The following is a 144,179-nucleotide window of genomic DNA, read 5'->3' on the forward strand; positions in this document are numbered from 1 at the left end:
GCCCATGCTGGGGATTGTTGCACAGTCAATAACATTGGTACCTGATTTGAGCTTTTAGAAAAATATATTTTGTAGTACCTAATATATACAATTTGGATAACTGAATTTGATAATATTCCAACATTTGCATTGTAGAGGTATTTATCTTACAAAAAACATGCTTCAGAAATTAAATTATGTAACAGCATTCAACAAAATGAGAAATATGATCTGCTTATTTGAAGGGCAGGAGTGAATTAGTCAATTCTTCAGAACTCAAGTTAAATATAAATCAAGTTTTTAAAAAAACTATATAAATGGCTAACACTTAAATAAGTGAGGAGATATCTGAGCCATTAGCAATTATCTTTGAAAAGTCATGGAAGATGGGAGACATTCCAGGAGACTGGAAAAGGGCAAATATAGTGCCCATCTATAAAAAGGGAAATAAGGACAACCTGGGGAATTACAGACCAGTTAGATTAACTTTCTGTACCCGGAAAGATAATGTGGATGATACCAAGCTGGGAGGGGTTGCAAGTGCTTTGGAGGATAGAATTAAAATTCAAAATGATATGGACAAACTGGAGAAATGGTCTGAAGTAATTAGGATGAAATTCAATAAGGACAAATGCAATGTACTCCACTTAGGAAGGAACAATCTGTTGCACACATACAAAATGGGAAATGACTACCTAGGAAGGAGTACTGCAGAAATGGATCTGGGAGTCAACAGTGTAACGCTGTTGCAAAAAAAGCAAACATCATTTTTGGATGTATTAGCAGGAGTATTGTAAGCAAGACACGAGAAGTAATTCTTCTGCTCTACTCCACGCTGAATAGGCCTCAACTGGAGTATTGTGTCCAGTTCTGGGCACCATATTTCAGGAAAGATATGGACAAATTGGAGAAAGTCCAGAGAAGAGCAACAAAAATGATTAAAGGTCTAGAAAACATGACCTATGAGAGAAGATTGAAAAAAATGTTTAGTCTGGAGAAGAGAAGACTGAGAGGGGACATGATAGCAGTTTTCAAGTACATAAAAGGTTGTTACAAGGAGGAGGGAGAAAAAATCTTCTTCTTAACCTCTGAGGATAGGACAAGAAGCAATGGGCTTAAACTGTAAGAAGGGAGGTTTAGGTTGGACATTTGGAAAAACTTCTTGTTAGAGTGGTTAAGCACTGGAATAAATTGCCTAGGGAGATTGTGGAATCTCCATCATTGGGCATTTTTAAGAGCAGGTTGGACAAACACCTGTCAGGGATGGTCTAGATAATACTTAGTCATGCCTTGAGTGCAGGGGACTGGACCAGGTGACCTCTCAAGGTCCCCTTCCAGTTCTATGATTCTATGTCATGCTAACAAATCAACAGACTTGTAAATGTGCCCAACTGCAGTACATTCTTGCATTGCAAACAACAGAATTAACACTTCCTCCAGTGCCAGGTCCTCCTCTTCTCCGGCCATCCAGCACCCTGGTTCAGCCCTTTGATAGCCAGCATTCAGCTGCAGTTCTTGCCCTGAGCTGCAGCTCCTCTGCAGTTGCTAACCATATGCTGATCAGCCAGTGAATGCTGAGACTTGCCCTTCCCAAATCATCTGATGTTAATAATAAATAAGATATAGCTATTTCATAGAGCTGGAAGGTCATCAAGTCTAGGCCCCTGCCTTCACTAACAAGACAAAGTATTAATTTTGCCCCAGATCCCTAAGTGGCCCCCTTAAGGATTGAACTCATAATTCTGGGTTTAGTAGACCAATGCTCAAGCCACTGAGCTATCCCTCCCCCTGCTTGCCAGTCTTCCTGATTGCCTGTATTGTTGCTCCTCCTCTGCTCACCTTTCTAACTAATGTTGTTCCCATTATTTACCTGGGGGGAGGGATAGCTCAGTGTGAGTTCAATCCTTGAGGTGGCCACTTAGGAATCTGGGGCAAAAATCAGTACTTGGTCCTGCTAGTGAACACGGGGGGCTGGATTCAATGACCTTTCAAGGTCCCTTCCAGTTCTAGGAGATAGGTATATCTCCAATTGTTGTTATTAATTATTTTATTTACCTACCACCATCTGCCCTTTCAGCTACCTCAGACCTTCGTACCCATCCCTCCACTTCTCGCCTCCCCAAACAACTTGCGTCTCTGGCTTCTACACATTCCCAACACCTCTCCACTTTGATGATCTTTCTTTTTCCCCTGCTACTCGGGAAATCTGCCTCTAGCTATCACTAATTTCTCCCATACTACTCCTAAAAACGAAGGTGTGAATGGATTAAGAACAGTCAAAAGCAGCAGCAAATAAATACATTTTCAATCAATCCTTAAATCCAAATGTGAACTAAACACTTGTAGTGGATAAAGGCAAGGGGAGATATTCCAATTTTCACTTTAAACTGATATGGCCTGATAAAAGACCATAAAAACATGCTGTGCCTTTCCATTTGTTACCAATAAAAACTGGAAATTTGTTCTCAGATTCTAAAGCTTTTCTTCTGACTGTACCCTCCAATATACTCCCTCTAAACAGAACAGCCCACGACTCATCTCTAATAAAAGAGCAACGGCTTATAATGCCCTGGAGGTTGAAAGCAGCACAGGATATGTGCTGAGGAACACTGTGGAAGAGATAACAAGGTAAACAGCACTTGATCTGTAAACGCAGCAGAGTAACTACTCTAGTTATTTCCAGAAAGGCAGAAGATCATGTTTTGTCCAAAATGCACATTAAATTGAGAGATCTAATGTAGAAAAATAATTATACTCATTTTCTTTTTCTCCTGTCACTCACAGGTGATATTGTCTAATTCAGACAAAAACAGGGACAAAGGAAATGTAGCACACATTTGCGGGAGCCGTGGTTCAGCTGGGAGTCAGTCTGAGGCCAGTGGGCAGTCCAATGACGAGCTATTTTCCCTGTATGCATTAGCTGCCCAAACATTCCGCAAATCAAGCCAAATATATGAGAAAAGCTTATTATGGATTTATCAAATGATGCCAAAGATATTATTTAATCTCATTCATAGTCCAGACCTACTCAACAAATGCAGGGTGATCTCTGGGATAAAACATAGGCTTGCAGGAGATGAAGCATTATGACCAACATGGAAGGCATGCTGCAGAAAGTGTTACATGAATGTACTTTCATCTGCAGTAACTCAGCCAGCTGCATTGAAAAGCTTTCGCATGACATGGCCCATGCTCCATGCTGGCTGGTAGCACTGAAATCATCACCAGCCTTTCAAAATGTGTTTGACTTTCTCATGCTTTCCAACATGCTGTTTAAGCATACACATGAACTCAGAACAAATTTTGTGGTGTGTGCACTCCGCAGGGGGCAAAACAAAAGCATACCAATTGTAACAAAAAAACAGATGGTTTTCTGTGCTGAACGCAGTAGACATATTGCTTGGTTGTGGACACATTTACTGGGTTTCTTATTAATTGAGGATGCCACAGAAAATAAATGTGAAAAGCTATCTTCCAAAGAGAGAGGCTAATAAAAGTGTATGGAATTTTTAACAGAAAACATGACTTCTGTGGTTGATATAAAATGGTTTAAACCAGAAGACACTTTTGTACATTAAGAGCTAAATTCTCTGCTGCTGTATTTCCACTGACTTCCCAAGAACATTCCCTGCTGGTGCAAGTCCACTGAAATCAATGTGTGCAACAGTGTGTGGGCTAGCTGCAAAACCCTACTTGAAAATAAGCTTGGGGGCAATCTTGGTGGGTCAGATTTTGATACCCTGACTCATGCTGAATGGAACTTTACTCCATATATAGCCCTACTGGAAACTAAAGTGCTGCTAAACTGGACTAAAGGGATCAGGATCTGGCTTGCTGAGTACTGTTTTTCTTTGCAATTCATTCCATTAATAGAAGAGTAAGTTCAAGATGAGTAAAGGTGTCAAAATCTAGCTCAGTGAATTTTGTCCAGCAACAAGCTCTCCAAGGCAAGAATTTTCAAAAAAGCGTAGCTCTTCTTTAGGCACTGGAATAAGTGGCCAGTACCAGTGGCACACTGGATGCTGATCATTTTAAAAAATCTGTCCATAAGCGTCCCAGTGGAAGCCGCTGGATGCTGGAGATGAGCTCTTTTGGAAATCTGTCTGTAACAGCATGCCTGCAATTTGAGAAGCAGAGGACTTGGAGGGCAGCTTTTGCTTGTTTTCCCCCTCAGCATTGCACGACGAATGGGAGCCAATGATACATTGAAATACATAGTCACCTACTATAGCTTTTGATGATTATGAAGCCTTGTGGTGGTACTGTTCTAAAAAAATTCACTTATTTGGGAAGGAGGAATTTTATCACTATTTCGAAAACATCAAGCTTTTTTTGAGCATTTTAGCCATTTAGAGAGCTTTTCTGCTGCAGAGTTTTAAAAATATCTGGTGGAATCTATTCAATATAAAGTTGAAAGGAAGATATTTGTTGTTGGACAAGAAAATTCAGATAGTGACCAGAATGAGTAGGCAGTGTGCTGTGAACATACCACTGATACTTTAGATTGTTTAGTATTTTAAAGATTCTTGACCCTTTGAAATTTTAAACATAATTTTGAAACTTGACACTGATTGGCTATGCTATGCTGATGTCACTTATTGGGATAATCAAACCTACTTATCTCATTGGTGGATATTTTGGGGTTTCTTTTCTTAATCAACATTTTTATAAGATTATGAATCTTGAACGCACTTCAGAATGAAAACCAGGATACGTATTCCTATTTTTCCTGATCCAGTCCAGCCATTTCAGGATTTTAATTGGTTCGAATCATTCATGCAACTGGCTGCACTGTTTCTCTGAACAACTTTTATACTTCTATCTGCGTACTCATTTATGGGTTTCCAGTTTTGGCTCTACTATTTACTATCTTTCTGAATCATATTATTTGTAGGCACAATATAACACTTCCATTTTACAGGAACTACAGGCAGATTTTCATAGCACTTACGACAGTTCTGACAACTGTGTGGTAAATGCATGTATAAAAGAATGGTTAAACACCATTTTCTTTTTGATAAATCCAGTTTCACAGGAAACTTTGGCTTTTCAGTCTGATTTGGAATTACTTTTTGGGGGGCTTAAATGGGTAGAGAATGTTAGAATTTCCTGTGGAACTAAAATTTCAGTTTCTGACTTTTTCTACTTAAGAAAATCTGCTACAGTATACTGCAAAGAGGTACTGTGATAAAGTGCTTGGTTACATGATTTCTCTGCTGTTGAATGATGTCAGGATTAGGAAAATTTGCTTGTATTTGATGCATTTAGAGACTAGAACAAGTACATTTCTCCAATCCTGTCATTATTCAACAGGAAGAAGGTCATGTTACAGCAACATTTTCAGTAGCATTTTGCAGTACATTGTAATGAGTCATTATCAAAGGGCATCCTTGGTCTTCCATCTGAAATTTACATTGTTGTAGATGTGCTAATGTACTGCAAGTGACTAATAGACATTGTGAAAAGTATCTTTGAGGCAAGTTCAGTAGTTATGTATTTTTTAAATACAACAGATCCAAAGTCGTATTGCTGCTGCTAGATCTGCCTTCTAGCACACCTGTTTCTTTGGTACTGAACCCTGCCTTACATCTACTTTTTAAATGAAATAGGTACAAATCTACAGGTTGTTGTAGGTCTCAAGGCTTCTGAACTTAAGCAGACCTCGTGCATCATTGGCAAGGGGATTGGAAGAGACTTTTTTTTACATTTTTGTTCCTCTTTCACAAAGTCCCATTCTCTACCGTAAGCAACCTTGTCAGTGCAAACTGGAATAAATATTCACTAGATTTGCAGAATAAATCTACATATAATTTTATACCATTTATTGGCCTTGCTTTAGGGAAAAGCACAACAGCTGGAAGAAGGTTTGAGTTTTTAACAATTCTTACACTTTTAGAAATCTCCCTCATAAGAGGAAATTGAATGGAATCCCTGCTTGCAGATCTGGCACTGGCAAAAAGGAAAACAGTTATAAAATAGAGACAAATTTAAATATGCTATTATTACCGTACTAGTGGTATGTAACTTTCTCTGTATTTCCACTGTATTTCTTCCTTTCTGCTTGTGTCCTGGCAGAAACAATACCTTTTAATGACCAGATGAGAGAGAAATTCACATAAACCTTTTGGAGCTCAGTTGGATAAATCTCTTACACCAATTTGGGGTTTAAAACTACCGGTAGTTAGAGATCATAGATTTCCCCTCATGCCCCAGAAATGTAAATCCCTGGTATTTATCAAGGGAGATTTAATTAGAGAGAGAGAGGTTATTCTAACTAAAGAGAAACCTGTGCTAAGTGTGTGAGAGAGAACAACTCTTCCTATACAAATGAAAAGCCTGATCATGTGCAATCCCTGGAGCCATGCAAAGCTGCATTGGAACCCACAGGAGTTTGTCCAAACAGAATTTATCATACGATCAGGGCCTCAAGTGGCACAAAGTGCATGGTCTCTGTGCAGGGCATATTTTTAATCCTACTTATTCACTAGAATTTTTCTCTCTCTGTTCGCCCTCTCCCAAACCCATGACAATATTTTCTGCTTGCTCACTGTCTGCTGCTCTCTGCTCCATATTCATTGGTCTGTCCATGGGATTTTATTATTATGTTAATTTTAAAATTTGTATTTGTTTATTTTTTACATTCCGGCTTCTCCTCAGTGGGAGTCAGATTTTTCAAACCTGTAGTTTTGAAAGGGATTAGAAGTTATACAAAACAAATTCACTCACTTCTAAATTCAAAGTTTGCAGATGATACTAAACTGCTCAAGATAGTTAAGATCAAAGCAGACTGTGAAGAACTTCAAAAAGATCTCACAAAACTAAGTGATTGGGCAACAAAATGGCAAATGAAATTTAATGTGGATAAATGTAAAGTAATGCACATAGGAAAAAATAACCCCAACTATACATACAATATGATGGGGGCTAATTTTGCTACAACAAATCAGAAAAAAGATCTTGGAGTCATCCTGGATAGTTCTCTGAAGACGTCCACAGAGTGTGCAGAGGCAGTCAAAAAAAGCAAACAGGATGTTAGGAATCATTAAAAAGGGGATAGAGAATAAGATGGAGAATATATTATTGCCCTTATATAAATTGATGGTACGTCCACATCTTGAATACTGCATACAGACATGGTCTCCTCATCTCAAAAAAGATATACTGGCACTAGAAAAGGTTCAGAGAAGGGCAACTAAAATCATTAGGGGTTTGGAACGGGTCCCATATGAGGAGAGACTAAAGAGGCTAGGACTTTTCAGCTTGGAAAAGATGAGACTAAGGAGGGATATGATAGAGGTATATAAAATCATGAGTGATGTGGAGAAAGTAGATAAGGAAAAGTAATTTACTTATTCCCATAATACAAGAACAAGGGGCCACCAAATGAAATTAATGGGCAGCTGGTTTAAAACAAATAAAAGGAAGTTCTTCTTCACACAGCACACAGTCAACTTGTGGAACTCCTTGCCTGAGGAGGTTGTGGAGGCTAGGACTATAACAGCGTTTAAGAGAGAACTGGATAAATTCATGGAGGTTAAGTCCATTAATGGCTGTTAGCCAGGATGGGTAAGGAATGGTGTCCCTAGCCTCTGTTTGTCAGGGGGTGGAGATGTATGGCAGGAGAGAGATCACTTGATCGTTACCTGTTAGGTTCACTCCCTCTGGGGCACTTGGCATTGGCCACTGGTGGTAGACAGGATACTGGGCTAGATGGACCTTTGGTCTGACCCAGTACGGCCGTTCTTATTTTAAATGTCACAAATGTAAGATAGCCCATCTTAACTGATTTGTCTGGTTAGAGTTGGTATGGCAACCCTCATCTTTTCATGTTCTCCGTTTATATATATCTTCCTACTGTATTTTCCACTCCATGCATCTGATGAAGTGGGTTTTAGCCTATGAAAGCTTATGCCCAGATAAATGTGTTAGTCTCCAAGGTGTGCCACAAGTACTCCTTGTTCTTTTTACAAACATCAGACACGTCCTCAGTTCAGGCTGCTTGTATCTAACAGAGGCAGACTGCAACACATGCTGGTAAGCAATGCACTGTAAAAATCTCCATTTTAAACGACTCCTTGGGTGTTTACTATCAAAAACCTAAAAAAAGATTTGTAAAATAAGCCCTTCTCTCTCTCTGCCCTCTCCCCTCCCCCCACCAATAACAACTCAGTGGCCCCAAAAATACTCTTTTCCCAGCCTATTCGCCTTTCCTCAGTTCTTTGTGGCAGAGCTCAATGGATTGTAGGCTGGTTAATTCTTCCGAATTCTACACTAGCTTACTCAGCTCAAACTAATTCATTTCCAGTTGGTTTAATTACATGACTGTGGAGCCAGTTACACTTAGATTCTGGCAAACTAATTAACCTGGCTATATTCACGTATGGCTGGGGTATCTCTGCAGTTTGAAGCCATTTAGAAAATGTGGACATAGTTCTCTTCCTGAAAAGTGGGTTAAGGGCTACAAAGTCAATTATGTGATATCCATGTCTTAGACTGTCTTATGAAAGCACAAATAGAATTAATACCATTTTTAATCATTTAAAATGCAGTGCAGCTTTTTAAGGATACTTTAATATATATGATAAGGGAATATATGTGCAGTCTACTAAAGGTAAAATCCCATAAAAACTTAACCTGATAAAAGTAAATCTCCTATTGTGTATTAACATATTTCTCATTCACCAGAACACAACTGGTTTCATGATAGAGCAAATCCCTGTTATTACCAAAATTAGGTGTTCTGGTGTAAACAACCACTCAAATTCTTTTTTGTAAAATCTGTTTAATAGTTGCATTGCATTTAATAAACACACTGGAAGCAATTTTCATTTAAAATTAGTATACACTTCACACATTTACTAATCAAGCTGTTTTTCCTAGAAAACTTAAATAACAGACATTCACATGACTATTTCTATAACTAAGCAAGTGGAATTAAATGACATTGCAAATCAAATTAATTAGCTGCTGCCTTTTCTCTTCTATGTGGATACACTTAAGAAAACTTTCATAGCAAAGTTATTGTAGTTATGTGGCTTTTTATACAATACTCTAATATAATTTATATAAAACATGGACAGAAACAAATTTAAAATGTTTTTGATTTTATTGAGGTAAAACAAAACTTTTTTTGTTTTAGTCAGAAACTTCTGCCTCTTTTCACAGTCACAATGTCAGAACTGGGAACTTGAATTGTGACTAATGAGAACAGTCTAACATCTGATCACAAACAGAGCCAGAACATTATGTTGAATCTCCACCCTTTCTGAATATTTATCCAGTATGTGCCTGTGGCATGTTGTCGGTCAGTCATTGTTCTCCATTTGCCTCCCCTGCTAAAGACTTCCTCTTCCAACATTCATCTGGCTTGTCCTGCTTAGAGGTGCAGTGGGTATCTCAGGGCTATACATCCAAAGTGGCTGAATGGAATTCCTGTTTGCTCTTGCAGCCATAGATAAACCTGTTAGCCTTGTTGATTGTTTACAAGAGTAAGCTAATCGACTAATTCATTTTTATGCCTCTTTCCTATTAGTATTGGGTAAGCAGACATAGTTTCCCTATTATAAGGCTACTGATGAGTACCTGATGAATCTTCCTCTCCATGGACAATTTTTTTATTAACTTATTAAATATTAATATATTTGGGCTGTGTAAACGATAGGACTCACCCCTGCAGCGCCTCCTGCTGGTGACTTCCAGGAATTAGCTCATTCCAGCTCCAGAGCACCCTCTGCAGGCTGGTGATCCACCTATCCTCTGGCCAAGTGTCCCTCCCTGGACCCCGGTGCCCCTTTAATTGGGGTGCTGCCCCCTGGCAGTACCCCACCAATCTGGGTCTCCCCTCCCTGGGGAACCCCCAACCCACTATCCCCACCTCACCTCAGTCTTGGCTACTGCCAGTCATCACTTAGCCCCCATTACCTGGGGCAGACTGCAGTGTATCAGCCACTCATCACAGGCAAAGGGGTTTGGACCAGCTGCCTCGGCCTACCCGTGGCTACCCCTCTGTAGCCCCAGTACCTGTCTGGCCTTACACTAGGCTGCAGCCTGGGGGTTTTACCAGGCGGAGCCCTACAGCTCACTTGCCCTATTACCCAGCCCTGCTTCCCTCAGGTACTATCTCAGCTTCCAGCAGCCAGGCCCTTCTCTCTCTGAACACAGAGAGAGACTGAGACTGCTTCAGCCCAGCAGTCCCTTTACAGGGCCAGCTGAGTCTGTTTGGGGCGTGACCACAGCTGCGGCTGTTTCCCCACTCAGCCTGGGCTATTCTCCCAGCCTGCCAGCCCTCTCCCAGGGCTGGTTCCAAACCTGTCAGGGCTGGAGCGGGTCATCACCCCACTACAGGCTGTCAAGCGATTAAAAAAATTAGTCGTGATCAATCGCGCTATTAATAAAATACCATTTATTTAAGTATTCTTGGATGTTTTCTACATTTTCAAATATATTGATTTCAGTTACAACACAGAATACATAGGTTACAATGCTCACTTTATATTTATTTTATTACAAATATTTGAACTGTAAAAAACAAAAGAAATTGTATTTTTCAATTCACTTAATACAAGTACTGTAGTGCAATCTCTTTATCATGAAATTTGAATGTACGAATGTAGAATTATATACCAAAAAAACCTGTATTCAAAAACAAAATCCAAAATTTTAGAGCCTACAAGTCCAATCAGTCCTGTTTCTTGTTCAGCCAATTGCTCAGACAAACAAATTTGTTTACGTTTGCAGGAGATAATGCTACCCGCTTCTTGTTTACAGTGTCACCTGAAAGTGAGAACAGGAGTTTGCATGATGCTGTTGTAGACGGTGTCACAAAATATTTACATGCCAGATATGCTAAAGATTCATATGTCTCTTGATGCTTCAACCAACATTCCAGAGGACATGTGTCCATGCTGATGAGAGGTTGTGCTTGATAACGATCCAAAGCACTGAGGACTGATGCATGTTCATTTTCATCATCTGAGTTCAGATGCTACCAGCAGAAGGTTGATTTTCTTTTTTGGTGGTTTGGGTTCTGTAGTTTCTGTATCAATGTGTTGCTCTTTTAAGACTTCTGAAAGCATGCTCCATACCTCGTCCCTCTCAGATTTTGGAAGGCACTTCAGATTCTTAAACCTTGGGTTGAATGCTGTAGCTATCTTTAGAAATGTCACATTGGTACATTCTTTGCATTTTGTCAAATTTGTAGTGAAAGTGTTCTTAAAATGAACAACGTGTGCTGGGTCATCATCCAAGACTGTTATAACATGATATATATAGCAGAATGCAGGTAAAACAGAGCAGGAGACATACAATTCTCACCCAAGGAGTTCAGTCACAAATTTAATTAACACATTATTTTTTAACGATCGTCATCAGCCTGGAACCTGTCCTCTGGAACAATGGCCAAAGCATGAAGAGGCATATGAATCTTTACAGCATCTGGCATATAAATGTCCTGCTACGCCAGCTACAACTGTGCCATGTGAACGCCTGTTCTCACTTTCTGGTGACATTATAATTAAGAAGTGGGCAGCATTCTCTCCCGCAAATGTAAACAAACGTGTTTCTCTTAGCAATTGGCTGAACAAGAAGTAGGACTGAGTGGACTTGTAGGCTCTAAAATTTTACATTGTTTTGTTTCTGAGTGCAGTTATGTAACAAAAAAACTACATTTGTAAATTGCATTTTTATGATAAAGAGATTGCACTACAGTACTTTTATGAGGTGAACTGAAAAATACATTTATTTTGTTTATTATTTTACAGTTCAAATATTTGTAATAAAAATATAAAGTGAGCACTATACACTTTGTATTCTGTGTTGTAATTGAAATTGATATATTTGAAAATATAGAAAAACAGCCAAAATATTTAATAAACAACAGAATACCATTTGAAATGTAACAGTGTGATTAATCACAATAAATTTCTTAATTGTGATTAATTTTTGAGTTAACCACGTGAGTTGACTGTGATTAATCTAATTTATTTAGATGTGTGTGTGTGTGTGTGTGTGTGTTTGTGTGTGTGTGTATATATATATATATATACACATAGAGAGAGAGAGAGAGAGAGAGCGCCAAACTATAAATAAAACTTCTCGTAATACATAAATTTCTCATAATATATTAACCATTTGCTACCTAATCTTAGCTATACTTTAAACACACACACACACACACACACACTCTCTCTCTCTCTATATGGTTAAAATATAAATCAATTATTTGTATTAGACAATTTACACACAAAATGTGTTTATAAAAATCCAACTAGTTAAAGAAAAAATAAGATAAGATAAAGAATAGATGCAATATTCAGAGGATGGGGGAGGTTCAGGGTGGGTGGGGGGCAAGTACTTAGCAGGATAATTCAGGTACTCCAGGAAAGCAATCTTTTATTTGTTCTTGGATATTTCTGCTGTGATATACAATTCTTTCAATGGTGGCCAAGTTTATGATGTCTAGGCTCCAGTCTTCAATTGTTGGTCACTTTCTGGATTTCCATTTTTTTATTACTAGTTTTTTAGCAATTATTAGTACTCTGTTTTGCCAAAGTTTTCCAGGTTCATTCAAGTATCAGAGGGGTAGCCGTGTTAGTCTGGATCTGTAAAAGCAGCAAAGAATCCTGTGGCACCTTATAGACTAACAGACGTTTTGCAGCATGAGCTTTCGTGGGTGAATACCCACTTCTTCGGATGCAGGTTCATTCAGCTTCCAGTTAACATCCATTAGGTTTAAAATTACATGTCTAGCTTGTAACACAATTTTTTCCTATAAAATAAAATTAACTCTGTAATTAAGTTTTCCCCAAAACATATGGGTATAGGAACTTTCCCAGAGCATATGGATTAAGTTTATCACCTGCACCAGCATTTGTCTGACTTAGTTGCACCTGTTTTGATCAATCAGAATGGGATCCAATGCATCTTTCATATAATTGCTGGATTCATCTTAAATGGAGGTTGAAGGAACAGTTCAGAGCACTGGCTAAAATTTGTTTCCATTGGTTAGCAGAGAATAATTGGCTCCTCTCATTTCTTTTTTAGGGAGTCTGTGTTTAATTGAAATGTGCTGGCAAGCATGGATGTAGTGTTGCACCAGGCCTGGGCAATCTTTGGTGAAATGAAAGCAGTACAGGTCAGCCAGGAGTAGTGTGGGCATTGGGGCATACAGATGGAAGAGAAGATGCTTAATGGGATGTTTAAGATGGATATATTGCCTAGGGTGACCAGACAACAAATGTGAAAAACCGGGACGGGGGGTGGGGGGTAATGGGAGCCTATATAAGAAAAAGGCCCCAAAATCGGGACTGTCCCTATAAAATCGGGCATCTGGTCACCCTAATATTGCCCCTCTCCTTGGACTTTTTTTATTACAGGCTGAGTCAAGGTCACCTCAGACTTAGGAGGAAGTGGTCTGGGAGGAATGAAGAGACAGGCATACAAGTAGAGGGTCTTTCTTTCTCCCCTGTGCCATATGCTTAGATATTTAGAGCTAGGAGTTTTCTCTATTAGAGCAATAAATTATGGTGGATATTGCCTGATATATAACTCACTTTGCTTTGGTGCCTGGTATTTTCTGTAATTGACAGCATGCAGATATTTTGTTTTGCAATTATACATCATATTCTCCACTGCTGAGATGAAAACTTATACAAGATCTGTTTGGACCTGATGACGACAATTCTGATCTCTCTGGTACTAGCACATTTTTTTAGCATGATCACAGTGTTGCTGTATTGACTAACATATATGGTTTAAATGCCTAAAGATGACCAGGTGAGGCTGCCAGGGTGGGAAAGTCTATTGTTTTGGGACATATTGAATGACTGCAGCAGAGTTTCAGGCCAGGCAGATATTTGTGAATAAGCATCTCTCTGCAACTGGCCTCCCCATACGATACATTTCCTCACTTTGCTGCATGTAATGCCAGTGGGAAAAGTACTGTAGGGAGCAATTGTCTCAGACCTTCGGAATGAGATGCTAAATTCCAATCTCCAAAGTTGGGTTAATTATGAGCCTCTCTTGCTTTGGATTTTGACTTCTTGTTGTATTCCAAGGAAAAGTTAGACTCTGCTTGTTTGGACACAGGCCAAATTCTTGCCCAGTTTACATTACATGCAACTTTAGTGACATTGCACATATTATCAAAGGGGGTAGAACACGGCCCTGTACCCAAACAATCAGATATATTTTGTAAGAGGTGGCACTAGTATACAGACTTTTGATCCATGTGATTTCTTCTAACTGCAGTGCAGTAGCAATGGGAAATTCAGAATGTGTATAGAAGCAGCACTTTGCTTTTTCTGGTGAGCTACTCATTTTTGGCTTATGTCCTTCTACTACTCCTACCTTTTATTGCAAAGTCTAGGCTTTATAAAACTAATTAGTAATGCAGAGGTAATGCTGGGTGAGAACAATCCCTTCCAAGACTGTACCTGTTGCTGAATATGAGAAGCACAGTCCTGAAGTCTTAACATTCTTTCTATCCTGTAGGGGACTCCATGCCTGGCAGGGTGAATTTCATTGATTAACATTGTGTCTGTTAAAAACATGCTCCCTTCCTGCAGGACAAGTAAAATGTTAAGACTTGGGACTGGAGGTGAAATGGGGGTAAGAGGAGGCATTTTGCTTTTGGGAAAAGGCAACAAAGAAAATATTTGATAATGTTTAAAGTAATTTAATTGCACTATAATGCTTATAGTGTAAGGTTATACACTGGTTATGCCTATGCATCTTTAATTCAGCCCTATGATGCATATGCAATACATATACTATTTTCCTCCAGGACTCCTGCCTCATTCAGTGCACAGTATGGACAGTGTTTAATGAATAAACCATGCTTATAGAAGGAATAAAACATTTGTCTGTAGGACTCCTGCCTCGGGCTCCCTAAAATTCAGAATGTGCATAGCAAATGAGGCAGGAATCTGCAGGCAGAGAAAGGACAAACATTTTGCACTTTCTTCCTGCAAATAAGCTCTTATTTACTTTAACAAGTGGATAATAACTAGATCTGCATTATCACCTAGTTGTTTAAAATTTAATTGAAATATCTCTAATGGGAGGGGTTGCAAGTGCTTTGGAAGATAGGTTTATAATTCAAAATGATCTGGACAAACTGCAGAAATGGTCTGAAGTAAATAGGATGAAATTTAATAAAGACAAATGCAAAGTACTTCACTTAGGAAGAAACAATCAGTTGCACACATACAAAATGGGAAATGACTGCCTAGGAAGGAGCACTGCAGAAAGGTATAACACTGTTGCAAAAAAAGAAAACATCATCTTGGGATGTATTAGCAGGAGTGTTGTAAGCAAGACACAAGAAGTAATTCTTCTGCTCTACTCCCATTGATTAGGCCTCAGCTGGAGTATTGTGTCCAGTTCTGGGTGCCACATTTTAGGAAAGATGTAGACAAATTGGAGAAAGTCCAGAGAAAAGCAACAAAAATGATTAAAGGTCTAGAAAATATGACCTATGAGGGAAGATTGAAAAAACTGGGTTTGCTTAATCTGGAGAAGAGAAGACTGAGAAGGGACATGATAACAGTTTTCAAGTACATAAAAGGTTGTTACAAGGAGGAGGGAGAAAAATTATTCTTCTTAACCACTGAGGATTGGACAAGAAGCAATGGGCTTAAATTGCAAGAAGGGAGGTTTAGGTTGGACATTAGGAAAAACTTCCTAACTGTCAGAGTGGTTACCTAGGGAGGTTGTGGAATCTCCATCATTGGAGATTTTTAAAAGCAAGCTAGACAAACACCTGTCAGGGATGGTCTAGATAATACTTAGTCCTGCCATGAGTGCAGGAGACTGGACTAGATGACCTTTCAAGGTCCCTTCCAGTCCTATGATTCTATAATTTAAGACTTGTTCCTAAGAGTATATGGTAAAAACTTTTCAAACCCTATGGATTGATTTTCCTTTTGGTTTTGCGAAACCAGTGAAAAGACAAATGTTTCAGTTACAAACTATATGTGAAATCTCTCACATAGCATGATTTACAAGACACCACACTTTAATAATGTGGCTATGAAACAGTCTTACAGTAGCAGAATTCTTAAAAAATATGAGTCTTTACAAGAGCTAGAGAATGTGTGAGCTCTTGTTAAGAGAAACTCCACAATTCATTCTGTATGATGGATAATTTACAACAGGCATATATGGAGAGGAGATGTCGATGTTCTTTGTTTTTGTCGCAGCCACTTCACGGTGGAGTGCAGATTCAGTTGTCTTAACAAAATAAAGTGCATTTACCTTGCAAATATATCATTAGCAAAATTCTCATCAGCGAGGCAAGTGAGTTCACAATCTACATACAGTTTGACAACAACGGTGCTAAGTATTAAAATTTCACCTGACTTGTAGGATATTTTACACTCTGCTGGGTGAATTGCATGGAATGTCACTGAGTTCCTGTTAAGAACACATCCTCCTTTTGCAGACCAGGTGGACTTTTAAAGCTCCCAGGATTGTAGCTTTAGGCAACAGATGAGCAATAATGCTGACATTTCCTTTTCCCAGAGCAAAAAAACCAAACCAATCCACCCAAACGTAGGCCCCAGTTTGGGTACCCTTATTACTCCCGTTGAAGCAGCAATTTACTACACAAATAGTCTCTAGATTTCAGTTGGACTGCTCACAGATGGGCAGATTGTGAACTTCTCATTCACACTGGTTACTCACAGCAGTGGTCCCACTGCACTCAGTAGGACTCCTCATGCAATTAACTGCTCACCCGTGTGAGTAAGGAGTTGACAATCTGGCCCAGAATAAGGTACTATACAATGTGCATAAGGGTAGCAGAATTGGGGCCCTTGGAGAAGAAATGACAACTGCACTTCACCATTAAAACTCCACTTCTAGCTGAGATCAAAGCATAAGAAGTCTCACCTTAAAAAGTGGTGTGTTTTAGAAAGTTATCAGGATCTTTAGGTATTTTTTACTCTGAGTGCCATCTCAGCTATACCTAGATTGCCACTATGTGATGCTATAAAACATGTGCGAATGCATTAACTAAATTTAAGCATAGAATTAGAGACTAACTGCTGGAAATGTCCTGATGATGGTAGATGGCCAGGACCCCAGACCTACTCAGTTGTCCTGGTGATTTCATTTATGGATAATAGTTTCTCTGCTAATAGTTGCTCTCTGTTGAAAATATTGACGTACTTGTAAGTGCTGTAGACTAGATGTGCTTCATTGGCCTATGAGCCTTAGGAAAAGTATCTTCTGAAGTAACTAAATCAAAATTCTCTAACCTGTATTGTCAATCTGGTACCCTTTTATAAATGCATAAATCTAATGATAACAAGTGCCAACGCTTATACTGTTACAATTTTCCATGTGGTATATATTAGAAAAGGGACTGAGTTGGAAAATTCAGATCTGAAATTAGATTCAAATCCGGACTTCCTCGAAGTTTGAGGGTGTTTGGATTCAGGGTCAGTTTTGAAAATTGGGCTCTATTTTGGTAGTATCATTTTGTGTTCACAACTAGTTCCAGGCATAAATGGTCTTGCTTTGCTATCTACCAAGTGAGCCCACAAACCAGGTAGCTAAACATTTTAGTGCTACCATTTGCACAGACAATTAATGGGGCATGCAGAATTGTGCCCACAAATGAGAGCTGAACTAAGGCCCATTTCAAATCAAGCTCTTCTGCACTCTACTGTGTTCCACTATATACCTAGGCCCAAATCAATACATTTGGATCCATATACAAACATTTCAAAAGTTCTGGGGGCAGGTCTTTTAATTCAAACCCATTCCTAATATTTACACTCTATCTCTCTACTAGACTTATACTCTTTCCCTCCTGATGTTCTAAAATTTATAATGCAGGTGTAATACCAACAGACCCCGGTCATCAGTGGGCAGGATCAAACCTGGGACCTCTGGAGCTACATGCATGAGCTAAAAGCCATATAGCTGTTAGCTAAGGCTGTAGAGCAGACTCATTAATCTCTTTCTAAGTGGTCTCAGTGCCCCTAGCTAGGACAGAACACCACCCCCAGGAGGTGTGTGGGTTACAAACTTCCCCAGCTGAGGAAGCACGTCCTGAGCTTCAGAGACTTCCCAGTTGAAATCCTGGATGAGCTCCCACTTGTAACACCAACAAACCCCAGTCATCGGTGGGTAGGATTGAGCTTGGGACCTGGGGAGCTAAATGCATGAGTGTCTACTGCATGAGCTAAAAGCCCTATGACTGTCAGGTAAGGCTGTAGAGCAGACTCATTTTCTCTCTCTCTAAGTGGTCTTGGTGCCACTAGATGGGACAGAACTCCACACCCTGGAGGCGTGTGCGTTAAACAGACAAGTACAATATTGTGTTCAGTTAGGTGCATAATTACTGGGATTTCTGGAATACACAAGAGACTGTTTTGATTATTTAGAACAAAATGTGGGGAGGGGGGTATAAAAATAATATATGGAGATATACCTATTGCATAGGGCTGGAAGTGACTCTGAAAGGTCATTGAGTCCAGCCCCCTGCCTTCACTAGCAGGACCAAGTACTGATTTTGCCCCAGATCTCTAAGTGACCCCCTTAAGGAGTAAACTCACAACCCTGGGTTTAACAGGCCAATGCACAAACCACTGAGCTATCCCTCCCCTCTAATAATAGCCTAAATTTATTCCTTTACAATTATTTGCTAAATAAAATATTAAGAGGACAATTGGGGAGATTAGTAAAATGCTGATATTATAATTTTAGAAATCTAATAGTCATTTACCAGTGTCTGTTCCTTGAACCAAGGAGACTAAGATCATCAGCTTAGAATCAGGCAGTGGCTGGGCATAGCTGCTCCAGAAAGGCAAATGATCCCAAGTGTCACAGAGTATCCTGTCCTGAATCAAGGAATCTGCCACCAGGGCCGGCTCCAGCTTTTTTGCCGCTCCAAGTGGTGAAGTGGGGAAAAAAATAAAGAAAAAGCCATGATTGGTGGCAGCTCTACCGCGCCGCTTCATTCTTCGGCGGCAATTTGGCAGCGGGTCCTTCGCTCTGAGAGGGACCAAGGGACCTGCCGCCGATTTGCCGCCGAAGACCTGGATGTACCGCCCCTTTCCAGTGGCTGCCCCAAGCACCTGCTTCCTTTGCTGGTGCCTGGAGACGCCCTGTCTGCCACACCCCCAAATTGCATAGAGGGCACACTTATAAAGTTTGCGGACGATACCAAGCTGGGAGGGGTTGCAAATGCTTCAGAGGGTAGGATAAAAATTCTAAGTGATCTGGACAAACTGGAGAAATGCTCTGAAGACAATAGGATGAAATTCAATAAGGACAAATGCAAAGTACTCTACTTAGGAAGGAACAATCGGTTGCACACATACAAAATGGGAAATGACTGCCTAGGAAGGAGTACTGTGGAAAGGGATCTGTGGGTCATAGTGAATCACAAGCTAAATATGAGTCAACAGTGTAACGCCGTTGCAAAAAATCCCCCATCATTCTGGGATGTATTAGCAGGAGTATTAAATAATGACCCCAATTCTTACCATGAACATTTGAGCTATTGGACTTGACTGGCATGAAAGTTAATTTCAAGCATGTGTATGTGAGTGTACAAGGGAAAGAAGTTGTATATTTGCATATATGAGTGTTTGTTAGCATCAGAAGTGCTCATGGAACTGCAGAGCAGAAATGATACCGTGGAATCAAATTGTTCAATCATAACCAACCAATACAGTTTCAGTTACACACTTGGCTTTACTGAGAAATAAACACGCACCACCACTGTAGCATTGTATGCTGTGTCTTGGGTTACCTAACTGGTGGTTGTAACAATATCAAACAAATGACTTTGCACCACCCTCACCAACCTAACTTCTAAGTATGTATTCCCAATGGACAATACCTATTATATTATGACTATGTGAGAGATGTAAGTGTGAAAGGGAGTCAATTTTTATGAATTTTCCAGGGTTCCAGTTAGATTTTAAAGCTAAAATCTAACAAACGAGGTTTGCCAATTGGATAAGTGTTAATAGAATAACCCCTTTTTATTGAGTCCAGGGAATGTTAGCTTACTAGTTTTAAAGCTGAGTTCTTTTCAGATCAACTTTTAACTTCAGCAGTATGTCTCAAATCAGGACACTTGCTTATTCTTAACCAACCAACAAGTTTAACATACAATCAACAGTTCATCACTCAAGTGTAGATACAACCAGTGGTCTAGGTGTGTCTGTCTCTCTCTCTCTCTCTCTCTCACACACACACACACACACACACACACACACACACACACACACACACACACACACACACACACACACACACACACACACACATGTTTTGCCAGCAATTATCATAGACTACAGTGGAGGCTCAGCAGTTATATAAAGGAACAAGGCAAATTACCAAGATTTCTTATTACATTTACTTATGACCATTAGTTCTCAGTTCTTTAGTACCTAACACATTTATCACACTTTTTAAAGACGCTTTAAAGAGTTTGATTAGTACAGTTTGAATGGATTGGTCCAAAAGGGACAGGTTTGGAATAGTAAAAGCAATTGCCTAAAGTTATTGTTTTCAGTCTCTCTTGGACTTTGCTTGGACTTATAAAGGAGTTATCATCTCAAACATGATTACTCCCATCTCTTGAGCCACTGAGGTCTCACTAGAGTGTAGACTTAGCAAGATAACCTTCAGTTATTTATACTAAAGAAATAGAAGGGAAAATATGATCTCTGAAATGAAATCTCATCACTTCTTATCCTCTTAACCCTGGGATGGGAGATAAGCCTTTCCATGTGGCTGATCCAGGAGTTGGTCACACTTAGGATTCTTCAGCTTGTTGGATTCAGTCAACTCTGCTGAGCACATGTTGACTTCAGTTTTATATAACCTCGTTTCAGGGCTTGTTGGAGTGAGTCACCTGCTGCTTCCTATTGGACATGTGCCAAGTGGATGCTTAGGGATGGTTTACACTGAAAAGTTACATCAGCATATCTATGTCACTCAGGGGTGTGAAAAATCCACACCCCTGAGACATATAATTAATCAGACCTAACCCAGTGCACAGACAGTGGTAGGTCAATGGAAGAATTCGTCTGTCGACCTAGCTACCACCTCTTGGGGAAGTAGATTACCTACGCTAATGGGAGAATCCCTTCCTTCAGAACAGCAAGTATCTACACTGAAGCACTACAGTGGTGCACTGTGCCACTACAGCATTTTAAGTGTAGGCATAGCCTCAGATTTCAGCTTAGTTTCTCTGCTGCTTTCATTGGTATCCAGTTGACAGCACTGGTTTATAACAAATTTCGTTAATCTTTCCTTATTCATTTCAAGGATTGTATTTCATTATTAACCCCTACTACTAACTGGGTCTGACCCCTTTTAATCAGTTTCTCTTAATATGCGAAAGTTATACACTGGTTTATAACTTTCAACATTCCTTCTTCCTTGTGCCAGACAATTCCTATTATTTCTAGAATACAACAATTATTTACAATGAAAACCAACAAAAATCCCTTATAATCTTCTAAATTTGGAGTTCATACTCCATACATTCTTTTACTGTATATAAGCATTTCACATTATTTAGGATTTACAGTAGAACAAGAGAGATTTCCCAAATATAGAAGGATATAGATCTGACTCACAAATGTATAGTTTCTAATTTGGGGTGGTGAAAGACAGATTATCCATAGTATATTTGATTTACAAGAAAAACCATGTATAGTTTATAATTTGGGGTGAAATCGTGTGGCATGGATTTCTTGGGATAACAAGTAGTTTACCCTATTTTACACAGAGTTCTTTTTATCTCAGAGGGAGAAAGAGGTTTTATCCCTAAGCAAAATATGAGAGATTCTTGCCTATAGGGTTAATGACACTCTCATTAATCCATTTTAGTTTCTGTACTTGAGCAGAGGAACTCCTGATTTGGGCTGATCTGTAGGTCCTGAGACAAAGTATCTCACATGATGTGACCCATTTTCTTATTGTCTTTACTTCTTAGGTGGATCCTATTTTGAGATAAATAAAGGTGAGTAGATTTTCTAATTTTTGAGAGCCAGAATGAATCAGTAGTTATTAATCATTCAAGGCATATCTGTGCTACACATCCCTTAGAGAGAAAATATGGAATATGGTGATTTATGTAACATTAAATATCCTTGACTTTTCTAACTGGGAAAAAAACCCAGACAAATCCCAGACTGGTGATGAAATCATTTCAGAGCTTTGTAAACAGCAGCAATTCTGAAAGATTCTCAGAAAACTAAAATGTTTTGACTGAAATGCAAAAACAAAAATTATCTGGTATTTTACTATAATCCCCTGATACTGATGATTGTTTTTGAGACTTTTTACAATTTACTGTAATTGGCCATACGGATGCTCTTAGTTTCCAAATAATTGAAGTATCTTAATTCATGATAATGTAAGTGTTTTTTCACAGTTGAATAATTGAATGAAAATGGATGGAAGCTTATCATTGTTAATAATGCATTGTAGCAAATGTAGAAACAACAAACGCCATTATTGTTGAAAATGTAGAAAAGATTGTGATTATTCTGAATTCGAATGAATTAATCCAGTAGTAAATAAGGGAATGTTGGAAGAAAATAATGGGTAGTTATTACTACATAGAAAAATGCATTTAATTAAGACATATGGTTGAAAGAGTATGTCAATGGACTTCAGCTAACAATGCCACAGTTATCTATAAAAGTGCTATCACTTCCAAACAACCTTATACGTTAAAGTACCTGATCCAAGGCCTAATGAAATCAGTGAACTTTGGATCAGGCTTAGTAGTTTTAGAAACAACCATTTAAGACATCCAAGCAGCACCCACTGCCATATAACCAGTCACCCACTATCACTTCACCCACTTTACACCATTAATTAAATGTTAACCTTACCTCAAAATTCTGCAAAAAAACCTATCAAAATAACAAATTACTATCTTATAAAATTCCATTTTTTATTTAGAGATCCATTTTCAGTACACTGAATATACTAATTACGAAACAAAAAACAAAGGAAAAGAACCCTACATATTAGTTGCTACACAGTATAGTTAAAACACAAATTTCTAATATACTTTCACATAACCTACCCAGCCATATAACCTTCACATTTCATAAGCCTCTGTTGATATTCTAGGCCACCAACACAGCACATTAATTCCAGCGTCACATAGAGTATCAGTAGCAGAGCTGGGAGAGAACCGAAGTGTCCTGATTCCTAGCTCTTTGCTCTAGACATCCATCAACATTGCTTTCAGAGTATTAACCTCCAGCTTTATCTATAGTCAACCTTTAATTAGGCATAGTGACTAGCAACCACCTTTCTTTTAATGAAAACATATTGCTGTGTAGGAAGAGCCCCACAAAACAGACGACTGATGCTTTCTGGTACTGAAAGGCAATCTAAAACTACATTTTTTTCTCTTCCCCTCCTTGTGTAGTGTCTTCTGATCTAAGTTGTTATTAGCCAGTAAGGAATAGTTAGTGAAGGCAGTGAATTCAGGTATTTTTCATTACAATGATGTTAAAAACACCATCTTCCTTTTATCACTTGGAATACTGTGTGTATCAGGCTTGATTTTTTAAAACAGACCAGCTGTTTATTCCAAGTATTCCTTTCATGAGGTAATACTTTTGCTGTATGTATAATGTTAGCTTGACTTGGTGCCCAGAAGACACTGAAACATTCTAACTGTTATATTAATTTAATCAGGCTGAACTGAAATATTGTGTCATTTTAGATTGTGAACCTTTACATTGGTTTAATATGTAAATTCCTTCATTAGCTACTTCTTTAGCATGTTTACCTCAGACATGTCAGGCATTCACTATACATGATTTTTATGCTGGTGTTCTTTTTCTGAAGGGATGGGAGGGTAATTAGGAATAAGAGATTAAGAGTTGTTCCACAGGAAAGTCAATATGTAATAATGTAACATGCAAATGCATGTTTGTCCCTATTCTTTGGGGAGGGACTGAGTGCAAATGTGATCACAGGACTTGTCTCTTTGAACAAAGTTCACTAAAGCATAGTGAAATGGCCACTAGACTGAGGGAATGCACTACATGATGTCTGTGAGGCTTTATTTTATTCTGTACACACTTTAAGTGAGGAGAGAATTGCTTTTCCTCTTAATATTTTGGGAAAAATTATGAGCAGAGTGCTATGATGATTGGATTAAAAGAGGAAGATTAATGTTGGTTTCTACTTTTCATCACCCCTGAGAAACAGTGTGCACTTATATGGCAGCCTAGCCAGAAATATTGGAAATCCTCCAATAATAACCCCCTTTTACTGGGCATGGAAGCATACATGGAACAGTAAATTGGGTGACTCACATACAGAAGAAAATGATTATTTTTTGCCCCCTGACATGAATTTCTTATTTATTCCAAGCAAGGAACATGGCGGGCAGTAACCACCATTCATTTCATGTCTCTGTGTGCTCTCTGCGTAATCTGCCAAAGCCCCTCTGAAAGAGAGTATGATATAATATGAAAGTAGAAAACAGAATCATCTGCTCAAAAAGGGGCATAACTGTTTAAAAATTATGAACCAAAAAGCATTTGGCTAAAGAAACAACTGAGAGGCAGAATGATCCTCTGCATAAGGCCCTGAGATAGGACAGAGTGGATGTGGGTTCAATACCCAAGCTGTACTACAGAATCTCCATGTATTACCTTGCAAGTCTTACAGTGTCTCTAGCTTAATTCTAAATCAGTAAGGCCTGGTCTACACTTGGGGTGTTGATGTAAGATACGCAACTTCAGCTATGGGAATACCGTAGTTGAAGTCGACGTATCTTATTCCAACTTACCTCCCATCCTCACAGCGTGGGATCGACGGCTGTAGCTTCCCCGTCGACTCCACTACCGCTGCTTGGTCTGGTGGAGTTCCGGAGTCGACGGGAGCGCATTCGGGGATTGATATATCGCGCCTTGATGAGACGCGATATATCGATCCCCGATAAATCGATCACTACCTGCCGATCCGGCGAGTAGTCTGGATGGACCCTAAAATGAGGACAATACAACTTCCTTTTGCCCATTCGTTGTCTGCCTTGCCTAGTTATACTGTGAACTCTTTGGGGACAGTGACTGTTTGTACATATTGTGCCAATCTTGGCTGGAAACCTCAGGATGTTATTGCAATAAAAATAAGGTTAAAAGTCATTGTTGATCCATTAGGATAAAAGAATCAATGATGCAGTAAATTATAGTTTATCTTTGCAGCAAGTTTTGATTTGGAAATACAGTCATGTCACAAAGGTTAAATGATATTGACAGCTAGTTTAAACTACGACATCGAATTGATTTCAAACCACTCCATGTAAGAAAATGAGTAGAAAGTTTTTAAAAATAAAGCTGTATACAAGTATTGGCTACAAATGTGATCACAGGTAAGAAAAACTGCCCTTACTGATTGATAGAGTGAAGTGAGCAACTGTTGGATTTGAAGAGTTGGGGCTTTGGGATTAGAGGCAGCAGTAATGGTCCTTTCTCATCTGTTTCTGGTTTGGAGAAGTTGCAGTATTTGGTTCGCTGGTATATACTTTTAGTGTACGTGACAGGCCTCTGAATCCAAAATAAATAGACATACATCTTGCAAGATATTTGAAAAGAGGAGTCATTATAAGCGATATCTGGTCCTTGATATGTGAAATGACTTCCACTGATATCAGTCAGAGCACTGTATATGGGTGATAGATAAGGTAACCTACATTTAGGAGGCAAGTAATCTGTATTTCTGCTGAACGTCTACAGAGCATATTTTTGCCTCACTGCAACATGTGGTGGCAAAAGCTTTGTGTGCACATAAATTTTTATCCTTGTAAATCCTCCCCCACCCAACATGCTATAGCCATTGTTCTTCAAGTGTGTACTCTTTGAGGCAGGAGCAAAGGCTACCTCTCTTTCTAAAATAGAGTAACTCCTCACTTAACGTTGTGGTTATGTTCCTCAAAAATGTGACTTTAAGAGAAACAATGTTAAGCGAATCCAATTTCCCCATAGAATTAATGTAAATAGTGGGGGGTTAGGTGTGTAGAAATTTTTTTTCTACACACACACACACACACACACACACACACACACAGAGTATAAGTTTTATACAAACAATTTAATACTGTACACAGCAATGTTGATTGTGAAGCTTGGTTGAGGTGATGAAGTCAGAGGATGGAGGAGGGTGGGATATTTCCCAGGGAATGCCTTACTGCTAAATGATGAACTAGCACTCGGATGAGCCCTCAGGGGTTAACCCATTGTTGTTAATGTAGCCTCACACTCTACAAGGCAGCACAAATGGAGGGAGGGGAGACAACATGGCAGACAGAGACAGAGAGAGATGCACATTGCCACTTTAAATATGCTGACCGCACTCTAAGTACATTGCCTTTTTAAGTAGATCAGTAAGTTCAGACAGCAGCTGCTGCCAGCAAGCTCCCTCTGTCCTGAGCCCTGTTGTGTGTGTGTCCCCCGCCCCTGCTCTATGGAAGATGGGGTAAGCAGGGTGCAGGAGCAGGGGGACACCCTGATATTAGTCCCCTTCTCTCCCCCCTTCCCTCCTGCACAAACAAGCAGGAGGCTCCCAGGAGCAGGTCCAGGGCAGAGGCAGCACATGACAGCAGGGGGAGGGACAGCTGAACTACCCAGCAATTGATAGCCTGATGGGTGGCTGCCACACTAGGACCTTAGGAGGGCTGCCAGTCCACCCACCAGCTAGCTCCAATAGGCTGCTCTTCCTGCAAGCAGTGGACAAAGCAGGTGGTTGTCAAACCACATTATAAGGGAGCATTGTGCAACTTTAAATGAGCATGTTCTCTAATAGATCAGCAATGTAACAACGTTAACCAGGATGACTAAGTGAGGAATCATAGAATGTCAGGGTTGGAAGGGACCTCAGGAGGTCATCTAGTCCAACCCCCTGCTCAAAGCAGGACTAATCCCAGGCAGATTTTTTGCCCCAGATCCCTAAGTGGCCCCCTCAAGGATTGAACTCACAACCCTGGATTTAGCAGGTCAATGCTCAAACCACTGAGCTATCCCTCCCCCCTCAATTAGTTGAGTTACTATACCTAGCACAGTAGACCTGGATCTGGACTCTACTGTAAGGAAAACAAATTAAATAAGAATAAAGGTAATTATCAGTCTAGCAGGAAATTACTGTGCTAAAGAATATTTTCTGAAATCCTTTTTCTTTTCAGTGCACCTTAATACACTTGGTGTAATGAACAATCAGTTGGCAGCCAGGGTTACTTTAATGGACACCACCAAACGACAGTAAGTCTTCACCATTTGTTACATCCTCTAATTCTCTAATTACAAATAAGGAAAGAACATTATTCCCTACTGCATCATACAAAGAAATGTGGTTTAAAAGTGTATGTTAGTTACTCAATGCAACATACGTCTGTTGTCCTCTCATAGTTTAGATACAAACTTGGGAGAAGCAAATACTCTTACCTGAGAATGGCAGTAAAGAGAAAAGGATGTACAATCAGCTATTTAGAACACTGTATATATATTTTTGCAGCATTCACCCTATTTAAAAAGACAACTCTGCTTGCAACCTAGGGGGAGATGCTATTTTTCAGATTTGTGATTATTTTAGAAACAGCAACTCATTCCTGCAAAGGTTGAGACATCATTTCAGGAAGCACTGCCCTATCCCACAGAAAAAAAAATCCATGGGCCAGAAAGTACCTAGGCCTGGGCAGGTGTGTGGGAGAGAGCGCGTGCAAAGAGATTTCTTCCCACTTGCACTGCCCTGACTGAGGCTGGGACCATCTTGGACTCAGTGCTCCAGAAGCACAGGAGACTCTTTCCCCATGTGCAGCACTGGGGATGCAGAACATCCCAAAGACATCAGGAAGGAGGTTTGACCAGGTATTGCCCCACCGTTCTCAGCAAGGTAAAGCTGGCACTGTGTGGCAAACTGAGCAGCCTGTGTGCCAAGGAGTTCAAGACCCTCCTCAGAGTTATCTGCAGAACTTTAAAAATGAAGTATAGTACAATACAATAGGGATTTTTCTTACTCCAGTTATGGAAGAGGTTATGGCACAAGTACAACATTAGAGTTAAGGGCTTCCTGTAATTCAGTCCAGAGTCTGACATCAATTTTTTCTGTGGTTTGGGTATGTCACTTAACATTTTTGATTCAGTTTCCCAATCTGAAAAGATGGGGATAGTAATACATAGCCCGTAAGGATGTCGTAAGGAGCTGCTAGTCCAAGCTTGTAAATGGCTTTGAAGATAGAACGCACTGTAGAACTATGAGAGGTCTTGAATACTAACTTCCTATTGACTTATTGTACATTCTCATGTGAGAATATATGACCCCAGTGTGAGCTGAGAGTGCTCATCACCAATAAAAATGAGGACCATAAGTTTTCAAATGAACCCTTGAGAAATGCCTATGTGGTTGACCAGGAGGAGGTTGCCTTTTGGGTCAGTGGGAAGAGCTGTGTGCTGCCATAGCTCATGCAGCTCTTAGTCAAGTGTGTGAACCATTCACAGTAAGGCTATGCAGTGGATGGCAGACTCTTTGAACTGGTGTTATGCCTGCTGTCGGCTAAGATTTTCAAAGACATTAAGACATTTGGGTGCCCAATTCCCATTAAAATGGGAATACATCCTTTATGCTGCTCGTCCATATTCTCTGACCACTTTCTGATACACAGGATGAAGATGACACAAGTTTCCATAAGCATCTCCTGCAAAGGGAGACATGTAATAGAAACGTAAGTCTGGGGCATCTATTTCTTAATTTGTCTTTTCCTCCTTTCCCTCTGACTAGCCTGTCTCTTACCTTCATTTAATAATCTATCATTTTCCTGTTTGGCTCGTAAAAGCATTTTATACAGAAGCACAAGTAGTAAGAAACCTTCTGGTGTCTTCCAATATTTCCTGTTTTTTCAGTCAGAGAGGTGAGGCTGAAACCCCTCTTGTGGTCTCATGCTGGGCAGAAATGAGAGAGATTCAACATGACAGGTAAAATGTGTGAGAACTGCAAGCAGCATGTATTGAACAGAAAAGTGTGTGCACCACTGAAACATGGTATGTGTAGTGGCTTGTCCTATAAATCATGTCTTATTCGGTATAGAAAAGAAACTACTCCACCTGTGCTGCTAAGTACCTTCTCATTGCTCAGGGCATTCCCTCAGGTATATTCCCATATCAAAGTCCTAGTGCATTTTAGTTTATGAACATTTTATGTGTACAGAAAGAATTGAACCAACCCTTAGAAGCCAGCAGGGTCTCAGATTTATTGCTTTAAATTCAGGTGGGATGATTGTGATCATCTAGTCTGACCTCCTGCAATAGCATTTCACTCAGTAATTCCTGTATCAAGCCCAATAACTTGTGGCTGAGCTAGAGTAGATCTTTTAGAAAGGCATCTGTTCCTGATGTACAGAGTTCAAGTCTCCTGGAGAGCAAATGCAATTTCAAGAAACTTCAGAAGGCCAATAATATTGTAGACAGAATACTCTCTAACTCCTATGAACTTATTAACACAGCAAGTTTCACAAGCCACTCTTGGCCACCCATTCTGCTCCTCCAGCCTTGGATTTGGTCTGACCCGGTACGGCCTTTCTTATGTTCTTATGTTCTTATGATTTCTCTCTACCCTCCGTGCATCTCTCCACAGAGTCCTCTTTCTTAAATGCTTTGTTTGTATGCAAAGCTATGTCCCCTCTAGATGCTAAGTAATTACAGTTTTTTATGTCTTGCCTTAAAATCTTAATTACATCCTTAGATTATGATTGTCCCCTGTGTCATTGTGATACCTTGTGTGAACATGACCTTTCAAAATAGTAATTTTAATACATCTACAGGACTTAGGAGCCCCAGTCATGGGCTAGGACCCCCATTGTGCTAGGTGATATACAAACAAAACAAAAAGATAGGTGTGGGTGGGGCACGGACTAAGAAGATTACTAAACTAAGGAGACTACTTCCCAGCAGTTTCCTATTGTGGCCAAATAGGTCAGGTCATTAGGGGTGGGATGCACACTTCCCCGCCCCTAAAGTTACCATAGGAGCATAGAGCAACTTTATTTCTGAAGGAGGTATGAAGGGATACTAACAGCCTCTAAGCGTGGGGTCTGAATCTAGATTTTTGTCACTGTTGACAATGACCATTAACATCAGACAAATACTGGGTGTCCCACCCTGTGTGAAACAAATGTATGGTGGCTGTCTCGTCATTAACAGGCTTTTAAAAGTCCCACATAACAAAAGGACTTATGTTGTCTTAACAGAGAGCTCAAGTATTGAATGAACATAGAAACTGAAACCTCATAGATTCATAGATTCTAGGACTGGAAGGGACCTCGAGAGGTCATCGAGTCCAGTCCACTGCTCTGGCAGGACCAAATACTGTCTAGACCATCCCATATAGACATTTATCTAACCTACTCTTAAATATCTCCAGAGGTATCTAATCTTTCCCCTTTGGAAGGTTAAGGGGCATTGGTGGGTAAATGTGCACTGTTTACCATCAGCTGTGCTCTATGATACCTGTTCTAAGACCACCATTTCCAGAGCAGGCAAAAGGAGACCATTCACCAGCAATGAAAGCACTTAAAAATAATGAATGAATTACAGTGACTCCATTAACACATGAAATAGTTACTCTGCTGAGTAAAATAACACTCACTCACTTTAAAAGAGATTATTTTGAGCAGGGGGTTGGACTAGATGACTTCCTGAGCTCCCTTCCAACCCTCAGTTTCTATGATTCACTATCTGGTAAGTGGAGTATCTTATAGCCCACAAAAGCTTATGCTCAAATAAATTTGTTAGCCTCTAAGGTGCCACAAGTCCTCCTTTTTGCGGATACAGACTAACACGGCTGCTACTCTGAAACTTATAACTTTAAGAGTTTTTAGATTATTAGTTTGTAATAGTGGGAAGTAAGAGGTTATGGGGCTGTGGTGGCCCACAGGCATGTATTTGCATTCCAATGGGGGAAAACACACCTGCCCTCACTGAACAAGTCAGTATGCACTGCACTCCAGCATTAATGCATACAGTACAATTTTTTCCTTGAAAACAGTTCAGTTAAAAGAATGTGGTGCAATCAAAGTTGACAGTGAAAATATTCAGTACCAGAGGGAAACAGTATTACATAGCTTTTACCTTTCTTCTTTTTGTAACATGTTGCTTGTTTGCTCAAGATCAGTGGCTTTGCAAACTGGTTTCAAAGTTCTTGAAGCTGATGCCCAACTCCTTTTACGTTAGTTTACTGAATTTTATATCATTTGATTTTACTCTAGCAAAAACAGAATCTGATCTTTGGTTCCTCCTTGTCTTTTAACAACACAATACTAAAGCTTTTCTTAGGGGTATCAAATTGTGTTCAGACTTCTGCTGCTTTGCTCATCATATAGTTGAACTGTAAAGCTAAAAAAAGCATTTCTTTCTTGTGAGGGAGCATTTTGTGTGTGTTCTTTCTGAGGTCAAATCCTGCTTGCCTTACTCACACAAGATTTCAGTTGCATGAGTAAAGTTAGCAGTATTTGACCTTTGATATTCCTAAACTAAAATGTTGCCTTTAAATATCCTGTGAAAGATATACAATATGCAAGTCAAGGATGTATCTATTTTAGGTTCAACAGCTAGCTAATATATTCTTCTTAGCGCTGCACAGTACAGAGAGTAACAAATTAACTAGTTGTAGAGAAATGCATACAGAAGTGTTTCTACCTAGCTTATCTTGATACATGGTCCCTGCTGCGAACATCCTGTAATGGCCCATTTTGCTGGCTTAAGCAGAATCCATGTTAGTTTTTCCATTCATATTATGACTGTACTTTGCACTTCTTAAGAAAATCAGACCTAGAAAATATCTCCAGGTACTAACAAAATTATCTTTAAAAATAGGCCTTAAAACTCTTTAATAAAAGGACACGACTTCCTTAATCATTCCACCTGTTAAGGGAATTCAAGTAGAAATTATATTTAAATTAAATTAAACTTGCTTAAAACATAGGTGATTATTAGATGATAATTCCATGTTCCATTTTCTGAGGACATCAAGCTAGCATTTGTCTGCAAAACTGGCTGCAGCAAGCTTCAGAAAGACAGATTTAGAGTAGCAGTTTTAGACAAACCAACTATCACAGGAGTGGGTGGGTGAGGTTCTGTGGCCTGCAATGTGCAGAAGGTATGACTAGATGATCATGATGGTCCTTTCTGACCTTAAAGTCTATGAGTCTTTGAGATTCTGAGATGTTATTCATGTATCACAAAAGTGGCCTTTGTAGTTCTCATTATTATGTTTAAGATTATTAATCTCTTTTTACTTTTTGCATTGAACGTTTGTAAAGATTTTCAACAGTTTAGAAAAGTAAATATACAATAGAGTGGTTGCTGGGATAGCCATCACTATAGCTAAGGTTGCAAACAAACCTGTCTCCGAGCATGGCTCAGCAGTAGTTGCACTGCATTTTCACGCAGGGTTTTGGTAACTGAACACTGGGTGACTCAACAGAAAAGCCCTCTCAGAGTCTGCCACCTTGTTACAAAGCAGAGGTGTGAGATGCAGAGAGAAGCAGCAGAGTTGTGCAGAGAATTAGAAGTAGAGGATGAAAAACTTGAATTTGATACAAGAGGTGAGAAGAAGCCAGTGGATGGGTTTGATAAGGGACCTGTCTGACATGGGCCAAATGGCAGATGAAGATGATGAGTTCAGCAACACTCTCTGAATGGAGTGAAGTTGTGGTTGAAGATGGGAATTGTGTAGGCAAGAGAATTAGACAAAGTTGGACATAAGAGACCAATGTATTTGCAATACAGACAGAGTAAGGGTTGTGGTTTTAAATGAAACTGAAAAAATTTCAGCAGAATAAAAATATGATTTCTCTGTATCTTTATATAGGTATGGAGAAATGTGCAAAATTCAGGATAATTACAGCTCTTAGGTTCTGTTTCATGTGACTTGATCTAACTCTATTGACAGTCTGTCTGTATGGTGATTTTCCCCGCAGACTTCACACATCTTTAAGCAATAGTGTTTTCAGCCTCTTCCCCCATTTATTGTATTTTGCTTAAACTGTTTTCAGGCAGTACATGATAATGAAATACATAAATATATCCTGGCAATTATGTTTACAAACAGATGCAAGAGTCTGGCAGACATCACTAATTAACACCAGGAGTACTGTGAATTCAACTTGAAATCAAGCATGCCCCCCCCCCCCCGCATCCTGAAGCATTGTGTACAATCAAGTAGTCTGCATATCTAATGAAAATAACAGAACAAACTCTCTCTCTCTCTCTCTCTCTCTCTCTCTCTCTCTCTCTCTCATTACATACAGTGTGAAACTGTAAGAATAAGTTAGTCATTAATGGAATTGTGCTTTTTGACATTAAAAAAGCCATATAGGAGAACTACGCGCAGAAAACTCTAAAGAATGCCATTGCCTTTCGCCTACTAGATTCTAAGTTTGTTTGGCATTAGATCTCAAGGACCAAAATTCAGTGAACTAAATTTCTATCTATATCCTCTCCAAAGGTTACAATTTCATATAATACATTTGTGTTTGAGGGTGTGGTTCTGCTGTATTGTGTTTTTCATTAGGGTTATGTCTCTGTAAGCTAATTTACTCATCACTTGGATCATTCCCTGGTGTCAGGGGGCAATGCAGCAAGGGGTGGGGGGTCCTCATTTCTGGCGCCTCCTGCCATGTCTTCCATTGCTTAGCCCTCCGGCCAAGTCACAAAATACAGTGTCCTTCCAGGGTAACAAAAGGTCTATCTGCATGACTAAGATAACCATCCAAATAATAATTCTTTCATCCCTCTCAGGTTCCACTGAAGTATTTTGACAGGCCCTACCTCAGGGCCTAATCTGCTCCTGCAGTTGGGTTTGCATATCCCTTCCTCAGAGGCTAGTAGGGGAACCCAGGCCCACAATCTACTCTGGGGTCTGGCCTGTTGCCCAGGATTAAGCAGCTAGGTCTGCTTTTTTTCAGATATGCTGTTATTTCCCTGGGCACCTTCCTACCTCTAAACCCCCTTGTACTGCTTCCTCAGAGCCTGTGCTTAACCGAGCCTCCTTTGAGTTTCAGGCTATGTCTACACTATCACTTATGTCTAGGGCCCTACCAAATTCACGGTCTATTTTGGTTAATTTCATGATCATAGGATTTTAAAAATTGTAAATTTCATGATTTCAGCTATTTAAATCTGAAATTCCACGGGGTTGTAATTGTAGGGTCCTGAACCCAAAAGGGGTTGTGGGGGAGTCACAAGATTATTGTAGGAGGGTTGCAGTATTGCCACCCTTACTTCTGTGCCACTGCTTATGGCAGTGCTGCCTTCAGAGCTGCGCAGCAGGAGAGCAGTGGCTGCTGGCTGCGACTCCCCTGACTTTCCTTTTTGGATCAGGACCCCCAGTTTGGGAAACACTGGTCACCGCTCATGAAATCTGTATAGTACAGGGTAAAAGTACACAGAAGACCAGATTTCAAGGGGGAGACCAGATTTCATGGTCCATGACATGTTTTTCAAGGCCAGAAATTTGGTAGGGCCCTACTTATGTCGGTTCAATTTATGGAGCTAGGGGTGTGAATAAGCCACACCCCTGCAGGACATAAGTTACATTGACCTAAGCACTAGTGTGGACAGGACAGGTCTATGTCAGCAGGAGAGCTGGATTAATTAAGTTGATGAGAGAGCTCTCTCCCCTTGGCTTAGAGTGCTACACTAGAGGGGTTACAGTGGCACAGCTGCATCGGTGCACTGCTGTAAGCTCTCTAGTCAGGGCCGGCTCCAGCTTTTTTCCCACCCTAAGCAGTGAAAAAAAAAGCAAAAAAAAAAAAAAAGCTGTGATCGGCAGCACTTTGGCGGCTCCTCTGCCACTGCCGCTTCATTCTTTGGCAGCAATTTGATGGCCGGTCCTTCCCTCTGAGAGGGACTGAGGGACCTGCCACCAAAGACCCGGATGTGCCACCCCCTTCCATGGGGCCGCCCCAAGCACCAGCTTGCTGCGCTGATGCCTGGAGCTGGCCCTGTCTCTAGTGTAGCCATAGCCTGAGGCTCCTGGTTTCTCCCTTCTCTGCTCAATAAGTCTTGCACCCCCCTCAGACTACATCGAAGAGCTTTTATTGACCCTACCTTAGAGCTTTACCCACAGGAGTCTAACTGGCTCCTGCAGAGTTCTTCCTGTGTTGCTCCTTGTCTTAATAGGCTTTTCCTTACTGCCTACCTTCCCCAGGGACTCTGGCAACTTCTGCTAGGATATGCCTGCTCCTTATAGACCCTAGCTCAGGGTTTCCCCAACAGGAGGCTATACTGCCCCCTGTAGGTCCTCCTGCCTGACTTCCTATCTGTTCATACCTCCTCTCTGAGTTCTCCACTCTGGTTGTATAGTCTTTGTTCTAACTCTTTCACAGCTGGCGCTGCAAAGCTGGCGCCAGTGTGGTCAAAGCCCCAGCGCTGGGAGCGCGGCTCCCAGCGCTGTCCGTTATTCCCCACAGGGAGGTGGAGTACGGACAGTGCTGGGAGAGCTCTCTCCCAGCGCTGGCGCTTTGACTATACTTAGCGCTTCAAAGCGCTACCGCGGCAGCGCTTTGAAGCGCTAAGTGTAGCCACAGCCTCAGTTGCCATATCACTAGCAGCTGTGGGCTAGCTGCTATGTCACAGACAAGGCTGAGCTTGGCTTGCCTTAAAGGGCCAGCCAGCCTGTAACAGTCTCTACCAAGTTCTGGTGCGGCTTTGCCGCGGTTTGTCCCTCAGCGGGGCTGTGGGGTATCCCACCGCCTCGCTCTAGTTCGCCGGCCGTTGGCTCTGCGGTCTTGGGGAATAACGCACACTCGGTTAGGGGCTCGGGCCCAAGGAGCGGGGCTGAGTCAATAGACAAATGGCGGCCCAGGCCCTAGGTTGGGGGGGAGGCAGCAAACAAACAGTCAGGGACTCAGGCCCTTGAGCAGGGGCTGAGTCAATAGTTCAATAGCAGGAGGTCCTAGCCTCTCCAGGCCAGGGAGAAGGGGGAGTCTGCCACCCAAGGAGTGGGTGGCAGGCAGGGACGCAGGCCCTCCCACTCCACTGCGTCCCAGCCCGGGGCCCTAGCAGCGGCAAAGACTTGCTGCTGTCAGTGGGGATCCTGGCCGCAACACACTGACATAGGTTCAGGCAGTGCTGCAACCAGACTGGGGTTGGCTGTCCCCGGGCTACTTCCACACTCCCCCTTGTAGGTTACCTGGGTCGTGCTAGCATCCTCGGCGGTCTCGAGCACCATCGGTTCCTCAGGGTATGCAGCGAAGGGCAGGCTCGGCTCCTCCTCGGGGTAGCTGGCGCGGGGCAGGCTCGGCTCCTCCTCGAGGTAGCTAGGAAGGGGCAGGCTCGGCCAGTCCTCCTCGGGGTAGCGAGCAAGGGGTAGGCTCGGCTGGCCGGGTACAAGCTCAGGCCGGCTGCGGGCTGCTGCTGTCTCCCAAGAGGGAGCTCGGTCATGGACGTCTGGTCTCTGCGGTGGCTGGTTCTTCACTGAGCTCTGCAGGTGAGCTTTAATACTTCCGGGTCTGCACCATGACTTCTGAGGGGCAGGTGTAGGACCCAGTGGCTCCGCCAACGTTGGTGTTAGGGGACGTCCGTCCCTCAGCGGGGCTTTGGGGTATCCCACCGCCTTGTTACACAAGTATAAAATCTTAGTACCTGATTCTGTAGGATAGAATTCCCATTGGCTTCAAATAACATGGCTCTTGCTACCCTTTCATTCCATCAGGAAATATAAAGGGGTTTCTCATTGTGTGCTCTCACTTTCAGTTATTTTTTAAGGCCCATTGGTGGTTCACTATTCTGTGTCAGCAACTCTAGTCAGGCCTGACATACTCACTGCACCTAACACACTGTTGTCATGATATACACCCAAAATGTGGCATGCAATATATCTTTGGAAAACTATTAATTCACTGATCAATAATATTCTTGCTTGATGTATGTATGGGGTATTACAGAGTTATGAATATGTGCTAGAGTTATGTTTTTAAAATGTGTTTGGTAAGCAATTCATAAAAGCCCAGTCTGCCCTAGACAAAGGAATGTATATTTGTTTGCTTGATTAGCCTAGTCATCAGGCAGAGACAATGTATATTTACATAAAAGTTAAACAAAGCCATCAGCCTAGCAAGTGGAAAGATAACCTCTTGCAGGGTCCGAACCTCAAATGATAAGCAATTGAATCAACTGATTGTATGCAATATTACTGTGTTATAAAAGTGTATCAAGTAAGATATTTTATGAAAGCCTGTGACACGCTGGTGATTAATATAATTGTAAAATGTATGTATTAATGCTATCTGAGGAATTATGGATACTGGGTCCACTGATATTAAAGTCTGTGTCCAAACACAGGGAGAAACAGGTTTTCCCCAAGACAGGAGGGAAAGCAGCTATCTAGCTGTCTCCAATGAAATTAAGCAGGGTGTGACCATAAACAATGGAAGCCCCATTTACATAGGAATCAGCATGGGAGTAGGCAGTCCACAGTCAGGGAAGAACAGCATGAGGTCATCCTGAGTCTGGGGACACAATAGTGAGTTTGGGACGATATAAGGAGGGAGAAGAAGCCAGCTTGGCATCCATCACTGGGCAGCCACCAGGGGCCAGAGCACTTTCAAGATGAAAAAGATGAGCCCTTCAATGAAGGGGTGTGAAGTCTCTGGGAACTGAATATAAGCGCGTAACCTGCTTAGGCAAATCTTTCACCTACGAAGACCAAGGAAAACAGTAGCTTCCACTTGTGTGGAAGGTTCTGACTAAGAGAAAGTCAGCCATGTCTGGAAAGAAAAAGATTGGTAAGAAATCTACCTTGAACCAAGACTGTAACTTGTTAAGTCGTAGCCACTAGGAAGTGTATTTCTACCTTTGTTTGTTTGTAACCCATTCTACTGTCAATCCTTTCTACTTGGTATCACTTAACCTATGACCTTTGGTTAATAAACTTGTTTTATTTGTACTATAATTTAACTCAGTGCCATATTTGAATTGAAAAGATTATTAACTCTAGTTAAAGTGATGACCTGTGGGTTTTTTGTCTCTTTAAAGGAGCAACAAACCATATTAATGCCCTGAGTGTTCCTGGAGAGGGCTGGACACTTCTGGGCAGACCGTTTTGGGAAAATCTGGGTCTGAGGGTGTGCTAGAGTCACTCTGTATATAGTAACCAAGGCCAGTGGAGACCAGGGTGGGGCTGTTGTGTTGTAGGCAGGCTGCTGGGGTCCAGGCTGTGAGTCACAGCTGCAGAGCATTTAAGGCACCTAGGGTTACAGGGCATTTCATGTCACAACTTCTCTGGAACGGTCTGGATTGCACTCCCAAATGTGACATTCACATAGCTCTGAAACAGGGAAAGAGGAGGCATGTCCTCTTTTAAGAAAGGACTTCAGGACCCTGTTCTTTCATGTTCAAGTATTAGAAGAGAGGAAAGCCAGTGCAACATTCAAGCTTTATAACTTCCTCCACATATACAATCCTCTGTCATCAAACACCTCCTAAAAGTTGAGTTGTCAAAGGGTATTACGCAGCCTGTGGCAGCAAGTCTCCCAGCCTGGATTGACAGACTTGGGCTTGTTGGATTTGTGTTAGTGCTCTAAAAATAGTTGTGTAGACAGCACATGAAGTTGTGGCTTAAGCAGAAGCTCCATCCCTAGGCTTCAGAACCCAAGTTGCAACTTCAAAGTGCTGTCTACACAGCTATTTTTAGGTCACTAGTGTGAGCCCTGCCTCAGGTAGATGGACCCAGAGCTCCTAGATGTTGACCTATATATATATAAGCATACTATAACACCCCCTATTGTGAAGTTAACTATCATTTTGTCATTTATCTGAGATAGCAAAATTAAACACAAATACCATAACCTGCTTACATATTTAGCATTCTATTATACTACCTTATATCATCATATATAATTTAACATAGCACCAACATTTTTTTAAAATGAACTCTTAACTTACTTGCGAACCAAGGAATTTTCTTTTGGGTTTTGGAGGATTGTTCTTTCACACCTTAGTATAGTACAATGCATTGTGTATATCTTGCAGGAGGTTTGATATTGGAGTTATTGTGGGTCTGTTTTGTGACAACAGGAGACTGTGTTGCATTTAGTTCCTCTGGTGGTGTGGTGTTTTAAGGATCTGTTCCAATATTTGTCAGTGTTTCTTCTATGTCCTGCTGATCAAGTCTCAGCAGACTGCATATTTCACCATCCTCCATGCCTATGTTTTTGTCTGTGTTCCTAGTAGGTGAATGTATTTGCAGTTTTAATGAAATATATGCCCACCACTGCTATGTTCTGTAAACAAGGGATGATCTTTTCAACACACGTGGTTATCGTCCAAGGGCATGATTTGTCCTGAGGAAATAATATGATCCTGGATTGTAGTTCTGGGAGGCCTATGGCTTGTTGGTCATAGCAGGTTTTGGGCCTTTGTGTGTCTCTTCCTTTTAGTCTCTTAATCTTTCCGCCACTTCTGACTGTAGTAAGGCTGGGGCTATAGGCACCAAGGTAAATGTGCATCTGGACATCAAGCATTGCACCAAGTTGTTAGTAAGGTCTTCTGTGGGAATGTTTCTCTATTCAAGAATGGCTTGTCATATATTTTGTTGGCTTATTGCAGCTTTTCTTTAATCAGAGTCTTACCAATTTTGACTGCTGATTAGGCTTTGCAATTTGACTGGCTGTGATCTGGTGGTGATGTGATGTGACTGAATTTCCATTCCCAGGTAAATTGCACAAACGCTTCAAGTAAACTGGGGTCCATTGTCTGAAACTATGCTGTGTCAGATCCATGCCTGCTGAAATGGTTCATTGCTTTGCTTTGTCTATAATGGTCGCTGTGGTAGAGTCTGACAGTTCATCTAATTCCCAGAAGTCAAATAGTAGTTGACAACAATGAGCTAGTTTGTGTGGTTTGCAGCGAAAAGGTCCATTCTTATTTTTCTCCAGGGTCTCTTGGGGATATTATGTTTTCATTGTCTCTTTTTTGCTGCTTAGCCTGCTCACCTGCTCTTGGGTATCCTTGTTTGTCCTAAATACAGAGCCTCAGGCTTTCTGGATAGAGACTTCTATTCTAGAATTGCTCGCATGTATTCTTGAGAGAATTTCTGTTCTCAGTGATCTGAGTATTATGATTTGACTGCCAGTGATGCTATCTTTTATGCTTGGTTTATCTCAATGGTGCCAGTATTCTTCAGAGGCAGGGGAAATTCTCCCCTGGTGTCTGGCCATCCTGATAGACTGACAGACGTGAGCACTTGTCAATCTTCGTCTTGTATGGTTTATTCTTGGATTCTTTCCAGCCCCTGGCTGAAAACTGGCACATAACTGGCTTGGTTGATGCTTTCTGTGTCTTTCTGTGTTTTCCATATTTCTGTCAGTTTGAAGATCTAATTTTGTTTCAGCTGCTGTATTTCCATACTGCAAGACTGCTCTGGAAAAGAAATCAGCTATATATCTCAGCTACATCTCAGTTCCTTTCTTTTAGTACATATCTAGATTGTAGCTTTGCAGTTTAAATAGCATACAGTGAAGGCATTCTGGGGCTGCTGGCAGTGGCTTTTAAAAATACTGTGTAGTGGTTTATGGCCACTTTCTACTCCAATGTTTTCCCATTCTTGAACACGCTAGTTGACTTTTTAGTACATGAACATTATTGAAAGACATTCCTTTTCAATTTGGGCTTATCTTTGGTTGGTTGGTGACAGTGAACTTGATATGGAAGCTACCAGCTTTCCGCTTTATAGGATTGATGCCCCAAGCCCCATTTCATTTGTATGCTTGCCTCTTCTTTCACACTGTAGTATTTCAGGATAGGTTAGTTGGTCACCAGCTCCTTGATACATGTGATGGCTGCATCATATTGAGGCAATCATATGCATACTGCATCTTGTCCAATAGTCACCTCAGAGATGCTTACACATCTGAGGGGCCTGGAAGAAATTTTGTGAGATAGTATACAAATCCTAATAGTATCTGAATTAATTGAATGTATTTAGATGTGGGCATGTGTGATGGGGTTTATAAACCCCACACATGAACTGAAGGGGTTAAGGAGTAGTTCTGGGACAAGTGTCTCCCCCCTGCTACCGCCTTGTACCTGAGGAGCATGCTCTAGCTAGAAGAAGGACATTAAAAGGGAGCCAGACAGCTCAGATGGGGGCAGACATGGTCAGAGGACAGACCTATCCTGAGAGCTCCTGAACAAGGATGTTGCAGAAGCTTTTGCTACAAAGAAGGGCTAGCAGCTTAGCCCTGAAATGCTGAAGGTTATTATTAATTATTTGTATTATTATTTCATTATTATTTTTGTCATCTTATGTTAGACTTTGGAGACTTTGGGAGAGATGAATGGTTTGTGGCCCAGGGAGGCTGCCTTGAGGCCCTCCAGGGTGCCAGATACTTTTGCCTCTCACAGGGTCCTGGGCCAGAGACTGATGGAGTGGGAGGGCCCAGGCTCCCCTACCAACCACCTAATTACTGAAGGGGCATAAAACTCCTCTCCCACCCCTCCTCTCAGGAGTAAGAAGAGGATAGAGGCACCCAAAGCTTTAGGGTGAGGGTGAGCCACCAAAAAGGGTCTGGAGGTGGGCTGAAGGCCCTTCCCATTATGAGGACATGGGATTCTTTGTACTCCTTTGGACTTTACTATTCTGGAAGGGGCAAACCAAATTAGTGACCCAGCCAAAGGACTGTGTTGCCACCACAGGCACTGACTTCCTTTCTACCTGGGGGGTGCTCAACCACCCCACAGGCCCGCCCCTACTCCACCCCTTCCTCCAAGCCTCCACCCCTGCCCTGCCTTGCCTCTTCTTGCCCCTGCTCCACTCCCAGCCCAGCCCCACTACACCCCTTCCCCCAAGGCCCCACCCTGCCCCACCTCTTCCTACCCCCTCCCGCGAATGCACCCTGTCCCCACTTCTCACCCTCCCTCCCAGCGCCTCCTGAAGGTGGATGGGAGGCACTGGGGGGAGGAGGGAAGCTTGGCTGCTGGTGGGTGCTAAGCACCCACTAATTTTTTTCTGTGGGTGTCCAGCCCTGGAGCACCCACTGAGTTGGCGCCTATGGTTGCCACTCACCAAAAAAAGGCAGTCACAGTACCAGCGATGTTTCTGATGAGAGGCACTAGAGATGGGAGAAAGTGGAGGTCCAGTGTCCTAACCACTAGGTGATGCCATTTGTAAGCCCAGCACCCCATTACAGCTTCTGATTGCTTTTACCTTTTCATGGTCAGGTCACACCCTGGGGAGGTCAGCCAGTGTCCCATGTAGGGTACTGCGGTCAGTCACGATTTCAGCTCATTTTTATTATATTTTAAACTTACTTAACTCTTTCTAGAAGACAGATGAGGTTGTGTTTATGATCTGCCAACAACTTCTGCCATGCTATTTTTGTGTCTATACCTCCAGAATGACATCCTGTGAGTCATGTTAGTACATCTTGCTGATGACATTGGTATTCTTCCACTACAGGTTTGACCTCAAATGGTATTCGCAACCTTCTTTATCTACCCGCAGAAGTCCAGAATGTGGTGAAAAAGTTGCTTTTCTTATCCAGTAGCATATGCCAATATCTGTCTTTGGCATTAAGTAGCGAGAATGCTTTTGCTAAGTCAGGCAATATTTCTTCAGTTGTAGGCATTTGGTAGCGAACTCTTTTTTTAGAATTTTGTTTAAATTGCTATGGTCTATGCAAATAGACAATTTGTCTGGGTTCTCAATGGCTAACGTGCTGCTTATCCAACTTGTGAACTCTGTGATTTTGGCAATGAAGCCTTCTTTTTCCATTTGTTTTGTTTCTCCCATTGTTTTTTATTCCCTCTTAATAGGTACTCTTCGAGGCGGGGCTGTACTGGCTGAATCATTTTATCTATTTCTAGGTGTAACGTGCCTGGAAAACATGCCATTCAAATACATCATGTTAATCTTTTAGAAGCTTTGCTGCAGGGATGGCATAGTGCGTTGTTTGCTCTGGGTAAGTTTTTTGTTTTGCTTGTGTGCCAGTTGAATGAATTGTTTGTCTCAGGTTTAGTGTCACTAGGTTTAGTAATTCACTTGTTTTAGCTGAAAGCAGTGGCTTCTGTGTTGTCTGTACTACCTGAAATTTCAACCTGCACACTTTCCCTTGGTATTCTGCTTGTAATTTATATTATCCTAGTTTCATTATGATCATGCCATTGTATATTTTTGTTTGGCTTTGATTGGTTGTAATTTTGCTTTTTCTCTTTTTTAATGGGGAGGAAGCCTTTTGTAGCCTAGCACATTCACTGATGCCTCACTGTCTAGTTAGCATTCAATTTCCTATTTATGTGCTGCTGCTTGTCTTTGCATCTGGAGCTAATCAGAACTTTATAAACCATTTATTTTTGATGTTTTGCACTTCATTAATGTCGTCATACACATGCAAATTCTCCTCCTCTGAGTCACTGCTTACTTCCTGAATCTGGTGCATTTTTTCTTAGCTTTTCTTATCTGTAAGCTTTAGCATGATGATTTCTCTTGCCATAATTATTGTATATGACCCCACGTGCAGGCCTTTTTCCATTATCATGTTTTTCGCCACAGTGTCCACACATCATCCTCTGTATTTTGTTTGTTTCCTCTGCTTTGTATTTGTGCATTTTCTTTTGCACAAATCTTGATATATTTTACCTCATTTTCATGCTTTGGTGAATTATCTCTTTGCTTCATTTGTTCTCTTCATTTGGATGTGAAATTGTTCACTAACGTTGCACATATCTACAGCTCTTGATAGAGTTAGTGTAGACTCTCCTGAGTGTTTTCAGTCGAGGTCCTGCATCTTTCATTCCTAATACTAATCTATCACAAATTTGTTCCTCTTTTATGATTTGATAATCACATGAGTCAGACATATTGAAAATAGTTTGCCAATAGACTGATATACTGGTTCTCTAGATTTTTGATCATAAACTCATAGACTTTAAAGTCAGAAGGGACCGTCATGATCATCTAGTCTGACCTCCTGCACATTGCATGCCACAGAACCTCACCCACTCCTGAAATAGACCCCTAACCTCTGGCTGAGTTACTGAGGTCCTCAAATCCTGGTTTAAAAACTACAAGTTACAGAGAATTAACCATTTACATTAGTTTAAATCTGCAAGTGACTCATGCCCCATGCTGCAGAGGAAGGCAAAAAACCACCAGGGTCTCTGCCAATCTGGCCCGGGGGAAAATTCCTTCCCAACCCCAAATATGGTGATCAGTTACACCCTGAGCACGTGGGCGAGACCCACCAGGCAGACACATGGGAAAGAATTCTGTGTAGTGTCTCATCTCCAGCCATTGGAGATTTTTGCTACTGGTAGTCACCAATGTGCCACATGCCATTATAAGCAATCTCATCATACCATCTCCTCCATAAACTTATCAAGCTCAGTCTTGAAGCCAGTTAAGTTTTTTGCCCCCCCCACTGCTCCCCTTGGAAGGCTGTTCCAGAACTTCACTCCTCTGATGGTTAGAAACCTTTGCCTAATTTCGAGCCTAAATTTGTGATGGTCACTTTATATCCATTTGTTCTTGTGTCCACACTGGTGCTTAACTTAATTCCTCTCTCTTCCTTGTATTTATCCATCAGATGTATTTATAGAGAGCAATCATATCTCCCCTCAGCCTTCTTTAGCTTAGGCTAAACAAGCCAAGCTCTTTGAGTAGGTAGATTTTCCATTCCTCAGATCACGGTTGTTGAAAATACTTTTGAAGCCCTTATAGGATTTTTCCGGATGGTGCTGGAGTACATGGCAATCTTTTCAGCTAATAGCATGCTTGCTCTTAGCTTGTTTTCTGTTTTTTAAATCCAGGCCCTTTGCAATTTTGTAGCTTTCTCATAGTGATCAAAAAATGTCCAGTTGCTCAACACATCCCCTGTCATATCTATATGCACAGAAACAGGCATCTGGTATGCTGCCAAGATGGTGTGTATTTGTATTTTGCAATATTTCAGTTTCTGATTTCATGTATTTGTAGGAACTTAGTCACCCATGACACCATGTTCAAACACAAGAAAAGAGTGAGCCAAGACAATGCAACACTTAGGCATTATTTCTTCCCCCACATGTCCTCTCTCCTCAAGTTCTTCCTGAAAGTAGTGTGACAAAGTTCCTCCTCTACCTTGGTGGGTCCTGCACTTATTGGTGGATTTGCTTGCCTCACAGATTCACCCTGTGGGTTGGGAAACAGCCCAGAGACCTTCCCCTCTGGTAGAAGCCACAGTTCAGGTCAATTCCTCCTGTGTTTGATCAGGAGTTGGGAGGTTTGGGGGGAACCCGGGCCCACCCTCTACTCCGGGTTCCAGCCCAGGGTCCTGTGGACTGCAGCTGTCTAGAGTGCCTCCTGGTACAGTTGTGCGACAGCTACAGCTCCCTGGGCTACTTCCCTATGGCTTCCTCCCAACACCTTCTTTATCCTCACCAGTGGACTTCTTCCTGATGTCTGATAACGCTTGTAATTCTCAGTCCTCCAGCAGTATGCCTACTCACTCTCAGCTTCTTGCATGCCTCTTGCTCCCAGTTCCTCACACATACTTCCTCTCCTCTGGCTCCCTCTGGCCTGACTGGAGTGAGCCCTTTTATAGCATCACAGGGGCCTTAATTAGAGTCAGGTGCTTAACTGCCTCACCTGACTCTTAGCAGGTTAATTGGAGTCAGGTGTTCTCATTAGCCTGGAGCAGCCCCTGCTCTTGTCTCTCAGGGAACAGAAAACTGCTTATCCAGTGGCCAGTATATCTCCCTTCTACTACTCTGCTGTTCCCAACTGGCGTGGGTCTATCACAGTAGATTTTCTAAGTTCCTAGACATTGCCCTACACATAAGTATATTATAATGCCCCCCTATGGGGAAACTATCACAGCACCCATGGCACAATTCTAAATAATATAAATTAACCATCATCCTAAACGTAGCTGTATTAACAAGGACCATCTCTATTTCCATGAGTTTTCCCCATGGAGAACAACACTGAACAAATATGGGTCAAAAATGTATTAACTTAAGATAACATTGTGCACCAGTGGGCCATGGATAATAAAAACAATAGTCTCTGTTGCCAAGCTGTTTAAATGATGAAATGGGTATGTGGCTTTAAATTCTTAAGATGCTAACTTTTTAAAATATATTATATACGGTAATTTGGTATTCATTTTAGCATCTTAGATTTTAGTTAAATCCCTAAATCTGATGTAATTGTTGATACAGTGCAATAATAGTGCACATCACTTATAAAATTCAAAGGCCCTTGCCTAAAGAATAGAACAATTATAATAGAACAAGGTTCTTTTACATTCTTTCTTGTTTGCCTATCACCATCTTTGCTTTTGATAGAAAAATATTTTTTCATTGATTTTCCTCAGAAAATAAATATGTAAATGTTAAGAGGGGAAGAGATGTCACAAAACAGACTCAAATTGTGTAACTCAAATCTCTTTTGGGGCTCTGTTCAGATAGGGGAAAAAAACTTGTAGTGCATTTGTGTAACTAGTTACTAAGATGAAAAATCCTCAGGAGGTCCTTCTGTTAAATGAATGAGGCTTGAATTTTCTTCTTGTATTTACAGAAGCATATTAATAAGGTAGAGCCACCAGACTATCCTTAGCTGAGATTTCATTTCAGTCCAGTTATTCAGCAGACTGTTAAATACAAGGGGCCAAATCTTATTTGCCTTACTCATGCAAATAATCTGACTGACTAGAGTGGAGCTACCTATGTGTGTAAAATAGGAGGATTTGGCCTACTGTCTTAAAAAAAAAACCCAAGTAACTCAGACATCTGCGAAGGGTCATGCGGGAACTGTTAGCACAATATAGTTGAAAGCATTTCTTTGCAGACCCCTAACAGATGGTTGTGTGAGAGTGAATCGTTTAAATGACATATTACATACACTGTGTATGCAAGACAGGCCACATTTAAGGAATTCTGCTCAGACGCTGATGAAACTTGCAAAGATTTTCTCAGTTAGAACTACTGTTCCTCTCTGGCCTCTCATAAGAAGGCTGTCGCTTGATTTGTACATTTTAAATATTTTTCCTTGTTAAAAGTTTGAGGTACAAATTTCCTTTAAAGAGCCAAACAAACAAAAACGATCCTTTAGCTTTAGCAGTGGTTATTATTTACTATCTGTATTGACATAGCCCCCAAAGGCACTAACCAGCCTTGGGGCTCCATTGTGCTAGACACTGTACAAACTTATCAAAAGAAGTATCCTTGCTCTGAAGAACTTACTGTCCCCATTGTCAAGAGAGAGGGTATGTTGTAGTAACTGGGTCTACAAACTTACCCTCATTGTGAGCTTAACTGTAGAAAGAGAGTGAAGGGTTATAAAAGGACCCAATAACCCATGATAACAAATGTTGCTCAGAAAAGGTAAAAACAGACTGAATCAGTCCAAACAAAAAGTCCTACTGTTATATTTCAAGGACTGTGTTAAGATCATGCCTGATAAACAAGAAAAGTTTGGGACCAAAAATCAATGAAGCAAAATTGGTGTGTTGGAAACTAGGCCTAAGCAGTAGACAAAATAAAGAGGGGATGGACTATTCTGCCCACTACTCCCTTTGTGGGTCCTTAAGGAAAGAGATTTTGGGGAGAAAAATTGGCCACTGGAGCAAACTTCACCATCATGGCTGCAATGCCTGCCATTTTCTGGTACCTCAGGCCTTCTTCATCCTTATCCTGAGAGATGAGACCAGTCCAGAGGGACCCAGATGACATTGCCACCTTTAGTGGCTACAGCTGAATCCCCAAAGCTATCTGGGATAACACCAGATTGGGCTTTAACAACAACAGCTCCAGCCTATCTCAACTAACTTCTCTTTTCTCCAAAGGGACAGTTATTAGACATCTAAGAGACTGTCAGTAGGGGAGGGGGGTTCCTTCAAAAAAACCCAAACCTCTCTTTCCAGCTAAAGGGAACAAAGGATGTTGTTAAATGAAAGCCTTCTTTAATACTTTACATTTCAAATGTATTATGTGTCTTTCCTTCTCTTCTTTATCTTTGGTAAGAAGTTAAAAGGATTTTTAATGATGTGTTTGCCATGGTACTAAGCAGGCTGAGGTTTCTGTATATCAGACCCCAAACCTTGTTTAACACTGTTCAATGTTGGACAGTGACAGGGTCAAGTTAACACCTTTGAGCCCCTATATTTCCATCTTCAGATGGTGGGAGTGGGGAGGGATGCAACATAGTAGCAGAGTGATCACAGTATTGGGTCGCAAACTCCATCTTTATATATAAACCCACCTTAAGAAATAAAATTTGTTCTATATGATTATTTTTAATGCACTATGAGGGAAGGGGAGTGAGGGGGGGAAAGCAGGAGATGGATGATTACAGCAGGGAAGTGGGAAAGAGAAAGGAAGGAATATAAGGCTACTGAGGGAGGGAATAGGAGAGGAAAGAAATTGGGAGGGTGGGGAGTGACTCCTAGGTGTAGATTGGAGCAAACAAGCCAACCAATAGACAGAAAATAATGTCCAAAGTCTAACGTGAAGGAGACATGGAGTAGGGGCTGCTTAGCACTTAGTGGCTTTTGGAGGGAGGTGCCCCAACCAGGCCACAGTCCAGGAGGCAATGGCAGGTGGACCCAAGCTGTATCTTCACCCCATTTTGCTCATCCTGAGCTGCCCTGGCTCTTGCTTTGGGAAGAATCTTTGCTTCAGGTCTGACTCTGCCCTGCTCTTAGTCACCCCCTCTCCTGCCCACAGGGGGCCACTTCAGACCTGAAGTCCTGGGTGGAATGGTCTCTCCATGTGATCTGGTGATGGGCAGGGAGTTCCCAGTTGGTGATAGAGTCTAAGGAATAAAATAGAGGGTCAGTCAGACAGATTGTTTTGATCAATCAATCATAGCAAAGCTTGTAAATACTCAGGCTTGTATTGCTTCTCTGTTCACTATTTGTTTAAAATGGCAAAACTGGAGCATGTAGTGCCTGAAGCCTTTATTCACTAGTGAAAGGGGGAAACATTTGTAGAGACAGGATCCTTAATTAGACTGTAAACTCTTTGGGGCAGGGACCATCTTTCTTTGTTCTATGTTTGTACTTCAGCTAGTACAATGGCATCTGTGACTAGGGCTTCTAAGTGCCATGGTAGTACTACTAGTACTACTACTAATAGGAGCTCCAATATGTTTCCAAAAGCAACTTCTTGTCTCAATGGGCCATAATCAGTTATTAGCGTCTAAACTGTGACTGAAGTACCCCATAATTTAGTTGAAGCAAGATTTCTATATTTTGTAGTTTTGCTTGTCGAGAGTTTACTTGTAGAGTGGGAGGGGGGAATTTCCTGGCAAAACTATTCAGAAATCAGTTTCAATTTGAACACCTGCACTGTCTCTGAACACAGGAATTATTCATAGCACATAAAGGGAGACAACATCTTGAAAATATGTTAAGGAAAACAAAATTCTGGGAGGATCATACTTGAATTTTACGTCTGTATAAGTCAATTCAGGAATGAGTCTGTAAAATGGGAATATAAGTAAATGAAATGATTTGAGGCCATTTTGGCCTTTTTGCATTCGCACTTGGGGACATAATTTGGCAAAGATGTTTGTGTGTTGATTTGTTAGGTTTAAAGATAAGCAGCAGCACAGTCTAACCTACCTCTGTTTCTTTCTCTCCCTCACACTTTCTATGTCTCTGAGAGACACACACTTCTTACTGGAATTCAGCTTATTGGCCTGAAAAACATGGACTGAGAATAAGCTACTCACAGAGTGTTTTCCTTATGGTCCTGATTCAGAAAGTTGTATATCTTTAAGCATAAGAGTTGTGCCATTGGGACTATTCATGTGCCTAGATTTAGGCACTTGCTTACATAGCCTACTAATGTCCTGCTTCAGCAAAACATCCCTAATCAGGATTGCAAGTAACCGTGAGATAGCCGTTTGGGGTGTGCTTATCTCCTCACAGGGACTTAAAGTTAAGCAAAGATAGAAAGAAAATAATGCCACCTACTCTCAGCTCTAATTTTGAGGAGTCAAACTTTTTACATGATCAGCATTAGTAGTACCCGAAAACATCATTATGTCTCACTAACAAATTCAAATACTCCAAGACTTGTGCTCAGATGTTTAAAGAAGCCCCTTGGGGCTCCTAAGCACTATGGTAATACAGATAATAAATAATATTTTTTAAATATTATAGGATAGGCTATGAGTCCAAACTGTGCTACTTGCCTTCTCTCACGTCAAATCACAAATGAAAACCTTCACCACAAAATAACACTTATAAATATATTTTATTCATGGGGAAATCACATGTTCAATTCTGGTGCGCCTCAGGCAGCCAGCTGGAGTGTAAATGGAGCACCCTGGGGCTTTCCCTCGCACCTGTTATAGATAACAACATGCTTTAATGGTGAGTTGTTTCCAAATCCTAACAGTTCACAATATGCATGATCACGCTGTGTACTCTATCCATGTATTTCCCATTCATTTTTACTATGTTAGACAGAGAGTAAGGCATTGATGGAAATTACTTATGAGCCCATACTTATACTTTACAAATATATTGAGTTTTGCTCTAGTACACACTGAAAACTGTGCACAATAGTCCCAGCCATATTCACTCTCCTGCAGAGATGGGGAAAAAAACCAAATGCTCCCCCCACCCCCATATTCACATAACTGGCTGCAAGAAACTTTCTAGGACAGAGCATATGGCCTACATGTCTCTCTACATGTGGTGTGATCTGCACTGGCCCTTGGCACTTCACGCATGCACAGATGTTTAGTAATGGTCATCATTACTTTGGTTTAAGAAGCTTGTGTGTTTTGGGGTTGTTTTTTTGGCAGGCTTTATCTTTAATCTTTTATATTGTTGATTGGGCAACAAAATGGCAGATGAAATTCAATGTTGATAAATTCAAAGTAATGCATGTTGGAAAACATAATCCCAACTATATGTATACAATGATGGGGTCTAAATTAGCTGTTACTACTCAAGAACGAGATCTTGGAGTCATTGTGGATAGTTCTCTAAAACATCCACTCAATGTGCAGCGGCACAGAATCCATGATATGCCCACATTTTGAATACTGCGGGCAGCTGTGGTCGCCCCATTTCAAAAGAGAGATATTGGATTTGGAAAGGTTCAGAAAAGGGCAACAAAAATTATTAGAGGTATGGAGGGTCTGCCATATGAGGAGAGATTAATAAGACTGGCACTTTTCAGCTTGGAAAAAAGACTAAGGGAGGGGGGAGATGATAAAGGTCTATAAAATCATGACTGGTGTGGAGAAAGTAAAAAAGGAAGTGTTATTTACTCCTTCTCATACCGCAAGAACTAGGGGTCACCAAATAAAATTAATAGGAAGCAGGTTTAAAACAAACAAAAGGAAGTATTTTTTCACACAATGCACAGTCAACCTATGGAACACCTTGCCAGAGGATGTTGTGAAGGTCAGGACTATAACAGGGTTAAAAAATAACTAGATAAGTTCATGGAGGATAGGTCCATCAATGGCTATTAGGCAGGATGGGCAGGGATGGTGGCCCTAGCCTCTGTTAGCCAGAAGCTGGGAATGGGTGACAGGGAATGGATCACTTGATGATTACCTTTTGTGTTCATTCCCTTTGGGGCACCTGGCATTGGCCACTGTCAGAAGACAGGATGGGGGGTTAGGTGGACATTTGGTCTGACCCAGTATGGCCATTCTTATGTTCTTAATGGTTAGTAAGAAATAAGACATTAACAAATAGGGATATGATCAGGGCACTCTAATAGCTAAAACCCGAAAGCTGAATAGGTCAGATTAAGTCAAATAGGCTGGATCAGTGGTTAATACCTGCTCTTGACTAGGGCATTGCAGTGGGAGAAGGTGCACCAAGCAAAGGGTCAACTTGTTTTTGAAACTCTTTGGGGGTGGGAATAGCAGTTTCGGGGCCCATTGTGAAAGTCTGGGATCAATATCCTCATATAGCTGATACAATGATTCAAACCACTCCCTAACAACCAGGGTCCTTTGGCTGGATAGATGAGATTGATTCGCCTAATATAACGTTTATTTCCTGTATTGAACATACAGTATGGAGCAATTTGGAAAGTAAGTAATAGCAATCATAGCAATAGCATAGCAGTCATAGATCACTTCAAATATCTCACGACACCCAGGGATAGATCCATGATTCAGAAACTTAACAGATGTTGTGACTCAGGGTGTTGGTGATGCACTTGGCAGCTTGTTTGAATGTACAAACACTGACGGGTACATTTGCAGTTCAGCATGTGCATAAGTTAGGCATACAATTCCTATTAATTAACAGAAGTTGCATATCTAATTCCCCATGCATTACACAGAAAACATCCCTATGTACATATATCTCAGTACCCAGTAGCACTGCTATAGACAAATGTTCACCAGAATTACCAATATAACCCTGTTTACAATGTTATTTGCTTAGTGAATCAAGAGCAGAAAGTTATTTAAAAAAAATCAGGATTGTAATGCATTTTTCTGAAGTGTTTAAAAATTAAGTAAAAAAAGAACAAGAGTACTTGTGGCACCTTAGGGACAAACAAATTTAAAGTTTCAGAAATAATAATTTTGCCTGTTGATGTTGTTTAGTGCTTATGTAAATAGATTCAATAGCTATTAGCCAGGATTGGCAGGGATGGTGTCCCTAGCCTCTGTTTGCCAGAAGCCTCTGTTTTTCAGGGGCACCTGGCACTGGCCAGTGTTGGAAGATAGGTTACTGGGCTAGATAGACCTTTGGTCTGACCCAGTTTGGCCGCTCTTATGTTCTTATTCACATTCTTGAATTGCCTACAAACTAATCCCTGGTGAGACTTTTTTTCTCAGATACAATACCTAAAATTTGATGTGAAACTGCCTGCTATTAATAACTGTTTTACACGATCATTTCTTTTTACCAACAACTAATAATGGAGATTACACTATGCAAGCTGATAATATAGTTAGTGGATGGAATTTTCCACAAGTGACTAGTGACTTTGGGTGCCTCAGTTTTTAAGTTCCTGGCTTGATATACCTTACAGGAGATTGGTTTTCAGAAAGTACTGAACACAGAAAAACAAGTCCCTTTAGGATGTCGCAAGTTGGGCACTCAAAATCACGGGCCAATTTAGAAAATTTAGACCACAAGAGTTTAACAATATGTGTACTGTGAGGCTAGACTGAAAAGGATACCCAGAAAATAGGGGAACATGGAGATATATACATTTTTACAGTGATTCTTTGAGTAAAGTGACCAATACTAAACGGCCTTTTGATATCTTCAGTGTCAAACTTGTACTGAGGTTTGTTGTTGTGTTTTAACTACTGTAGTTGGACTATGGCCTAAGAGATCTAGTAGCAGCCATTCTGCAGCATGCTGCCATTGGCTAACGAGACTTGGAGTTAATAACAGACTGTGCTGGCTTGTTTTGTTGGCACCCGGTGTGGATCATGGTTGCGTTGGCCCAGATTGTTAAAGGTATTTAGGCAGTGCAATACCCAACTACTTTAGGTTCCTACATCAGTTAGACTGAGTGCAACAATGCCTAAATACCTTTTAAAATCTGGAGCTTTGTGTTTTACCTGCACAAATGCCTGTGTGATGTTTTTAAATCAAATCTGGGAATCCTGAAATTGACAGATGAGCCTTATTTTTTTTTGCCATGGTTTATTTTTAGACTTGCAGCGGTAATATCCTCAGCATCCAAGAGGAAATGATCTCATACAAAGGAAGGGACCTTAGCAGTAAAGTTCCCAGGAATAAAAGTCACCACAGCATTTATTCAGGTGATGAAGGCAGGCTATCTTACTAGGAAGAGAAACTTGTCACTGTGATAATAGCACTAATTCTGGCAAGTGGGGCAGAAGAAGTAGTAGTAGTGGCAGATTCCGTGCAGGAGCAGCTGGGTAAGTACTGATGTCAAAAGCAATTCTAAGAGCAGTGAGTAAACATTGTTAATTCCTTTCAAAATGTGACTTAATAGAGAAGGCTCAAAAGGCTTAAGCTTTACCAATCAACTTGATCTGACTTACTTGGGTGGCCATGTTGCATGCAGCTGTTACTCTCCACTACTACTTTCATCAACAATATTACATCACTATTGGTTCTGTTTGCCTATTAGTTATTTTAATAGTCACTTAAAATCCCAAAGAGCCTTGGCTAAGATGTGACCCCTTCAGCTCTGAAACTGGCTGTGGGTGTGGTTTTTTGTTTTATTTTGGTTTTAGTAAGAATACTAATGGGCTACAGAGGATACAAGTCCAACTGCATTATTTTCTGAAGTGTTTTTTAACTTTCATATAAACTATAAAAGTAGATAGTAATGGGCCACAGAGGGTAGATGTCAAACCACATTAGAACTGCTGTACCACACCCACATGCAATGTGCATGTTAAGTGTGCTGAAGAAATACAGTGCTTCCTATTTACCTCCCAAAGGACCCTGCTTTCGGCATAGTGAGTTTTTCTCCAAGGTAAGATTTACTCTGCCACTAAATTGAAAGAAGAAGAGTTGTCTGCTGTTCTTAGACCATAACCCTCCCAATGCCCCTTTCTATGAAAAGCCATGGAACGTGATCAACTTGCAGGATGACTGTCTTCTTATTTTGGGGCGGGGGGTCAAGGGAATTATGAAACTCAGACTCAGAGGTTGTGTGTCAGGTAGCAAATGAGATGCTTACAATAAATTATATCTCACTCAGACTCCCTTATATCTATTATCACCCACTCCACTGGAGTGTGAAGTGGTCAAAGTTTGTGTAACTTCACAAGTACTCCTGTTCTTTTTAAAAGATGAGGAGTCAGACATATGGGTAAGAGGTGTATGTTAATGCTGGGTTGGGGGTATTGTGGAAGCGTTGAGTCTGCTGGTGTTTCTGCTTTATTTGGACAGAACTGAGCAGTGCCAATTTTGGCTTTTGAGTTCTTACAGAACTCTCATAAACAGGCCTCCTCTTTACTTTGCTGTACCTCCAGGATCCTTTGATGTAACCACAAAGATAATGCAAAAGTAACATGACATTCTATTAACTATACATTATCTATTAACTACTTCTGACCACTGTAGCAACTTATTCCAGAATTTGGTATCCTACCCTCACCCCTGGTAAGAAATATATTTTCTATTATTTTATCTATTTATTTTAAAATGAAGCAGAGTATCCCAATGACAAACTCTGGAAATACTTAGCTGCAGGGAGCAAGCAGATATTCTGAAAGGAACATTAGCAAAGCACTCAGATGGTAGAAGACACACTGTGGTGTTAAGATTGTGTATAGTGTATCTTATACACAAAAAACCATTATGTGCTGAAAAGCAAAATGTGATACAACATAATGTAGATGGAGGTTGAGAGCTAAATCAACAAAGACATGTTTATTAATGTAGGCTAACATAATGCATCAATAAATAATTCAGGTTCAATAAAAATAACAACGTACCTCATATGGGCTTCCCACCATATCTTCATAGCAAAGCAATATAATCGGAATAGGTTTATTACAAAATATATTAAAAAGATAATTTTCAACCCACCTTTTAAAAGCACTGTGACCTGATTGTGTTCTCATTTACATGGGTTTAACTGCCATTAAGCTCAAAGTGTAACTGAGACCAGAATTTGTTCATAGAAGAAAAATTCAGACCTTGGTACCTGACTCCATTGAAGTAGTTGCATAGATATACATCCAGGCAGGTTTTTGATTTGTAGACTATAGAATAGTAGACCATGTTTCTTTCTAGAAACGAATCCTAGACGTAAAGGATAAGAAGGCTTAGTAGCTAAGATAGAAAACTGTAAATATTCAGCCAATATATTGTACATCGTAGTCTGGATAATTTAGACAGTGCCAGCTTTCAAGGCACTTACATTTTAGAAAGGATGCCATTGATAAACATGGAGCCAATAAAGAATAGTAGCAATCTGAGCTGTAAAACTAGTGCTTGTGAAATGTTTAGCTGAATCATTTGCAGTCTGGTGAAGAGAATACAAAGCTGAAAGAGCAGCAGCAGCAAGAGGAGGAAAGCCATATTAAAGATATAGTAATAAAGGCTGCTTCTAAGATTGGCATGAATTAGTTTATACCTCAACCACTGAAAAGAAGTATCTAAGATCATTAAACATAACTTTTTATTCAGCTTTACTGGAATATAATTCAATATGGAAACTTTCCATACCCCCCTTTGGTGTGTTGTAGGAAAGCAGAGAACTGATTTTATTTTTGAGTGTTAAATATTCCAGTAACAGGGAGGAAGGATTGTCTTATCTTTGAGGTACTGTTCAGATTTTCACCATGTATCTATGAAACATAAATAAAGTACACATTTGAGAGGCTTAATTAATAAAGAATTAAAGAAGGGTAACATAATGCCAATCAATGTGGCTTTATGGAAGATGGCTCCTGTTGAATTAACTTGATATATTCTGAGATTACAAGTTTGGTTGATAAAGGTAACTGTGTGTGATGTAATAGCCTCCGGTAAGAGTATAGATCCCTGCCAGAATTCCTGGCCCCTTCCTCTTCTCTCCTGCTGCACTGAACAGAAGCTTAGCTCAGCAGAGAACCATGGCAATAAATCACAAGGCTTTCTTCAAAAGAGTTCTTTGCCAGCCTATGTTACGTCATGCTTATTTGACAAACGTACAAGAATATTGCTACTGTAGCTGTAGTTGTATATTTAAGATAGATTTTTAAAAGTTTTATGCATTTCTCATGCGACTTACATTTGAATGGAGGAGATTAATTTAATACTGGAGGAGGGTTCTGTGTGTTTGTGAGTGTTTAATCCAAGAATGTTGCTGGAGTATAGACCCATATGTTTGTACATCACATATGTCATATTTAGTAGACATGTGAATATGAAAATACAGCTACTGCTATATCTCTAAATACAGCTCTAAGGAACTGAAATAGCAGAATAAGATATGCATTTCTCATCCTTTTCAGAGTGAAGTTCATTCATGAATTAAGTGACAATAAGTCTCTTAAAGTCAATATAGTTACTTTAGATCTCAATTTGATGTACAACTTACAGAAAACTGCCAAAACTTCACTTATACATTGTTTCATTTTCTCCTGTTGGGTAGGGTTTCTTCTGTAGTTGACCACATAAGAGGATCTGTTGAACTATTTTTTATAGTATATTGAAAACAAAACAAAATTTGACATCAAACCCTATATCAATAAAAAACAAAACTAGAAGAACTGCTACTAGTAAGACTTTAAAAGTTTGTGTTTAGCAATATATATTACAGGAAATTTTATTTCCCTTAAACATTTGGGACACACACTACTTTGGAGAAGTGATTGAAAAGGCTTGCTGGAGGGTGTACCATACAGCTAAAATCTTCCAGTTGTCTTTTCACATAGAAAATACTACTGAAAATACAGATCAGGCAGTAGCCTGAAAAAAGTGGCATAAAATAATAGTTACAAAACTTAATTTCCTTTCTGTCAATCCTCACCCAAATATAGTTAAACTCAGAAGAGAGGAAATGAGTCAGTCATTCCTAATTGAGTACAGAAAGGATGCTGTAATTTTGGTTGTTGTTATCTCAGCCAGTATATGAAAAATATTTAACTGAAAAGCATACATTGACTCTGACTAAGCTATTTAACCAGTAAAAATCCTTTTGAGGAGACTTTACAGAAACAATCTATAGGTACAAATATCTTCTTTTAATAAACAACAGTTTACCAAGAGAATGCAATATATATGGATTCATTTTCTATCACTTTCATAAACACATTTAACTGAGTAGGTTAATCAGCTAAGCTGAAGGGATGGGACAGCTTCATGACTATTTAAAATTACTAAGAAGTAAATGCAGTACATCACCAGAAGTTAGCTATGTTTGTTAAGCCCCATTTATTTCCCAAAGGATTATTAATAATAGATAGAGCTGGTCAGAAAATTTTAATAGAATAGTTTTGACAAAACTGAAATTTTCCATGAAATCATAGCCCTTTTGATAACACTTTCCAGATTTTTGTAATCTTCCATTTTGGAAAACATCATTTCAAAACAATATTTTGTTTTCTCATTTGTACATATTATTTTTACATTATTTCATATCAATAGCACTAGTGCAAAACATAACACATCTGCATTATGTCATATTGACCTAGTCCGAATATCTCATTTTTATTTTGCATAAAAAAACCTAACGGCAGCTGTAACTTATTTTCTAGATCCAAGTGGCTTCTGTTTGTGTTGTAATGAAACAATTTGACACTTTAAATAGATAAAGTGTCAGTGTCACACTTTCATTACAACACAAGCAGGAGACAGTTGGATCTAGAAAGTAAAATAACATGTTTCAATATGAACTATGTAACAGCTCCCCTTCATGTTTTTATAAAAAATATTAAAATATTTCAATTAAACTATATCATGACATGACTTGACATATATGAAATGACTTGTCATATGACATGACATCATATTACATTACTCATGAACTCATTATTACTCATAGCTCATGAAATACTATAAAAATAAAATTGAGGAAAAAAACAACCTTTTTCTGAAATGTTATATGCTAAAATATACAACTTCTAAGTGCTTGAGCTGAGGAATGAGGCAACCCTATGCCATCCTTTCCCACACCCCATAGCAACACAACTCATGGTTTAGCCTATAGTGTTTTGTTTAGTGACCACATGAATGAATAACCCTCCTGTTTGATGGCTGTCTTCATAGAGATCACATCTTTTGACACTATGGCTGAATTGCTTTTCATTAGCTTATCGGTTTATGAAATATTTTGGATTTGATGCTGTGCCATATGAGAGATTTGTATAAAAGTCCAAGTTTGAAGGCAGATAAATATCCATGTGCATATGTAGTGCTGACACAGCCCATCACACCAATGATTACTTATACTGTAATCTAATAGAGCATAAAGACCATTTATGACTAAAATAGTAAGGAGAGTAGGAACAACGTGGGAAATAAAGGTTTTATTACTCCGCTGGTGCTTTCCCCCTCTTTGTTAGTAGAAACAGTACCACTTAATTTTTTCCCCTAACACTTAAAAATGTCCTCAATTATATCACTGCTCAAGCGCCAACTGCTGCACTTGACATCTCATAAATCTTATTCTAAATTGTTTCTGGCAGAATTGTACAAGGGATCGATGGATTCATTTATACTGATTCCCCATTCTCTTACTGAAAACGTGTCTGCACATGCAAAGGACGAGATTATCAAATTTGCTTCACAGCCTCTTAGCCAGCTCAGTAACCGCAGTGTACCTGGGATGCAGGGGATAACGAAGGAAGAATTAAATCAGGAGCTCTGCTTGAACCCGCCACTCCCAGCACTGCTTAATCTCTAACATGAATGGAGTGACATGTTGGTTTGTCTCTTAACCCCCACCTCTCCCACCCATTAACAATAACTTACTGTTAACTCTTGGAAGGGACTTTCACAAATGTCTCTAATTCTGAAATGGTAAACAAACCACGTGTTCTATTGCAGAATATCTGATTAGTGGCTCCTGCTACTGTCCCTGCTGCATTGCTTCCCTTTATACAAGATAACCATAAGGGAGAGTGTTTGGGATTATCACCCACCAAATCCAGAGCAGGCCTGAGCATGAACATAACTCCTATTAACATTATGTACAGTAAGTTTCTCACTAGTGAGTTTGGGCCCAATTTATGTTGTTAACAATGGAAGGTCCATAACCTTGACTAGAGAGGAGCTGCTTGTATGCACAGGATCAGATTACAGGATTGGAATTTCAGATTATAAAGCTTTCAGGTGGTGGGGCCATCTCTTCCTTTGTGTCTGTATAGCGCCACAACAAGATCATGATCCAGGCCTCTGGACACTACTACCGCAGCATGAAGAATAATAACAAATAACTAGGGCTGTTGAGTGATTAAAAAAATTAATTGTGCGATTAATTGCACTGTTAAAATAAATGGTATTCTATTGTTGTTTAACTATTTGTAGATGTTTACTACATTTTCAAATATATTAATTTCAATTACAACACAGAATACGAAGTGTACAGTGCTTACTTTGTATTTATTTTGATTACAAATATTTGTACTGTAAAAAACAGAAAAATTGTATTTTTCAATTCACCTCTTACAAGTACTGCAGAGTGCAATCTCTTTATCCTGAAAAATGAACTTACAAACGTAGAATAATGTACAAAAAAACTGCATTCAAACAGTGGCAAATTTAGAGTTAGTGGAGCCCTGTGCTCAGCTACATTTTTGGGACTTCTCCTTGGGACCCAGCCAAGAAAAAGAACGTTCTCTCTTATCTCCCCCCGCCCCCGTTTTTCATTCTTCATCCTCCTCCTATAAATAATAGGAAGTAAATGAAAATAAAGTGAGGTACCTTGATCGTTTTTGTAGTCTAACTTATTTTTCCACAGACCACTTGAAAATCACTGAGGGTCTCGGCAGCCCACTTAATGATCTTTCCAAATATTGTTAGTACTGTTAGCTAACTATTGTAAAATGCTTTGGATAAGAGCGCTTTATAAAAAACATGTAAAAAATGTTAGGGTGTGGGGTCTGGCCAGGACTTGGGGGGGGACTTAGGGCTGGGGGTGCAGAGTCTGGGAGGAAGTTAGGGTGCAGGAGTGGGCTGGGGGTTGGGGTGCAGGGTCTGGCCAGGAATTAGGATGCAGGAGGGGTCTCAGGTTTGGAGCACTTACCTGGGGCAGCTCCCATTTGGTGCCAAGGGTGCAAGTGGGAATGTGGGATGTGTGTGCAGGAGCTCTCATTTGATGCTCAGGGTGGGGGTGGGGATGTGGGAGGGGTGCAGGAGTCAGGGCATGGGTTGTGGTGGACTTGGTATGTGTGGGGGTGCAGGAGTCGGGAGGGCAGGGCTGGGTGTGTGTGAGGGGGGTAAAGGAGTCAGGCCTGGGGTCGTGGGGGTGCTCCCAGCCCTCTGCCACCTGCCAGCCCCCTGGCTGGCAGGGGGGGGGTATGTGTCTGTGTAGGGGGAATACAGGGGCCCTGCCTTTGCTCCACCCTGCCCCGATTCCACCCCCTTCCCCAAGGCCCCGCCCCCGCCTCTTCTCTGCCTCCTCCCCTGAGCGCGCTGCTGCCCTGCTCCTCCTCCTCCTTCCTGGAGAGACCTGAGCATGGCAAAGAGCAGTTTGGTGGTGGGGGAAGCACTGAGAGGGAGAGGGAGGGGTGGGAACTCAGCATGCTCGGGGGAAGAAGTGGGGAAGAGGCGGGGGAGTGGGGAGCTTGGTTGCCAGTGAGTGCGGAGTCTGTAGCAAGAACAAGGAGCTGGCAGGACCAAGCTTTTGCCCAAAACTGCCTGGCCCTGGGGCCCCCTGTCATTGGCGGGCCTCGTGCCAGTCCACCCCGTGTTAAACTGTAAATCCATTTCTGCTTCAAAAATAAAACAATGTAAAATTCAGTCCTACTTCTTGGTCAGACAAACAAGGTTGGTTACACTTTGCAGGAGATAATGCTGCCTGCTTCTTGCTTACAATGTCACCTGAAAGTGAGAACAAGCATTCACATGGCACTGTTGTAGTTGGCGTTGCAAGATATTTATGTGCCAGATGCACTAAAGATTCATACGTCCCTTCATGCTTCAAACACCATTCCAGAGGACATGCTTCCATGCTGATGATGGGTTCTGCTTGATAACGATCCAAAGCAGTGCAGATTGACGCATGTTCATTTTCATCATCTGAGTCAGATGCCACCAGCAGAAGGTTGATTTTCTTTTTTGGTGGTTTGGGTTCTGTAGTTTCCTCATCAGAGTGTTGATCTTTTAAGACTTCTGAAAGCATGCTCCACACCTCGCCCCTCTCAGATTTTGGAAGGCACTTCAGATTCTTAAACCTTGGGTAGAGTGCTGTAGCTATTTTTAGAAATCTCACATTGGTACCTTTTTTGCATGTTGTCAAATCTGCTGTGAAAGTGTTCTTAAAACCAACGTGCTATAACATGAAATATATGCAAAATGCAGGTAAAACAGAGCAGAAGACATACAATTCTCCCCCCAAGGAGTACAGTTACAAATTTAATTGATGCATTATTTTTTTAATGAGCTTCATCAATATGGAAGCATGTCCTCTGAAATGGTGGCTGAAGCATGAAGGGGTATATGAATGTTTAGCATATCTGGCATGTAAATACCTTGCAATGCTGGCTGAAAAAGTGCCATGCGAACGCCTGTTCTCACTTTCAGGTGACATTGTAAATAAGAAGCAGGCAGCATTATCTCCTGTAAATGTAAACAAACTTGTTTGTCTTAGCAATTGGCAGAATAAGAAGTAGGACTGAGTGGACTTGTAGGCTCTAAAGTTTTACACTGTTTTGTTTTTGAGTGCAGATATGTAACCAAAAAAAATCTGCATTTGTAAGTTACACTTTCATGATAAAGAGATTGCACTTCACTACTTTTATGAGGTGAATTGAAAAATACTATTTCTTTTGTTTGTCATTTTTACAGTGCATATATTTGTAATAAAAATAATAATATAAAGTGAGCACTGTGCACTTTGTATTCTATGTTGTAATTGAAATCAATCTTGAAAATGTAGAAAAACATCCAAAAATATTTAATACATTTCAATAGGTATTCTATTGTTATAAGTGCGATTAATTTTTTTAATCACAATTTTTTTTTTTAGTTAATCACGTGAGTTAACTGTGATTAATTGTCAGCCCTAAAAATAACATGCAAAATGGGAGGTAAAATGTTTAAACCAATGGAGCAGCCAGGTAGATTAACTTCAGACAGGCGCCCTAAACCCAAGAGCTTCAGCAGGACGTAATTCATTCCTAGATGTGTTTAACTATGTGCGTGATTGCTCTGTCACAATACTCTCCCAAGAAAAGGATTGCTTTTATAGGTTTATATTTTATATCTGCAGGGATAATTTTATTTTGTGAGTCAGAGGAAGAACAGATCAAAGTCTGAAGAATGTCAGCACTGTTCTTTATATGCATCACACCGAAAAGTATCGTTTCTAGAATATTTTAAACATTGTCTAACTTTATAAGGACCAGATACTGACCCCACACTCCTTTCTGCTAGCAGAAAAGGCTATAAAATTAGCAGAACCACTACTCTTCTCCTGCCTGGGGAGGAGAGGCCACGCTGGCCTGTACCAGTTGACTTGGGCTTGCAGGGCTTGAGCTGTGGGGCCATTTAATTGCAGCCTGAGCTTGGGGATCCTCCCACCTCGCAGGGTCCTAGAGCCCAGGTGCCAGCCTGGGCCAGGGAGTCTACATTGCAATTAAACAGCCCCACAGCCTGAGCCCAAGCTAGTTGGCATGGACCAGCTGCGGGTGTCTAATTGCAGTGTAGGCATTCCTTAAGTGTAAATCTAACCCTCGGTATGTATCGAATCAGCCTTTTGCTAGCAAAGACTGATCATGTCTCTCTCAAACTCTGGCTGGAAACCGCAATAGAACAATCAAAAAGGCATTGACATTGCATGACTCTGCCCTGGTAAAACAACAGATATGCTGAAGGCAGTGACCAACCTAAAGGAAGCTGGTTCTCCCAGGTGGTTCTGCATTGGGTGGAGCTGCAGCAAGGGAGAATCCCCAGCAGAAAAGAGGAACAAGAAAGAGGTGTTAGGAGCTACTATTAAAAAGGAATATGTTCTCTGAGTGGAGGAACCTTTTGGCTGCTGGACCTGAACAAGCTAAGGGGAGCTTATTGAAGGGGAGGGAGAAGAAATTAGAACTAGGTAAGATTGGGCAGGAGGCCAGAGCTGACGGGAGAGAGGAGGTTCCTGGGACTCTGAAAACACACTGACCAAATCTGATGGGGATTTTGGAGTGGTGAGGAAACTGAGGCAGTGATATGCCTGCAGGTTTTGTTGTTTTTCTCTAGACTTGTACAGTTTTAAGGTAAAATGAGCATGTGTTTAGAAATGACCTTGCAAAGTCTGTGTTATTTGCTTACATTGCCACACAGTCCCTGAGGCCCATAGCAGAGGGACTTTGGTGCGACTCTCATCGCAGGCAGCAGCTACTGATAAAGCTTGGGAAAACCAGCACCAGTTTCAGGGCCTAGGCAATTGGACAGGGCCTAGGCAAGGGGGGAGGGATAGCTCAGTGGTTTGAGCATTGGCCTGCTAAACCCAGGGTTATGAGTTCAATCCTTGAGGGGGCCATTTAGGGAGCTGGGGTAAAAATCTGGGGATTGGTCCTGCTTTGAGCAGGGGGTTGGACTAGATGACCTCCTGAGGTCCCTTCCAACCCTGATAGTCTATGACTTAGGGGTCCTCACTGCCAGACATGGGACCTGCACCTGGAGTGTGTGTCTAGGGTCCCAAACCCAGAGAGATAATACCTAAATGCCACCTAACCCTTCCTCATGCACAAGAAGAGATGCAGATCCTCTGAGGTGGTCTACTATTATAGTGCTCTGTGAGAAACCCCACACAAGGCCTGAAGGGGTTAAGACTGCACTGAAGAGGCCAATTAACCTTCATAATTGCACCTGAACGGAGGCCCAGGGATTTATAAATTCTAACTGCTGATGAAGCCCAGCTGGAGGAGAAGCTGGGTAAGGAATATAAAGAAAGGAAATCTGTAATAGCCAGGGGCTAAAGAGAGTGTGTGAGAGAGTGCATGCACACACTCATTCATTCTTTCTTTCTTTCTCTGGGAGTTGAGAGGGTGGAAGGGACCACCATCCAGAGAGCCAAGCCCTGGAAGAAGGATCAACCCTATAGGAGTTGTGAAGGCAGGGCAACAGCACAAGGCGGGGGACCAACTAGGCCTTGGTTGTTGGTTATTGTGTCCCTGGCCTGGATCCCAGTGTAGAGGGAGGGACTGGATTCCCCTACCAGGCACTGGGAAGTGGTGAAGAACTGTTGGGGGTGCCATCCAGACAGCTGGTCTGGTGAGAGTTTGATACCCCAGAACAGGGGACCATATTTTGACCTAGCTGGAGGACTGAGTCATGCTGAGGGACTGCTACAGTGATGGAGTGACCATTGGCAGTTGGTGCCATATGGTAAAAAAAGCTGCTATGCCATGTCTAGTGAGGAGAAGGCACTCTAGTGGCAAGTGAAGTCCATTACATGCTCATGAGAGTTTTATATGAGTAAAACTGATGAGGCAGGGTAGTCCAGTAGTTAGGCTGCTAGTCTGGGCCTCAGAAGACCTAGGTTCAATTTCCTGTTGTACCACAGACTTCCTGGGTGACCTTGCATAAGTCACTTAAAGTACATCTACACTGCAGCTGGGAGCATGCTTCCCATCTTGGGCAGACAGATGTGCTAGGGCAGTCCTATCATCCCCATTTTACAGATGGGTAACTGAGGCACACAGAGACTAAGGGTATGGCTACACTGAAGTTGGAAGTGTGCAGACATATTCTAGCTCTACTTGAGCTAGCATGCTAAACATAGCAGTGTAGCTGGGGCATATTGAGTTGGTCACCTAGTACATATGCAGGGGGTCCTGGCAGGTTGTACTCAGGTGGCTAGTCTGAGCTGCCACCCAAGCTATGCTGCTATTTTTAGCGCACTAGTTCAAGCAGAGTTAATGTGTGTGTAAGTGAGCTGGGAAACAGGTTTCCAGCTTCAGTCTGTGTGCCTTAGTTCCCCATCTGTAAAATGGACTTCCTTACCTCAAATGGTATAATGGAACAAATACATTAAAAACTGAGGTGTTTGGGTACTATGGTATGGCGTGGTAACATCATTGGACTTATTTCCAATTTACACTGGTATAAGTGAAGAGAGACTCAAGTCTAGGGAGTATTGTTTTAGATCAATGAATGGAAGTAATTCAGGATTTCAAGTAGTTTTACAGGGTTTGCAAATTAAAATGGATGCACTCAGACATTTCATGGCCACTCAAGATCTTTACCCATATCTTATAGCTGTAAAGCTCTTTTAATTGAACAAAATGCCAACATTATATAGTAATTACAATGCTCCCGTCTGTGACTCAACATTATCTGTGGAGGAAAATAAATATAGAATTTATACTGAGGGCCAAATGCTGCCTACGGAATCACTTATGTGGCTCTAGTTGAGGTCAGTGGGGAACCAAGTATACAGCTCCAAGGGCAGAATTTAGCCATGAATTATTAGAGGTATAACTCTTTGGTCTCCGTTACATGTGTATGGAAGAATTATGGGGTTTGCCTTCAAAATCATTCCAGTTTTATCTTGGCAATGTGTTTAATGCTGTGTTTTTCATAAAGAAGGAATGATAGAGAATACATGTGCTACGTGGGACTGTAGAACATAAACCAGTCTCCTTTTCAGAATATCTGTAGAACTTTAGTGATTTCTCCTCTTCTCCCATCCCTGCTCTTTCCCCCTGAAATGACTCTCCTTCCTGCTCCAAACCTGATTTCATACCATTCATAATAATAAACTAACACTATCACACTACACATAGTAATGTTCTGAAATTAGTCTGAGGAACTGAGTGTAGGTTGCATAAGGCACCATTTGTTGCAAACCTAACTTTGCAAGTAGCATAAATTAGAGCCAAGGAAATGTTATATAACACAGTATGAATGGTAACCTATATCTTTCATTTTCATTCACACCCACAATTTGAGATCCTTTCTCACAAGGACTGTTACCAGGAGGTAATCTTTTGGGAGGGAAGTCATCAAAAACATGCCACCCCCTGATGTTAAGTATAGCTGAAACTATCAAAATAGACACTCTGCAAAGCACTGCTCTTTCCATAGGCTTCTGCTGACTACCAGCAAATGACTAATGTAAGGCTCTGGTTTTTTTGCATGTCATGTTAATATGCAACTAGGGTAAAATTTTCAAAAGCAGCTAAATGACTTGGGAGCTTAACTTCTATTTTCTTCACTTTTTATTGATTTTTTTTTGTAAAGAAACAACACACAAAAAGGTAAATGACCAACAGCATGTCTTTCCAAACACCTAACTCCCATTTCCAAAAGTGACATAAGCATCATTTATTTTTAAGGAAACAAAGGCTCTTAGACCCAGAATCTCAAAGGTAGTTAGAGGCCTAAGTCCACCATTTAGGTGCTACTGACATTTTCAAAACTGCTGCTCAGCTGGCACCTAAATCCCCATGGCTCCTAAGTTTCCACTGGGCAGCATTTGGAAGCTGTTTAAACCTTGATGCCATCCCGTAGCTAAGGAGCAGCTCCAAGCCCTAGCTCAAGCCAAAACCCCAGAGGCCCCAAAGCAGAGTTCTCAAACTAGGTGGGACCTGATCCTGTAGCTTGCTCAGCACACACCTAACACCTGGTACCTGTCTGACGCTGCAGCAGGAAAGCCAGATATGCCTGAATGCCTTTAAAACTCTGGCCTTAAGTCCAGACTTCTTAGAAAATGGGACTTCTTAGACACATCTGAAAATGTTTCCCTTAACGATTGATGTAGATATAAAGTTCTTTACAACTTGTATGCTGTACAAATGTAGTAGCTTATTCAAAACTGTTTCTTTAATGCATATTTCAAAATTCCACCGAACATGGTCTCTTACATGACACTGATTTCTGTGTTCTTGGGTGATGAGAATTCATGAATTATAGGAAATGTTACAGGAAATTCAGACAGGCTTGAGTTTGGAAAGCTAGGTCTCAAGATATCATATTTGTGCTGCTACGGTGGTGCAAAGCAGACTTAAATCTGGCCTGAGTGGTTATAAGAACATAAGAACGTCCATGCTGGGTCAGACCAATGGTCCATCTAGCTCAGTATCCTGTCTCCAACAGTGGACAGTGCTAGAGTTTCTGGGGAGTGTACAGAGCATGGCAACATGGAGGAAAAGACGGGTGGATTTCTGCTGGCTTTTGGCAGTTGGATGTTTAGGGTTTCCCTAAGCATGGGGTTACTTCCCTGAACATCTTGGCTAATAGCCACTGATGGCTACTGATGGTCAACTGGGGTTTCCCCTGTTATGGACTATGCCAGCTATATACCTTCCCCCTCAGAGTCCTTGGGAGCTACTGCAGACAGCCATAATTTCGAGCATAATTTAGATTCCCCTGGTGATTGGGTAAGTGGAACTGTGCCTGGTCTCTCCCCTCACATCCTTGCAGAGAGACTGCTTAAGGGAGTGGACACAAGCTGTCCCCTTGATTTTGTTATTGAGAGCTTCATGTAAGAAAACTTTAGTCACAACAAAAGATTCACAGAGGGGGTTCTGTCCCCAGGAAGCTATTATGGTGTCTCAATGTTGCTTTAAGAGGAAATTAAAAAAGAAGTTGGAAAATATCAATAACTTGAAAGTGCTGATTTCTCTGAATTACAGACAGCAGTAACTCAACAGCAGCAACAACAGTTTGACCAGTTATTTAAATTTTAATTTCAGCCGAGTGCTATATGGAAGTGTGCAGGAAAATAAGATGGGAAGGGGAATGGAGGAGAAGAGGCTGTGCGAAGTGTCTGTACGGGGGGCTTCACCTATGCAATTAGCACCAACTCCACTGCTCTCTTTACACAATAAAAAGTACTTGGTTGTACCCTTCAGCAGTTTGTTTTTTAATATTCTGCTCACTTTTTTTTAATCTTAGTTAGTGACTCTCCCTCCTGCCAGAAAAACAAATAAATGCTGTAGCTACACCATTGCATTTGAAATTCTGAGATCAAAAGAAGACGGCTTCAGGCTGAAACTGTATCACTCATAAAGTGTATGAACTAGATTTCATGACCTGTCTCTGTCCACTGGGTAGCCTTTAATATTGGGATGGTCTTGGTTCATGTCTATGCCTTATGCTGCTTCTGAGGGACTGTGTTTGGAATTACCTTTGTAATATCAATCCAGATAGCTGATACTGTGGCTAATAATTGAACAATTAAGATGGCAGCCCGACAAACAGCATGAATGAGTGTGGCATAAAACATCAGTCTGATATCTAATCTATCACAACTGAGACAATTAGTTCACCACAGTCTTGATGTGGGGACAGTGGACCTCTATCTATGTCCCATTACACTGTGCCAAACCTGATAGCTTAGAAAAAGATATTCCTTTAGTATCTGATTTGGAATTAATGCATGAATGTGAAATGAAAGAGACCTCATGTTCTAATGTCTATGTTTGAGGTTTGGAAAACTAATGCTTCTGTTTCTGAGGGCAATGGGGCTACCGGCAGCAAGAAAATGAAAAGTACTGGAAATCATAGGTTATGAGATGTGATAATTAAAGGTATCAATTCAGTTAGGATTCCCAGAGCCACGAAAGGGTTTTAGGCCCCAATCCTGAAAATACTAATTCAGGTGAGTAGTCCCAGTGATTTTACTGGGATTATGTATGAGGGAAAAGCTACTCAGCTGAATAAATGTTTGCAGGTTCAGACCTCCAGAGAACATGTGTTGATGCACAGTGGGAGTTTACTGGCATTACAGTTTAGAAAAGAATTGGATAAAAACCTCTGGGTTTTGTTTTGCTTATGGTGTAAGTAAAAACGATGGGGAAATTTATATACAGTAGATATAGCTATTAAAAACAAAGGAATATACTGCACACTGTGAATGTGTAGTATGCATATTTCCACTGAGTATGTCCACACAGAGTATATGTATACACATATATTAATCACAGAATAGTAAAATTTATAATAATATGCTTGGGCTTTTTTAATTCCTCATAGGCAGACTCCTGCTCCAGCTGATGTCAATAGGAAGAGGATTGGATTCACTATAATTTAAATATATATGATAATGGGGTAATCACTGTTCTGATCACCAGTATCTGACCAGTGTGGTATATCTCTTTCCTCCCAATTTTTTAGAATTTTGCATGTCTCCTTCCTCATACTGTGTCCATATGATACATTCACATTTCCCCATTCACTTATCATATTTAGAACTCTCATGCACAATTCTCAGATTATAAAGAGTCACAATGTCATTTTAGAAGGCCACAAATGCTTTTATCAGGCTACAGCACTGTTTCTATGGCATTCAGTATGCTCTGCCTTTAATTCAGCATCAAATGTCTTTAACATGGCTGCTGTGTTTGATTGTTGATGGAACATGTAGTAAAGGTTGCTTAATCATTTCCATTCTAAAGGGCCTTTTTCAGTTACTTACAACTTTCTTGTGCTTTCACTCTTGGGCTGAAATTTTCTAGATCTGGTCTTTGGTCAATTGTTTGGAAAGGTTGAACCAAATGGTTCACTCATTTTAAAGCAACAAAGGAATTAAATAAAATTACTTGTTTGCTATTTAAAAAATGGCAATAACAACAGCTCTCGCACCACAGTGGTTTGGCACGGACATTTAAAATCTGGCAGGAATTGCTGAGTACCCAGCCTCTAAAATTCAGCTCATTTTCGGTGTCCCAACTTGGGCCCACAAAAATTGAAGCACCCAAAATGACTAGTCTATTTTGAAAATTTCAGCCATGGTCCCTAGGTTGTACCTTTTGGTGGTCTACTTTGCACATATTTTTGTTCTTTTACTAAATGAAAGATCTTATTTTTTACCCATGATCTCTCAAAGTTTTATTAACACTGTGCATATATGTGTGTGTCATTTGAGTGGCATAATCTATCTCTGAAGGTGTTGATTGAAACTAGGCAGGCAGCCATTATATATTCTTTCAACAGTTTTTTATATAGACACAATTTTATCCAGTTGGGAATATTGATAGTTCAATTTGGAAACATTCTTTAATACATGTAGGTTCCCTCTTTATGGAAAATTCTAGAAAATTGAAAAGAATTTGTAGAACAATAGAATTTTTTACAAAAGTGTTCTCTATTACACTCTATAGGTTCTAAAGAACTGTAAGTTTATTTCTGTGGAATCCTATTGACTTCATCCCTATTTTCGATAAGGGTCAGTTAAACATATTATGAAAAATGTTTTGGAAAAGGACTTACAGGTGTCCAAATTTGTAAGGACAATTCAAACGTGAAAAAGTGAGTTTCAGTTCTCTCCTGAGGTCCCTTCCAACCCTGATATTCTATGATTTTTTTTTCTATGATTCACCAGCAGGCGATAGAGTACGAATGGATGAACCTGAAGAGATTCAGATTTTAGCCTGCCTTTGGCAAAGCTGAACCTGGATTGTGTTCCAAGGTAGTGATTTGCACCAAGGATTTTTTAAAGAGTGGTTTTCTTTTTATCTAATGGCTAATGCAAGGGTTCCCAAAAGCATATTGAACAGCATATTGAACAGTTCCCAGTTCCTGTAGATCTGTAGGAGTCATTTGAGGAAGCATTATGCCCCCTTGCTACACTGAATGTATAAGGAAGATTTTTATTGCTAAGATAGTACCCAAACCCAGAGGAAAACTTTCATCACTGTAATTCTCAAACCTGCCCCAAAGTACAGAAACTGTTTAATAGTTATGGATAATATTATTATATTTGTATAGAAATGCAAATATATTAGGTTAACGTTAAGGATAAATATGTATATAATTCAAATGATTATATCTTTTCACATATGTTAGTGACAAATATAAAACTGACAAAGTAAAATCAGAAAATGATAGTCTTTTATATATTTTCTTAATTACCACAGGCTGTATAAACCTAATCAGGATATTAGCTAGAACATCAGTGAATTTTCTCCTTAGCAGTATTGCCCCTAACATATGTGATTTTGGCAGATGTAAACATCGAAATAATATTCAACTGCATTAATAAGCCTGAACCAATCAGACAACAGCTGTGACTCTGCTTGCTCACTCTTGAGGCAGAGAAAGCCTTTGTCAGAAATGTACTGGGTTAACATTTTTGCTACTGCTACACAAATTTGACTTTGAAAACATTTGTCATCACCGCATTGAAATTCTTTCTGTAGCTGTAGGAGCCTCATCTCTTACTAATGGAGTTTTATTACACCTTTCGTAAATACACTGGGGTTTAAGACAAGAATGTCTGCCTGCCCCTCTTCTTCCCCTCACTGTTCAATATGCTTTTGGGAACCCTTGCATTAGCCATTAGATAAAAGGAAAACCACTCTTTAAAAAATCCTTGGTGCAAATCACTACCTTGGAACACAACCCAGGTTCAGCTTTGCCAAAGGCAGGCTAAAATCTGAATCTCTTCAGGTTCATCCATTCGTACTCTATCACCTGCTGGTGAATCATAGAAAAAAAAAATCATAGAATATCAGGGTTGGAAGGGACCTCAAGAGATCATCTAGTCCAACCCCCTGCTCAGAGCAGGACTAATCCCCAGACAGATTTTTACCCCAGATGCCTAAATGGCCCCCTCAAGGATTGAACCCTGGATTTATCAGGCCAATGCTCAAACCACTGAGCTATCCCTTTCCTGATAAGGCTGTGATTATATTTTACCTTTTAAAGAGGCAGCATGGACCAGTGGCTAGAGCAGGGATGGGCAAACTTTTTGGTCCGAGGGCCACATCGGGGTGCAAAACTGTATGGAGGGCTGGGTAGGGAAGGCTGTGCCTCCCCAAACAGCCTGGCCCCCACCCCCATCCGACCCCTCCCACTTCCTGCCCCGATTGCCCCCCTCATGACTCCCAACCCATCCAACCTCCCCTTGCTCCTTGTCCCCTGACCGTCCCCTCCCAGGACCCCCAACCCCTAACTGCCTCCTGGGACCCCACCCCCATCCAACTTCCGCCCATTCCCTGACTGCCCTGCCCCCTGATAGGCCTTTGGGACTCCAACACTTATCCAACCCTCCCCCCCCTCGTTCCCCACCTCATCTAACCGATCCCTGTTCCCTGTCCCTGACTGCCCCCCTGGGACCCTCTGCCCCTTACCATGCCTCTCAGAGCATCATGTCTGGCAACTGCGCCCAGAGCCAGACACGCTGCCCTGCAGGAGCGTGCAGCCCCACCGCCCAGAGTGCTGCCTGCGTGGCGGCGGGGCTGCGAGGCAGGGGGGACAGAAGGGGAGGGGCCAGGGCCTAGCCTCCTTGGCCGGTAGCTCAGGGGTCAGGCAGGACGGTCCCTCAGGCTGTAGTTTGCCCACCTCTAGGTTACAGCATGTAACACTGACTGACCTGGGCTCTATTCCTGCCTCTATCCAATGACCTGCTCTGTAGTCTTGGGCAAGTCACTTCACCTCTTAGTGCCTCTGCCTTATCAATTTATGTTGTAAGCTCTTTGGGGCAGAGACTCCCTTATGTGTCTGCGCAGTGCCTAGCACAGATAGGCCCTGATCTTGAATATGGCCACTAGATGCTCCTCTAATAATATCTGGCTGATTTGTTTGCATTAATGTGGCTTAAGTCCATGGAAATGCTTTGTGCCAGGTACATTTCAGAAGTGGTCTACAACTTACAGAAAAAAAAAAGAGTTGAATGTGACTTGACTGAAAAGAACAGGGAGCATTTTAAACCACTTAGCAGCTAAGCTACTCATGTTTACCTGCTGATGTCATTTTGTGAGGGCTGTCATGAAGGGCATGAGCCAAGCCTGCAACCACTTTCAAGGCACCTTTCACCATGGTAGCCTGGGCTCATTGGTTCTCTAGAAATTAGCAGTGTAATGACTTTCACCAGATTTAATGTAGATAAATAGTCACAAATCATCCAAATCATTTTATCATGCAATTTTATTAGAAGAATCAGTTTACCAACTAGACAGTTTTAATTTTCTCTCTCCACCAATGTGCTAATCTTCACTCTTACATTTTTCACCTTTCTTCTGACTTGGGCATGTGCACTTGTTTTGTTTTTGTTTTTTCATTGTTGGCTCAGATGTCAGGGTCACCCGTATATAACTAGACCATTATCCAATATAACAGATACATCATTGTAACAATTGAATCATCTACAGATGCCTATAATTACTTCCTTTTCATTAGAGAGATGACATATGGACTTGATCAATGTTGTTATATAGCGATGGTGCCAGCTAGCGTCACTCTAGGTAAAGCTCCTTCAGTATTTTCATTATAAATCCTTTTATAACTAGTTTATATTCCAGAGAGACAAGGTGGGTGAAGTAATACCTTTTATTGTACCAACTTCTGTTGGTGAGAAAGACAAGCTTTTGAGCCACACAGAGCTCTTCTTCAGGCAAGAAGAGCTATGTGTAAGCTTGAAAGCTTGTCTCTCTCTCACCAGTGGAAGTTGTTGGTCCAATAAAAGATATTACCTCCTCCACCTTGTCTGTCTATTATCCTGGGAGCAACATGGCTACACCCCACTGTATGCAAACATAGTTTATAATCTGACAGTAAAACACCCCTCTCCGTTTACAGAGACCCTACCTGGCAGCAGCTTGTATACTGAACAGTAACTTGTTTTACTCAATCACACGTGACTGAAATCAGCCTGGTCATTTTGAAGGTATGAAAGTAAGGTGAGAGCCTTTTGCCTGTGTTATGCCGGAAGTCAGACTAGATTATCACTGTCACAGGTTCAGGTAAACTACATAAGTATTCCACCTCTGTGGTCCACTCCTATTGTGTTCAGTCAGGTCTCAGGTCTCCAGCTGTCACCTGTCTCTGGGTAGGGAACCTTGTCCCACTCCCTTCTGACTGAACTTTTAAGGCTGCACTGCTTCCCGCCTTATGTTGTGATATTCCCAGCAAGCCACCCTGCCTAACGACTAGCTCCTGTGCATTGCTTTCTCTCTGAGGGCTATGACCAGGTGACTAACCATTAATCCAAACTGCTTTTTCTAAGCAATCACATATATTCTTAAGGCAAAAGCATTACAGATAAAAATATATAAAAGTTAGATTAAAACCCAAACATACCAGGGAATCCCCCTCACTCTTTTGGGGCCCTAGTAGGCCAAAGTCCTTCCAACCCTTCAGCAGGATTGGGGCTCCCTTGGGCAAAAGTTCATGTCCATTTGCTGGCTCAGAAAGAAGGCCCTGTATCAATTTGAGATAAACCTTTTATACAAAAGCCCTTTCTTTGTTTCCTATTCTCTGGAAAAACCCAGCTTGAACCAGTATATGCAAGCTACCCCAGGGGTTGTTTACAGTCTGATTGATTTGCCTTAATCACCCCCTACTGCTTTTAGTTCCTGGAGGACCTATGGTAACACCCCACTCCACCCCCACATGAGGAGAACATAATACATAAAATTACGAATGGTTTAATACAACCTCCGTGAAGATACTGAATGGGATTGCAATATCTGTCAAAATCATAATGATCCCTTCTAGCCTTAAGATCTTTAAGCCTATGAAAAGTATGGCCTTTTATAACTTGAACCATTTATTTAAAAACTTTTTGCCTGGTACTAGAAAAAATAGTGGACTCCTAGTAAGTTAACCTGAGGGATGATTGCCTAAGTTTGGATTGTTTCATTAGAGTCCCAGCACCCTTGTACTAATCCTTAGCACAGAGTATGGGGTGGGGTTGGGGGAGAAAGAAGAAATTATGTGGAAAGTTTGAAATGTTTGAATTTCTGTTTCTAGCTCCATTTTCTATCGTAGTCTAATTACCATAGGGCAGTGGTCCCCAACTTTTTTTTGTCTGGCGGGCGCCAGACAACAAGCCATGGAGGACCATGGCGGCGGGGAAGCATCCACCGAAATTCCGCCGACAAGCGGCAACGTCAATAGGCGTCGCCACCAAAATGATGCCGACAAGCAGCATCATTGCCGAAATACTGCCGAAAATTGGCAGCATTTCGACGGCGATGCCTCTGGATGACGCAGCTTGTCAGCGGCATTGCGGCGGATGCTAATCCATTGGCCAGTACGCAGGTGCACTTAGATGCCCCAGCCAGTGCCATGGTGCCTGCAGGCACCACGTTGGGGACCCCTGCCATAGGGCAATGCTGCCCTCTTCCCCTCATTATGGAGCACCTGACAGCCATAAAACCAGAGCACTTCCTATGTGTGAAAGGCTTACAGGAATCGAACAATGTAGACAACTAGGGGGTGGGGGTAGAGGAGGGCTTCAGCTTCCCCCCAGATTTAAGGATTGTATCAATCAATAAAAGAAACACTTAGTTTGGAACAGAGGCTGATTTATCTCACTTTATTAAAAGTGGAGAGGTTTAGTTATGGTTCAAAGCTACTCACTGAAACAATATTCAACAGCTATTTTTTTTTTACCTCTAGTCCCACCGCTAAATAACAGAAGGTGTCTATGCCCCTAAAGGATGCCAGGAGCATATGCAGGGGTACGGACTCCCTGCATGCTGTCAGCAAAGCTCACAGGAGTTCTGTAGCCTACCGTGCAAGTTGATTCTGCGAGTAGGGGAAAATCTAAGATAGTAGCTCTGCTGCTTCAGTCATATTCTTCCCTGTCTGCATCCAAAGGGTCTGTTGCCTCTTTAAATCCTGAGGGGCAGAGAAGAATTCCATTCCCCCATTGGGTCACTAAGCATCTCCTCAGTGCACACCCCAATTTCTTGGGCCTTCTTGGGACATTTGGCCCCAGAAGAAAATGAGCACAATTCTAATCTGAGTCCCATAGGCTTCATTGCCACACATCTCCTTCACAGATGTGTTGTAAGTTCAAACACTTTGAACTTCTCACATGAAAGATGCTTTGAGAGTCCATTTCATCATCACCATTCTATGTTGACAAAGTAAGTTTTCCCCTTGGCACATTGAGGTAACGGGGCTAAATTTCTGGGGATCAAGTTTAAATCTCTCTGATGGAGATTCACAGCTAAACCATTTAATAAAAGGATGACCCTGATTTTTTGGCTGGTATTCTCTCTGCCAATGCAACAGGTCCAAGGATGTCTGAGAGCTGCTGCTGAATGCAAACAGACACTGTACTATACACCGGCATTTAATTCTTGTTAATACTGCTGAACTTATCGTAATTAAACCTTTTGAGGTTTCCAATCACTTTAAAGAATGAGAGAATTCACAAGATATAAATAAATGAAACCCTAATAAATATTTCAGTTAAACTACAGGTTAAAATGCACAAGGCACCAGAATGATAAAGATCATTCCTATAAAAGGCAGGCCTTAAATAAAGCAAGTCATAAAAATGTATTTCTCCTTTCTGATAATCAAAGAAATTATTGCACGTTTAGTAGTAAAAGATGTTTTTCATTTGTCTTTTTAGATTACATTTTGATAAACAACATACTGTTGATGCCTCTGTGGTTTTGATTGATCAGTCCCTGTTCTCCTTGGTGTGCCATGAACGGGGTGTACTGACATTTGATTAGTCTGTGTCTTAAAGGCACAGCCATATTTCGGAGGAGAGAGAAGAAAGGGATTTTGTTTGGGGAGGATTGTTTAATAGGGTTATGCAGTGGGGTGAAGATGGGGGGAGAAGACATTTTTTAGCTCTGCCTTAATATATTTCTAATTATATTTTTAATATAGCGAGTCGAGCCTAAGGTAATTGTTGTGATAAATATGGACATAAACACATAAAAAATGACTGCATCTGCTTCTGAAGACACTGTTGCCTTTTTTATTTGTCTATACAGTGACTAGTGCAAAGGGATCCTGATCGTTGATCGAAGCCTTTATGTACTACCATAATACAAATACATGATAATATGTTTTGAATGTCCCAGCCATTGAAGTGTTTTGGTTACTTGAGCTACCACTGAGCAACCATTGCAGTTCTGCAATACCATCATTTTACTCCTTTCAGAAATATTCTAGCATTCTACCTGTAGGCAACAGGGTAGTCCCATCTCTATTAGCTTTTTTCAGCTGGGTGTATACAGAATGATGTGGATCTCAGGCCGACAATGAAGGGTTTATCTCATTTTCAGAACTAGTCAAAATGACACAATAATCTCCAGTCTGGAAGACATAATTGCTGTTAGATTTCATCTTTGATTAGTGCCAATGTCATTTTTAAATTATGTTGAGAGCAATTACTGATGGTCTCCTGAGATTCTGGAGTTTTGCTAATTAGAAGAGTAAATAGTTGCCTTTTCAGTTCAGCAACTTCAGTGAAGTCTCAAAATATTTATGACACCACATTATATGCATGCTATCTATATAAAAATACATTATACTACTCTAATGACCACTCTATCAGTGGCCCATTCAGAGACAACACTTCTTTTTTGGCCTTGACAACTGATTCAAGTCAATGGATCTATTAATGGGGTGAGGTACTACTAAGCAGAAGTAAGGGTGGCAAAATCTGGTCCTAAATATCCTCTTCTCCTGTTTTTAACTTCATAAGTCACCATGATAGCCTTTGACAGATAAAGTTGTGAAGTTGGATGGCTAAGGGGCTATCAGTGAAGTCTCATTTTGAGTCTGACCAAAGTATGATAAAGGTTTATTTTGTACTCTTGCTGTGCAGGAAATTAAAAAAAAAATCTCTGCCTCCACCAGGCATCTGCAAAGTCCCTAATATAATAATATATGGAGATATACCTATCTCATAGAACTGGAAGGGACCCTGAAAGGTCATTGAGTCCAGCCCCCTGCCTTCACTAGTAGGACCAAGTACTGATTTTGCCCCAGATCCCTAAGAGGCCCCCTCAAGGATTGAACTCACAATCTTGGGTTTAGCAGGCCAATGCTCAAACTAGCAGCAGCAAAGCATGGAGGATAATCCTGGTTGTTGCCATGAGGCAGTGCTGGTGGAACTTGTAGGCCTCAGATTTCCCTGATCCCAGTCAGCCTGGTTTTAGGCCTGAATATGATACAGAAATTGGGCTAGTTGTGTTAGTCATTCTCCCTCCATCAATGAACAAAGATCAAGGGTCCATGCTAATTTTGGAAGTAGAGTCAGCTGCCTTTTATCAGGAATGGGAAGAGCAAAAGAGAATGAGCAGATGTGAAAGTGGATCAGCTCTCACCTAGCTGTTAGAATCTGTAGCAGCACCCTCATCTAGCTCGTGGAGGCAGGAGATCCTGGGCTCTCCCACTCCACTGGGTTCTGACCCTGGGGCCCTCTTGGGCACTGTAAGGAAGGCATCTTCTACTTGCACTTGAGCTAACACATGCCTCTGGCTCTCTTCCTACTCCTCTGACCCTCTTTGGGGTGCGTCATGGCTTGTGGTTGTCCCTTGCAATCCAGCCCATGGCTCCTTGCCAGCTTGGGAGTCCAAACTTTATGCAGCAGTACTCCCCCAAGGGATACCCTCCTGACATAGGCCCACCATGGTAATGAGTGTAGCTGTGTCTCCTCTGCCCACCACTGTCCTGAAGACTCCTTTTAAGGCCCTGCTCCAACTGGAGCATGCCCATCAGATCTGCTGGAGTGGGACTTCCTGGACCCAGAGTTGCGCCTGCATCCCTATCTCTCCAGTGTGAGGTTTACCTACCCCATCAGAGAGAGACGGAGTCAGAGACTTGGAGGCCCTATCTCACCTGCACTTCCCTCAGACTGCAGCACGGGAGGCAGCTGGGAATACAAGGAGTCCTGGAGCAACCCACCTATTGCACTTAGCCAGCAGCACAGAAAATAGTCATGGGGAAGAAGAGCCCTGGGGTTCCTCCTTCCAGGCCAGTGACACTGAAGTAGAATCCCCTTGTGTAGCAGGCATCCCGCTATGTGTTTGCGCCTCTAAGAAGAATGGGGCTGGCTTGGAGTGGCTAGGAGGGGGTTTTGGTAGCCAGATGCTGTTTGTAACTTTATATTTTACACACCATAGCTTCCTAATCAAAGAACTGTGAATTAGCTCTTTAAATAGCTGAGAAAGTCGTTGCTTTGACAATTATCCATTGGACTGAATGGTCTGTCAGTGTTAGTCATAGTCTAGTACCTTGGCATTCTGCCAGTACAGTGTGTGTATGCAAGTGAGTGAGAGTGTATATCTATTTTTATAGGCACTTTTACCCATAAAAAATTAATCTTGTCAGTGGCTGTTATGTTACTGAAAACATGAATATGAGGCCATATCGTTATTAACCAATAATTCCCAGTGAAAAATTTGGACTTTGTTTTTACTGAAATAAAAGAAAAAAAATTTCAGCAGCAAATATCAGTGAGCATAAAGGAATCAGGATCTAATTTTTTTGTCTCCCTAGGGTGGAAGAACCATGGCATTTAGATTGTAAACTACCTGTAAGGGAAGTCTAGGCCTCATTGAAGTCAATAAGAGTTTTGCTAGTGACTTCAATGGAGCCAGAATTTCATCCCGTATATTAAGTTGTCTATTTTACAACATAGTGTACACTGTTGGGGTTTAGTAAATAATAAAAATAAAACTTGTTTGGAAGTCTTTTATGGTCTAAATTGGAGATGGATCTGAGCCAACAGGTTTGGATCTGGGGTTTTGGTTCAGATCTATTATAGTGATGGGCCCAGTTGCAAAGTTTAGAACTGGCTCCCAATATCACCAGCTAAGAGTGTTTCTATATTGGGGTTTTGTGTGGCACCTCTCGCTCAAATACAAAAATGGGGTGTGGGGAGGTTGTCAGGTGAACACTGTTCATCTCTGAGTTTATAAGTTACTTGCTCAACGGGTTTTGTGAGTCAGGCATGAACTGAGAAAGATAAACTACTTCTTCCAATTGTTTTTCCTTCTTTTACCAACATAATATGCTGCCCTGTGTGTTCTTTTCCCTTATTTGAATCCCGTCCTTTTGCCTCCCACTAACAAGCTGCAGTTCTTAAAATTAGAAACTAGATTTCCAACCAAGTTTGTGACATTTAGGAGGGGCTGGGAAATGCATTAGGCCAAACTGATCCCTGCTGTAACTCCACCACAGTGAATAGTTATACCATGATTAATTTTGACCCATTTAGTCTGGATTTATGAGTTGCAGGAGATATGTTAGCAGTGTATTACAGAAGTGAGAGATTATGGGTGAAGGAGTGGTTTGGTTAAACAAAAATGACCAGAAAACCATTCAGTTTATAGCTTATTTGCATTTGCATGCAGTTACACGTAGAGAGGAAGGGTGATCCAGTGGTTAGAGCACTACCCGAATGCTTGAAAGATCTGGCTTATAATCCCTGCTCTCTCACAGACTTCCTTGGACAAGTCACTTAGCCTTTCTGTGCCTCAGTTCCCCATTGGTAAAAGAGGGATAATAGTAATTCCTGCCTCAAAGGAGTGTTGTGCAGATAATCACATTAAACATTGTGAAGCTCTCAGATACCACAGTAATGTAACGCTTAAGAGAGATGCTAAATGTTGACTAAATATAACAGGGCAGAACCCACCTCTCATGAGCACTCCCTTCTGGCCAGGTATATCTGCGGTCTTTCAGTTCTGGTGACCCCTAGCAGTGGTTTCTCAGGTGGTTTTTTGTGATTCAGCCCTCCGGCCGAGTCTCTCACCCTGTCTGTCTGTGGATCAGAACAGACCCCTTCCACGGTATATAGGCTACGAGGGGCCTATCTCAGTACCTTTCAGTTGGCATCTCTCTAGCCCTCCTCAAACTCAGTCTTTAAGTAGTCCTGACCCTGGTATGGGGCTGTAACCCCAGGGCTTCTTCCCGGGAGATACTGTCTTCCTGTGTCCCTCCCCAGGCTCAGTCCTTACTGAGATCCAGCAACCAGCCAGGAGCTCCTTCATTGGTCCCTGGTCCCTGCCAGCAACTGTCTTAGGCTCAGTTCTAGCAGACAGCAAGAGCTCTCTTGCTCACCCAGTCCCTGGTCGCACTGAGCTATCCATGGTCCTGCTGCTCTTTCATCCTCTCTTCTTCAGCTTCAGGCAACAGATGACTGCTGCTTTGTTCTGCAGGTCCTTTTATATGGCCCTGCTGGGCCCTGATTGGCTGCTCCCTGCAGCCTCTCTCATTGGCAGCTTTCCTGCAATCACTCTAGACCACTTGGAGGACTTCTCTTCTGTTCCTTCCTGGGACGGGGTGTGGCAGGACCTTAGGCCTCTGGGCCTAGTCCACCCCCTCACAGTAAATAATAAATAAAATGAGTATATGCATGCATAATTATCAAATATAAAAATATATGTAGTTTTCCTTGTGACTGCTAATCACTATTATTATGAAAGCAGAAAACAAGTGCTAACTAAAAAAGAGATACTGGCAACTGATATTTTCTGTTTTCTTCCACTAGCTGAAATATCACTGCCAATCTTTTTTTTTCTGTTTGCAGAGCATATATATATAGTTAATGAATAGCTTTGCTTCCCTAGCCAGAACACTGGCAAAACATGATTGTCAGCTGTTCCAAAAAGAAATGTTGCATAAAATACTTTAAACTTGTGAACTATCTTAACTGTCACTTTGTATTACTGAAAATCTGACTGCTCTATTCACATAGTATGTGATGTGAAATAGTTTAGCTGAAGTATTCGTATTCACACTTTTGTACAGAATAAAGCATCCTACCCCTCCACATACACATACTCACACATTTAACAAATAAACTGCTTCTATATAGTTCTCCAAGTAGACTTGAATAAGGTATTTTTCATGAGCAATATCTTTCACTGAAAACAAATAACTATTCTTTGTCTTCCTGATTAAAGTTAAGAGCTAATGGATTCAGTGCTATAATCCCCTTTACAGTGCAGCAATTTGTCCCCCAGTAGAGGCTGGCCCACAAAGCGGTTTACAAGTCAGTTATAGCCTTTGCCCTAACAGAGCTGTGTCTTTTAGCTCAGGGAGCTGAGGCTCATATTTTTAGATCAGAGGTCCCATGTTGGATCCTGGCTGACAATGACCCACCTAGTGACATTGTGTTACAGTGGTAATACTGGAAAATAAAAGCTTGAAATGTTTTGAATTTTGATATACTGATGCCATGATTGCCATTATAATAATGGATCCAACTAATTTTAAGTGGTGTTTGCATATAGGTAGAATGGAAGGAAGAAGCCAGATTTAAAATAAGCAGTTGGTGAATCTGTCCGGAAATCACACTCTCTCTCTCTCTCTTTTTTTAAAAATTTGATGCATTGTTTTGTGTCCTCAGATATAATACGCAGATCAGGCTCTGTGTAGATACATTAAAGCATCTAACATAGTGTGGGCACTGGGGGCTACATCAAGGGTCTCTCTAACATGGACATGTGGTGTAGGAGATAGAAGTAAGGAGCGCCATCCTCCCACTAGAGGGAGTACAGCATCTGCTACCTTGGTTGCAGGGAGTGCAGTTGGTCCCCATTGGAGCAATTCGCTGAAATGGCAGCAGGAGCCATATGTTTGTAAAAATAAAGGTTTGGATTTTCAAAAGCCCTCAGTTTTGGCCTAGCTGCTCCCACTGAAGTCAATGGCAAAAGTCCTACTAACGTCACTGGGAATGGAGCTAGGCCACTATTGAGCCTTTTTTGAAAATTCTACCTTAAATGAATAGTAAAATATGAAAATTAACACCACAGAAAAAATGAAGCTTACTAATGAAGGCTCTTGTTAAGTGCAGAGAACCCCCATGCCACTGAATTTTCTAAAGACCCTTACCCTATTCTAGTCACAACACTGGGACATGGTTATCTGACTTGTGAATGGTGACAACTGTATGCAGATTAAAAAGATTGTGTTATGACAAAGACATAAGCCAATTCTTCACCTGGGGTATATCAGCACAGTTCCCTAAGTCTCTTAAATATATCTTATCTTATCTATCCCAGGCCTTCGACTGTTTGTCTGGCTTCCAAAGCTTTAATCTAAGGCTGGTCTCTCTTTACTATTTTTGCCAGCAGCTCTCTACCACCTCAGTTTCAAAAGGCCCAAAGTCTAAACTTCCTGGCTACCGCTCATCTGCTTTATCACTAATTACAGTAAAACATTTGTATCCTAAGGCAAACACTTGCATTTATTTAGCCACCTCTCTAACTGGTGACTACATCTATTCTCACAATATTACCAAGTTTCCCCACAAAAATAATTAAAAACAGTATTTGATGTGCTTCCTGATGTGCTTCTTGTCTCCTTGAAAACCTCATGGAAAATGATGGAGGGACTGGGTGTGTGAGGTAATATTTTTTATTGGACCAACTTCTGTTGGTGAGATAGACAAGATTTTGACCACTCTTCGTCAGATGGAAAGTCCTGTTCGGAACTATTAGACTGAACAGTTGGTACCCTAGTGGAAATTCCAGTTAAACACTTTCATTTGGTTTCTATTAGCTGTAGTTGACTAATCCGATTTTAGAACATAGCAACATTCCATTGTTGCCTGGTGCTCCTGATCCTCTACTTGAAACTATTGGTGTCTTCTAGACTCTAATGGACACAAAAAGAAACCAACAAAGATCAATTGATGGAATCTAGCCGTATGGAAGGATAGCTAGCCCATACCACTCAGGTGCATTTTATTGCCTCCCTCTCTAGTAGTAATAATAAATTAATAAGCTACAAACTAAGAGCCTGATTTGCTTTCATTTAAGTCAAGGGGATTGGATCAGGCCCTGCATTTAAATTCCACATTAGAAACCATTTGTTCAGTCCTGGCTTTGAGACCAAATATTTATACAGCTTAGAAACAGTATTTTCCTTCTGATAATTTACATATTCAGTCAGGAAGAAATTGGCCAGAAACAAACTTTTGGCACGGTTCAAGCAAACTGTGTTTAAATAATGGTATGTTTCCAGTGGTATGGTTCCCATAAATTCAATTATTCCATCCATAATATATTTATATCTGTTTCAGTTAAGTTCTGGCATCACATCCTCAGATCCAGTTTCTGCTGCAGCCAGGTTGTGTAAAGTAACCTGTTTTTAATGAATCCCTGTCATCAGTGATGGTCTTTGTAAATATGAATTGAGAAGTCATTAGAATATATAAATATGCACACTTGATAATAATGATAATTTAATTTCTTAAAAACTTGTATAATCTAGTAAATCTTGTAGGTAATGCATTGTTGTTGAATCAGATATGTCTGAATTAAGTCACATTTATCTCTTTGCTTTTGCTAATTCAAGAAGGATTTTACCAGGGTTGAGTGAATAATTCATAACAAATGATGCATGCAATGTATTTTCATGCATGTTCTGTCCATTTGTGAGCAGACTACAATTTGGTTGGATTTATTAATTATTTTAACTAATTTACAAACTATTTCTTTCCATTTATTTTTTAAATGTAGTGCTTTGCCACTTAATATTTAAACCGATTTGCTTCATTTGATATGTGATTTACTGAACCAAACATCACTTCTCTGATTGATTGGATAAATGTAATTTACAATCCAGTTTGTAGTGCAAATTCTTGTAGAAGGTAAAATTTAAATTAGCTGTCTGAGAGCCTGTGGAAGTATGAACTTAAAACTAACCTTTTGTGAATACTCATATTACTAAAATCTATGGGTTTGAATGTTAATTTACAGTAAACACAACAGGAGCATGAATATGGATGAAGTGAATTCCTTGAAAAATTCATACCAATATCTGCAGAACATTTTCTATACTACTCATCCAGATTTAAGCAAATACGTATGTACATGCTCAGTCTCAGTTACAATAGTTCTACTAACATGCATAAGTGTGAGTAGGATCAGACACTTAGGTATTAGCTATTAGAAAAATAAATAGTCTTGCATTATGTGTTGGTGCAAAAACATGGCTTGAACGATCAACTGATTTTAATAAAAGATTCTAGAAAAAGATCTAGCTCAGAAAAGGATTTGTGCTGAAAATTTCAAGCATATTAAATGCTAGTTTATCTATCTTATTTTTTACTACCACACATAGCATTTTACTAATAATGTACCTTGGTCTTGGTAGTATTGAAATCAGCAGAGGATTTCCAAGATTCCCACTGAGAGTTTATTATTTAAGATTTTGTTGTTTCTGTCGGAGTCAAGTACTGTAAAACATGTCTGTCTCTTAGGAAATGGTTTACAAGTCTTCTGGGAGGTGCCTTAATTATACCTCCATCTTCCTCATTACAATATTTAGACAGTGCTTCTGAATTAACTTGCTGTGATGGTGATGGGTCCTATTCTGTTCCGAGGTCTGGACAGAATACAACAATGATTTCTCTAATCACAGGCAATTTGACCACTATTGTCACAATGTGCTGTGGTGGATTTGGAGCTACTCTGTGCTAGTATATGAATATTGTATGTGGGCCTGGTTGTTGAGATGTTTATTCTATAAATGTATTGCATTAGAGCAGCAGAGGAGTGTCTGAAGAAACAGGAGGGAAGGAAAAGAATGTCTCAAATTAGCCACCTCTCAATAAACGCTGAAGGGTCAATAAGAGACAGTGCCAGAATAGATTTCATAATTTTGCTTCCATCTTCAGCCAATCTACAGAACAGTCAAAACCTCAAAACACAGAAAAATATACAAACTCTGGCAGGACTTCGAGTAACATTCTCATGAGAAAGGCCAGATAATCAGAGGGAACCAAATGGAGCCAAACATACTTACTAGGATGTCTAAAGAAGTTAGAACTGCTTATGTCACCAAATGATGGCAAGTCTTTAAATAAGATAGTCAAGTATGAAGCACACTATTAACAAAACCCTTTGATAGTATGACCTTCTGAGATTATTGCACAGCTGCAATTTGACAATCCACAATTGTTGTTGTACATGGGATAGTTGCATAGTGCAGATTCCCCTCTCCCAGTAATTCTGTATTGAAGACATTTTCTGATTTTTTATCATGGACCTTTCTTACAGTATATTCTCTCCAATATTATTTAGTTTGACATTCTGTTTGGTGATCCCATAGTTAACTCCTTTCATGGCAACGTTTTTGACAGAATTCCAAGTGAACTTTTTAACTTTTATGTGTCTATGTGTTGCAATATGCTCAGCCAAGCTGAGGTCTCTCCTCTCGATAGGATGCAGTCATTCTATGAAGCCATGCTGTTTTCTTTGTTCTGGTCATCAGTGATACAGACTTGTCTGAACCCACACAACAAAATATCAAAGAATGAGTGCGATGGAGTATACAAACTCCACCTTGGACAACACGGGGCTAAGGAGCAACTCTAGGCTGAGCCAACTCTGCCCTGCCATACCTGCAAGGCATGCATGGGCTAGAGGAGGAGCTTAAAAGGGGACCAGAACAGCTCACTTGTTGGCAGACCAAGAAAAGAACACACATTCAGCTCCTAAGGAAAGGAGCCAGGGAAGGCAGGTGCTTCCCAGAAAGTAGACCCTTCCCTGAGAATCATTCCCCTCTGTCTCTTACTAATTCAGTTTATTTGCATTAATTCCCCTTGCTTTTTGTTATTCCAGAAGGGGAGAAACTTTAAAGTGACCTATCCGTAGGGTCAAGTCACAGAGGCTGAGCAGCCACTGGCAGAGACATCAGTGGGGAGAGAGCTGCTACACCCTGCCTGGCCATGAGGAGGCACCAGCAATGAGTTGATTCTTTCACATGAGACAGTCTGAACACAGGACTAGAGGCCCTGACTGCTGTATTCTGATCCCACCACCACCAACACTGATAATTTATGAAACTTTGGATAATTCATGAAGACATCAATTCAGCAAGGTATTTAAGCACCTGCTTAACTTTAAGCATGTGAGTCATCAGTGGGTCAACTCACACAGAATCATAGAAATATAGGACTGGAAGGGACCTCAATAGGTCAGTTAGGCCATCTCCTGCACTGAGGCAGGACTAAAGATTATGGAGACCACCCCGAATGGTGTTTGTCTAACCTAGTCTTAAAAACCTCCAATGATAATGACAACCTCCCTAAGTAATTTGTACCAATGCTTAACTAACCTTATGGTTAAGAAGCTTTTCCTAATATCCAACCTCAAACTCCCTTGCCTTCTTGTCCTGTCCTCAGTGATAATAATAATATAATAAGTAATATATGGAGATATACCTATCTCCTAGAACTGGAAGGGACCCTGAAAGGTCATTGAGTCCAGACTCCTGCCTTCACTAGTAGGACCAAGTACTGATTTTGCCCCAGATCCCTAAGTGGCCCCCTCAAGGATTAAACTCACACCCCTGGGTTTAGAGGCCAATGCTGAAACCACTGAGCTATCCCTCCCCCCAAGGATAAAGGAAGCAATTTATTACACTCCTTTTTATAGCAACCTTCTATGTACTTAAAGATTGTTATGTCCCCCCTCAGTCTTGTCTTCTCCTGGCTAAACAAACCCAATTTTTTCAGTCTGTCAAACTAACATGTTTTAAGTTAAACAGGTGCTTAAATGCTTTAATGGACTGTTTTCCCATCTGTAAAAAAATTGTTTTTCTAACCCCCTGGGAAGAAAGAAAGGTAAGTAAGGGGCTGGTACCTAGAATCATAGAATCATAGAAATGGAAAGGACCTCGAGAGGTCAGCAAGTCCAGTCCCCTGCACTCGTGGCAGGACTAATAATCTAGCTAGACCACTGCTGACAGGTGTTTGTCTAACCTGCTGTTAAAAATCTCCAATGATGGAGATGCCACAACCTCCCTAGGCAATTTATTCCAGTGCTTAACTATCCTGACAGTTAGGACATTTTTCCTAATGTCCAACCTAAACCTTCCTTTCTGCAATTTAAGGGCATTGCTTCTTGTCCTATCCTCAGAGATTAAGAAAAATAATTTTTCGTCCTTCTCCTTGTAACATACTTAAAAACTGTTATTGTGTCCCTCCTCAGTCTTCTCTTTTCCAGACTAAACAAATCCAATATTTTCAATCTTACCTCATAGGTCATGTTTTCTAGAGCTTTAATCATTTTTGTTGCTCTTCTCTGGACTTTCTCCACTTTGTCCACATCCTTCCTGAAATGTGTTGCCCAGAACTGGACACAATACTCCAGTTGAGGCCTAATCAGAGCAGAATAGAGCAAAAGAATTACTTCTCGTGTCTTGCTTACAACACTCCTGCTAATATATCCCAGAATGATGTTCAGTTTTTTTCGCAACCTTGTTACACTGTTGACTCATATTTAGTTTGTGATCTACTATGACTCCCCGATCCCTTTCTGCAGTGCTCCTTCCTAGGCAGTCATTTCCCATTTTGTACGTGTGCAACTGATAGGAAGGAACAAAGTGGAGTACTTTGCATTTGTCCTTATTGAATTTCATCCTACTTACGTCAGACCATTTTTCCAATTTGTCCAGATCATTTTCAAATTTAATCCTGTCCTCCAAAGCACTTGCAACCCCTCCCAGCTTGGTATCATCCGCAAGCTTTATAAGTGTACCCTCTATGCCATTATCTAAATCATTGATGAAGATACTGAACAGACCCAGACCCAGAACTGATCCCTGTGGGACCCCACTGGATATGCCCTTCCAACTTGTCTGTGAACCACTGATAACTACTCCGGTAACCGTTTCCCAACCAGTTATGCACCCACCTTATTGTAGCTCCATCTAGGTTGCATTTCCCTAGTTTATTTATGAGATGGTCATGCAGGACAGTATCAAAAGCTTTACTAAAATCAAGATATACTACGTCTACCACTTCCCCCCATCCACAAGGCTTGTTACTTAATTAGTGTTTCTAAAATTCTTTGAAGATAAGCACTCAAGTGCATGTCTTATGTATTATTATGCATGTTCCCATGTATTTAAATTAGAAATGGGCCTGAACCAAACCACCATCTCAGAACACCATGGACTTTCAATTGGGAAAGCAGAGAGTGATCAGAATCAAAATGCAGATAGCTCAGACTCATTTTCTAATCTCAGTGGAAAAACCCACTGCCCCATAGTGATAACGAGAACAAGAATCTAAAAGATATGATGATTTAAGAGGCTAAAAGAGAGGACCATACAAACTGACCTGCTTATAACTCCCTTGTTGCTCTTGCATACCTCAGAGCATTGGAGGTATCTGGAAGTACTGATTCTGACATACCTATTTTTAATGCTGAAGGCAGGATGCTGAAAGAAAAAAAAAAGAGAGACTTTGGCATCTCAATTTATAATGGAACAATTAACCAGAGCTGTGTTAAAAAAATGCACACAGAAATCAAAAGCAATGTCTGTAAGCAACAGAAATGGGGTGGGAGTGGAGATCGACTGGAAAAGCCCCTATATGAATTTAAGCTTTTTCTTGGCTCCTAGAATTCCGGTGCTTTTACCTGTAATATGCTCCACCTTTGCCATGCCATAGCCCATAGCGTAATTTACTCTAGCCCAGTTATAGACTTTTGGGTTGTAGATACCTGTTTGTTATCACCAGAGCTACTAATTAAAAAAAAACTGAAACTATATATTAGCTGCATCTGTGCAGCCATGAATTAATGTACTTTTGCCACCAAACTGTCAACACGCCTTGTATACTTCTCAAATGCATGTAAAAATGTGATTTTTATATATGGCTTGCTGGTAATTGACTTGGATGTTCCCAAACTTTGTGAAATCCCTTCAGTGATCCCAGCTGGAAAAAAGTTTATGGCACCATAAATTTAGTCTTTTTTCATCACACAGCTCTGCGCTCAAGAACAGAAATGTGGGGAAACCTGCACATTGCAGAAGTCACCTGCCTCAGACATTCAGGTACACTGCCAACTAACTAAAATGAGACACAAAGTGGATGAGGTAATATTTGCTATTGGACCAGCTTCTGTTGGTGAAAAAGAAAAGCTTTTGAGCTACACAGAGCTCTTCTTCCTTACCCATCTTGTCTCTCTAATGGCTTGGGACCCACATTCCTACAACACTGCAAGCAACTTACTAAAATGTCATGGGCTTGCATTGATCCATGTCATGTGATGTGGGTCTTTTATTGTATTAGCAATGTCTTTTATGTGAGTTTACTAAAATGTCTTTTATGTGAGCTTACCAAGACATCTTTCCGCTGATAACCATAACATAACCAGACATGAAGAAGAGCTCTGTGTAAGCTCGAAAGCTTGTCTCTTTCATCAACAGAAGTTGGTCCCATAAAAGATATTACCTCACTTACCTTCTCTCTCTCATATCCTGGGACCAACACAGCTGCAATAACAATACAAACCATAATAGTGCCATATTTGGTTAACCAGGGAGTGCAATCCATTCTCTCCCTCAAAACTCCAAGGTTATTGACTTTTAAAAAAAAGTATTTTCAGCTATACAAACAACACACAGAACTGCAATGTAAAACCCACATTATATACATAACTTCCTTTCTTTTGTTCAGTCAGAATTTTCTCTTATAATCAAGATGTATTAAAATTAAGAGTTGAGTAAATTGAAAGAAAGATAGAGTCTGAAATTTCAAATTCCCGGGACGTTTGTCCCCATATATGCTAAGAGGGCCACCAAATTAGAAAAAAAATCCTCATGATTTTGAAGCAACATTCATGATAAGTAGCTGAAAAGGCAAACTGCTCTTTCTTACCATCACAAAGCAATGGTGGAGATATATGTACAGTAAATGACTGATCTTTTGGGGATATCTTAATTGGAAGCAGAAAGCTTCCTTTCCCTGTTTTCTAGTTATAATGAAGTGAGTGGAAGCTGCATGAAATAATGTTGTATAAATGACTCGCACGTTATCTGACTCATACTAACGTTATCTCTCCTGGAGCTGTCAGAAATATTTCAGTGCATAAGTAAGAATGCTCTGGTTACTGCCCGGAAGATTGGGACATAGTGATGATCTTGCCTGATGCTACTCTTCAGTTTCCAAGCTATGACCATAAGTCATTCAGTTACAAGATTAGCTGTTTTCTTGTCATAATTGTTTGTTGAGTGATAATACTTGGCACTATATGGAATATAGAAAACATGGTGATACCATGACAGGTTTAAACCCCCACTCAGCCCCAGGCTCCACCCCCAAACCACCCTTCCCCCAAGGCCCCATTCCCCCCCCCACCCCCATTCCAGCCCTACCCCTCCTCTTTCCCACCTCTTTCTGCCCGTTCCACTGAGCATGCCCCATCCCTGCTCCTCCCCCTCCCTCCGAGCGCCTCCTTCATGCCGCTGAACAGCTGTTCTCCGGCGTGCTGGAGGCACTGGGAGGGAGGGGGAGGAGTTAATCAGCAGGCCAGGCAGCCCCGGACATGACTCGTGGACCCCCAGGAGCCAGATGTGACTCGCGGACCCCCTGGAGTACCTTCGCTGACCCCGTGGGGTCTGCAGACCCCAGTTTGAGAACCGCTGCTATAAGCAATAATTAGGACACAGGCCACCAAATGGCCATCAGTTGTATTCATTACAAAGCAATACAGAAAATAGTTTGCTTTAAATTAAAATTAGTTGGTAAATTGTAACTGATAGATTTTTTGCTTATCCAAAACACAGTCTTCGGATGAAAGGGATTGTTAATCATATCTCTTCCTGACATTAGTAATTAACAGCTACAGTATATAAACACACATTTATTAAAGGGCATACTCTTTTGTTTCTCTATATTTGACTGTAGATATTGAATACAGACATGTTCAAACAAAGAGTATGTAAGACCGTGTTTCTTTCACTTATCTTTCATTTATTTGAGGGACCATGCACAGTTGTTCACCTGCATTACATTTTCCATTCGGTCTTATTACGGTCAGTATGTGCATCATTTGGCATCTTCTTTAAAGGTCAGGGCAAGTGACAGCAGGGTATACATGAATAAAAGCATCCATGTTCTGCTCACAGAAGATCTCTACAAAGGTGTAAGGTCTATATTTTTATCCAGGAATCAGATTAAGACAACATAACTTCCATGGATTTGTGGTGACTAATTTAATCATGTTGGAACCATTAGTGCAATAGAAATTGAGTTTGTATAGTGTTTAAGCAGCATTTTCAGGGAGTTAAAATTTAGCTGTGAAAATTAGCTCTGGCTTCAGTTTGACTTGCTTGTACTTACAATAGAGCAGAACAGACAGTTGGGGGGAAAAGTCTTTACAAGTGTGTTCACAAATACTGAATCGCAAATTGATCCAGCCATTTTTGCATCTTTTTTTATTTGCCTTTTTGAGAAAATTTGTGTAAACAGCTTTGTTTACACATGGGTGTTTGGGGAAGAGCTTTTAACTATGCAAACACAACTATTTGCATGTAAACGAATGTATTCATATTTAACTGTTTAGGTAATACAAACTGACTTTTTGTTTGCAGTATTGTAGCCATGTGGGTCCCAGGCTATGGGAGAGACAAGATGGGTGAGGTAATATCTTTTGCTAGACCAACTTCTGCTGGTGAAAAAGACAAGCAGTTGAGCTACAAACTTCTTCTTCAGCTCTAGAAAGTGTAGTCAGAGCTGCAGCTGCACCGATGCAACTGTACTGTACTGTACTGTAAGCTCTCTAGGGTAGCTGCTCTAAGCTGATGGGAGAGATCTGTCCCATCAGCTTAATTATTCCAGCCCCCATGAGCAGCGGTAGCTCTCCTGCTGACATAGTGCTGTCCACACCGTCGCTTATCTTGGTATAACTTACATCGCTCAGGGGGGTGGTTTATGTACACCCCTGAGTGACAGAAGTTATGTTGACATATGCTGTAGGGTAGACTTATCCAGAGTGTCCCAAGGTGGGACAGATTATTTAGCATAAGGGGTAAACACATGATGCAGGAGAGCATTTAAAATGAAGTGGGAAATTAACACATCTGCGGTCATAAGACAAAGAAGGGACAGGAGGTTACAGTTTGTGACAATGAATCATAAAACCAGTACCTTTGTTGAGTCCATGATATTTAGAATCTAAGGCTATGTCTACACTACAGCTTATGTTGACATAACTTATGTCGCTCTGGTATGTGAATAAACCACCACCCTCGAGCGACATAAGTTACCATGACATAAGCGTGCATCTTTGCGAGATGCGCCACTGCAGCACTGCACGTGTAGAAACGTCCTAGCAGACTTATGAATTTAAGCTCCCAGGCTTGTCTTTTGAAGGTGCTGTGCAGGTTTCTTTTGAGGACGAGGACTGCAAGGTCAGAGATGGAGTAATCACTTTGTGAAAAATGTTTGCCCTCTGTGATACGGTGTTTTGTCTTCTTCATTTTCCTGTGTGAGTTCATTCAAGACTATAGCAATTGTCTGGTTTCACGCCAGTAGTTGGGGAATTTGATGCACTGGATGAGGAACATCACATGTTGTGATAAGCATGTGGCGGACCCATGGATCTTGAAAGATATGTTGTAAGAGGGAAAATTGATCATTGTAGCAGTGGAGATGTGTCTGCCGGTTTTGCATCTGTTGTTCTGGCAGACTGATGCTGCTTTGAATCAGTGTTTCCTAGTCTGTGGGTAACTTGCCTCTGGTGATGAGTTTGAGATTGGAGAGTTGTTTGAAAGGGGAAATGACAGGGGGTCAGGAAAGATTTCTTTAAGGATGGGGTCCCCATCAAGTAGGGTTTGTAAGTGTTTGATGATATCCTGTACACGTTCCAGTGTGGGGTGGTTGGTGACAACTAGGGGTGTGCTGTTGATGGGTTTTTGTTTATTTGTCTTGTGTATTGAAGCAGGTGGCCCATTTCATGATTCAATCTACTTCTCTGGTGCAGTGTCCTTGTTTGGTTAGAGGTTTTAAGTGTGTTAAGGTGTGTATCCTGGACTTTCTTTCTGGAGCATACTCTGTGGTATCTGAGTGCCTGATTGTAGATAACAGATGTCTTGGTGTGTCTTGGGTGGTTACTGGATGTGTGGAGGTAGGTGTGAGGCTCTGTAAGTTTCCTGTATATGGTTGTCTGTAGGGTTCCATTGCTGAAAGTGATTGTGGTGTCCTGGAAGTTGCTGCGTTAATTGTGCACTTCATCTTAAATGCTGAGTCACAACATGTGTTTATCCCTTATGCTAAACAATCTGTCCCACCTTGTATTTACCTGTGACGCTTTGAATTACCTTTTCCAGACCTGAAAAAGAGCTCTCTGTAGCTTTAAAGCTTGTCTCTTTCACCAACAGAAGTTGGTCCAATTAAAATATATTACCTCACCCACCTTGTCTCTCTCACAAACTGACTTTGAAAGTCCTACCTGAGTCACCTCACTTGCAAACACACAAACAACTGAATGATCATTCAGAATGAAGAGCAATGAAAAAGAGGGGGATGCGGAGAGATGCTTGAGCAGCAGAAAGACACCTTACCTTTGCAAGCATTCCAGCCCCAGAACACGGACTGATACGTTCACAGGTGGATTCAGTGCCAATGGAAAGCCACACAATCTCTGTGCAATATTTGGTTCTGAAGCCATTCATGCATGTGATGTCAAAGGGTCACTGCCGGAGAAGGGGGCATCAGCCTCTATGTCAATTAGTCTTGATGGTTTATCTCTCTCTCCCCTCCCCGTCCAAGGCAGAAGAAAATAATCAGTGACATTTTAAAATATGGGATCCTCAAACGTAGCTACAACATAATAATCTTTTTTATATATTTCTCTTAGGTGGCAATTACCTGCCCACATTTTTTTTGCCATGTCATTGTCCTCGAACAGCTTAACCACAGAAGTTATTTTGTTCCAATACACAGATCAATGGAATGACCTAGCAACAACCAGCATCATTCCCACTCATAAGCCTTGTGGCATCATCATAGAGCCCTGGGAGTCCTGATCAGTGGTTAATCTCCTGATGCAAAGAGCAAGTGACCCTCTCTCTGGGCCCGAGAGAAGAAAGATAGGTAAAAAGCCTAGCTAGCAATGCACTACTTACAGAGGCGGCTCAACATGTGGTGTGTAGCATTCCACAGCATCACAATGTCCTGCTTCTGTTGAGGATGGTGAAGTTGATGCTTTAGCTGGTGTAACTACTTAATGTGCATATCATTCTTTGATAATTTAAACCATTTTCTGTTCAACAAACTTGATTGATTTTTTGTGTGAATGTATGAGTTATTTGCTAGTATTCTTTGGATAGTTTATGCTCACAAATTTAAGTCCTGGGTTGCTTGCAAAATGTTCTGATAGGTGACCATTCACGCACTGCACGTATGTCACATGGTATTATTTCTGTTCCTGAAGAGCAAAACTAAAACTTTTAAAACAGAAGACTAATAATCAACAAATGAGGAATAATGCATGTTACACTTTAGGTATGGGCTTCCATATGTATACTCATTTTTGCAGCTTCTGACATTCAGTATTGTTTTTATGAATACCATATTGCCAAATACCCACAAACCACAAATAATATGACCCAACAAATCACAGTGACCCAAACTTGCAGCTTTAATTTGTGAATCAATATTTAACATTTGGCCGCTCTGCATTGGAGAACACATCACATAACATACACTGGGCATAAATGGATGCCGACCTTTCGGACCATGCTGTGAAGATATTCAGCTTTTGTATCACTACTGAGGAACAACTTCACCACTAAGTTGATGGTAATTATTGTTATAGGGTTTTATGCTTAGAAGTAGAATTACCTACTTATTTAGATATGAGGCTCTTTCTTAGATTATTTAGCTCATCTCTCACCATAAGCTGGTTATTATCTAGATAAGTCATATTTTTTTCATAAGACCATTTAAACAATAAAGTGGTGCTTCTTCCTGCAATTCATATTTAAAAACGCATTTGATACAATGTAAATGGCTTTTTCTTTAGTGAATCACTTATAAATAATTCATGGTTCAGAAAACATTTAAATGAGAGGGAAATAAAACCTGTGCTGGAAAATGTATGACCTATTCCAAACTCCCAGGGTTCTGAATACAATACAGAGGTGGGCAAGTGAATTAGTTACACAGGCTTGGGACCTCATATATCTAAAAAGGAGACTCTTGCTATAAACCGACTAATTCTTTTTGAGATATGACTACATTTGTCCCTGGAGTCACATTTAGAATATGTCCCATTTACATTTCCAAGGAGCTGAGTTTGATGAAGCTGGGGAAAGGTTCCAGCTTCTCCCTGAGATGACATGAGAGCAGGGTGCTGGTTGTTTTTTTTTTAAAGGAGTCATTTGAAAAAGTGAGAAGCAAGAATGTAACACCAAGTAACACTTGTGCAAAGCTCCATGTTGTGTATGAAAGGGTCGTCATTAGCCCCATTAAGCATAATGAATAAAGGCTCCACATATATGACTGGTCTCTGTGCAGAGCCACAAAAGATGGGAAGAAAGGCTTCTCCTATGCTTCGGAAGCATCTGCAGATAGTACTAGGCATCCCAATGGGAAAAAGAAAGGGGAGAAGCCAAGAGGCAGAGTCAAGGGGATTTAGGGACAAGAAAGCAAAGCTCTGTCTGGCTTGGCTGTGTGGCAGTTTCCCCCTGCTCCTTGGCTTGTACAGTAAGCTCTCCACCCTCCTTTTTTCAGTGTACTTCCATTCTTCATCCACTGGTTGGAGCCCTAGATTCTGTTCTCAGTCCCCTCTCTGGAGTTGGCCATTCTGAAACCCTTCCCTGAGTGGCAGAGGTGAAATTCTAGTGAACAAGGCCTAAAGTCCCCAGGAATAATTCTTACTGTAACAAACCAGAATTCCTACTGGTCACTCCTGCTGTAGGGCGGCCCCTTGTGTGTCAGCCCAGACTGTTTGCAGTGTCGTGTTTTGTGTTTGAAGATATGGGGACCTCTGTGTTCCTCCAGTTGTATGTACACCAACATAACTCCAGTCATTTCAATGCAGTTTCACTGCCCTAAAACTGGAATAATGCAGTGGTGAATCAGGAACAGGGAATGCAATGTAACTTTCTTTGCATGTAGTCTTTATTCAGTGAAGATGGGATGGACCCTTCATTTATAGTGTGTTCTAGGAAAGGTTATGGTTTGGGCAAAAGTCCAAGGAGGTGGTTATTTTAGCTGAACAATTTCTCCCCTTTTTGTCAGAACAAATCAGTTTAACTTAAATAAGAAGTGGCTTGGACTTTAATCCAGTCCTCAGAATGAACTTCTGAATGCATCTGTGGCAGAGGGTATAGATTGGCCAGAAAGGGGTTAAGGAACAGTTCTGGGTTAAGGAGGCCCCGCCCCTTAGCCCTTGCTGAGCATGCCTAGACTGGAGGCAGGGTTTAAAAGCCAGCCAAGCAGCTCAGTCTGGGGCTGACCAGCCAGCGAGGAGGACATACCCTAGGAGCTCCCAGGAAGGACCAGAGCGGAGACTGCCTCATGCTGGCAAGCAGGAGACACTCAGTACCTGGCAGGGATGAGGGCTGGGTGCCTAAACGTGACGTTCCCCAGAGTTGGGTGGTGGTCAGATGAGACCTGGACTTGAGTAGGAAGTGACTCAGAGAAGTTGACAAGAGGCCAGACACCTTACAGAGAAAGTGAGCAGGCGAGTCAGTTTCCCAGAGCCCTCGGTTAGAATCTGGTGGGGTGGGGTGGAGTGGAGTGGGGTGGGGGGGCAGGGTTCCCTTACTTCTCTGAATTCTAGCCATTGGATGGGACTGCTGCCGAGGAAACTCTAACCACTAGGTAGGGGGCCCTGCAAAAACACCTCCCTGATCATGGCTTCCTCTACCATTTCCACTCTAGACCAGTGGTTTTTAACCGTTTTTTTTTCATTTGTGGACCCCTAAAAAATTTCAAATGGAGATATAGACTCCTTTGGAACTCTTAGACATAGTCTATGGAGCCCCAAGGGTCCACGGACCACAGGTTGAAAACCACTGCACTAGACTATCACCAAGGTTTACATATTTTCTGTGTCAGATGAAGTGGGACCAACTTAATTGTTTCATTTCACTAGGGGGTTTCATGCTGAAAGATTCTTTAGTTTTATAGGCAGCTAGATACTACCTCTCCTGGAGCTTTGCTCTCTGGTTCTATTCAAATCCTAAGATATCAAAGGCTATATTGTAACTTCACAAAATGCACTAAGAGGGAGTGCTCAGCTATAGCATCCCAAGAGCAGATGAGAGAATGAACTGGGATTTAAACCCACAGTTCCTTGTTTGCTCCCACCTTGTTCTTATGGGGAAGTAAGTTATTATTCCTTTCCATGAAGCAACTTACTCCCCACTGCAAATCTCATTTGTTATGCTGGTTGGTGAACGGTGGTTGGAGTCAGAGTCCCTTTTGCTCACAGAGGGGAATATTAGGTGAGTATTTCCTGCTCTCCTCCCTTTGACTGGCATAACAATCTGGGCAGGGCCAAGCAGGGATGCAAGGGAAACCTTGTTCCCTCTTACTCGCTGGCATGGCTGAGTAGGGACTGACAACAATTTAGCCCACAGTGAAACTAACTTGTAACCATGTAGTTTTGATGCAAAGGCAAAAATTGTCCCAGATTTATTTGAAACTGGCTCCAAATTTGCTTAAAATACTAGGTTTCAGAGTAGCAGCTGTGTTAGTCTGTATCCGCAAAAAGAACAGGAGTATTTGTAGCACCTTAAAGACTAACAAATTTATTTTAGCATGAGCTTTCGTGAGCTGTAGCGAGTCAGTTTCCCAGAGCCCTCGGTTAGAATCTGGTGGGGTGGGGTGGAGTGGAGTGGGGTGGGGGGGGCAGGGTTCCCTTACTTCTCTGAATTCTAGCCATTGGATGGGACTGCTGCCGAGGAAACTCTAACCACTAGGTAGGGGGCCCTGCAAAAACACCTCCCTGATCATGGCTTCCTCTACCATTTCCACTCTAGACCAGTGGTTTTTAACCGTTTTTTTTTTTCATTTGTGGACCCCTAAAAAATTTCATGAGCTGTAGCTCACGAAAGCTCATGCTAAAATAAATTTGTTAGTCTTTAAGGTGCTACAAGTACTCCTGTTCTTCTTAAAATAGTAGCAAACTTAATTGAATGCTTCAATGATGATCCTTGGATGAGTTTTAGGTATGTTCTTCAATCTGAAAACTGGTGAGTTTCACCTGTTTTCAGGATTGTAAATGAAAGTTTCAAACAACAACTACTATAAAGAAAAATATTAAATGACTTGCATGATTAAGAGATTATTAATGCTCTTTTCATTTGCTCTGGTCTTAAATCAGCTTGACCCTTTTTATCATAGTTATTTCAGAAAGTCACTCTGAGTTTCCGATGGTCTTCAACATAACAGCAATGTCATCAACATGTTAAACTGCATTTTGGATAAAGGGATCTCAAATTTCAGAATTCTTTGATAATTTTTTTAGCAGCTTTCTTTCCCCATCCAGGCCTCAAGAGCATCAAAAGGATGTTGTAACTTACATCTCTGACTATCAACTAACTCCACTCCTACTTATCATGCATGAGGCTGACTCATACTTGCCAAGAATCACAGGGAGTTTTATATCCTTTGCAACCAACATCAGTGAATTAAATTGGCTAGAACAAATAAGGTGACAAAGGGTAATGAAGAGTGACAGAAGAAATGGAGAACCAATAATTTAGGACCTGACAAAGTCATTGCAGTTTACTTGAGAACAATCAGGTACAGTAAGTGTCTCAGAAATTAGATATTATACAACTTCTAGCTTTTTAACTGCAGACTGAGAATTTTGTCACGTTGTCTAAAGCAAGTTGGGAGACCGTCACTGGGGAGGGGGAGGAATGGGAAAAAGCATATGGTGCTCTGCTGATCCTGGGTTTGTGCAGCAGTCAGCATACTTTAGAGGAACTCTATAGACTTCTTCTGGGCAGTTTTGGCCCATTGCTGGCCTAGGATCAGGCTGTGCTGAGTCAGTTGTGATGATACAGCTGAGGTTCCAGCCCATAACTTCCTTGAGAGCTATTTACAGCATATGAAAAGTGGACTTTAATGTGTCAACAATTCATATTTGATATAGAGTAGAAAGACTGGTGAGAGGAAAGTATCCAAAAAATGTAAAGAGAGACTGAGTAAAGCTGTCTAACACCTGCAGCCAGGATCCAGGCATATGACAATTTAGATTGACTAAAGTGCAGAGTAGGTCAGAGTGGCATTTCAAATGCCAAGTATTAAGTTGGGAAACACCTCCAGAGCTAGACTGGGTGTAATGCGGTGATATGGAGGATCATAGCCATTTTAGTAAGAACAGAAGGAACACCCCGACATTGCACAGTTGAGATGCTCTTGTAACGCTGGCTGGCGTGTGTATAACAATGAACTCTATCACATCTTGACCATCAAAAATGGGCATTGTAAAGGAGTGGGATTCAAAGGGAAGAGGGAACTGAAGACACCTAAAACCAGAGGCTCTGTTTCTGAGGTGCTGCTTGGCCAACAGGGGCAGATAGGGTCATGGCTAATAAGCCTAGAGGCCAAAAGACTCTCAGGGGAAAAAAAAGAAAAAGAAAATGTGAGTTATGTTATTCATAGTAATCAACCCTATGCCATATCCATTCAGATGGGGTTTTTCAGTTTCAGACTAGATCTGTTTATACAGATAGTTTATTTGGTTTCAATTTTATCTTTTCTATATTCTTAAGAAATCTTGGTTTTAATTAGATCACTTGAGTCATAGATTTTGTTTGGGAACTTCACACAGACCATCCTGGGAGAAATAACCTTCAGGCTATAAGAAGAGGTAGCGAAGGAAGGGTATTGGGAGCTGAAGTCACATTCTATAAAATATGGGAGAAGATTATTGAAAAGTATCTGTGTGAAACAGTTGAAATTTGGATGAGTTCATATGACATTATGCTGGGAAGGAGTACAGTTGATACCCTACTTACTCTATGAATCCTCATGGAAAAGTTCAGAGAAAAGAGACTGCAATTGTGTGGACTTGGAAGTGTATAATCATGTACCAAGAGACTTAGTATGGTGCAGTTTGTGATGGAGAGGTGTGCCAGAAGGATATGTCAGTCTAATCCAGGATATGTAAGAGGAGTGACTAGTATGGTCAAAACCAAATGGAGCTACAGCAGAGAATTTCCAGTAAGCATTGACCTGCATCAGTGTGGAGCCAGGTTTTGTTTGCAGTTATCTTGTATGTGAAAAATGAGAATATACAAAAGAAGCCACCTTGGAATATGTTTGCTGATGTCTTAATGACAAGTGCAAAAGATTGTGAGACCCTGAAAACCAATTTAGAACAGTGGCAACACAGTCTTGAGCAGAACTTAGAGTGAACACTGGTAAGACTGAGGCTTTGATAAAGGAGGAAGACTTACTATAAAGGATGTTACATGCAGAGACCTTAGAATGAAATAATCTAAATGCCTAGGATCAATAATTGCTGATGGTGGTGCCCTCTTGAGTGATGCCCAGCATCATCCCAAAGCTGCCTTGTGCAAATGGCAGGAGATGACCCCAGTTCTCTGTGATAAAAAGATGTCAGAGTTAAAAGGTAGAGCATATAAAACTGCAATCTGACCCATCCTAATATATGGAACAGATTTGGCCAGCCACAGGAAAGGAAATGAAGATGTTGAGGTAGTCAAATGGTTGGAAACTAAATGAGGTTGTGAGAGGCCAAAAGTGGGTTGCCCCAATAAAAGCCAAGATGAGGGAGGCTGGGCTAAGTTGGTATGGACGTGTCCAGTGGAGATTTGAGAGCTATATTGGTAGGATGGCCCTTGCAATGATCCTGGATGGAAGATTACCAATGGGTTGGCCATAGACCAGTTATCAGCAAACCTTATACATATCAGTTTGCACAACAACCATATAATACTGAGTTTTGGAAGAAGGCTATAAAAGTTGCCAACTCCAGATAGGGATGTGACAGGGGAAAAAAAGGTGATTGAAGGGTATTTGGAGCTTGGCACTTCCAGGATTCTTGGTCAAAAGAAGGATCATCTGCCATAAGATATGTCTCTTGCTGGGCTGTAGTCCAACAGATGCACAGAGTTTCCAACAACCACATATGAGATATGAGCTAAAGGTGTCAAATATGATGGGCCCAAGCAGTGATGAGCTCCCAAAATCCTAATAACTGGTTCCCTACCGGGTCCTCAGTGGCACTTTGGTGGCAGGAGGGTGTCTTCACTCGCTCCAGGTTTTCGGTGGCATTTCAGCGGCAGGTCCTTCACCCGGAGAGAGAGAAGACCCCCCCCCGACCACCAAAGTGCTGCTGAAGACCAGGTAGGGAACCGTGTGGTGAGTACAAGCCCCACGTGCCTGTCTCCCCGCCCATTTGACCCCAACCCAGCCCATGTCCTGACCCTGACTGCACCCCTCAGAACCCACAACCCATCCAACCCCCCCAGCTCCTTGTCCCCTGACCACCCCCTCCCGAGACCAGGAATGAAAGCAAGTGCAGTGACTTCCTGATACGCTGGGGCCAGCTCTGGCTCTCAGAAGGAGTGGGGCCTAGGGCGGAAGGGGTGTGGCTGAGGGAGTCAGAGCCAGCCCCATCCCACCCTGTAAGGTAAGTGCCCCCCTGAGATAGCAGCAGCAGCCCGGAGCTCCGGGGGCTATTTAAAGGGCCTGGGGCTCCCCTGCTTCTACCGCCCCAGCCCTGTAAATAGCCGTGGGAGCCCTGGGGAAGCTGCGGGGCTCCAGCAGCTATTTAAAGGACCAGGGTGGCAGAGACAGCTGGAACCTCAGGCCCTTTAAATAGCCCCTGGATCCCCCGCTACCCCAGGGCTTCGGGGGCTATTTAAAGGGCCCACGACTCCCCTGCTTCTACCACTCTGGCCTTTTAAATAACTGTGGGACCCCTAGGGAAGCAGTGGGGCTCCCGCGGCTATTTAAAGGACCGGGGTGGCAGAGACAGCTGGAGCTCTAGGACTTTTAAATAGCCCCTGGAGCCCCCCACTACCTCTGGGCTCTGGGGACTATTTAAAGGGCCTGGGGGGTCTCCTGCTTCTACTGCCCTGGCCCTTTAAATAGCCACCAGAGCCCACCCCCTACCCAACTTGCCCCGCTCCCTGTCTCCTGACTGCCCCGACCCCATCCACCACCACCCTGAAAGACCCCCAGAACTCCCACGCCCACCCAATCCCCCCTTTTCCCGTCCCCTGACCGCCCCCCCCAGAACCTCCGCCCCCTACAACCGCTCCCTGCCCCATATCCAACCCCTCCTCCCAGCCCTGTCCCGGCCCCCCTTACCATGCTGCTCAAAGCAGCAGGAGCTGCAGAGCTGCCCAGAGCACTGGTGCTGGTGCTGGGGCTCTGCAAGAGGGGAATGAAGTGGGGGAGGGGCCGGGGGAGCCTCCCCAGCTGGGAGCTCAGGGAGGCCAGACAGGACAGTCCCGCAGGCCGGATGTGGCCCACAGACTGGCATTTGCCCACCCGCCAGCCCCTTTAATAACTGGTTCTACACCAGCTTCTAAATTTAACAACCAGTTCTTGCGAACTGGTGCAAACCAGCTCCAGCTCATCACTGGGCCCAAGAATGATCTGGTTAATGGAATCATAGTCCATGAAAATAATAACATAATATTTAGTACATACAGAGTATTTTACATATTTTACTTTATTGGGAACAAAAATCATGTGCCATTTAACTGTGCTGTTATGATAAGGCTCTTATTGACTCATATTACAGGATCCATAAGTAGAGCTGAATAAATAACTGACTTTTCAGTTCACTGGCAGGTCAAAAAAATGAAATTGGTTAGGGTCCAACTGAAATTTTTTAGAACTTTCAGTGAATAAAAAAAGTCAACAAATTTTGTTTTGGGTCAAATAGCTTATTCCACAAACTCTATTCTGGTCAATTTCCCTGTATAGACCAGCACTGACTCAATTAAAAAACAAATATGTATAGTCTTGTGTATAAACACAAATAATAAAATCCATGGACAACAGCAGAAGCTCAGAAAAAATGATTGGTGTATTGAGTCTTTTACTATTTGCACAACTCTTTGAAACTCAAATATTCTGTAAAAGATCTCAAAGAAAGGAAATATTTTAAATTTCTTGAGCTATGGAGGGAGGAAAGTAATGGTAACTCTGATCTATTTTCTTTTATCCCAGTATTTTTCTTCCCCAGTGCTTCTGTCACTCCGCTACTCTTCCCCCCGCTTTAAACACCTCCCCTTCCATTGACAATGTAAGAAGTGACTGTGATGCTGTATGATTAAAACATGACCAGGTATATCATTAATATTGCCACTGTAAGTCAAATGCAACAAATCCTGTACAAAATATATCATGTAAAGTATCAATGGAAAAGTTATGATTTGCTGAATATGATTATCCTATTCTTATGCATGTATCATTTTTGTACCTGAAGTTATGAATATTAACTATGTACCAGTATTTCAAATGTGTTTGCTCCTGGGGTAACATCCAGCAAGTAGTTTACATCCAGTCTAGCCAGCACATTGTGAATGGACTATTCACGCTGATGGCCCATCAACACACACAATGCCCCATAGAAGAAGCTTATCAGCACTTGGTGAGCCTGCCTTTAGACACATTAGCCAGAATATGGCTACTCCTATGTCTCATCAAAGCATGAAAGGACATGTGACTTGCTCATGTGACCCTGGATTCCACCTTGTGCCTATAATTTTCCACAAACTAAGACTGACAACATTCCCTCCACATAGGAGAAAGTATAAAAGGTCGTGGAAGCATCTCCATTTTGCCTTTTTCCTTCTCTGATCTTTGGACTTACATCAAAAGGAGCATTTCAAACAATCTTTTGGAAGTTACCAGAGACTTTACAAGCCAGCAGTTTATTCCATCACTGCTACAAAACTGATCCAAGAACTTTGCAATGAATGTATGTATTTGTTTTCCTTGACCATTATAACTCTCTCCTCTTTCTTTTCTCTTATAAAGAAATCTTTAGATATTAGATACTAAAGCATTGGCAACAGCGTAATTATTGGGTAAGATCTGAGTTATATATTGGCCTGGCTGAGTGGCTGATCTCTTGGGATCAGAAGAAACCTTTGTTTGCTGAAATTGGTTTTAAATAACCACTCATCATTAAGTCTAGTGTCTGGGTGGTGAAACAAGGGCTGGGATACCTAAGGAGACTGCATTTCTGACTTCTTGTTAGTCGGTGTGGTGAGCTAGAAGTTTACTTTTGTTACTGGCTTGGCATATCTTATGGGAGAATAACCACCAGTTTGGGATGGGTCTGCCCCATTTCTCAACAGTTTGTCCTGAATCTGGTATTCTCTGCTGTGACCCACTGAGGCATGGTGACCGTGACAGTATGGGATGATCACTTCTACCCCACAAGTGAACGCTGGTTAAAATAGTAAAAACAAAACCTCAAAAAAACAAAACCAAACCCGCAGCCTCCAAACTTCAACAAAATATGAGTCATTCCGGAAGTCAAAGAGTTGGGATTTTGCAAATGTGGATGACAAAACAAAAGTAATTATATAAATTTGCAGTAACAAGGGTGTATTTGGAATCTAAATTTTTCATATTTTAGGGATCCTGTCAGGACTGGCAACTGTCTCAATGGTGACTCATGTGATTTAAGTTTTTAATAGCTCTTGGGTAATATTGGTTTTAGGTTTCTTATTTAATTCCACCAGAAGGAGGTTCTCTATAAGAATGTAATTTAAAAGAAAGGCCTGACACAACTGTGTTATGTCCCTTTCTTAATCTAATCTAATATGGATAGAAGCATATTATTACTCATATGTAGAAGTGAGTAATAGGCCATGGGCAATGCAAGTGAAAAACTGTAATTTTATACTTTTTTCTGCAGAAGTTTGTGTACACAAGTCTTTCAAAGTACAGCAACTCCAATTTAATTCTAGCCATCATTAGGTTACAGTGGGGAGAAAAAGTAAACAAAACTAGATAGGGCCTGATCCTGTTCTCACTGATCTCAACTGCACAACTCCAGCTGAAGCAAATTGAACTACAAGCATTCAGCATCTCTGAGAATCAAGATCTTGTCGTGTCAAATTGGATTTACAAACTAGAATCACAAATTAATGGATTGTTTTTAATATAATGGCAGTCTAAATCTATATTTTCTGTCTGTCAGACAAGCCAGCTCAGTTTTCCCATGCTCCCCTCTTTTAAAAAGAAATAGAAAGCTACAGGGATGGGGAGAGAGAGGGAGGATGGCATGCAGGCATATGGGAAAGAAAAGATACCATGTATTAATAGCATGTAAATTGGGGTGTGTTTTGGACTCTTACACCAAGTTCACTGACACAGTTTCTGAACTGTCACAGACCAACACCACCTCTCAGCCAGATAAGTCCCCCCTCTTCATTTTATCTGACTATTGATATGGTTGGCTAATAATTTACCATCTTTTCCTCCAAATAGCTAATGTTTTCAAAGGGGAAACTTAAAAATTGATTGTATTAATCAGGGATGACCCAATTGATACATACCTGTCAATTGAGTTCCACAGGCAATGAATGAACAGGTCATACCAAGGAGTCTGCATAAGATTAAAAAAAAACAAAATGTATTTCATGTTCTCCCACTCACTCTTTTTAATCTAAACACTCTGTGAAGAGAGAGAGAATTCCTTTAATCCCTGGTACAGTGTTGATTTACAGTTCATGTAAATTATAGATTTGCTTGCTTCTGATTAAGAGTAGCATTTGATTAGTTCTCACATATATTATACAAAAAATTTTTAGACTATTTTGGTGTTTGATTTACAGTAGTTACCATCAGAAATTAATCTGTGTGCATTATCCTGTATTGTGTGCCTATGATATTTTTTAAAGAGGAAATGAATGCTTCCATATTTGTGGCTTTTTAATTCACTAGGTGATATAGCTGCGTGAGCATTTAAGGTGTAGGACAATGAATTGAGCTCATGAGGTAAAACTGGTCAGTCTCTCACAACTTGAGAGATGATTTAGTTTTAAAAAAGCCTGCTTTCTTTACATTTGAGTTTAAAGTTTCTGGTTTGTGTTTAAAAACAAGCTTTGAGTGTCCTGTTAGCTGATTTTATCAGATAGCAACAAAATAAGGCTCTCTAAGTTTATCACGGTTTAATTAATTGAGTCTTTGCTACAGGTGTTACCTCAGGACTCTGAGAATAAATTCTAACAGTTCCTTGTTTTCATCATTGTCATCTGAACTGAGCTCTCATGTCCCTGGGGAAAGCAACTAGAGAGTTTTGGCTGGTCAGGGAATTCTATAAAATGTAAAATTCACATTTTATTATGAATTCTCTTCCCATATGGAAAATGCAATTAACAGAGGTAGCAGATACTCTGGTATTCAGAACAAATGGAATTTCATTTTTGCATATGAAACAAATGTCATAGTTTTGTCCACAATTAATCCTGACATTCTCAGGGCCCAATCTGCACTTGGTGTGGCTCTAGTGAAGCCTCAGTACACATACCACAGCACTTTAAATTGATCAACCTCCATCACAGTAGAAATCAAAATTTTCATAAGTTATGTTCTATGGTTTTTAGATTAAAAAAAGTAGGTTTATCATTCAATTTTCAGGTATTGAGAGAGTTTTTTTTGTTTGTTTGTTTTGACTACTGCAGTACTGCCAGCCCCAAACATTAAAAAATTATGAGTCAGGCCCCAAGAAATCATAAGATTTACTTAAATCTTTATTAAAATATATTTTGCATTCTATTTATTTGCCTTCTGTTTTAGAGCCTTTATGATTAGCATTTTCAAGGTTTTGTCCACAACCAGCAGGGCTTACAATAGGGCTTGTTGAAAATTTTCCATTAACACTATAATTTGATGAGGGTGGGGTGGAAACTAAGTTTTCAACCAAATGACATCTTCATGGATTTGGTCTACTTTCAGTGGAAAATTTAAACTTTTAATAAAAAAAAATTAAAACTGAAAAGTTTTTGGTCAAAAACTTTTTTTTTTAATGAAAAGTCAAAGTTTTCCATGGGTCGGGGGGGGGGGGGGAAGGGGAGAGAATAATTTTATGACCAGATATTGTAAGAAATTATTTTAAAAATTAAGAGAAAGCTGAGATTCATACCTCCAGGAGATAAGTTAGAGAAGCACAAAATATCATAACTTGTGATAAAACTGTCAGAACTGGTAATACATTATACTTGAGTACATTTAAAAACCTTCTTTCTTAGTTTTATAAAGAAGAATTTTGCATTTATAATGAATGCCATTTACTTAAACAATTTTTCTTGTCATGTACATAGTCATAACTCTTGGAAGGTGTTTGGAATTATGTTTTTATTTTAAGTACATTTTATTAATCCAGTTTTCCACAGGAATTTATTAAACAGATATAAAATGTAAGGTTTTTTTTAACTTTATTTTCTTCTCTTCCCACACAGTAATAGATGTACTTTGTGCTTTAAAGATGCCAATTTTCCAATGCTAAAAACAATCATAAGCAGCAGGGGTGGATCTATGTATTTTGCTGCCCCAAGCACGGCAGACAGGCAGCTTTTGGCAGCAGGCCTGCGGGAGGTCCACCGGTCCCACGCCTTCGGCGTACCTGCTGCCGAATTGCCACCGAAGCCGCTGGACCGGCGGACCTCCTGTAGGCATGCCACCAAAGGCAGCCTAACTGTCACCCTCACGGCGACCAGCAGGCTGCCCCTCGCGGCTTGCCGCCCCAGGCACGCGCTTGGTGCACTGGTGCCTGGAGCCACCCCTGATAAGCAGACCTGAGTGAGTATTTGTGTTTGTGTGTGTGTGAATATTTAAACATACAAATATGAATGAGAACGAGACATTGTTTATGATTCATTGGAAGCCCAAAACCTCCATGATTTTTCCATCATAAAAGGAGGTTTCTATGGTTAAACCATCCTAAATAAAAAGGGAAGTGAAAGAAATGATAAAATATTAGCACTGAGTATGAATTAGCAGTTAGCCTGTCCACCCGTTTCTTTTCCCTAACCTGTGATCAGCCTTCCCCTTATAGCTTGGTTCCAGAATTCTCCATTACATCTTACATCTTCCCTCCCCCCCCAAAGTATAGCTCAGCCAGCCTTAGTCAGAGCCCCCAACCTGCCCTGCCATCCAACTATGCTGGGGCTCTCCCTCTTAAAGGTCTTTCCTCCAAGCCAGACATTTCTCACAGGTGCAACAGGGCAGAGCCATCTGAGCCCACATTGGCTCATTAACCCATGTTGTCCAGTGTGGGGTTTGTATACCCCATTATAGTCTTACCAGTCTTCTACTGGGCTGTAAATTCTCTGTTTGGGGCATGGTCACAAACTTAGTAGTATTTGCTTCATCTATCAGATACTAACATCTCATTCTTCACTGCTCCCAGAGGGGCCTTACCAAAGCTGAAGTCACTTTGCCCACAGCATCAGCCTCAGTTTCTGCTGCAACCTGAAACTCCTTCCCCACCTCTCACAGGGTGACCAGTGCTCTTTTTAAACTGTCCCACCAGCTGGAGCATGCTCTACAGCTGTTATGGGGCACAGCCCCCCGGCCAAGTACTGATCCATGCCTTGCTCCGGTTTAGTGTTAGGTCTGTAAACAACACAACCACCTTATCTACAGTGGCAGGAGAGGAATCAAATCCCCTGCAAATGTGTGTTAACCAGTTCCAATATTTTTTTCTAAACAACTTCATCCCAAAACTCTCATTAAAACAAGAACCTTCTAATAAATATTCATCTCTTAGGTAAAAACAGCAAGTGATCTCTCCATTTCCTCAGGCTGGAGGGTTTTGTAACCTATAGAGCTTGCTTATGTTTATATAGATACTGAAATGTAAGTAGGCCCAAAAATCAATTTCTTTAAAAATGGAACTGACAATAGTCAAATCAGACCTGGAACAATATGAGTAAAGTGAAGTAAGACAATTAAGAGGCAAGTTGAAGATAAGTTGGGACATAACCCCAGGTCACGCTATAAACATATGTTGGTCCTAACTGTTTTTTACGAGAGTTTTAGATAAAATGTTAATGTTTTGGAAAATGCTATCGATATGATAGTTACTGGTATGGCATTTTCAGAGATATTGATTAAGGTGATGCTTACTATTAAATAGCCAGTAAGAAAGTAAAAATATTTAATTATGGAAAAAAGGTGTATTTAGCATTAATTAACTAAGTGGTGTTAGAGAGAGGATTATGCCCATTCTCCTCATTTTGGGACTGATCACCCTAAATGCATCATTTCATCTTAGAAAGTGAATATCAATGCAGTGTATGGTTATATTGTAATGGCTGTTTGCTTAACTATTTTATATTAACTAAAGTTTTTAATTTGATCTCTTATCGTGTTATTCAGTCTTCTATTAAATTAATTTTGTATCAGCCCTGGAGGCTTGAACCTTAAAGAATTCAGTTTGGTTTAATTATGGTAATGGGCAATTTAAAAAATATATGTACCTTTCTAAAATGTCTACTTCCATTTCCAAAGATTAATTACAGGTATGTATGGTCCCTTTTCAAGCCTGCAGTTAGGAAACTATACATTTAAGCTGGTTATACTTGAAGTGATGCACCTGAATATTCAGGTAATTATAGAGTTTCAAAGTACAGAAGTGTTACGTATATGTTGGTACACAACTGGGATGAATATTTGGAACAGTTACCTTATACGTTACTGATTTATAGTCCATAGTAGTTGAGTATTGATTGGTACATAAGTAGTGGATACAATGAAAAACATAGGAACAGGGGCAGCTCTAGGCATTTTGCCGCTGCAAGCATGGCAGGCAGGCTTCCTTCGGCGGCTTGCCTGCGGAGGGTCCGCTGATCCCGCGGCTTCGGCGGACCTCCTGCCGAAGCTGCGGGACCAGCGGACCCTCCGCAGGCAAGCCGCCGAAGGCAGCCTGCCTGTTGCCCTCGCGGCGACCGACAGAGCGCCCCCAGTGGCTTGCCGCCCCAAGCACGCGCTTGGTGTGCTGGTGCCTGGAGCCGCCCCTGCATAGGACACAGGAATTGCAATATTGGATCAGACCCGAGATCCACCTAGTCCAGTACCCTGTCTCTGATAATGGCCAGCACCAGATGCTTCAGAGGAAGGTGTATGAACTCTGCGGTGGGCAAATGTGGGATAATCTGCCTCTCACATACTCTCTCCTCCTGATCGCTAATAGAAATGGTTTTAAACCTTGAAACATGAAGTTTAATATAAAGCTAAGCAAAATTTTTCAGAGAACTTCCCCCCCCACGCCAAAATGCAGATTCAGGTCAACTGAAACATTTTGTGAATGTGTGTCAAATTTGCCAAATTGTTTCAGCTGAAGAAAATTCTGAAAACAAAGTGTTTCAGTTTGACCCATTTTTTTTTTTTTTTTTTACGAACTGGCTGGTGAACTGCAAACTCAGTTATGCAGATAACTCATTTTAATACCCCTTCCTAAATGTTCTCTCTTCTCTTCCCAATTGTTAGCATTAATTATGATAACTCTGAATATTCTTGTTATCCATATAAATATTCAGTTCTTTTTTTAATTGAAAATCCCTTACTAAATTCCTGGTCTCAGTGACTTCCTGTGGAAATGAGCTCCACAGTGCGAGTTGTATGAAAAGCATTTCCTTTTATCAATTGTGAACTCGCCACCTTTTAATACAATGTAATGCCCCTTTGTTCTTGCATTATAAAACCGGGAGTACTATCTGGTGTATGGAATATAATTTCTATTAATAGATGATCCCTATAAGTGGGGACAATTTGTATAGGAGATATCACTCACAAACTAGGTTGCTTGACAGTTGTTCTCAGGAATAATGAGTAACTGGTCTGGCGAAGTCCCATCTGCCATCAAAGCTGGCCTGGGATCGTCTGCTTCTAATTATAATTTGTTCAATATCCCGGAATCTTGCTATATATTTAGCCACATCATCTGTGTGGGAGTTTCTTTTGTGAGCCAGAGTACTGTAATGCATTTCAGAGCGGCTATTGTTAATATTTAGAATTCGTCTTTCTTTGTTGCTTTAACTTCAAGAAATGTAGTAAACTTGGGTCTTATGAAACCAAATGCTGAATGTTTATCTAAGCTATCATGTATGGGTGGCCAGAAGGTTTGTATCTGAATGCAGTCCCAGAAAATGTGTGTGGTGTAACTAATCTGCCCACAATCATTCTCTCACAGCATTTGGATGGATTTTATTTGCTCTATCTGGTGTAGGAAAAAAACCCAGGAGAACTTTCCACTAGAATTCCCTCAATTATGGAGAAAGGTGGTAATAATATGGGTTTTTTTGGAAAGTAACAGGCCAGGAGGATTCTCCTGCTATAGTGAAATTCTACTTCAAAATCTTTTATATCTTGTAACTTTTGTCTAATATTCATTTGTATTACATTTGCACTTAAAAGCCACAGTTGAAATCTGGACCCTATTGTGCTAGGCACTGTACAAATGGACTGTGAGAGGCAGTCCCTGCCCTGATGTTTTTACATAAAAAACATATGACACATTAAAAGTGATCGAGGAAACAGAGGCAAGTTTACTCAAGCTAATGAACTAGTGAGCGGTAGAGCCAGGAATTGAAACTGACTCTCCTGAGTCCCAGGCTAGTGCTCAATCTACTGTATCACACACCATCTCACTCTTTCAACTTCATTCATTCACTTATAGTATGGTGATTAATCTTTTCCTTCTCCTACGTGTCTAGGCTGCTTCAGTTCAATTTCAGGTTCAAACATCAGCTGGCTGAGGTCATCCCAGTTGGAAGACAAATGGAGGTAATGATACCACTGGAGATATTTGTGAAAATCTGACCTTTCTAGTTTGCATTTCAGGGTTAGTTCTTTAAATGATTTCAGTTTTGACAAGCTGAAAATGTAGAGTAGGGGAATCAGCTTGTTCCACTCCTATTTTGCTCTCCCCACACCCATGAAGAGGGGATGTGCACAAATGCTTGTCCCATCACAGTCTGAACTCTGGGGAAGGGAATACAAATCTCTGACCAGAAGGAACCGCATCACTATGCTGCCTGGAATTTGGAAGCTTAAGCAAGGAATCCCCAAGCTGCTTAGCTGGGTTAGTCCTAAAGGACATATACAGCTTGCACATTACAGAAACTTTTCTTACTTTTTGAAATCTAAGACCATAATTCATTTGTGTGTGTGTGTATATTACCTGCTTTAACCTTGCAAATAACTTGCTTATTTCTTTTTCCTAGTTAATAATTCTTTAGTTGGTGTATTCCAGGATTGACTACAAGCATTCTTTTTGGTGAGAGCTGTAGGGTACAACTGACCTAGGGTAAGGGACTGGCCCTTTGGGACTGGGAGTAACCTGAATATTATTGTGATTTTTGGTGTAAAGGGACCAACTATCACAAAAGCAGCGTGGCGGGGCAATGACTCACCAGCACGGCACCTTCTGCTGGTTGTCCTGGGAATTAGCTCTTCCAGCCCAGAGCACCCTCTGCAGGCCAGTGTCCCACCTGCCACTGCCCTCCCCATGTCCTTCTATGTCAGAGTCCTGCCACCAGCAGTAACCTACAACTTGGGTCTTCCCACCGCAGGGAACCCCCAACCTCCTATCTTCACCTTGCCTCAGTGGCTACTACCAGTCTCCATTTAGCCCCAGCTCACTGGGGCAGACGGCAGTCTGTAAACCAATCATCATCAGCAAGGAGGGTTTGACCAGCTGCCTCTGCCTATAGCTGGGCTACCCCTCTGCAGCCCCAGTACCCTTTGGTGGGCCCTTAACTCAGCCTGGGGCTTTGCTAGGCTGGAGCGCCCCAGCTCCCTCTGCCCTTCCCCAGCACTGCTCCACCCTAGGTACCTTCCTCAGCTTCCTAGGCAGCCAAGTCCCTCTCTCTCCAAAGACAAGAGAGAGGATGTGTTTTTCTGGCCCATCGCCCTCTTATAAGGGCCAGCTGGGCCCTGATTGCACTGGCTACAGCTGTGGCTGCTTTCCCAATCAGCCTAGCTTCTCCACCACAGCCCTCTCTAGGGCTGCTTTAACCCCTTCAGGGCCAGAGCAGGGTGACCACCCCGCTACAGGCAGGCTTGCCTGGGTGACAAAATAGACTCTAGGGGATTATCTGTGACTCCATGCTAAGGTTGTTATAGTGCTTAAAGAGTTCACACTTGATCCTTGGTTGCTGAAATCTAATTATAAAGAACACAACCAGTTTGAGGCTTGTGCCCTGGTTTGTAACAGTCTGCCTTGAGATTGGCACCCACCTTTGTGAGTCACTTCAGACAGCTTGACAGCTGAGCCATACATATCTGTATGTACATAACCTGAGGTCCAGCTTGCTAAGATGTGGTGAAATTGGGAGGAACCAGCCCACCAGCTTCCCTGTGATTTTACATCACAAACAGGTACAGATGTTTGACTCTATTTAAAAAGAACAGGAGTACTTGAGGCACCTTAGAGACTAAGAAATTTATTTGAGCATAAGCTTTCGTGGGCTACAGCCCACTTCATCAGATGCATAGACTGGAAAGGGAGATGTTCTATGGATAGAATGTGTGTAATTGCACCCTCTGAAGGTTGGGTTGTTTAAATCTGTTCTAAGAAGGTTTAGTGGAAGTGTGCCTCAAAACCATCTAGGCCCAGGCATTTACTCTCTCCTGTACAAGGCATGAACAAATGGGCTTTCTGAAGGGATGCTCCCTGGGCATGAATTCTCTCCCCAGGGCATGAAATGCCAGCGGTGCCACTCTGGCTATTACTCTAGCCTTGGGAATCAATAGTTTCCATAGCAACTGTTTTCAGAGGGGGTTGAATCATGGATGTGAGTAGTCCTAGATTCACTGGCCATGTCTCTGCTCTCTATGCAGTGGACAGGATATTGCAGCCCGGTTGAACAGGCTGTCAACATATTGGTAGTAGTACAAGAAATATTTCTATTACAGTGGCACCCAAGGCCCCAGTCGGTATTGGGGTCCTAGCCTGTTGGGTGCTGCACAGATAGAAAAGAGATAAGCCCTACGTGGGAGGGCTTACAGTCTCTACAAATACATAAAGGGTAGAGGATGGGGTTATAACATACACACAAATTTATATGGTGATTAATTGGCATAGCGTTGCTAATTTTCCTCCCTGCTCAGTAAATTTAACGGCTTCTAATGCCCATCAGGCCACATAAACCTGCAGTGTATGTGTGTCTTGCATGTCTTGCAACATTTCTTTGAAAATCTCCCTCACCTCATTGTTTGCAGCAGGCCTTTGATATTCTGCAGGGGAAAGCCCCAGTGCCAGAGAAATTATTTTTGCTTTGTCCCATAACATGACATCCACTTTTGGCTGAGCTATAACCCGTTAAACATCACCATTTCCCTTCCCTCACTGGTGTTTCTCAGGAAAATTTTTGCAGCATGCCAAAACACTAACCAAACATAAACATTCTAGGGCGAGGCCCATGCCACTGCCAAAAGCAGCAGCACCACACTCTGTGTTGGGAACACCCCAGAGCTGCTAGAGTGTCTGTATTGGGATATGGAGGAAAGTAAGTTGGGCCAGGGTCCATCCAGTGGTGCACTTCTGAGGGCACCAAATGTGAGAATAGCAGCTCTTCCTTGTGGTTGTGTGAGCATTAGGATGAAACCGACTATAGAGGGAAAACAGTAACATTTACTATACACAAAGGGCCTACATTCATAATATAAACAAACAGAAAAACATATTGTTCCTCTAGTCTCTTTGTTATAATAATCTGAGGTGTTTCTTGTGACAGCAGTAGGTAAAAACTTTTCAGGCAGAAGCAAAATGTTTTTAAGTTGAGGTGCCCCTTTATTCTGAGTGTTCAAACTTCCAAAGAGAACATAAAAATGAACATGAGCATGTTTTTACACCATGTTAAACACATTCTGATCTTTGGAAGAAATATAAAGAGAATAAACAATTAAGGATGAAATACCTGTTTAGAAATCACAGAAAGCCTGCTGGTATGTTCACTTATTTCTTTCTCCCAGAATGAAAGTAATGGAATGCCAGCTTTAGAACACAGATCACATTCCTGGAATTAGAGGAGATGTGGTTCTGGAGTTAAATCTTGTTACTGATATCTTCATGTATTTATTGTTTACTTGATTTTTGCCTCTGACTGAATTACAAACAGATGGGCAGTGAGTTCTTGGAGAAGCCCTGCAGTTAGGTTGGATTGTTTATTTGCTCATTTGGCTAAGGCTGGGGAAATATAACTGGGAGCAAAGCCTGAGGTCAAAATTTAGATGCAGGTGTTTTGACTAAGCTTTCAGAGGTAATGCTGACTCTCCATATGGGTAGGAATTTGTTCCTAAGCATGTTCCCTACCCATAACCCCTCATTCAACAACTACATTGTAGCAAAGTGAAGGGGGTTTGTTGTTTTGCAAGCAGCTTTTATAAAGACATGAGTTTTGCATTGTTGTAGGGAAATAATCTTTCTGGTAAAACTTGATATCCAGTTATGTAGGGCCAAATCCTGCAGCCTTTACTCAGGCAAAACAACTCTTAATTCTGGGCCAGATCATGGTCAAGGCTGTGCGGCCAGTGAGGAACACAAGGGAGGGTTAGACCCTCCCCCAGTATATTCATTCACATCCTCCTTTGGTCTGGGTGCATAAAAGTAAGGAGGTGCAGTACACAAACTACACCCCTCTCCCCCATGGATTGGCTGGAGGCTGGGGGGAACATGTTGGCCAGCATTGCTAAATCAGCACCAGGGGGATACAAATCTGTTACCAGTAGATACCAATAGCAGATTGCTGCCCCCTGAAGCACAAGGAGGAGTAGAGACGGAATCAGTCTTCTCTGAGGCATCACTCCTTCCCTATGCTGCTCCAGAGCTTCATCCAATCATCAAGTAGCCAAGTCCAGCCCTCTGGGCTGAGGCAGCATCAAGTAAACCTAGACCATGCCTGACAGGTGTTTGTCCAGCCTGTTCTTACAAACCCCCAGTGTTGGGAATTCCATAACCTCCCTTGGAAGCCTTTTCAAGAACTTAATTGCCCTAGAGTTAGAAAGTTTGTCCAAATGGGTAATACAAATCTCCCTTGCTGAAGATTAAGCCTATTGCTTCTTCTCCTACCTTCAGTGGACAAGGAGAACAATTGATCGGAGTCATCTTTATAACAGCCCTTGACATATTTGAACACTTTTATCAGATGCTTTTCTCAAGATTAAACATGCCCACTTTTTTTAACCCCTCCTCATAGATTATAGGCTTTCTAAATCTTTTATCATTTTTCTTGCCCTCCTTTGTACTCTCTCCTATTTTCCACATCTTTCCTAAAGTGTGGAGCCCAGAACTGTGTGCAGTGTTCTAGCTGAGGCCTCACTAATGTCAAATAGAGTGGGATAATTACCTCCTATGTCTTACATATGACACTCCCGTTAATAAACCCCAGAATGATATTCGCCTTTTTTTGCAACTGCATCAGACATTGGCTTGTATTCAGTTTGTGATCCACTATAAGCCCTAGATCCACTTCAGCAGTATTACCACCTAGCCACTTATTCCCCATTTTGTAGTTGTGCATTTGTTTTTTCTTCCTAAATAAAGTACTTTGCACTTGTCTTTATTGAATGTCATTTAGTTGATTTCAGACCAATTTTCCAATTTGTCAAGGTTGTTTTGAATTTTCTTTCGAAGTGCTAGCAACTCCTCCTCTCTTGGTGTCATCCACAAATGTCATAAGCATACTTTCCATTCCATTATCCAAGCCATTAATGAAAATATCAAATAGTAACAGTCTCAGGACTGACTCTGTGGGACTCCACTAGATAGGCCTTCCCAGTTTGACAGTGAACCAATGATAACCACCCTTTGAGTATGGACTTTCAACTAGTTGTGCACCCAACTTATAGTAATTTAATCTAGACCACATTTTCCTAGTTTGCTTATGAGAACGTCATGTGGGACTCTGTCAAAGGCCTTACTAACATCAAGATATAGCACTTCTACTGCTTCATCCCCTATCCACTAGGCCAGTAACCCTGTGAAAGAAGGAAATTAGTATAGTTTGGCATGATTTGTTCTTGACAAATCCATGCAGGCTATTCCTTAAAACCCTATTATCCTCTAGGCGCTTAAAAGAGGATTGTTTAATAATTTGTTCCAGTATCTTTCCAGGTATTGAAGTTACTGACTGAATTAAATTGACTGGTCTGTAATTCCCTGGGTCATCTTTGTTCCTATTTTTAAAAATAGATATTATTTTTGCCCTTCTCCTATCCTCTGGGACCTCACCCATTCTCCATGAGTTTACAAAGATGATTACTAATGCTTCTGAAATAGCGCCAGCCAGTTCCTTAAATACCCTGGGATGAATTTCATCAGACCCTGCTAACTTGAATACATGTAACTTATCTAAATATTCTTTAACTTGATTGTTCCCTATTTTGGTTTGTGTTACTTCCTCCTTGTTTGTATTAATTGTGTTGAGTATCTGATTACCATTAACATTTTGAGTGAAGAATGAAGCAAAATAGTCATCAAACCCTCAGCTTTCTTGATGTTATCTCTACTTTCATGCTAAGTAGAAGACCTACACTTTCCTTTGTCTTTCTCTTGCTTCAGAATGTATTTAAAGAATGTCTTATTACCTTTTACGTTCTTTGCTAGGTGTAACTCATTTTGTGCCTTAGCCTTTCTGATTTTGTCCCTACATGCTTGTGCTATTCTTTTGTGTTCCTCTTTAGCAATTCATCCATGGTTTCATTTTTGTTGGATTCTTTTTTTGAATTTCAGGTTGTTAGAGAGCTCCTGATGGACCCATATTGGCATCTTACTATTCTTTGTATCTTTCCTTTGCATCCGGATAGTTTGCTGTTGTGCCTTTAATATTGCTTGAGAAACTGCTAGCTCTCCTCAACTCCTTTATCCCTTAGCCTTTCTTCCCATGAGACTTTATCTATCAGTTCTGAGTTTGTTAAACTGCTTTTTTGAAGTCCATTGTCCTTATTCTGCTGCTTTCTCTCCTTCCCTTCCTTAGGGTAATGAAATCTACCATTTCATGATCACTTTCACCCAAATTGCCCTCCACCTTCAGCTTATGCAGCCATATGCCAGGGCAAACTGCAAATACAAATCCCTTTATGGGGAGTTTTGCCTGAGTATGGACTCAGGGACCATCCCTGATCCCCCAGGAAAAGGTTGAGTAAAGAGGCTTTGCCTATAGGAATTACAGGGATGATGGGATAAAATTCTCCCCTTTGTACATATAAGGCCTAGTGTATCTGTACAGCTGGGCTGTGGCTTCTTGCAGTGAACATAGACAGGAACAGTGCATTATACATGCTGTTTATCTCCCTTCCTCCTGACAATATTCTTGGCCTGTGGATTCATGCTGTACATAGGCCTACTCACTGTGGCCCGTTAACACCTCTAGTCTATACACATCCCCCTCTTTCCATGAGGAACAGCACAGAACTGCCCCTCCCTAAAGCTGTCACAGAAGGGTGGGAGATTATGCTGCATTCATTTTCCAATGGCTAGATCCCCTCAACTGTAGAAATGCGACATTTCTGATGTGTTTTGCACCTTGCTCATCCACCCGGGAGTTGGGAGCAGGAATTGTCCCTGGGTAAGGAATTCAGGATTTTACCATGGATGCTTCTATGTAATCTCTAGATCCTAATGGATTTGGCACTGGTCACTATGCTGTGCTCTTATGCAGAAATAAAATGTATAGGTTCAGTCTGGATAGTGGCTTCCATATATCAAGAGTATCTGCCAAGAAATATCACTTCCACTTGTATATCCCTATAAATATCCAGTCTCTAAAGAACAGAGTTCTGTGAAAAATGATTCTAAAAAGTCCATCATAGTATGCTGGATACAGTGTATCATTTTGATACAGAAGCAGCAAGTTGGAATATGGATTGTGAATATGGGAATACAGATTAATAGCCCTTTACCACTTCACGGCTGAACTATAATGTACAATTTATTTTCATAGGTACAGCAGGTCAAAATTCAGTGTTTTAGTAAGTAGTGATTTTTGTTACACAATTACAGAGCTTTATAAAAGCTATTTGGCTGTTTGTTGTTGTTTATTATTCGTCCTGTGGTAGCCCCATTGGGGTAGGCACCGTACAAACATATACCAAAAAAGACAGTCCTTGCCCATAGGAATTTCCAAGCTATGTTTAAGCTGAGACAACACAGGTGGACACATTGTAATCTTTTCTATAATAATATAAATTGGCAGCCTTTAGAAGAAGTTGCAAAAGCTCTCAGCAAGAAAAAGAAGAGACAAACTTGCCAGATTTAGAAATGATAGTCCTGATCATTTCGGCTAGATCTGCTGTGAGGATCCTCAGTTTCTACTATAGTATGGTACCTCCCTTTTCTCAAATTGTGGAGGGGTCTCTGAGGGCCGAGGGACCCATGTGTAAGGAAGTATCCCTAGCCCTAAGTCTTAGAAAATCATGAATCAGCCCCCCCCCCCCAGTTTAAAAACCACAGGATTTTATATTACATGTTGGGTTCTTATTACTTGTCTTCTAATTTTTGAGCCTTTAGGTTCATGTTTTCAAGATTTTCTCCACCACCAAGAGGGCTATAAATCTATTTTTTAAAAATATTATCACATGTGTACAGAGGTGAAAGTAATATGAAACACTTACAGGTATGGGGGCCCAGAAGGAGAGGGGCCTCGGGTGGAAGGAGCGGGGTAGGGGGTCAGCCTCCCCCAGCCAGCCCCTCTACGCTGGCTGGCCCGTGCCACTAGGGGCTCTGGCGACGATTTAAAAGGGCCCAGGGCCTTTTTTAATCACTGGCCCCAGAGTAGCTGCCCCTCTCTCCCCCAGCCCCTACCGGCAGGGCTGACAACGAGGGAGCAAAAGGGGCAATGGCAGCGCTTTAACGTCTGCTGCATATGGGTCAGTACCAGCTTCTTACTGGTACTTTGTACCAGCGTGTACCGGTCTACTTTCACCCCTGCATGTGTGATGCAGGTAGGCCAGGGCCAGCTCATGCCAAGGCCCCAGATACACAAATGCATAGCTGGAAACCAGTTTTGCTTCCCTGTGTTAGCATTATAAACGTAGATATTAGAAGTTAAGTTGATAAGAATGTTTTTAGACTTTACTGATGTATTGTTCTCACAAATAACCTGTATAGCCCATGGTATAAAGTGTCTGCATTGTAAAGCTCTGTAATTTGTGTAACTCAAACAGGAAAAGAAGCATTAATAAAGGTAGAGTGCTGAAGATGGTCCACTGTTAGAAAAAAAAGGTATTTTGTAGCATGAAAAGAGAGAGGCCTTGTTGATTGCATTCCTAACTCTCTCTAGGAAGGGGAGACCTACGGGTGAACTCATCCCATCAGTTTGGATTCTGGAGGGGAGGGGATAAAAATCTCTGACAAGAAGAAATGGAATCACTTTCATGCTATCCAGACTCTGAGGGCAAAGATTCCTAAAGATTAAAAAAAAAATCCTCATGCTTGGCATCAGTTAGCCCTTAAAGATATTCTGAATTGACTGATTGCTACAACTCTGTCATCTTTTGAATCACAGACTGAAACTCATTTGTGTATACGCTTGCTTGCTTTAACTTGTAAATAACACTGATTCCTTTTTCCTAGTTAATAAACCTTTAGTTAGTTTATTACAGGATTGGCTACCAGAGTTGGCTTTGGTGTGAGATCAAAGGTACAAATTAATCTGGGGGTAAGTGACTGGTCTCTTGGGAGTGGGAGCAACCTGAATATTTTGTGATTTTATTTATTTATTTATTTATTTTCATGTAAGTGACCATTTATCACCAAGTCCAGCTTGCCTGGGTGGCAGGATAGACTGGAGGCTCTATGGCAGGGGTGGCCAACCTGAGCCTGAGAAGGAGCCAGAATTTACCAATGTACATTGCCAAAGTGCCACAGTAATACATCAGCAGCCCCCTATCAGCTCCCCCACTCTGCTCCCAGCGCCTCCCACTCACCGGCAGCCCCGCTGTTCAGCACCTCTACCTCCCTCCCCGCACCTCTGTTTTGTGGCATGCAGGAGGCTGTGGAGGGCGGGAGGAGGAGGGAGGGCATGGCAGGCTCAGGGGAGGAGGTGGAAAGGGGTGGAGTGGGGGCAGGGCCTGTGGCAGAGCCAGGGGTTGAACAGTGAGCACCCCATGGCACACTGGAAAATTGGCGCCTGTAGCTCCAGCCTCGGAGTCGGTTAATATACAAGGAGGCGATATTAACTTCTAAAGAGCCGCATGTGGCTCCGGAGCCACAGGTTGGCCATCCCTGGTCTGTGGCTCCATGGTAAGACTGTTACAGTGATCCAGGTGTTCACATTTGTTACTGAATTGGTGAAATCTAATTATGGACCACCAGTTTGGGGTGTCTGCACTGCTTTTGACAATCTCCATGAGATACACAGTCGTGACTCACTCCATACAGTGTGACAACAGGAATCTGAGCTGGAGCTATCAGAAAAATACCAAATATTGTGACACTCGTGACACAATTGTGAGTTGGCAACACAAGAGTTAGGATCAGGGTCTAACTCAAGTTAACACTATAGTCTTGGGAGGTTTAGGGGGCTGTACATTATTCCCCACCCTACCCCACATGATATCTTCTCTGGAGCTAATACTGTCAGACTTACTACTCTGGAGGAGAATCTCTTTCCTGCTCTGGAACCCCCAGTTTGAGAGGTTCCAGGAAAGCTGTCTGCTAGGAAAGCCCTGTCTGCATAGCCTCGGGAGCTAGAGGGAAATGACGCAGACATAGGAGGGAAAACAGAGCCCCAGAGACTCCATGTGAATCTCTAGGCAGGTGTGGTGTATTAAAAAACTGTATCATGACCTAAGCTGTCACTTTAATTTGTAAGGGTTTCCTGGTCATGCAGACTAGGGGGCTCTGTAGGAAAGCAGACAATCGGCGTTTGTCAGGAAAGAGCCAGCCTAGAGAGAGTTAGTTGTGCCTCTTTGCCTCAAGGAACAGCCTGCTTTGTCTCTCTGTATTTGGTTACTGTGTGTTTATTGTTCTGGATTCTAAGAATATAAGTAGTTATCTTCCAGACGGATAATGAAACATCAGATACAATAACTTCTCTGTGTGTATGCTATGAACATAACAGCAAATTTGGGGGGATTTTCAGGAATAGGCAGGTGAGGAGGGGCCAGAAAGTATCCTTGCTGCTCCTTTGAGGGGAAGGGGGATCAAATGCCACAAGGTGATTCTTCTTCTTCTTCTTACACACACACACACACACACACACTTACTTACCTATATGTTTTGAGTGCAATCAAGGAAGCACAGAAAGTACCTTATAGAACATATCAGCTAGAGCCGGTTGTACATTTTCCAAGGGAACAGTTTACTGTTGTAAAATGCTGATTCAACAACACAAACATTTTGCAGGAAGTGGGTGAATTTGTCAATTTTGTGCAGGTAATTACCAAAACATTCTGAATTCTATTCTGTCAGTTAAAGAAATACAGTCAAAATGTAAAGTTTTGACCTTATCAAATCTGAATGTTTAGATGAAGTTGAAATGAAATATTTTCAGAGTATTTCATTTGGTGAAAAATTCTAACTTTTCAGCCAATGACCAATGTACAAACAGCTATCATCTGGTTGTGTTTGTATCATCTATTGTGTTTGTAATAGGTCTGAGAGTCCACTGGATTTTCTGGCTTTTTCTTAACTACCAATCAGATAAATATGGAATGTACTATTTTCACAATTAATGTAAATTTAACAAACTAGTCAAATATAAATATCCTTATTTTATTATTTAAACTTGTCATATGAAATTAATGGATAATACAACTTTCTTTTTTCTCCATCACCTTCTACACAAGAAACTTAAAGCACATTACAACATTAGGGTGAAAATCACCCTTTGCAGAGGGTTAGCGCAAGGCCTTAAATCACTCTAAGGCCCTGTCTTGAGGGATGGACTCTTTGTGTTTGCATAATACGTATGTTTAAGATGTTTCTAAAGCACTAAATCCTGCAGAGTCTAGGCAGATAAACTGTATATCACATGGATAGTACAGTAGATGGTGTTTGTTTTTCTTTGCTCAGTGCACATCTATTTTTGAATCGATGAGCTACCTAGCAAATCATTAAAAGTTTAGCAGTATTCATAAACTTCTGTTCTCACACAATATAGGCAACTCCCATTCTCCCTTTCTGTCATCAAAGGCAGCTTAAGGCTTGTGGAAGAGTGGAATTAAAGCAGCTGTGTGTACATCAGACACAATGACTAATTGCATTGTAGGATGCAACTTTTGAAGCATGTCATGCTCCTAAATAGGCAGAGTGGGGTTTAATTAGTATGTGAGTGGCAGGAAGGTGACTATGGAATTTTCAGAAGGATGATCTAAGCATATGCATGCCTGCTCTGCACACTGGGGTTGATGTTCCTAGTATTTGTGTAATGCGGGTATGTTCAGGCGATTAGGTGACCAACAGAGGTTTGCAAAGCAAGTGGGGAAAGCCTAGGTAAGTTTGGATGCTGAAAAGTCCAGCTAATCCTTAGCATGCCAAGATAGTAGGCTCTCATCCAGATTTATTTTTGGTGGAAGATTAATGCTGGAAAGGATGCCTGCTTGGGGTGGGGGTGGGAGAAGGCTGAATGCAAGGAAACCACAGAAAAGTGTGTGTTACAAAAGTTAATTTATCTGAATGAAGTTCAGGTTGTGGGGGGTACAGAGCAGGGAGTTAATACCAGCAATAGAACTCAAAAGTGAAAGAGGTGGAGGGTCACTTCCTCTGCTGCTTGGCCTGTTGCATGGTGACTTTCTAGGATGATGCTCTCACTAGCAGGGCCCTTATGTTTACAAGATCTCCTTGAAGCTGGGTCAGGAGCATCTGGCTCATTCACTGTTGGTGATGCATGGATGATTCTTGTGGAATGAGTGTGGGGGAAATGGTAACATCAGTAGTGGCAGCCATATTCTACCCTAAGACTCCTCATGCGTGGGCAACTTGCTGAGTAGAACGTGCACATCTAGGTACTGGGTGAGCTGTTGATGGACTCTGTTAAGAATGTCTGTGCTTTTGTAGACTTCCCCAAGGCATTAGCAGGCTAATCAGGGCCACCACTGCTATGCATAATGGGCAAGACACCCCACTCTGATGTGGAGGGGGGTGATATGACCTCTAGTTCTTTACCCTTGGTCTATTACATCTTTAAGTATTGACTGGTTTTCAGTAACATTTTCCATGAGTAGACAAATGGATGCAGTAGCACACACAACAACAACAAAAAGCCTTAAGCAATCTGTGTGTTTAAAAACAAAGTTTGATTTAGCTCTGTTTCAAACCATTGAACTACAGTAGATCGTTTGAAGTTTGCCTGACCCTGATCTTATAACAATCACAAAAAAGATCAAAGCCACACAGCTACAAAAATTCTCGAGGAAAGGGTGGGAGGATGTTCCAGCTGATGTTGCCTGAAAGATTAAAAACAAATAGATGAGCATTAAATTTTCAGGTCAAAACCAAAAGGATCTGAGGAAGAAAACACTATTCACAGTTAATACTAGGAACTCTTCAAGGAAACATGCTTTATGAAAACAAATAGGACTTAGTGGTGAACAATTTTTGTAATGCTATGGGCAGCAAAGGGGGATTAATCAATGACAAGGAATAATGATGGCTGAATCTCAAAAGATTGAGAAGCTTGGTTCAATTCAGAGAGACACTGAAAGTTCAAATAATAAATTGAGTTGTGCATATGAACTTTAGGTCTGTGGAGCTGGGCTGGAAAGCTCAAGACAGCACATTTTTCCAGTGCTTCCTGCTTCTGCCCACTTTTGATATATCCTGAGAGCCTCTCACAAAGTATTACAGTATGCTCGTTCCAGTCTAGGCTGAAGCCAGAATATACAGAAGTGCGTGAAAATGAAAAGACAAGAAAATGATCAACTATTCTGCCTCATCCAAAATGTACAATTGCATTATGAAGTTGGAATGGGGTTTCTAGCTGAACCATTTTGCCCATCCCAACTAAAGGCTAGAATTAAGAACTACAGGAAATTAATTTGTAATATTGGGAAATTTAGAACAAAAATTAGTCATCATGTTAAAAACATATGCACTGAAATGGATATACACATTGTCTATTTTTCAAAAGGTCCAAATTGCACTGTTAAGGCACAGACCTGTATTCTTTGAAATGTGCATATATTATGTATGAGGTGTATATGTAGGTTCATGCATGCTTATATTTCTATGCCTGGTAGGCATATATAGTATTTAGATAATATCTATACACATTAATAGATTGTAAAGAATGAAAAATCAGGAACTAAAAAGTTTAAAAATATCGAACTAACTTTGTCCCCTTGTGCTTATTTTTAAAATGTGGTGTCTCTTTTTAAGCAAATAATTTTTCAAGTAACACTATTTAGTAACAAAATACAAATCTGATTTTTATGCAACTCTACATGAAGTTAGTATGCTATTTTTAAAAAGGCATTCTTTGTTTCAGTAGCTTTTCTCACCAAATCACATCTTTTCTAGGCCACTTCTCAATTTGCTGCATGCTAATTAATCATCACTTTCTGAAATAGGGTTATGTCAGTATCTACTGCTGGCAGCTTTTGTCAGACTGTAATAAATACTTTAGCAGTGACTGCAAATATGAATGCAGGGAAACAGCTACTTTAGACTTGCTGCAAGGAATCTTCACAAAATCCACCTTGTGTAACATCTGCCAAAGAAACACAGCACAGAATTGACTCCGGCTGACACTCCTACTGATTCCACTTCTGCTTCTTCTCAGATACAAGCTGCTACCTTGAAGTCTTCTGCTGCTGAGGCTGCCTGGCTATGATTCGATTTATATGTTAAACTGCTAGGGGAGACTGAGAATCTACAGCCTTCATTGTTAACCGTACTAATTCTGCTTCCCATTCTCATCAGACACAGAGAGAATTATCATTCAGACATCCAGGCCCTGAGAGAGAGAAGTACAAGAAAGAAAACAGCCTGCTCAAGCTCAAGAGTTATATTGCTTGGAAGGGAGACTCACTGGATGACCTGGAAGGAGCTTTGACCTCATCTATCCCCTGGTTATCTAAGCAGTGCACAATCTTGGGGTCATCACAGAAAACAGCAGCCAGGAATGCCTTTTGCCTACCTCAGCCAGTTAGGAGGCCCTGCTCTTTCCTAGCCAATGTGAGCCCTAGTTATCCTTAGCTCTATCATATCCCTCCTTGATCCCTTTTTCTGTAGAAGGTCATGTGCTACTCAGTGGGGAAGGAGGGGGCAGGAGGAGCTATGAGTGACTCTGTGCAGCTGGGCATCTGAGCCAAAGCCACATGATGAGAGAAGAGAAGCTTGGGCTAGTATGCTTTAGCCTTGGGGTCATGAAATGAACCTGTGCAGCCAGGAAACAATTTGTACAGTGGGGGTGCTGAGAGCCATTGAACCAAATTGTAAACTGTGTATATGATGGAATCCACTTCAAGTCAGGGGTTGCTGCAGCACCCCCGGCCCCGCATCCTTAGTTCCAGCACCTATGTAGAAATACATAGCCAGCTGTAGAAATAGGGTAGATGCGTGACTACCAAGTATGTTTATTTTTAATAGTGGATGAACAAGTTCTCCCACTCCTCTGCATTTCTCCTGTGCCTTCTGCCCACTCTGGCATAGTCTGGTGCCTGGCTGCCAGGTTGGGAAGCACTGTTCTTCATTTTTTCAAGGACCTAGTACTGTGTTGGTACTCAACTAATTACTATTAATACAGTACAATAATTAAGATTGGTTCCTGCCCCCAGTTTGAGTAGGGTGAGCTGCACCTTGATCTGCTTGGTGCTGACTTTACCAGACATTTTCCCGTTATTTGTTTTTCAGTAGAGAAACCTACTCTGTTATTCACAGAGCTCCTCATTCCTACCACACTGCTGATAAACAGTGGCTGGTGGTTTTCATGCTTCTCATGGGTATTTTCAATATCTGTACTATAGTACCTAACCTCAAATGCAGAGAGTAGGCTTGCCATTAAGATAGCAAGTTCTTTGGGGCAAGGATAATTTTTTGTTGTGTGTGTGCACAGTGTCAAGGACAATGGGGGGCCCTGGTCATTGATTGGGGTGTCTGCTATTACCACCATACCAAATAAGTAGTAATAATAATAATTTAACTACTACATCAGCCTACCACACAACTTATTTGGTAGGGGTACTGTGTAATACAAAATCCATACCTGTGAGCCTCTTACTCATATAGGTTAAGTTACTACAATCCAAAGTCCAGATATGCAATATTGCTACCTCTGCAAGAGTTCAAAAAACACATGCCAGGCTCCCCGAAAGTCAAGACTGGTTTAAAAATCACAGAGTTGTGTTTTTTCTTTAAAAATTGATGTTCTTTTTATTTGCCTTCTGGTTTCTAAGTCTTTAAAGTGCACTCAGGTCAAGTTTTCAAGATTTTCTTTGCATCTCTGAGGGCTGGAATGTACTTTCTTTTAAAGAAAGAAGCTGAGATTCTCACCTAACCCCATTCCTCCAGGAACTGGGGCTTTAAGAAAAGAAGACCAATATCATGAAACTCTTTATAACATGCCTAATGTTGGCAACACTGGCTATGACCTTGTTTCCTACTCTGCATCCTTTAAATTACAGATTGAGGGCCAAATTGTCTTCCTCAGTGGGAACTGGTGGGCAAGGAAGAGGGCTCCTTGTGGCGCATCTTCCTCTTTCACATCTGCATCAGGCCCTGTTTTGGCACTCTGAGCGTACTAAAACTGTGAAGATCAGGTGCCCCCAGTGCCACTAGATTACCCCAATGGTCTGCACTAGCTGGCAGACAAAAGCTAATTGAAGAGTACAAAGGTACTCAAGGCTCTTCCATAAGGGAAGTGTCCTTCTAGACCTTATCTTTGACTCTGGCTTAAGTCAAAATGGAGCCTTAAATGTTAACTGAGGTAGAGTTCCCAATGTGCCAGTAACTATTTATCCACAGAACTATTGTTTTAAAAAATAACCTCATAAACTTCAAAATTGGCTTTCCAATCTGGATAATTCCTTAGAAACTGCTGAAATCTCAGTGACTTGAAGAATTCTGTTGTCTTTGATTTAACAGTTGTGTAGTTCCCCAGAGTTTTCAGAAGACTAGCTCTGCCTTCCTCATTTGATTTCTGGGTGAAATTGAAGGGTGTTGCTATTTACCTAGAGCCTCTAAGATATGAGTCCTGGCTATTGGAGAGATTGCCTCTGTCCCAAGGTAAAACGTTGCAAGGTAAAAAGTGATTTAGGGAGTCTTAGTCCCAATGGGAGATATAGGACAACTTAGCTTGGATCTGTGATAAACCCACACTCAGTCAAGGGGCAGAGGTGAAAGAGATCAGATTCACCAGTTGTCCATTGACCCAGCCTTCTGTAGAGAGAAGGTGTCTGGAGTATTTGCCATCTAATAGAGCAATAAAAGTGAGCTCACCTCTGAAATAGTGAATGCCAACCGGGAGCTGGTTAATGGCACTTACTGTTATGTACACAGACTGTCTAATCAGTGTAAGAAGGCACATTGTGGACTCAGTAAGCAATAGCACAACATTTAATAATATGAATGCAAACAAATCCAGAAAGAAAAATAAATAATTAAACTGTCTTGTGGGTTTCACCATCATTTATTATTAAACCATTGAGAACATAGAAAGCACATAATGTGCTAAACAGATAAGGGTACACAGTCCTTTAAAATAAAAACTCAGACAGTATGAATCTTAAGCATCCAGGGTTGAAAATGTTGACCTTAACTTAGGCTACTACACTTAGGTGCCTGAATAAAAAATGGCCTGATTCTCAGAGGCAGAGCACTTGCAGCTCCCTATGCCTTTATCTTCCAAATCACAGGTGCAAGAGTCTTTGGTTCCACTGAACCAGCTGACTAGAGAAGTACTTTGTGTCTGAAATCTTGTGTCCTTCTCTTTGAACCTGTAACATCTCTGGAAGTGCTCTCACTGTATAGGCTGACCACTTTAGTGGAAACATCCAGCTACTGTTGGATTATGAGCAAATGTTGGAACGGTCGGCAAAACTTACATAGAGTACAACCACTTTTTTCTTACTTTGAACCTGGGCATATGTTTTGTTGGGTTTTTGTTTGCACCCATTTGTTCACATCTCTTATTGCTGGATCTCCACATTAGGATGGTGTGTGAAATAGTTTGTCATTGTTAGACTTCAAAGTTTACACCTATGTCCATGAATGGGAGCCATGCATCTTTCCCTTAGACCAAATAGGCCAAATTCATCCCATGTTTAATTCTATTGGCTTGTTACACCAGGGATGGTGAAACTTGTTTCTGTCTCTCTCTCAGTGTAGACCTGGACAGCACTTAATCACCTCCACAACTATGAACACAAGTAACTTTTCTTTTAAAGAAAGCTTAAGTCTTACAAAAATCTTGCAGGGTGGGGGGGAGGACCACAAAAACATTTAACTACATATTGGCTCAGTCAACACTTGTCTATAGTACCACAGCAACAGAGAGAGAGAGATATTTCAAGTGTCATCCTAACACAATCCCCTGGCGCACACATCCACACAAATCAAAATGTGGCATTCTAAATACATACAGAATCACAAAACTCCTCTTCAGAACAAGTCACACATTTTCCCCTCATGCTTGAGGAAAGAGACACACGAGGGCTGATCCAAAGCTCATGGAATTCAATGGAAAGACTCCTATTCACCACAAGATCCCATTTCCACAGCTGGTCAAAACATTTCCAAAAGAACAGTTTTCCACGGCAAAATGCACTTTTGTCAAAATTGAACATGTAGATTTCAATGCCATTTTCACAAGTCAAAATAAGTCAATTTGTCTTTCATTTTGCTTTGATAAGGCAAAAATGTTTTCTTTTGACTTTAGACTTTATTATATTAAAATATTACTTTACTAAATTTGATTCAGCTATATTATATGTAATATTATATCCAATATCTGAAATGTTTATTCAAAGCATGTTAATATAAATGGTTCCAAATCAAGTTGTTTAGACTTCCTGTTGCACAAAAAGTTCTGAAATTTTGACTTTTCATTCTGATTCAGAACAAAGATAAATTTGAAAATGTCAGTTTCCCAGGGAATGGAAATTCTGTTTTCCAACCAGCTCTACCCATTTCCTGTTTTTACAGTCCAAGGCATATATTTTATAAGAACATCAGAATGGCCAGATGGGGTAAGACCAACAGATTGCTGAGACATGATTTCCCTTTACAAAAACCATGTTGACTCTTCCCCAAAATATCATGTTTATCTATGTGTCTGATAATTTTCTTCTTTACTATAATTTCAACCAATTTGCCAGATACTGAAGTTAGGTTGACCAGCCTGTAATTGCCAAGATTGCCCCTGGAACTTTTTTTTTTTAAATTGGCATTATATTAGCTATCCTCCATTCAGATGGTACAGAGGCTGATTTAATTGATAGGTTACATACCACAGTTAGTAGTTCTGCAATTTCATATTTGAGTTCCTTCAGAACTCTTGGGTGAATAGCATCTGGTGCTGTGACTTATTACTGTTTAATTGATCATGTTATTCCAAAACCATCTCAATTGACACCTCAGTCTGGAAAAAATCCTCAGATTTGTCAACCAAAAGGAATGGCTCAGGTGTGGGCAGGGGCAGCTCCAGGCCCCAGCACGCCAAGCGCGTGCTTGGGGGCGGCAAGCCACGGGGGGCGCTCTGCCGGCGCCGCGAGGGCGGCAGGCAGGCTGCCTCCGGCGGCTTGCCTGTGGAGGGTCTGCTGGTCCTGCGGCTTCGGCGGACCTCCCACAGGCATGCCTGCGGAGGGTCCGCTGGTCCCGTGCCTGCGGGAGGTCTGCCGAAGCTGCGGGACCAGCGGACCCTTTGCAGGCAAACCGCCAGAGGCAGCCTGCCTGCCGTGCTTGGGGCGGCAAAATCCCTAGAGCCGCCCCTGGGGTGTGGGAATCTGTCTCAGGTCCTCTGCAGTAAAGGCCAATGCAAAGAATTAATTTAGCTTCTCTGCAATGGCCTTGTCTTCCTTGAGTGGTCCTTTAGCACCTCTATTGTCCTGCTTCTGATGTACTTAGCATTTCTTTTGCTGCTAGTTTTTTGTATCTTTTGCTAGTTATTCTTCAAATTCTTTTTTTGGCCTGACTAATTATACTTCTACACTTGAGTTGCCAGACTTTATACTCCTTTCTGTTGTCCTCAGTAGAATATGACTCCCAATTTTTAAAGGATGTCTTTTATATACTGCAAGGATATGTTACACCTCTGTTAGATTATGCACCAGAGTGATCTTGTTATGAAAATGACTAAACCCTGAAATTAAATATCTGCTAACATGGTCCCACCAAGATAGCAGAAAGGAAAATGTGTGTACTTCGCTCTAAAGGATATTTTTGTTCCATTCTGAACAAGTTTTGCAGGCCCTTAGACTATTATTATTAGAAGTAACATTGTGATAGTACCTTGAGGCCTCAATTGGGTTGGGGCCTCATTGTGCACTGTACAAATATATGAAATTATGGTCCCTGCCCCAAAGTACTTGCACTCTAAAATGACAAGAGGTAACAGATGAATGAGACTAACATGTAGTGGGAGATGGGGAAGATGACAAAGTAACTTACAATGGGATGTTTTGGCACACATGTACTGGTGTGCAATTCATGGCCAATTAGTAGCAGCAATCACAGGCATTACAATGAAGACCTAACCAAACAGTGTCTCTTTCAGTTACGTTTTCCTCATAATATACAGAAAAACACTATTAAAAATAGCTTACCAAAACCTGTCCGTTTGTTTGTAGTAATGAAACACCATGAGTTACCTTCCTAAGTAACAAGTCTTTGAAACACTATTGAGAGTTCATAAAGCTTTTCAAAAACATGGACTGTAAAATAAAAATGAAATATTAGTTTAATATCACTAGACCAACACATTTAGTGTGCATATAATTTTCAAAGACCCTAAGAAGTAAGCCCCAAGAGCTGATATTAGATTCTGTTTTCTTATCTTAAAATTACTTTACATTTCCCCGTGGAGACTTTAAAGGTTTGCTATTGTATTCCATCTGAATAGAATCATGGATGATAGCACAACATAAAACATAAAAGTTAGCACAACCAGGGATGTTAGATTTGCCAGTATCTCTTTCCCCCTCCAATTTGCTGCTAGACTTCTGAAGAGTTATTGCTTCCTTCAAAGTGTAATTTCCCACCACCTGGAAACAATCCGGCCTTAATTAAAGAACTCTTACATAAACTGGAAATTGTACAAGGTTGTTTTTGTTTTTGAGGCTTGATGGGCTTTTGGACTAATGTTTACACTAATTCGTGTGGATTACACAGCATCTGGAAAACATTCAGGAGGACTATTTTATTCTCAACTCCATTCTGGTTTTCTTGTTGTTGGTTTTTGGGGTTTTTTGTTCATTTGTTTTACAGACAAATATATTAGTTAGAAAAGGAAATAAGTTAAACAATATTTAATTTTTGCCATTTGTTGCGGTAGTGGAATAGGAAGACATTAAATAATATTATCCTTCCCTTTTCCACATCTCAACTTCAGATAAAAAGAGAGAGGGGGGCATTAAATGGAGCTAAGCATATCCAGCTCCAATTAGTTCTTACAAAACTTGTTTTAGAAAATGTTACTCTTACCAAGAAAATTTCTGCGTAGGACAGAACTTTGGAAAATAATGTGTGGTATCTCCTTCTTCTTCTAGCTGTAGTCTCATCTACGTGAGGTTGACTGATGGATTTCTTTGGCAAAGTTTTATGGCCATCTGCCAGCCTGATGCCAACCCTCCTCCTTTTTCAACCAGTCTTGAGACTGGCCGTGGCAGAGTTTCGATAATATATGGCGTACAAATTTCCATTAATTTCAGTTAAAAACAGTGAAGAGGAAACAGGATGGTTTTGTAATTAAAGCACTGGACTGGGTTGCAGTAGATCTGGGTTGAGTTGCAGCTCTTCCACAAAGTTCCTAGGTGACTTTGGACCAATTAGATTAAAAAAAAAACCACTTCTTTGCCTCAGTTTCCCCATCTGTAAAATGAGGATAATATACTTCCCTCTCTCCAAAAGTTTGACTTGTTTATTTAGACTGTTAACTCTTTGTGGCAGGGAATATCTATTACTATTTGTAAGTACAGTGCCTAGTACAGTGTGGCTCCAATCTTGGATAAGGCCTTCAGGCACTACTGTAATACAAGTATTAGATAATATGTGGTCACATATATGGGACAGGAAGTTCTCAGGGGTTTAAATGATTTTCAGGTGAAACAAAAATAGCTTCCTGGTCCAAAAAGGTTGCAATATAGGAGCATATCCATTGTGAAAATACAAGATAAAATAATACTAAAATGGAGTGACAGTTAATCATTTGTCACAGAACAGGCTGGGTTTAAGGTGGAGATTTGTCATAAGGAGACTGAGGGAGCTTTCTAGAAGCATTTGTGTTTACATTTTTCACAGGATTTTTTAATATCTTAGGGAGCCTTTTGTAATACAAAGATGAAAGGAGACTTCCTGTGAACATGCAGCTGAACCACATGAAGAAAAATAGAAGAAACATTTCTTAGAGAAAGAAGCTTCATCCATTCTGTAAATCTTAGGCACTTCAAAACATAGGGCTTTTCAGAGGTCTGATCACAATTTGCTACCCACGTTTATTCATAGTGGGCATTGCCTTTTTTCTTTGGTTGTGTGGCTTTTGTCATCCCTGCAAATATTTCCTTTGAAAGGGGATGTTGATGGGAATGTCTGGAAATGAACTGTAAAGGGATCTAGGTCATTTTTCCCTACAGCCTTACAACTCTTCATCATCTTCTCTCCGTCCTCCCAATTTACACCACCCACCAGATCTTACCTTCATCCATTAAAATTTGCTAGAAGTAAATGCAAATGTAAATATAAAATATCAGGGCTTTGATCCTGCAACGAGCTCTGTCTGGGGAACACCACTGAAATCAATGAGGCTTAGAGAGAGCACAGGAGTCCATGTACTCAGAGACCACTGCAGGGTTGAGGACCAGAAGATTATATACCTATCTAAGTCCTTATATAAAGTTCCCCTTTGCTGTATTAGCTGAGCCCCCCACAAAGGTAAGGACAGTGCTTGCTCAGTCTCTCTTTCCTGCTAACAAGAGGCAGGTTTGGGGGTAAACATTTACTTTGGTTTGTTTCCGTTATTTATTGGAAATAGATCCCCTGAACAGGAAATGTAATTTTATAATCTCTTGGTATTATGTTGGTTTGAACTTGGGATATAACTTTTGCAAACTTTAGTGGGTGAAGTGACGATTGGGGGTGGGTGATGTGGAGACAAATCTCATCATACAACATAGCACAGGCTCTCCCAGTTCCAAGCTTCTTTGGGTTCTCCGTTATGATCTAAGGCCTGGCCTTCACTACGACTTTAGGTCAAATTTATCAGCATTACCTCAATTTAAACCTGGACCCGTCCACATGATGAAGCCCTTTTTTTCGACTTAAAGGGCTCTTTAAATCGATTTCTTTACTCCACCTCCGATGAGGGGATTAGCACTGAAATCGGCCTGGCTGGCTCGACTTTGGGATAGTGTGGACACAATTCAATGGTATTGGCCTCCGGGAGCTATCCCAGAGAGCTCCATTGTGACTGCTCTGGACAGCGCTCTCAACTCAGATGCACTGGCCAGGTAGACAGGAAAAGGCCCACGAACTTTTGAATTTCATTTCCTGTTTGGCCAGCGTGTTTGCAGAGCTCATGCAGAGCTCATTTGCATGATGTGCACATTTCCCAGCCCGTACTTTGTGAGAAGTCTATGACCATGTCCCTCTCATCACCGCGCTGCCGTCGCCTCCTCGCCTGGTTTTGCGTGAAACAATTGTCTGCTGTTGCTCTGACGGAGCGAGGGGTGACTGACGACATGGCTTACAGGGAATTAAAATCAACAAAAGGGGTGGCTTTGCATCAAGGAGAAACACAAACAACTGTCACACAGAATGGCCCCCTCAAGGATTGAACTCAAAACCCTGGGTTTAGCAGGCCATTGATTTCACAAAACAAATCAGGTCAGTTTCTTATTTTGATCCATCTATCTTTCACATCTTAGGCTAGCAGCAGATGATGCAGTTCAACTACTAGCCATCATCACCTCCTGGGTGCTCGGCAGAAGATGCTGCATTACAATTGCTAGCCATCATCATCTCCTGGCTACTTGCCAGAAGACGGAGTAGAACTGCTAGCCATTGTCATCTCCTGGGTGCTCGGCAGAAGAGGGGAATGACCAGGCTGAGTCACTCCCATGTCTGCCCAGGCGCCCCTGACCGATCTTATCAAGGTTGGCTAAAAGAGCACTCAGGAATATGACGACGATGGCTACCAATTGTAATGCACCATCTGCTGCCAAAAGGCAATGAGCTGCTGCTGTGTAGCAATGCAGTTCCATGTCTGCCAGCACCCAGGAGATGTATGGTGATGGTGAGCTGAGCAGGCTCCATGCTTGCCATGGTATGGCAACTGCTCAGGTAACCCAGGAAAAAAGGCGTGAAATGATTGTCTGCCATTGCTTTCATGGAGGGAGGGAGAGAGGGGGGGACCTGACATGTACCCAGAACCACCCGCAACACTGTTTTTGCCCCATCAGGCATTGGGATCTCAACCCAGAATCCCAATGGGCAGCGGAGACTACGGGGACTGTGGGATAGCTACCCACATCTCAATGCTCCGGAAGTTGACACTAGCCTTGGTACTGTGGGCGCCGACTTAATGCACCTAGAGCATTTTGTGTGTGGACACACAATCGACTGTACAAAAACAATTTCTAGAAAACCAACTTCTATAAATTCGACCTAATTTGGTAGTGTAGACATACCCTTAATCTGTGTCCAGGTTCTGAAGCCTACTTCTCTGCCCTCAGCTCCAGTCTCTAGATGCTTAATGGCTCCCATATGAAAATGAGACAGTGAGTCGGACTAGCATGTAAACGGTTCTCCTTCAAGGCCTGTTCTTGTTTCATGCTGCTTATTTCACCCTCACATTATTCAGAAAATGTTCTCTAGGTCATTTATGTTTAAATATTGAGGTAAATAACTAAACCCCAACCCACATGCATTTACTCAAATTAGGCATAATCAATTTTTCATTTATTTATAAATTTTCAGACAGAATTGTTTTCACTTCAGATGGTTTCTGATCTTTATACAAATGACAGATAATGAACAGATAAAACAGATCAGGTAGGGGTCCAAATTACGAATGTCCAGGGTACTAGGAAGCTCTCCTATACTTCATGATGGTCATCTCAGTCTCTGGTCTGGTATTTCTCCAAACTGGGCCCCTGTTCACTTGGTTTCCTATATCTTTGCATATTACATATTCATTAGCATTCCTCCAATCAGTGTTAAGCATTGTGTATTAGATAACCCATACAATACGCATGCACAAGCTTCAATTTACATAACTTTTGCTGTCTACACTATTTTCATATCATTATATTATGTCATCTTATTTCTGTTTTTCCCAATATAGGAACATTTAGCATTACATTTTGTGTGTATTTTATTATACTTCCTCTTATCTCAGGGTATGTCTGCACTATGAAATTAGGTCAATTTAATAGAAGTCGATTTTTTAGAAATCGATTTGATACAGTTGATTGTGTGTGTCCCCACTAAATGCATTAAGTCGGCGGTGTGCGTCCACAGTACCGAGGTTAGTGTCGACTTTCAGAGCGTTGCACTGTGGTAGCTATCCCACAGTTCCCACAGTCTCCACCACCCATTGGAATTCTGGGTTGAGCTCCCAGTGCCTGATGGGGCAAAAACATTGTTGTGGGTGGTTCTGGGTACATGTCGTCAGGCCCCCATCCCTTCATCCGTGAAAGCAATGGCAAAAAATCATTTCTTACCTTTTTTCCTGAGTTACCTGTTCAGACAACATACCACGGCAAGCATGGTGCCCGCTCAGCTTACTGTCACCGTATGTCTCCTGGGTGCTGCTGGCAGATGCGGTACTGCAGTGCTACACAGCAGCATCCCCTTGCCTTGCCTTGTGGATGGCAGACGGTACAATATGACTGCTAGCCGTCGTCGTCGTCCTGTGGATGCTCCTGGCTGGCCTCGGTGAGGTCAGTCGGAGGCACCTGGACAAAAATTGGAATGACTCCAGGTCATTCTCTTCTTTAAGTTTCATCTAATGGAGATTCAGTCCTGCCTGGAATATCATGCCAGCTGGAGGCTTCTGCCTCAGGCTGCTCTCCCAGTCGGCAGCACCGTGCGGTCGCACCTACCCCAGCCTACCCCTTGCTCCCATGGCTCATGAAGCCTGGACAGTAGTAAGGAACAGTTCAACTATAGGCTGTGCAAGTGCAGAATGGTGGTAGAATGTGCCTTTGGACGTTTAAAAGTGCGCTGGCGCAGTTTACTGACTTGGTTAGACCTCAGCAAAACCAATATTCCCAACGTTATTCCTGCTTGCTGTGTGCTCCACAATATCTGTGAGAGTAAGGGGGAAACGTTTATGGCGGGGTGAGAGTTTGAGGCAAATTGCCTGGCTGCTGATTACATGCAGCCAGACACCAGGGCGGTTAGAAGAGCACAGCAGGGCATGCAGGGAAAACTTTGAAAACCAGTTCCATGACTGGCCAGGCTACAGTGTGAAAGTTCTGTTTGTTTCTCCTTGATGAAAACGCGCCCCCTTGGTTCGCTCTACTTCCCTGTAAGCCAAGCACCCTCCCCTCCTACCTTTGATCACCGCTTGCAGAGGCAATAAAGTCATTGTTTGAAATTCATGCAGTCTTTATTAATTCATCACACAAATGGGGGGATAACTGCCCAGGTAGCCCGGGACGGGTGGGTGACGAGGGAAGCACAGGAGTGGGGTTGTTGTAGAGGCACCTGCTAGAGTGGCATGCAGCTCATCATAGAAACGGCATGTCTAGGGCTCTGACCTAGAGCGGCCGTTTGCCTCTCTGGTTCTTTGGGAGGCTTCACGCGGCACTGCTGGGGGTCCCTGTTATAACCTCTGTCCTTCATGCCCCTGGAGATTTTTTTTCAAATATTCTGGCATTTTGTCTTTTGGAATGGAGCTCAGATAGCACGGATTCGTCTCCCCATACAGCGATCAGATGCAGTACCTCCCGTTCGATCCATGCTGGAGCTCTTTTGTGATGCTGGGACTCTATGGTCACCTGTGCTGATGAGCTCTGCATGGTCACCTGTGCTGATTGGCTCGCTATGCTGGCCAAACAGGAAATGAAATTCAAAAGTTCGCGAGGCTTTTCCTGTCTACCTGGCCAGCACATCTGAGTTGAGAGTGCTGTCCAGAGTGGTCACAATGGAGCACTATGGGATAGCTCCTGGAGGCCAATACGTTGAATTGTGTCCACACTACCCCAAATTCAACAGCAGAGTCGATTTTAGCACTAAACCCCTCACTGGGGAGGAGTACAGAAATTGATTTTAAGAGCCCTTCAAGTCGACAAAACAGGCTTGGTTGTGTGGACGGGTGCAGGGTCAAATTGATCTAACGCTGCCAAATTTGACCTAAACTCATAGTGTAGACCAGGGCTAAGTCCTCCAACACAACACAGTCCATGAACAAAACACTACCTTTCTCCTGTCAGCTGTGAGCATTATCTAAACAAGTCTATATAAGAGAAAATGAGACAATACTCATGTCGGTCAAAGGCTAGACCAAAGCCTTGACATAAGTATTATCCTGGTCCATCCAAACTTATTCACTATACAGAATCATTACTATTAATATTAAACTAATAAAACATAGCCCTTATTTTACCATTCAGCAATTTTCTTCATATTTCAATATACTAGTTCAATATATGTGGTTTATCCTAAATTATTTATTGATATAACCTTTAATTTTTATTTATGCAGGAGAGTTATGGAGAACAATGTGACCTTAATGTCAGTTTTTCTTATCTATTCCAAACATGGGTTTTCAGGGACATCTTGCTCAAAGTCTAGCATCATGCTTGTACATTATTAAAAAAGCTTTGTCAGTAATGTTGCTTGTTTCATTTTGAGGTACTTTATTCCATTTTGGGGCTAGGTATTTAATTGTTCCCCAATAGAAGGTTACTAATATAACTGGATAAAATAGTGGTACAAAAGCTATGCTTTCCAATATCCAGTCAAGCACCAATTTGGTACTTATGCCAATTGATGTTCTACCTGATCCTACACTCATTGAAGCCAATAAAATAACAACAACATCCATTGACTTCAGTGGGCATTGGGTTAAGCCTATTGTTGAGAGGGAAGTTAGTCAAGTTTTATCTCCAGCTCTTTCACAGTAAATCAGGAAGAAAAGTTTCCTGACCGTGATTCTGGAGTGCTCTTCCATGGAGCTATAGGTGTTTGACCCCTTTGCACACAATTACATTGGGCTTCTTGAAGGCCTTTCCAAATCTCTCCAAAGCAACTGCTTTAAGGAGGCTGTGCTTGGAACTGTGGGATAGTTATGCAGAGGGCTGCACTACTGCAACATTTGACTAGAGTTCTCTGTGTGGACACTCAACAGAACTATACCCCAAACCACAGCATTGGTGCTATCTCACAGATTCAGTCACCAAACGTACAATTGTATAATTTGGAGATCTCCTTGGAAGTGATATAAACCCCATCCCTTGGGTTATTTTAAAAGAAGACTAGAGGAAACCACTGTAAGAAAAACAATCGGGATCATCCCTTAATTGCAGGGGGATGAACTAGAGATATATCTTAATGGGTCTTTCCCATCTCTAATTTCTGCAATAATGGATTTAATCTTATCCATTAAAGCTTGTGGATGTTGCACACAAGAACAGAAGGAAAATATATTTCCTATTGTGTCAGGGTAATTGAAGCAGAGTTTTTAGCCAGAGTGTGGAAGAAATCCTTTTTCATGTGGATGAAAACACAGAGTATTTTCTGATATCATTTGCTGAAAGGAAATGTGTGTTCAGAATACAAGTAAAGGAAAGTTGTTTCATTTTATGTTTTATTTTATTTTTACACCTCCCAAGATTGTGGCACTTTCAATGAAATGATGAAACCTGAAATGAATGGAACATGCTTTCTCAACCTTGTCTATCGCTATTTTTTTTTCTTTTGCAGATAGGAATCTCTCTTTCCATTTCAATCTTTGGCGATTCAGAGAGCACATGTAATCGTTAAGGTTTTATAATTAAGGGTAGGACCTTGTGGCTGAAACCTATGGGGTCCGTGCCCTTATAAACCTGCGATTCTCAGAAATCTAAGGCTCTTCCAGGGTCACTGGCTTACTAGGTTAATTTATTTTCTTCTCCAAGTTGCCAGTTTGATCTTGAACGGTGCATTTTTTTGAAAATGCACCATCAGTTCTTTTCCCGTGGCTGTAATCCTTTCCCCATCCCCAATGGCTTCTTTTGTGGTGGACCTTGCACTGTCTTGTGGAATTGAAACACAGGCGGTGCAGCACAGAACTTGACACCCACGAAGAGTGGAGGTAAAGGTGGCTTAAACATACCTTTGTGCCCTTCTAATCTCATGCTGCTCCAGGGGCCAGAGCTGCTCCCAACATAATTTAGAAAGCACTGGCAGCTTGTCTATGTGATGACAGCCTACCCATGGCTGCCCTGTGTGTGTCCGGGGGAGCAGTGCTGCTCAATTTCCATTGTGCCGTATGCTGTAGCTTCACCCTGACATGTCCCTTCTGCCTCCTATACCAGGGCTTGTGAAGCGGTCCTCAGGCAGCTTACAGCTATCCTCTGTAGTGCCTGTGACCAGATGAATCCTCCATGGCTGGATCTGGAGCTTTTGAGAGCTGTTTTATACCACACCAGCCTTTTGCTTCTTGTAAAGTGTCGAGAAGGACGAGGATCTCACTCCAAGCATATGGTAAACAAGTTGGTAGTGTCCTTGCAGTACTTTAGATCATTTTCTTTGCTTTCTAGTATTATTAATAGTCATTCCGTTTTGGAAATGTGGAAAGTAAAGCAAGTGTAATATGTATTTTTGTCTAGATTTGCCTAAAAGCTATAGGTATATTTTTCAACTATAATTGCTTGGCATTTTAATGAGTGTGCATACACTTTCCTGGGCCATAGGAGAGCTGGAGCGCTCATGCACTTTATCACAAACAGAATATTTTGTAGGTTAGAATTTTCTGGGTTTTTTTCAGCCACTGTGGGTTGATGTAGAATTCTGCAGTTATTCTATTAACTTCTATTTTACAAATAAGTTCATAAATTGGGCCCCAATCCTGCAAAATGAAGTTGATGGGACTAATCATGGCATACCTCTCAAACTCCAAACATGCCAGTGTATGTCACAAGCAACCAAAATGTGTGAAAAACAACCAAACTATGGATCACTTTTGGGTTGCACCATGCATATGAGATTATAATGTTTTTTAACAATAAAGCCCATTGCTAAACACATTTTCTCATTGTGCCAATTAAATAAACCAGTTTTAATGCAAGAAAATTGGAACAACAAATTCCATTATGTGCAATCATAAAGAGTCCTTACGTATGTCAAGAGTACAGTTTGAATCATAGACCCTTAGGGTTCAAGCATGGACCTCTTCCATTTGAGCTAAAGGAGGGGGATATGAAACACAGTGGGCCAGTGGGTTACACAACTATTTATCAGACAGTGATAGAAAGTTGGAGGACCAGACTGGGTTACAGTCCCAGTTCAAGGAGGAAAGTGGTGTCTAGTGGTTAGAGCAGTGATTGCTAGAGGACAGTGTATAGATACATACTGTGAAAAGACAAACACACGAACTAATGTAGAATATTGTCATATACATGCAAACCTGCCATGTAAACAATATAGTAGAGATGAAACTGGATGTACTGTTGTAAAGCAAGGAAAGGTCTTAAAAGTTGTGTATATTTCCCCCAGGAGGAAACCCCTCTCTTCTGTATCTCACGGAGAAATAGACAAGATCATGATTGTTTCTGAAATGTACCAGTCGTGGGATCCACTCGTTGCTATGGGGCACCTCCTCCTGGGAGCTTTGGGGGCTAGCTCTACTCATGCTGGACCCTCCTCTGGTGGACTCTCCACCCATCTCTGCAACTCCAGCTGCTCCTCCTTCATGACTTGGCCCTCCAGCCAGGTCACTCCATGTGTTTTCCCCACTGCAGGGATATCAAAATCTTTCAGGGCAAACTGTCCAAGGTAGTCTGCTCTCCACTGTGTGGTCTGTGCCACTTCCCCAGGGGATTGAGGCCTGCCCTCTAGTCAAGGTTCCAGCTCAGGGCCCTTTCATCAGCAACCAAGCTCTGTCCTATCCTCTCCCTTGAGCCTTTCCCACTTCTCTGGGTTTGCCAGCCCAAACTCCATCCTCCGATGGAGTAACTGTAGACCACTTATCTCTGTAGCTCCAAACATACCTCCCTTCTTCCAGGGAGTGACTGCAGACTACTTCCCTGCAGCCTCCCAGTTGCTCCTGAGCTTTAGACAGGCCTCTCCTTTTCCCATCCTGATGGGCCTTCTCTAATTAATCACTGATCCCTGGCTCCTCCACCAGGTGCAGCCTGGCCTACCTGGCCACCTTAACCTTTTCGAGTCTTGTGTGGGGTAGTCACCCTGTCAACGTACCTTATTCAGCCTTCGAAGAATTTCTCTTTTGCTGCATCGTTAATCATGGCAAGATCATCATACTACTTATCAATGCTAGTAGCATGGTCCTTCTCTACCTGCTGTTTCCATCTTCCTCATCTGGCTCACAGGTCCTGGGGCTTTTGCTTATCATGGGGAACATTGCGACCTCTGAAATGGTCTCCCACTAATCTTGGAAAGTGTGTATAATGAGGGGAGAGGAGTTCTGCTAATCTCCACCACCAAAACTGTCATTCCAGGCTTCATCTCATGGAGGGAACAGTCCTAAACCACTATCTACATCCAACAACAACAATAATCATAGGTGCAGGAACTAGGGGTGCAGGGGATGCTGCAGCACCTCCAGTTTTTGCATGGGGTCCTGGCCGCTGACCTTGAGCCCAGGGCTCCACTACTGGCACCACACGTGGGGCTCTGCTCCCGCCCCCAGCTGTGGTCCCAGCCTCAGCCCCTTTACTCCTGTCCATGTTCCCCCCCACTCCCAACCAGAGCCATGACCCAGTCCTGGCCCCAGCTCTGGAGAGAGGGGGCACGGACAGGGGCAAGGGGGGGATGTGAGGTAAAAAGTTTGGGAACCACGGGCTTTCAGCACCCCCACTGTAAAAATTGTTCCAGCACCACTGACAATAACAGAAATAATAATCTGACTAAGTAGGACAAATATTTGTTTCTTTTCATTCTGGGATACTCAGAGAAACACAGAGTATTTTGTAATGGCT

This window comes from Mauremys mutica, chromosome 2 (genome assembly GCF_020497125.1).
Source record: "Mauremys mutica isolate MM-2020 ecotype Southern chromosome 2, ASM2049712v1, whole genome shotgun sequence".
Lineage (NCBI taxonomy): Eukaryota > Metazoa > Chordata > Testudines > Geoemydidae > Mauremys > Mauremys mutica.